Genomic DNA, 119,548 nt, shown 5'->3' on the forward strand with positions numbered 1-119,548 from the left:
AGTTTTGTCACAAGCTTTGAAAAAGGAGTTATATTTGACAGCACAAACCATATTCAGTTGACATGCAAAGGGAGTTTAATTCTAAGGTTCAGCGAGAGGGTGAAATATTATTATGAAGTGAATTTCCATTGCTTTAGGAGCAAGACACTTGACTAACAGTATTCATGCAAATAAAAGGAAATAGTATGACACAGTCTCTTCCAGAGTGTCTGGGTGAAGTTAAAGCCTGCTGCAGGGTGTGTCTGCAGTATGGTGTCAGCTATGATAAAACTATAAGAAAATACAGAGATCTGGATTTGGCTTGGTGCCTGTTTAGTGGGGTCCCATCTCTCTCAATCATGTCTCGCTGCTGTCCCACAAAAACACATTTCTTTCAACAGTTCAGATACCCAAACAAGGCAGAGGAATAGAAAGCCAGGGAGGATTAAAACAGAACGGAACATAAAAAAGGTCATTGGAAAAAAGATGCACCCCTTCCTTCACCAGCTAACACCCGTCGATTCACTTACCGCCCTGTCAAGCGACCCTCGCTCTAATAAATCAGTAGGCAGAATGAACAACCGCAGCAAAGACAAACCAATGTGTTCTCAATTAGCCGCCTCCTGAGGAGCAAGAGAGATGGAAGGAAAATGGTGACGGGTGAGAAAGGGGACGTCCTGAAAAGAGAAAGGCGGAAAGAGAGGATGTAGAGGTGATGCTTTGCCCCTAATGGTTTATGGTTAATGGTTTAATTATCTGCTTTTAGAAGCTTAACAAAGACCGTCTGGAACTAAATGCTCATCCCAGCTAGATAAAAGAGAGACGGGACATCTGACAAGCTGATCTCTCTCTCTCTCTTTCTGTATCTCGCTGTGCAATTGTCTGCTTGGTTGATCAGTTAAAAACAGGAAGTGGGCCGGTGGTTATATTGTCTGTCGTTCTCACCCGCTGTCTTGCCTCTTTCTCTTCCTCAATTCTCTTCTTTCAGCATAATCCACTATTCATCGCTCCATTCAATCCGAAATCCCACACTGCACGGTCATGGACACACAGACACTCACACACACTGCGTTCTCATTAACACATGTGCCAGCACAAACAGAAGCTGCATGCTTGTGAATACACATCATAGCAGGCCCCAGAAGCCATTGAGATCATGGCCGGCCCCAAGGACACACACTGCACACCTCTATGGGATTCAGCTTTGAAAGAAATGCCTCGGCTCTCACATCACTATTCGGTTTGTTTGGTGTGAGGCTCAAAGGGAGTGAAATTCTTTTGTGTATGTGTGTGTTCTCTGTCTTTTGAATAAAAACTAAGGGCAAACATTACTCAGGCAGCTATTTGTGGTCTTTAACCTATAGCAGAGATTCACCGGGGGCCGTGGGTTTGGAGGAGAAACTTTATAATTATTAAACAGCACAATTGTTTTCAGCACATATAATAAGAAATGTTTCTTAAGCGCTAAATTGGCCTATTATAATGATTTCTGAAGGATCATGTGACACTGAAGACTGAAGCAATAATTTCAGAAAATTCAGCTTTGCCATCACAGGAATGCTTTGCATTTTAAATATATTAACATGGAAAAATATTACTGTATTTTTTATTAAATAAATGCAGCCTTGAGCACACATTTCTTTCAAAAATATCGAAAGATATGACCAACCCCAAAACTTTTAAACAATAGTCTGATTTTCTTCTCATTCCCCTGAAATGAATAATGTGTTCATCTAGCAGAAGAATGAGGAAAGCCATTGTATATGTTAAGACTTGAATGCTCCTTTTCATTGGTTTGCTAACTAGCATTCAAACAACAAAAATAAAATATTTCTAGTTCATCTTGCTGAACTAGAGTATGAAACATTGGGTTTGCACAGGAGGATTTTTTTTTTTTTTGTTAAAAACTGATTAAACATAGCAAGAGTTTTTACACCAAAAAAGTGGAAGTGCGAGACTCTGTGGTGCTTTATTAAGCATCAAAGTGATGTATTGCATTCACCTAACTACATGTTCAGTAAATCTCTTTTTGTGTTCCACAGAAAAATGGAAGTCAAGTTTAGAATAACATGTGGGTAAATGATAACAATGTTCAGTTTTGGTTAAACTATCCCTTTTTTTAAAAAAGTTTTAAGGAATCTAATGATCTAATGATGGAATAATGGTCAGTCATTCCATGATGATAACATTTTAGTTTGAGCATGTATGCATTGTGAAATCAGTTTTAGATATCACAGCATTTCTCAATCATTCCGTTGCACACACACATACTTTCAAGTACATACTCGTGCATCGCCTGCGTGATGACATCCTCATAATTCATGCATCCCTGTTTTGTTTTTCTGTCAACAGTGAAAATGTGGGTGTCGGGTTCAGGTTAATTATGTGTATGTGAGAGAGACAATTGTTTCATACTCTACTGTCACACAGAGAATGTGAGGGCCAAGAGAGTCTTTAAAATCAGACGGCTCTTCATGCATTGACTTGGGATGGGGGTCATGATCCTTGACCTTAGAGTTATCCAAGTTGTCGTCTCCTCCCCGGACACAAAAAGCAGAGCACAAACCAGCCTTATACAAATAGAGAAACTCTCTCTCAACACTGCAGCCTTGTAGATATTCTAACAGACAGCGGATCTTAAAGGGATAGTTCAACCAAAAATGAAAATTCTGTTATTAATTACTCACCCTCATTTCGTTCCAAACCTGTAAGACCTTTGCTCGACTTCAGAACACAAATTAAGATATTTTTGATGAAATCCGAGAGTTCTCTGACCTTGTATAGACAGCAACACAACTACCATATTCAATGGCCTGAAAGGTATAAGGACATCTCTAAAATAGTCATAGTGTAACAACATTGGTTCAACCGCAATTTTATGATACTAAGAGGGTTTTTTCTTTGTGCATAAATAAAACAAAAATAACTTCATTCAACAACAACTTCTCTTCCGTATCTGTATTCGACATACATACCCTTCTGATGGCAGAATTTTCATTTTTGGGTGAACTATCCTTTTTAAGAGTGTCATGTAAAAAAACAGCACAGGAAACCTGTTTCATACTACACACCCAGAAAAAAACTTTTGTACTTTATTTACCCCTAAAGAGTGCATATTAGTACAATAATAAATGTACATATTATTACCTAAAGTTTACATATTAGTACCTTTTGAAAGAGTACCACTACTACCCTAGTGACAGCTTTTTGGCCTTTCCTGAGAGTGTATATTGACATTGCATGTAAATTGCTGTGAAAATGTATACGGCTACTTTAAACTTTAGAACGTTTTTGTCACTTATACGACCCTGAGAACTAAGATCTTGCTCTCTTTCAGGATGTTTTTTCTTCTTTAATGTCACAGACTATCCTGTTTTTTAAAGTATGTAATTCAAGCTCTCAAATAAACTTTTCAAATGTACAGTCTTGAGGTGAAACACCTGACGATAATGCTGATTGTGGAGTTTGTAATGGACAATAAAAGATAGCATATCTGGAAATGTGTTTATGTGGGAGAGGAATTCATGGGTGAATTTGTGCTGTTCTCTATTTAACGCTTGTTAGTCTTAAAGCATTTCTGTAGATTAGCTTCGAATGCTGCTAATTAGCAGGGTTACCGTAGCACCCGTTTCAGAGAAATATGAGTTACGTGCTTGTTTTTGTAGGGCTTTCGGATAAGCAGTGCATGACCACATCACAGACATACCAGTTGGCAGCGCTCCACAGCCCTGCTTCACGACAATCCGTGCGTGCCATCTGATCTTGACGGCAAATTCTAGTGCTAGTCAGAGTCTACGAGAGAAATAGAGCGCTACTTTTATAAAAGGGATAGTTAACTCCAGAATGTCAACGGTTGCGGCAAATCTGTTTGACTTTCTTTCTTCCAGATTTAGCTGGTTGCGCTTTTCCATGCTGTTACATTGAATGGGGACTGAAGTGTTTAAGCTTCAAAAAAGAGGCAAAACACCATAAAAGTATCATGAAAGCGATCTACTTGACTAGTGTACTGTATTTCAAGTTTTGTGAATATATATGATAGCTCTGTGTGAGAGACAGATTTCCAGTTAGCTATAACTGATGCAAACGAATCACTGAGAAAAATCAGATTCAAATGAATTATTCTCTTATTAACTGCCCGTTCTGTGGTGGATGTCTTTTCTCTTTTTGTGTCCCACAGAAGAAAATAAGTCAAACTTGTTTTGGAATAACATGAGGGCGAGGATATGATGACAGAAGATAAATTTTTAGGTGAACTTTCACTTTAAGAACACATTCTGTGACAGCTAACTGTCATAATGAAACCAATTCAACGGAAAGTTGAAATATGGCCAGATGGACGGTGTTGGGAAGATAGGTAAAGCTGGACTGCTTTCCTTCTTGATGGAAGGTGTTGGGAAGATAGGTAAAGCTGGACTGCTTTCCTTCTTGCTTGGTTAACATTGCTTTCTCTTATTTTCTCTCATTCAGACATTTGAAAGCACATCCCATGGCTCGCCGCTTCACTCAGCACTTCACTTCACTCACCTTCCGTCTTTCCTTTCATCTCTTCATCTCTCATCCCTTCATTTCCCTCACCATTATTTTTGGATCCATTCTGTTTTTCCATGACTTTTCTTCGCTCTCCCTCTCTCTGCTTTCTGTTGGGGCGAGATGGAAGGAGACGCCCACTTCCTTCATGGAGGTCTTGAAGCCCATGGCTCTCTTTAGGGTTACTGGGCTCAGGAGTTTATAATGTTGGGGGTCTTTTTTCTCTGTGATAATTTCGATGGGGCCACTGAGTGTTTCAGGGTCCACTGAGCTTTTTAGCTTTCAGCTTTCTAGAGTGCCCCATTCTAGCATGAAGACCTACACACACACACACACACACACACACCTGTTTGTAATAGTATATAGTAATAGTGTTCTGATATTTAGTGACAGGGGTTTGGGCTTATTGTGGATTTAATAGTTTGGTTTGGCCTGTTGTCTGTTTTTATCGAATTTGTCTTTCTCTGGTTTGTATTTTGTCTCTCTGTCTTTCTTTCACTATTTATTTAGACCAGCTTTGTGCATTTGAGAGATTGTGTAAAGTCAATATCCGTTCATACAATAGATTTGCTTAAGGCAAAGAGATTTGGCCTCTATTTGCAAATAGTTGGCCTGCACAAATAACATGTGTGAAATTTTTTTTTGAATGCTGATAAAATATTCAATTGATCGGTTCTGTTTAAAATGAGCACATTGTTTTACTCTTATCAAACGAGATATTTCCTTGAAACACAAACAGTCCTGGGTCTTTGTGGCACTAGGTTGATTTTTCTCTTTTGATGTTTTTCTGTGCTTTACTCAGGTTTTTCCCACATTGTGTTTCATTGTGTTTGACTGAGGTTAAACTTTTCCAATACAGACCTCTTCTTTCTGTGACTAACACAATAGTTTTTAAAGTATAAAAATCATTATTTCCCCATAAAACATGGAAAACTGTGTGTGTGTGTGTGAGAGAGAGAGAGAAAGGAGAGAGGCCCTTCATTGGAAGCTGCAGTAAAGTCCAGGTCTGCAGAGGTCACTACACCTCAGTTGAAGGTGTCATCATGGGGACAACAGGGGGAATAAAGAAAAGGAAGACAGATTCACAGAGATGTAACAAGAAAGCCATGATTGGTGATTTGAGTTTACAGAGAGCGGGTCAGGTCACTGAGCACACACTGTCTGATGGGCAACCTGCTGTGGAAACAGTCAAACGCTCAGGGAGTGAGAGCTAGTTCATTTAGAGACCGACCGAGCGGGTCACTCATATGTTTGCAATGTGTGAAGAAAAACGGGAGAAAGTCCTCACATGAAAGAAGTGTCGTTTTGTGTGGTTAACATAATAGTTCAACCCAAAATTAAAATTAGCTGAAAATATACTCACTTTCAGGCCATCCAAAATGTAGCATTACGTCACTTGCTCACCAATGGAGTGAATGGATGCTGTCAGAATGAGAGTCTGAGAGAGCTGATAAAAAAAACAAAAAAACATCACAATAATCCACATGATTTCATCATCAACTAACATCTTGTGAAGTGAAAATCTTGTGAGAAATATTAACAAATCAAGCACTATTTACTAGCAAAAACATGTTCTAAACGTATATGTTGATGGATTTTAATGTGAGATGATTTTTCAATGGAAGAAGAGTTATTATGGCCAGAAGTGATTGTTTAAAGTTAAACACATGGCGAGCAAATGATGTAATGCTACATTTCTTCAAAACTGTTCAAATGAAGAAACAAGCTCCTAAATTACCTGAGACTTAATATATTTTAAGAAAAATGTTCATCTTTGATTGAATTATAAATTAACTATATGTCAATATGAAATATGAAGTTGGCCATATTTACTTTATTAAAACAAACCCCAGTTATTATTTTGAATGATTTATCAGTGTTAAATGCCTTCGTAATCTTTCATCAGAATGTAATAACTTGCCTCCACCTGTGAAATGGCTTTTCAGCTGATCCAGTCAGTTCTGCCTTAGATGTTTTGGATATCCTCTGAATTTTCTCTGAATTACGTCACATTACAGAATTACTGTAAAATGGGTTTGCATATAACGTTTCATTTCACTTCAAGTATCTTATTCCAAATTTATCATGTTTATCAATTTCTTTACCTCTTAGTCTGTTCTCTCTCCCAACAGTGAGAACAGACTGGCCATGAGCTGAATAAACAAGCTTATTAAAAACACTTATATTCATCTGATAAATAATATTTATTTAAAAAACTGCCAACATCCGTGTGTTAACACATGCATTTAATAACAGTGCTTCTTCATCATACATTTTTATTAAATGTTTTTTTTATGTTTTAGTTATTTATTTATTTATTATTATTATACTTTATATATTACATATTTTGTTATATTTGGAAAGTGAAAATGTCAGATTTCTCTCTATTAACATATACAGGGACTTTCCACTTAAACCCTTCCTGGCAAGCTTGTGTTCATCTTCTTTCTCTTTAGAGTACCATTCACAATCAAATCAACAACTGATGTGTAAAGCCAAGTTCTTGGCCTACATTTCTTTTTCAATAATCTGTTACAATATGTCACATCACAATGCAGCAGAAAAGATTTGGCACTACTTCTGTTTAATCTCAACTTTAATGTTAACATGTAACTAAGGATGGGCACTGTAATACACATTTATTTTCAATCGCTTTTTTGTAAATGTATATATTTATGTGCTTTAACAGTAATGTCCATAAAAATCCTTTCAAAAGAGATGAAAGCGGGTAAAAGGAAAATTAGTAATAGTGGTTTATCACTGAAACGTGGTGTGTTTGTGTGTGTGAGAGAGAGATGTGAAGAGGTAAATGGGTACGTATGATGGAATGATCCCTAATGTGTTTATATGAAACTCATTCATTTTTCAGGTTTGTTTTAGTTGAGTGAGTGATGTGTGTGTGTGTGAACGAGATTGGAGACGGGATGGCTGTGGAATGTGCTGCACTGTCATTGCAGGTGCCTCTCCCAGAATGCACTTCTGTTCCTCGTGTGATGTCACGATAAGATCAGTCCTCCTGTCACCGCGACAATGGCTGTGCTGTTGACCCCACCCCCCAGACCCCAATAATTATCCCAGGCTAGATTGTGATTGGAGGGGTCAGACTAATAGGGCACCTCATGTAAGGAAACCACAGAGATAAACTCATGCCAGACTGAATTACAACACTTGCATACACACACTCACTCTATAATTCACAGTTCAGTCTCAGCAAGGCTCCAGTGCAGTCACACAGGATGAGTAATAATTACATGGAAATGAAACCTTTCATTTAACAATGTCATCTGTCCCTTTGCCCTCTTCCGCTCTCTCTTTCATTCTCTTTGTTTCCCCATCATCAAGATGAATTGAGCTGAAACGCAATTCTTTCATGTGCATGTGCCCACCATGTGTTCCTGTCCCAGTGTGAGTGTGTGTGTGTGACTGATTGACTGTGGTGAAAGCGAGCTGCCAAACCAAATCGACATAAATCTAAACTTAACCACAAAGGCTCCAGCAATTACACAAAAGCTCTGTTTCAAAACCTGGTGTGCGGCTTCACTGCCTTCTACTCATATAGACTGCTGTCTTCTGAGGCAGCTTCTTAAACTTCACGAAACCTCTTAAATGACTGATTTAAAACACTCTTCAGTTTTCAGTTGAGGTTAAAGTCTGCCTTCAGTTTTGAGTACCATCTCAAAATCAAATCAACAACTGATGCGTAGAACCTAGTCCTTTTCCTACATTTTTTTCGATAATTTGTTACACTTTGCTACAGTACATCACAGTGCAGATGAAAAGATCTGTCGTTACATCAGTTTCATTGCAACTTTAGTGTTAGCATGTAGCTAAGCTAGAAACAAGACACTTTAATAAACATAGAAATATGTAGCGCACACAAGTATTGGGTATTTTAAACGATTTTTAAATATGCAGAAATAATTTGTACTATTGTTAATGAATGGAGCACATTTGTTATTTATGTCACCTCATCAAATCTTGGCTTAATTTGTATCCTATATCAAGTTAATAAGTTAATTTACCATCAGCATTTATCTCAATTTCATTTTTGAATTATTTTGTATTTGCTTATTATGCATTAAAATGTTGCTTCCATAGGAAGCTCACTATAGGAAATGAAAATTGAGCAAAAAATGTGCTGAACGGTTAATGTGAGTTTCTGAAGGGGTTTGGATTTCATGGGTATGAGTATGTTATTGCACCATAATTTGATATAGTGTTGTGGAATGTGTTATGTGAAGTGTGTGTGTGGGTGTTGGCAGACATTTCACGCCACATAGAATTTTAAGGAAACAGTGAAATTACTTTCTTAGCACATTTTCCCTCCCTCTCAGTGTGCAATTATGCATGCATTATTTTATTATAATATAATGAAGGTCTTAAATTACCTATAATTACCAACTCTTATCCACCAAATGCAGTCCTGGGTATCTGGCTCTGATTTTGTGTGTGCTCTGTTAGATGGTCAGTGGTTTGATTGAGCTCTTTATGTCTTTGAGAACACGATACTGCACTAGCTCGTAATACAGCACAAATACTGTATCCTGCTGCTGGCCTGCTATGTGTAAAATATAGAACAATAAGTTTCCTGTTTTCCAAAATGGTTTCATATTTTGCTGAATGGATTTCTCTGTCTCTCTGACACAATCATTTTATATATTCTTCACTGGTTTGTTTGTTTATGAGAAGACACGAGAAGGACAGAAAGTATTGTGGAGGTATTTGGCAGTGGTTTTCCACTAAAACTGCTAGCATGTGGTATATGTTAATGATACTGATTGATTTACATGTTATTCCAAGGAATTTCACATATAATACTATGTCTGTATCAGTGCTATTTTTGATTATTTATATACTATTAGATTTTTATATTATGAATGAACTTTCAGTTTTTAATTTAATTTTAAATAAAATTGTAGCAATTTTGTTATTCTTTAATATTTAAATGGCTATATGTTTAAATTAGGTTCAGTCGTTTTACTACTAAAACTTATTTAAATTCATTTGCCAACATTTCTCTTTTTAGTTTTGTACGTTTTGTCTTCTTCTAATATTTCTATTTTATTTTAGCTTTATTTTAATTACCAATGATTTAAGTAGTTTAAGTTTTAGTTAACAACAACGCTGTTCTGTATGGCATTACCATTATATTTCTGTAAAGGGGTGAAATTCGTTGATGAATGGAGTGTAGAGTTTAAAAATGTGGAATACTTAGAATCATTTTGAATGAAAAAGAAGGTTTAAAGGAGAGAGAACCACAATGAATTTGCAAACTGGGCAGAAATGAATGGACTATCAGAGGGATGAAATTAAATACTCACAAGGGAGTAAAATGAATAAAGCAAAGTAATAAAGGAAGATTTGGGAGTGATAAAGCAAAGGTGCGGAGGGCACACAGTGGGTTGAGCCAGTAGACACAAAAGCCCCCCCAACCCGCGTAGGGCCAGAGTGCAGCCCAGGGTCAGACTCTCTCCCTGGGGCATCTTCTACTACAGCCCCAGGCTTCTGACAGGCCTGTGGGAGTTTTTGGAAGGTCCTGAGAGAGGCCAGACCCTTTATACCTCAGAGACCTCACTTCACCTGCATTCTCTCTCTCTCTTCTCACCTCACTTCTATACTCTTTATATTCCTGTTTATTAAGCATAATAATCATAGCGCTACAACCCCAAATATGATGAAGATGACATAAATGTCTAAAGAAAAGAGAAAATATTTGAGTTTGTTTGTATGGGTGAGCAAGTATTATCTGTAAAAGTCGTCAAGGTCTGTTGGCCTGGATTTTGATAGGTTGGAGTAAGCTCATTGTTCATGCCACTGATAAATCCATGTTGGCGGAAGTGTTTATGTTGTTGATTATTTTCTCCCCTCCACAAATGTCTTGCGTTCTTGTCTGTCCATGTGTGTGGATTTTGATTATAATCAGATATGTGTGAGTAAGGGTCAGCAGATGGAAAAGCAATAGGACATTAAGCTAATGGACCAGAATATGCTTTCTCCATCTTCAGTTGGAGAGGTTTGACCTGACAGATTGTTGATGTCTACAATTCTCATTGTGTGTGTTTGTTCCAGTCTGATGTGATCTGGCTGTGTTTGGACAGAGTTGTGCTGATGGAAGTCCTCACAGCAGCCAAAGCTTAAATCACAAGATACATGAGCTCTATAACCCAAACCACACTAATGATATACAGTCAGCATATTTCTCTTCCAATAACCTATTTTGCAATAAGATCGGTCAATCCATCAGTCCATCTATCTATTACGGCTAGATGACTAGCATGCACATTGATGTTTTCTTTTATTCATTTAATTACAACTGTCCCACAGCTATGGCACAGTTTCCTTTCAACTGCACATACAAGTTTTGTAAGAGTGCTTTGTTACCAAGGAGAACCCTTGTGTAATAATGTATACAGGTACTTACATTTAAGTATAAATTAATTAATTAATAACTAATTTTGTGCTTAATTCACTTCATCCGGGAATAGTGAAGTCCAACTAAAGTATTGTCGATTGTGCTAAAGTGGAACTATTGTAAGTATACTTCAACAACTTAAATATCTTGCATTTAAAGACCGATTTTATTCAAAGATCATAAAGACCTCTTCAATATTGACATTAAAAAACGTTAGGCTTAATGATAAGAAATGTGAATTGTGCACAAGTAGAACTCCAGTCCAAACAAAGTTAAATTATAATTAAATCAGTAAACCTGGAGTGATATGTCAGTAAAAGATTTGAATTTTTTCTTAATATGAACTAAATGTATTTTAAATATATTACTTATTTTCTAGTGATGACACATTAAGAAAACATTAAAAGAAATCAGCCCTAGAAAGGCAACTGTTTGTAATCTAAACCTGGAATTAGAATTTGACAATAATGTTTCAAAGACATTTCATCATGTTCCAAAGAAGTGAAATAACCCAGAACTCACAGGAAGAAAAGGATATGGACCCAGAAGGAAAGTGTGCATGTTATTCAACTAGCCGTGAGATGAGCGGTTCTTTCCTATCTTAAATAAAGCTGGGGAGCAGAGGTACAGGCCCAGGGTGAGATGAGATGTTCCTCAAACACAAAAGAGACAGAATTATGAGGCTGTAAGATATTAGGGGTTACAGTACTTGAGTTTTTGTGAACTGTGGGGTTTCTGTAAGAATGCGTGTTCTACATTCTCTCAGATGTGATTGCTGAAGGGAGGATGTGTGAGGATTGTTGTATGTGTGTGTGATGGTGGTGTGTTTGCAAGCTTTGAGAAGGGAGTGCTGAGTGAGTGAAAGTGCTCGTTTGTCATCGAGATTTGTTTAATTACAGCCTGTCCTTCTCTCCCTCATCCCTCCATCCTCAGTAATCTTCTCCTCCTCATTTTCCCGTATAAATCCCTCCCTCTATGATGGAGGCTTGGTCTCTCCTTCAATGGAGAACAACATTTGGCTGGCAGACACACTGAGACCGGCGAGTAGGAGTGTGTGTATGTGTGTGTGAGATGTTTGAGCACATGCAGTGACTCCTGCAGGGGTTCAGTTAGCGAACTGTGTGTAAGTATGCATGTATGCTCATCCGGAACTTGAACATGAGCAAAAACAGAAACGCAATCGCAAAGTACACACGCACATAGACCTTTTCTACATCTTCCACCCCACGCTCTCTCTCTCCTACTGTGCGGTTGTGTAAACCCACACATCTGCCTGCCAAACGCTTCTGCAACACTGTTACATTGCACATGATGTTCATAATTACAGTACAAACCCAGTAACAGTACAGACACAAATTTAGATTATGAATCATTCATAAATTGCTCTTTTTTTTTCTTCTTTTTATTCCCTAATCATAAAATCACTAAATCAGCAGATTAGAATGATTGCTGAAAGATCATGTGACACTGAAGACTAGAGTAATGACTGCTGAAAATTAAGCTTTGTCATCGCAGGAATAAATTATGTTTTAAAATATATAAAAATAGAAAACAGTTGTTTTAAATTGTAATATTATTTCACGATATTGTGTTTTATTTCTTAGAAACAAAAATAACTTCAGTCTCTAAGGCCTGAAGGGATGTCAAATCACAACATCATGTGTGATTTCCTGTTTTGTGCTCCTCTGATTGAGGTAAACTCTCCATAGGATTCATGTCTGCCATTCCTTATGGAGCAGTCCTACTTCTCACTCTTTTTTCCTCCTCCTCCCCTGTGACTGGCTTCTCAGGATAGAGACTGAATTATTCTGGCCTGTAATAAAGGATCAGTGTCTGTGGGGTAAGACAGAGCAAGACAGCGTGAAGGACGCTGCAGGGCCCTTTGAGAAATTACTGTGTGTGTGTGATGTACTCATAAGAGCCCAGATCATCTTGACTGACAGTTTAATACTGTAAAGGCAGATTAATCCTCATCTTTGCTGCTGTGTGAATGTTGAATGTTTTTGAGAGCTGAAAGACTTGTTTTTGATCCTCAATAACTTTCCTTTGTCCGATCTGTTTTCATCCGAGTCTATTTCTCTGGGTGGTCTGTATGTGATGTTTATAATGTGAAACTTATGAAACTCTGGATTGTATCTTCTTGCTCTTTTGTTGTCTGTTTCTTTGTTTTCTGTATGACGTCTCTATCAGTCACACCGCTAAGTGTGTGTGTATGTTTACCAGCAGAGGTGTGGCCCTCTTTAGTTGAACAATACAAGTTTACGTGATCAGGAAATCTCCACTTTCCTCCACCGACACCGGCAATTGACAATACAAGCTTGACCTTTGACTTTTGTACAGTCAGTGGACTAAAAGAGGAAGGAAGCGATGTACTGCCCAGCAACTTGTGACCTTTATATCTTACATTTGTACTAAGATATATTAATATGACATACTGTCACAATTATTTATTGTTATAAACCATTCATAGGCCATGACCATTCAAACATTGTTTTAGATACAACACAATATCACATAATGCATAATATACATAATACATTTACATGTCATAAATATGTTATAATAATTTTACTTAAATTATTTACCTTTATTTTTATTCATATTTTAATTTATAAAGTTCACTGGCTATTAAGGTTAATTGCCATTTTATTTAAATAATTGTTTAATAAAAAACTAAACAAACAAAAAACTAGCACTATGTTTTAAATAATAATAATAATTATTATTATTATTATTTTATCTTGCAATTTCTTATAGTTGAAGGGAACTCTGGAAGTTTATTTCTGCTACAGAAAAAAAAGTAATTTTGACTTTTTATTTCACAATTCAGACTTTTTTTATTTGCATTTTTTATTTTAACCTTATAACTGTCACTCATGTTTTTGAAGATAGACTTGAATGTGCATGATACAAACCTAAATTTTTATATTTCATGACTGAAAACATTTTGTAACATGATTTTGATGTACCATTTACATGGTAATGCAATGTCTGATTTAAAAATGGGTTTTAAAGGATGAATTTTGAGATTTTATGTTTTCAAGTGATATATAACTTCTGATGATTGGCATAATATATATTTGGGAGTCTTAGACCTTTCCAATGATATATAGTTTGTCAAGATTAGATTAAATTTGATTGTAAAATAGTATAGTCAACGTAGGCGTCCCGTATACGGGACGGGGTGACATTTAACAGGTTAATTCTGCTTTTGTATCTCAAAACTCTCTCGCAATTTTGAGACGAAATGTCCAAGTTTTCCAAGATATCAACTCACACCAACAAGAAAAAAATACTTTTGTGTTTTTATTCTGTGATGGAAAGAAGCTTCCATAGGGAACTGTCATTGATGCCAACAGAAAGATGCATGACACTCTTGGTTCTAAAATATGTGTGCTAACTATAAGCTGACCTTTTTTTTTATCCACATATGCGTATTAATCCATTTTGCTTGTGTGATTTATAAGGGATGTTTGTATGTTTCTAAAAAAAAAATCCATCCATAAAGCATCTTGTTCCTTGCCTCTTGATGGGAGTTGCTCAGTGTCAGTGCTGATATGTTGGTGCTGCTGTTTTGAGATCTAGATTTTCTTAAATGTAGAGGACAGAGTACCTCAGCTTCCCTCAGTTCATGTACTCTGTCTCTTTCTCAGTAACTCACTCATTCTGCTCTGGGAAGGAGGCTGTTATCGTGGTGGTGATTTGTGTTGATTATGGATGTTGAAACAGCACGTTCAGTAGATTACCTCCCCTTCCAACAGCAGAAAATTAGTTCCAGAACATCAGACATACCTGTGTGTGTGTGTGTGTGTGTGTGTGTGTGTTTAAATGTTCCCACAGCATTTTTCCTAGATGATTTTGTTTTGTGCCCTGAGGAATCACACACAAATACACGGGGAGTAGAATGAGGGTGTGATGGTTTGTGTCATTCATCATAAACTAATTCAGCCCTTACCCATAAACACATACATACTCAGCCTACTCTGCCTTTACTTCATAAATGTTTTTTTTTCTTGTTGTCCAGTAAAAATATCGAAAAGTCATTAGAACAAGATCAAGAAGCAAAATTGTGTAAGATAGTAAGATGTGTTTTCAGAGAATATCTTTATCTGAATGTGTTTTTCTTACCCCATTGCCAAAAAGCTTATTTTTTCTTGTTTAAGTGAGGTTTATTCTTAAACTCTGATAATGGGGTAAAAATGCTTAATTCAAGACTTACAGGAGTCTTTTAAAACAACTCTTGTGGAATTTTGCTTCTTATGTAAATATATATTTTCAAAGATGTGTAAATAAATTCCTTGAAAATAGATAAAATTAGAAATATATTCATTGATTTTTTTTTTATTATTGATAATTTATTCTAGTGCAGCTGTGTAAAATGGTTTATCTAACCCCATTTCTCAAAATTTCTCTTTCTGTCTTACCTTAGCAGAAAATTTATACGGAAACAAAAATCAGACAAATAAGGCTCATTATTTGAGCAAAACTGAAAAGATCCACTGAAGATAAATTAAGCCAGATAAAGTCACATTTTTGACGAAGAAAATCTTCTGTCAGCAGTAAACATCCTTGAACCTTTGTCCAAATCTGACTAAATAATGCAGGAATCTAGAAAGGTAAACATATAGACTATATAGATTATGATAACAGCCTTCATAATCATATGAGATAAGCTACGTTTTTTCTCTGGAGATTAACATGACTTTATCTGCTAACTCTGCCATTAAATCAAATTTTGTTTGGACTTTAGGGAAGTCTTGAAGGAATGGCTCCAGGTGAAGTTTGTGTCTTTGTAGAGCTGACAGATAGATTTGTCTACACGAAGGAGTGAGCTGTTTGAACAGATGAAAGGCAGAGAGCCGAGATCTCATGCGCACTGACTTGTGTGTGAACAATAAGGCTTTAATATCCACACAGCTGTGCATATGAAGAATGAACTTCATGAGGAAAAGTCAAGGTACACAAACATGAAGATTAATACAGTGTGTAAGATTAATAATGTACTGGTGTAAGTGTGTCAGTCTGCCTGTCTCCTTCACTCAGTATGAGTCTGGGAATTGGTGCATAAGGAAAAATATCTGTAAGTCTAAAGGTCACTGGCTGAGATGTGAACGGCAGTGATGCTATGCCAACCTCCTGATGATAACTGGTCAGCTGCCAGAGGATTGCTGGAATGTTGCTGGGTCATCGTCACATAGCGTTTGTGATTGCTGGGTCATTGCCATGTAAAAGATTGATTTGATCAATGACTGCCGATGGAAATGCCAGAATTTTACTGGGTCCACGCCAAAACTTAGAGCTTGAGAGAAAGTGGACGGGCCATATGTGTTGTACATATACAGGATATATCGCTTTTTATTAAAATATACAGTACAGCATGTTGCTTGCAATGGTAAATTGTCAACTTTTTTTTACCGTGCAATGGATTAACTTGTTCAGCCTTAGCAGCACAGTGCAATGCCATGAGATTTGCATTTGAAAAATGTACAATCCATCTGCTTCAATACATTACACTTTGATAGCACAGGTTTGGTCTTCCTCTCTTCCTCATCCCTCTTTTTCGCTCACTCTTTGTCCACAGGTAACACAGTTCCCCTTGAGAAGGTTGTGTGGTTTTAACCTTTGACCCCATGACCCTTGTTAGTGGGTGCTCGGTAAGTTGTGAAACAATTGGCTGTTTGTGGTTCTGTGGATTTCGGTGGTGATTGTTGTTCGGCAACAGAACCAGTCGGAGTGTTTTGCTTGTCAAGAAGCACGAGTGTGTGTTAAGTGTATTTTGTGTATGTGTGGATTAGTGGTTTGGCTCTGGCTAATCTGCTCATCTCTTGGGAGTCTGGACGCTTGACTGTGTCGAGAGTGTGTGTATGGGCGTTCTTGCCTGTTATGAGTGTGTGTGTGTGCAAATGAAAGTGTGTAGTTCTTTTGTACATGCTGTTTAGATTTGTATGTGGTCATATATGTTTAGAAATGTTAATACGTTTTAATCTTGCGGAGTTTAAGTAACCTGTATTTTTGGGATAGCAGCCATAGACTAATGCATGTGTGAATGCATCTAATAGACGCAGTGTGTGTGTGTATGCATCGGACTATAAAGTCCCTGCTGTGGCTGGTTTGGGAGGGTAATTGGCGGTAATTGGTAGTAAATGTCCAGAAGGCACAAAGACTATTTCAACTGTGATATAAAAACAAAACTGCCAATACTTTAACTATGTGTGTCCAACTTATAAATTACCTCTTTGTATCGGTGGATGACTGGGTGTGTTTTATGCATGGTTTTGCATGTGTGTATATGCATGTGTTTGCCTATGGGACCTATTGCCTTAAAGTCACACCGAAGGATTAGGACCAGGCGCCATATGGAAATGGGAAATTAGCCTGAGGCTCCATGTGTGTGTCCAGAAGGCTTTGTAGAAAGTGCACTGGTATTTCCATTGAGACGTTAAGGCAAAGCGCCCAGATTCTTGACAGGAAACAGACTAATAGTGGACCTATGCATGTAGGTTAGAGAGTGATTGTGTATATTATTGGGAAGAGAGAGGTATGGTTTTCTAATGTTATTTAAAACAAGTGATATATGTTCCATTACAAAACCTACTGAGCAGTTAATAGGGTTAGTTCACCTGAAAATAAACATCCTGTCATCATTTACTCACCATCATGTCCTTCCAAACCAATAAAACTTACTTTGTTCTGTGAAGTACACACACAACAATGGAAGTCAGTAGAGGTCAATGTCATTTTGGACCCCACTGACTTTCATTGTATTAGCGGAAGCATTTTTTAAAATATGTATCACAGAAGTAAGTAATATAGGTTTGAATGAAGTGATGAAAAGGTATGTTATGTTTGTCAGTATCATATTATTATTCCCAGAATATACTGTGCAATGCTCAATGGAAATATACATCCAAAAATAAACCATTGTTTAATGTATAGAAAAGAATCGATAGAATTGTTCAGTTTAATCAATTTGTTTACTATTTTACCCAATATTTTGTCTAAGAGTGTCACAACATGTTAATATCAAACTCTCACAAAGTGCTATAGAGTGCTGCAGAAATGAATCCCAAACCCCATTTAAAGAGATGTTTAACACAAGCTCATAATATTCTCACAATATATCCTACAGCCTAAAATACAAGAGTAATACAACACTTTTAAAAAAACTTTTACGTTGATTGTTAACAAGTGGGTAAATGAGACAACAGAAGTTGTCAGGGACATTAAACAAGGAAACTTCAAGAAGGAAAACTCATCTATTCACTAGTCTGCTTTCATAGCCTTGTTGTGTTTATAATGGTGTTCTTGTAAACTATTCTAACTCAAACTTCCCAGATTTTTAATAAAGATTAATAGAGTTGTCATTAACTTGATTGGGACATTTGTGTGACAATAGTGTTGCTTGTTTATAGTCTAACTTTTTCCTTCTGGTGTTTACGTTTAGGCTTCAGAATTAATAAAAAATGTTATTAATTTGGGAAGATTATCACAAAACGTATTTTCTGCAGACTGCGATTATCCAAAAGTCAATGAATAATATGATTGGCTTTGAGGCCAAGTTCTAGTCTGAATTCATTGTATTGCTCTCTTTAAGTCAAACACATTCAACAATAATCAAAGTGAATAAAATATAAAACTAAATGAAGAAAGATGTGGTCTGGGGTTCTGTTGAGTGGGTTTGGCAGCTGATACAGTTGGTTGGGGCAGATCCAAAGTTTGGATCATTATCAAGGGTCTCGTGGAGTTTTGGGGCAGTTTAGAGGTTCATTGGGGGGCAAATGGGCTCCTTTAATGGAGGTTTGGGAGTCAAAGGCTTATCTAAAATAAATCTCAGTGTTTTAAATGGAGGGGAGCACATAGAAAGGTATTTGTATAAAATAAAAGCAGGATTAAGGTGAGGTCTGCTCTTCATTGGGTTCAGACAGAGTATTAGAGTCTTATAAAACCTTTCTAACATCCTCATTTCCTCACACAGAGATTGGACACACACAAACACACACACAAGCGTTCTCTTCATGATCTCCAAATGTTTATTCAGTGAGCTCAAATTAAAATAGCATAGCCCAGCTTTGTTCAATTGCTGTGTTGTATACATCCGTACACTGAGGCATATATCACCATTTTATGTGGCATTCCCATGAAGACGCCCACAAACACACCCAAAAATCCTCTGGTTGGATATCCGCAATGGCTTTTAGTAGTATTATAAATCAATGTGATTGATTTGTTATGTTGCTGAACTTTGTGTGGGGGGGATTAATTTAGTAAATTAATTGGACACACCCTAAACACATTACCACCCGCATACACACACATGGATCTTGTTTTTTCATTTATGTTTTTTAATATCTTTTGCTATATAAAACTGTTAAAGGGATATTTAACCTCATGTCATTTCAAACCTACTTTTTTTTTTTTTTTTTACACAGAACAAGATATTTTAAAATATTGTTTTTAACCAAACAATTTTGGTGACCATTGATTTCCAGTTTCTGAAAATATCCTCTTTTATTTTCCACAGAAGAAAGAAAGTCATAAATGTTTGGAAAAATTAATGATGACAATTTTCATTTTTGGGTGAACTATCCCTTGGTTGACTATGTCGGTCTGTTTGTTACACAGAGCTATCATATGACTTCAGAAGACAGAAGTGGTATGGACCACTTTTATTGCACTTTTGTGTCTGCTTAGAAATCTTCAGTCCTCATTTATTATAACTGCATGGTAATCAGTCTTCAAATTTTCTTCTTTTGTATTCTGTGGATGGAAATCATACGGGTTTAGGGGGTTGACATGAGGGAGCTATTCTGTTAAACAGCTACTAAACCTTTTCCACACAAACTTTAGCTGTGTTTACAGTTAAGACCGCAGAATTGCTGATGCTGATGCAGACTCCAGAGGCCACCGAAAAGGCTGAAAACACAGCAACCAGATCAACCACAAAACAGCACTGAAATAAAGCCAGGGAAAGATGTGAGGAACCAGGCTGGGGAGCAGGCAAAGCAAATCTTTTCATCCTTTCGTTTACTAATTTCTGTTCAAACTGAGCAGCTGGCTCTGGATTCTGTTCTGCATCATTATAGCAGAGGACAGGGATAAAAGAAAAACAGAATGAAGGATGAAAAGAGGGAGAAGGTTCAAAGTTTCAGCTCTCACAGGTTTAGAAGCATAAGCATACACACACACACACACACACACACACACATATATATATATATATACACACACACACAACCATTTAAAAGTTTAGATTTTAAGATTTTTTTGTTCAAGTCTTCAAAAGAAGCCTCTGATGCTCACCAAAGCTGCATTTATTTGATAAAAAATATACAAAAAATAATAATATTGTGAATTTTTATTATAATTCATAATAATGTATAAATAGTATAATAATAGATTTTTTATATACTTTAACATTTAATTTATTCCTGTGATGAGAAGCTACATTTTTAGTAGCCATTACTCCAGTCTTCAGTGTCACGTGATCCTTCAGGAATCATTCTGATATGTTGATTTGGTACTCAAAAAACAATTATTATTATTATCAGTGTTGACAACAACTGTACTGCTTGATAAGTTTATTGAAACCATGATACAGTCTGACGAATAGAAAGTTCAAAAGAACAGAATTTATTTGAAGCAGAAACTATCTGTAACATTATATATTTCTTGTCACTTTTGATCAAGTTAATGTGTCCTTTCTGATTAAAAGTATTAATTACTCAAAAAAGGCTCCAAACTTTTGAATGTTAGTTTGCATAAACTTTAAATGAGTTTGTAACTAAGAAATACTTTGAATAAATTACACTAATTTAATTAATTAATTTTGTTATACAATTCAAAATACTTAACATGATAATTCATAGTCATGTATAAAATCTCACTTATTATCCATTATTAAAATATTTGAATCCAGAATATTGTTTGACCAGTCAGTATCAATTATTTTACAGGGCTGTGTAACAGGAACAAGTATTTTATCATTTATTTGACTGAAAAATATATTTCATTGTTCAGAGCTTAATTTTTACAAGTAACTGAAGGTCAAAACAAGGAGGGTGAGAGACATTTTCTATTTCTGACATCTAGGAATCTTGATGTGGCCTATTGAACCACTGTAAACATGAATGTCTAATATTTAGCTGTTATCACATTAAAAATAAAGTTTAAAACCATGCATACATTCACAGTTCAACAGACTAAACACACGGGGCATTGATGTGCACAAACTTAAATATTTATTCTAAACCATTTTTCTCAGAAATACACATTCACACACCTGCAAACATACAGACCAACAGGCCACTCAAGCCACACAATTATCTCAAAACACGCACACACACACACTGTTGTGACAGTTATGATTTATGAGCACTGGGGTTTGGAGGGTAAACAAATAAATGCATTCAGAATGTGCAGGGGGTCAAGGGTCATGGGTCTCGGTCAATGACAATGTCATTATGATCATCTCTGTCAGCGTCATGACCCCTAACATCCTTGACCAATCGCTGCAAAGCATTACGCCCTCTCCAGACCACAAACTTGGACATGTTATCAGAACTTCATGAGTAATCACATTTATCCAAAACCCTTATCTGAGTTTCAGGTTATCAAATTACCTTCTCAAATTCAGAGAATCAAGTTAAAAACAGACAACTAACAAGGCCAAATCCACAAATACGTTCCACATAGAGGTTTGAGCATGAATATATTCAGAAATATATGCCAGGGTGCATAATTTAGGGTGCAATTGTACTGTAGTTTTGGGTTTGAATCTGTTCATTAATCTTTTTGTTGACCAGGGAAGGTTTAAGTTGTTGTGTAACTGGCCATATGCCATAAATACACACTATTCTGGAGACTTCCTCTGACAATCTATCTGTCATTAAGCACACAAAGCCCCTGAGCTCCGAGATGTCCAGTCATTTCCTATAAATACATGCACCGCTATTACAGTATCTCTCTACAGTATTTCTTTTAGCAAGCTGGCAGGGAATTGTTTGTGTAAATGTATGTGCTTCCACGTGTATTCATTGTTGGAACTGTTATCGGTCTGAGAGAAATAATTTGAAATGAGGAAAGGGTGGGGAGACATGTACACTGGAATATCATCAAAAGGAAAAATAAGACTAATGAGAAAAAGAGCAAAGGAAGAGAGGAGAATGAGTGTTGTGTCAGAGGTCTGAGTACAATCAAGACGTTCTATAATTGACCTCTTTCCTCTTCATGGGTCAAAGGCCAAACCCCAGCAGGGATTTGTGGGTACCTCACATTTCAAATGTCTAGCAGGTGGTTCACACACACTCTTTGATGAAACAACTTATTGTTTTTCTAGAATTTTAATTGTAGTTTTCTGTCTTCTATGAGATCTCAATTAAATTATTATTGTTTTTTTTTATATGTGTGTAGAAAGTATAAATGATAAAGAAAATTATACATACAGAATCATTATTTATGTACATTATAGGGGTTGATGGATTATCGGTGCCGATATTAAGCATTTTTATGATTATCGGTATCTGTCATTTTCAATCCGAATTTGCGGAGAAAATAATTTAAAAGCATTTAAAGAAAGTTTTTGTCAGAGCCCTTGTCTTAATTTTGACATTAATTTTCACCAGACCTATTGGTTCAAAATATCAGTTTTCCATCTACATGATTTGTAATGTCTGGTATCGGCATCAGCCCTTAAAAACACCTCCCTTAAAAACACATATTGGTCGACTCCTAGTACACTACATGCTAAAATGTGGAGACGAGGCTAAGAAAGAATCGGAGGACCTCAACCAATTGAAACACATACCATCTTGAATGTGTTCTCTTAGCCCACCAACATGCTGGCTGTCAGTCTAAATCATTGCCCGAATCCTTCTGTATATTTAGACGTGAGCTGCTGTGTTTGGACCTGGAATGACTGAGTACTCTTTGCAGACTTTAACTGCAAAATGTCCTAGACAATAAACTAAAAGTCTGTTAAAACAGGTTCTAGTACTCCAGACAGTTTGTACTTGGCAAACAGTCATGCTATGTCTGAAATCTTTCCCTATATAATACAAATTCTTTCTCTTTCTCCCTTTGCCTGGTCATTTCTAATCACCCGTTGCTATGACAGGAACAGCTTTGGAAGTGGTATGCTGACATCATGCACTAATGACGTCAGCTTTTTTCTCCGTTTGATTGTCCTGATCAAAAGGTCCTGCAGCATCTAAATGCTCCCAAAGTATCCTGACCTCTTTAGACCCCCCTGGCAGATGAACGTGTTTTACAAAAGACACTCTTTGTAACCTCCCCAATGCAACCCTTGAGTTGATTAAAATCAGCAAGCCGCAACAATAGAGCCAAGTGGCAGATCAAGGGAGAGATGGAATGTGTCCTTAGGTTAAGGCTATATATTCTGGAGTCAAAATAATCAGAATAGTCTTGCAAAACATCCAAGCACAAACATTTATGGGCAGACTGAGTGCACAGACCAAAGATAAAGGAATCTGTGGTACTGCAGGAGAGCTGAAATACTTTACATTTTTTTGTGAAAATGTCCAAGATACTAGAAAAACATACTTAACAGCTTTGAAATATTTGTGATGCAACAGTCCTCCGTAATATAAATATAATTGATTCATCACGCCATAGAAGAACCTTTTTTGTCTAAATGGTTCCATAAAGAACCTTAAACATCTGATGAACCTTTCTGTTTCACAAGATGTTCTTTGTGATGAAAGAAGGTTCTTCAGATTATAAAAAGGTAAGAAAGAGCTGGTTCTTTAAAGAACATTTGACTCAATGGTTCATTGTGGAAACAAAAATAGTTATATGCTGTGAATAACTTTTTAAGCACCTTTTTTTTTTTTTTAGAGTGTATGAGACAATGCTTTAAACAATTAGGCACTGTATTTTACTTGAACATTTTTTGAGGTGGTGATTTTATGTTTTTAGTTAATAATAACATTTTAACTAAGATGCAATGGCCAGCAAAGTCCTGCTAAAAACAATGTAAAACCAGCTACAATGCAGCGTAACACAGTATGATTTCAGGATGATTTCATGGAATATGGTGTTTAATGATTGTAATTCATCCAGACTTTTGTATGCATTTAGGTAGCTTTAAACAGCTTTAAGCTTGTAAGATTTATGAATGGATATAAACTTTTTCCAGTGCAGGAGGCTACATAATAATTAAAAGTCAGTGTTTTTTGTGTTCCTCTCAGCGCTGTTCCTCTACAGATGTAGTAGCCTAATTTTTATTAGCTTGATTTGGAAAACTGCCAGCGATAGTGTATGAATTATTTTAAAAGTGTTCAGGGTCGAACGGTCAACCTTATTCTTGTCTATTTTAGTTTTATCTCGTTCAGCCGAATGGAAAGCGCTCGTGCCGCCTGCAGTTGCTATGGTTACCTCCTCAAGCGATGTTCGCTGGAGTCAATTTGGCGCTTTAACTAACTTTACTGAAACGTTGTTTGGAAATGCTTTTGAAGTATACACTTACATGTAAAACTATAAGTATTTATGAGATCCAGTAACTCGCACCCTTGATAGCACCAAGGGGCGCAGTGAGAGGAACTGAACGCGAGTGACAGGCAAAGTACCGGAGGCTCGTTTCGCTCTCGAGGCGCTGAGAAGGCGGGGAGGGTGTTTCTCGGGACTGCATGAAGAGAGAGCGAGGGAGCGGCAGACAGACAGACACACACACAGAGAGAGAGAGAGACAGAGAGACAGACAGACGCAGAGAGAGACGTGCGCACTTGAGCTGGAGCTGTGTGGGAAATTATCGCACAGGGGCAGAGGCGAGCGACTCGAGCTTAACCTGAGACCTGATCTCACCACTCGGGTCCAGCTGTGGATGTCCAACATCTTCTGCGTCTGGAGTTCAAACTTTTATAAGGGGACACAGCCCTGAGAGAAGTATTTATTTCCGTTAGAGTAAAGAGAGGTTCATTGAAAGTGGTCCATTCATCATGGAGTTACCGGTTCTGGTCTTAGTGGCGGTGGTCCTGTCTGTTGGCACCAGCACTAAACTGAACGTGCCGCGCCTTCGCCTGTCATACAAAGGTAAATTACGCATGAGCTTAACTTTAAATTATTATTTTTCTTTTTTTTTTTCTGCTCATCTTTAAAACGGAACAAAAAAGCCATCTAATGAACAGTTGTAAAATGACTGGTTGAGCTCCCGCTACTGTGAGGAGAGAACGCGGTCCAGTGCTTTCAGATTAATGATTGTTTATTTTCACCGTTTGAGTGTTAAGGTTAATGTTGCCATTCCCTAGTTCATCGTGTGTGTGAATAAGTCTACACAATATACAGGTGCATGTGGCAGAATACAGTAGCACCTACTGGCAATCAGAAACAAAAAAAATTTCATTGTATAATGCATTTGCATTAACAGACGCTTCCAAGACATTTACAGAACGTGAGCTATTATTTATTATGCAGAAAAGTATCCTACTGTAGGTAGCCTAATGAATAGGCTAACTGGAAAAACTGCACTGTAAAATGTCAACTATCAACTAAATTTTTTATTTGCCAATTATTTTTTTGTCAAAATGTCTTTATTTTCTTGTAAAAAAATGTGTAGCCTATGTGATCTCGATTTTCTATTTCGTCTTTTTATTAATTGAAATAAATAAATTAATTGAAAATTTTAATTAATTGAAATAAATAGAATAATGTTTCTAGAGAACCGTTTGCCTTTGTCGCTTTTCGCATTTATATTGCTTTCCACACATCCTGCTTTGCAAACCAAGTCTTTTTAAAGCTTTGTGCCCTCAGCTCAGTCCCTCGGTGACCTTATCAGATTCAGATCTAAGCGCCCTGTTCAATACGGTTACAGTGCCGTTTCCGTCTTTGCGTGGCAGTGTTTTTCTCTGGAGATGTTGTGGCTGGTCTTTTTTAAGCTGTGGGAAAAGGCTATGTCAGGACTACAGACTACTGTTTCAGCTGTTATCCAGAACTCCGGAATCCTCATGCCACGAGCTCTCCTGGCGCGCGCTCACCTCCTCGCGGTCAGACTCTCGAGCGCTTTTTATGGCACTATGCGTATTATCTTATTACCGGATTTATGGAGTGCAACGAGAATGTTGCAATGGCCTAAGGGAGTGTGAGATGTTTTATCTCTGTTATTACACGCTGCTACTTTGATATTATTAAAGGAATTAGCCTACCTAGTTCATCCAAAAATTAAACTTCTGTCATAAAGTCATCCTCATGTCGTTCCCACACCCGCATTATTTGAAATGTTAAGCTGCGGTATCATTTACCGTTGTTCAGCTAATTTTTGTATGTGTAGTAAAGTAGTATAGGTGAGACGTCTTTTCAGTAGAATCCGTTTTCGAATTTGTGAGGAAGACACAGATTTCGGTCACATGGATTCACTGTGAAGACCAACAGAAAGCTGCTTGGTTTGAAAGTGGCTTGTGTGTTGCTGTAGCTTCATACATCGCGACAATACTGACAATAGACAGGTCACGGTTTTCGCTGTACAATTTGCTGGTGTTATAGCAACTTTAGAATTTGATGTAAAAAAAAAGATTAATGTTGATTTGACGTAAAAAAGATTCAATGAAAGTAAATGGTGAGTGATGATATCGATCCATAAAGATGGGTGAAGTTTTACTTATTTATATTACATAAGGTTGCAACAGGGTTTTCGAATTAAACTTTATTAACAACATAAATTACATTGTTTATATAAATTTTACTTCTTTATATTACATAAGGAAGGATGCAACAGTGTTTTTCGAATCAAGCTTTATTAACCACATATGTTAAAGAAAGTATATATATATATATATATATATATATATATATATATATATATATATATATATATATATATACTCTGTGTGTGTGTGTGTGTGTGTGGATATATATATATATATATATATATATATATATATATATATATATATATATATATATATATATATATATATATATATATATATATATATATATGTAGCTTTTGTTTAACAATCCTTGTAAAATTCAGTTCTGTCAAACAAGTGTGCATGGAACAAAGAATGTCATATGGGTTTGTAACAACAAGATGGTGAGCAAATTATAAATACATTTTATTCTGGTCCACATTGGCATCCTAGGATGGAAAGAAATTAATATGGAAGTCAATTATTTTCAGCATAAAAGAGAAAGTGTTACAAGGCATAGAGCACATTGAGGGTGGGTATATCATGACATAATTTTCATTTTTGGGTGAATTATCCCTTTAAGAGAAACTTTGTGTAACCCTAATTTATCTGCAGGGTTCAAAGAACAAGGCTTAAGGGGGCTACAGGAATGTGAAGCAGTAGTTTGTATTAATTGTTTATCAGTGACTCTGATAAGCTCTTTTCATAAATGATTATAAGCTGAGCTAATAGTTGGGTGTCCGGTTTCCCTCGAGAGGTCCGAGTGCGTGACTGGAGTGCATCTGTGCAGAGTTTAATGCGGTCATCTAATGTTTGCCCAGTCCCTGCATGGAGCTCTGATTGCATGTAATCGGCCTGTGTTCTTCTCCATGGACGTGCTTTTAACCTTGATAATGATAAGCGAGACCCATTCAGTTGTACTACATATATTTAGATTTTCTAAACTGCTGGGTCTCAGAATGCATGTTGGCCATTCTGCCTACTGAAAACACACACTCATCAAGCTGTCAGAGCTGTATGGATTGGTCTGGAGGGAGCATGTTATGTTTTGAATGGGAAATGAGGGATGGCCTGTATATGCCAGCAGCTGGGCAGTAAGTGTGTTTGTGGATCTTGTGGGGTCTTTTGGTGGGTCAGTTCTGACCTCTGCTCTGTGAAATGTTTGTGCTGATTTAGGAGTGTAGACACACAGGTTTTCTTCCCTAATGCACTTTCACACCTGCATGCATTCATATACACACTGGCACACTTTTCTGTTTTATGGTTGAACATACACAGAGACGCAGAGGTGGGCAGATCTGTGTTTGTTTTAGTTTACATGAATGAATTAATGAGTTTATTTTTGTAGTGTTGCCCAGATGTTTGTGCATGGTTTGTGAGGTCTGGGTAAAGAATCTGTCACTAAAAGAATGTTTGATGATTCTTGTGTTTCGTTCACATTCTCTCACTCCCTAAATATTCCCAGCTCCCTGGAACCGTTTGTTTGAGAGAGCAAGCCATGTCTCTAAGATGGATGTTGTGAAACTCTCCCATGAGATCGCAGTTCTAGAGAAGAATTGCTCTAAAATTTAAAGGTGATGTTAGAACTGGAACTGCCAGACTAGCCACTGAATTAGACATGCTCTCTCTTACCAAAATCCCTCCCTACAAACATACAGTTGTGCCATTGAGAATAGAGCTGAAACAACGAATCGATTTAATCGATTAAAATCGATTATTAAAATAGTTGTCAACTAATTTAGTAATCGATTCGTCGCTAAATAAATTTTATTTGCCATAAGCGGCTCATTTCGTGCATATTTCAAATCTGCGGTGACCAAAGTGTGGCAGTAATGAGCCACCGGAGGTTTTACTCAGCCAGTACAGCAGGTGAAGTAGCGAATAGCCAATAGCTGGCCTCGTTTTATGTCACGTGCTTCCCGAACAGCGTCTCTGCAGCATTCAGCGGGAAGTGGGAGTACTTTACTTTGAGCCTTCAAAATGAAGAGTAACCTGTAAACTCTGCACTACTGAACTGTTTAAGGGGCCGTTCACATATCGTGTCTTTTGCGTGCTCAAGTTCGTTATTTCCTATGTAGGCGCGCAGTATGCACTCTCATAATGGAAGCGACGCGGTCGCGACACGCACGCGGTGCGATGCGCCCGTTTTTCCAGGCGCGTCCACACCGCATCCATTTATCCTTTGCTGAAATTTCCGGGTCTTCATGGAGAGGGCACGTCATGGAGAGAGCACGTCATGGTTGCTTAGCAAAGGCAGACGCCTCAAGGGCGCTTCTGCCCGAGCGCTTTGGAAAGAAGGAGAAAGCGGCGCGACTAGCGTTTTCCACGCGTTTTTAGGTGCGATATGTGAACGGCCCCTAAGAATTTTATTTGTGCAGATTCTCCAGTACAAGGTTGTTTGCAAATGTTTAGTCGTAAAAGCTGATAACATTGCTTTTTAACAGTTAACATTTAAAGCTTTACAAACATGTTATGTGATCAGTTTGTCGTTTACCAGTTCATAATTCAGACTTGCAGCCTAATTATGACTGAATGAGAGAGGTAAATGTTTGAGTATATTTAAAATGCACTTCTTTTCTAAGTATTCACTGCTCTTTTTCACACAGCAGGTTTTTTGTGTGTGTCCCAATTTTTTTTTTCTGGACAACCTTCTGATGGATTTTGCTTTAAATTGTGAGTTCCATTCAGGTTTCATGCCATTGGCACTTTTTTTCGAAGGATTGTTTACAAATTCACAGCATAAGCTATAAAGCTTTTTCCCAGTAAATAATAAAATACAATGCACTGCAATTTTATTCTGTTTTATCCTTATACTTCGTGAAAATATGTTCTCAAAGATTCCTTAAGCTTTGTTTGGGATGTTAAACTACTTTAGGAGCTCTAAGGACTGCCATGGTGAAAACAATATTTGAAATCTCCTTGTGAATTTTGCTAGAGTATGGGTCAGTGTTTTGATTGCAGAAGAGTTCGACAAAGGATTACTAACATAATAAAACAACTCCAAGTATATTTTTGATGAGGATATGACAATGCGAAATGGTTAAAATCTCTTAAAAATCTATGCTGAATGATAAAGACCCTTTATTAATAATTTACTTGGGGGAAAAAATGGAAAAAACTAAAATATAAGTACATAAACCGATTAATCGATTAATCGTAAAAATAATCGACAGATTAATCGATTATCAAAATAATCGTTAGTTGCAGCCCTAATTGAGAATATTGTAATCAGAGATGACACAGCAGAGCAGTGGCATGAAGCAAAATATAATTCTTCCACCACAAACCAGCAACTGCTTATAACAGCTGCTTATGAAGCTGAATATGGCATTGATCTTGAACGATCCGCTTCTCAGATGCTCTCAGCTTCCTGCATTCCATATATGGGCTGCTCTGTGAATGTGCAAAAACATTGACAGGCAGAAAGTGCTTCAAACTAAATATCTGCACGACTTTTTCCCAGTTTACAGATATATCAGGACCTAATTCAGTCAGATCTGTCCAAAAGGGGGTTTTGACAGTGATGCCTTAGAAAAAAAGTTCTGGTTCCCCAAAGAACAGTTCGTGAGAGACCTATTTTTTTTCTTAGTGTAAAGAACATTTTCAAAAATCTAAAGACCCCCCCCCCACTATTCTATCCTTTTGTGTAAAAATAATGTTCCATGGTTCTTTATGTATCTAGAATTGCGAAATATATGGTACTTTCAGGAGTGTGATATTAATATTTTTTACCATCGCAGAAAAATAAAATGCTCACATCACCTTTAATCCATGTTCAAGGATTGACCTTTGGAGGTATTCAGATATATTACATTAACATGCACAGGTCGTTCTCACAAAGTGTAATTGAATATTTGAAACATTAAATGCTAATTTTTTTTGGAGTAAAGTCTCAATGCTGATGCCAGTTGTATTCACCTAAATGTGATTTTTCATCAGACGTTTAAAGTGCATGTGAATGTATATAAACAGACTGTGTGCTGGTCCAAGTGCAGTACAGAGAATATATGGTGTGTGAATGAGGAAAAAAATAGGTGGGTAAAATAGCGACCAATTGAGGAAATGAATTTCAAGCTGAAGGTTTAGCTCAAATACAGTTCATGTAGGTACAGTATTGATACAGTACAGGAGACAAGAATACTTTGTTTGTACTGTGCAAAATGGATGCAGGTGGAATTTTAATGAAAACACACATTCCCTCCATCCTTGTGGCGTCAGTCGAGATTTTTGCAGTGAAACGTAGCAGAACAATGCAGCATTGTGGTGGTTTCCTACTGGGTTGAGGGGAGTTTGCAGTTTGCTGCAATTAGGACACAAGCCCTGGACGTGATCACATGCACTGATAACGACCGCAACAGCTGCTGGTCACTTAAACTATGATTTGATTTTTTAACCCCTGAGCTGATGACTGTCCTGGGAGCCGTCACAGGAACACATGCACACATGCACACACTTAATTGCAGCTGTAATGGTCTCAAGCACACTGCACAAATACAGCTGCCCTCTATACACACACACTAACATATGGAGACATGGCTGCTAAAAGGGATCAGTGTAATAAAGGAGAAAGAAGAGAGGTGTCAGAGAAAGCAAAGAATGAATGGAGGTAAATAAAAAAGAGGAATGGTGTGGACAGAATGAATTTCACCCACTGCCATGTAGATTATTGGTATGAGAAAGAATATTTTCTCTTTCTTTCTTGCTAAATGTGGTAACGAGTCTGTGGAGCCATAACAAGGCATTTTGTCTAGCTGCTGGAGTCTCATTGTGTGTGTGTACAGAGGGAAAGGCACTGACTCTCATTTCGTTGTCCAGAGGGGTTTATCTAAACCATCACGTTCTGATTCTTGCTTTGGAGAGAGAGGGGATCAGGAGAGGCCAGGGAGCAGGAGAAGACAGAGGGACTGAAAGAATGAGACTGACAAAAGGAACGCTGAGAAAATAAGCTACAAAAAGTGGGTTTGAGGGGGAGTGGGGCTTATATGAGTTTACCAGTAAGTGCTGGTGTAGCCGGATTTGTCCTGAAGTAACGTGAGTGTGTGTGATAAATGAAGATAGACAGGCAGATACAGAGTGAGAGAATTAGGGGTACTTTTAGTTTTTTCTCTAATCACTGTATGCTAAAAACCCTATTTTAAACAATATAAATATATTTTAAAATAATACTTAAATTTTCAATAAAAAAATAGATAATGTCAACGAAATATAGAAATAAAATAACGAGCATATGCGTAATCATTTAGATGAATTCAGTCAGTTGTGTCCAAACTTTCATAGTTAATATCTTTCTATTCACGTTCTTGGAAAAAAATAAATAAATAATAATAATTAATAAAAATATTAAGTAGGACAAATGTTTTCAACATTGATGATGAGAAATGTTCCTTGAGCACCAAATCAGCATATAATTGCTGCTGAACATCCAGCTTTGCATTCATTGGAATAAATTAAATTAACAAACTGTATTCAAATAGAAAAGTTATTTCTAAATAGTATTATAATTTCACAATATTATTGTTTTGACTGTATTTTACACCAAATAAATCCAGCATTGGTGAATATAAGAGATGTCTTAAACACACACACACACACACACACACACACATATATATATATATATATATATATATATATATATATATATAAATCAAACCCTAAACTTTTGATCAGCAGTGTATATATTGTAAAACAGAGTGTTCTACGAGTGTTTTGTGTATGTTACTGAAGGTATTCAGTGAATTTTAGATGTCTTGGATTGTTTAAGTCATAACCTGCTGTGAAATGTTGACCTAGTCTAATTAAATTTGTTATCTGAGAAGGGCAGTTTCTGGCAGTGCGTGTGTGTGTGTGTGTGTGTGTGTGTGTGCAGTTCTTAACGTTGTGTGTTCACACTGCCTGGGGAAGACACCATGAGATCTTCCTGTCGATGTTCAACTCTGTGAACGTTCTCCCCTGCTGCTCGCTGCACCAGCCAGTAATCAATTAGTTCCACCACGCGATTGATGACAGAATCAGCCTGAAGCCCTCAAAAGATCAACCTGATACTGAAATCTCTCTCTCAAACACACACACACACATGCATGATAAAGCACATACAAGTTATATATTAATGTATCTGTCTACACCAGAGCGCAGAACATGATTAACTTCCTATGTGGACATGTTTTCTCCTGAGGGTTATGTATACATATAGTACATATTCATACTTCATTTCTCACTTTATATCTTTTTATCTCTCTTTTCCTCCATCTCTTAATCACATACAGACACACGACCCTTTACACAAAAAATGAGAATAATCTTTAGGCAAGCAGCCCAGTCGGTTCTAAAGCAAGACCTCTCTCTTCTTCCACTTGCATTCACTTCATTACCAGTAAGCGGAAATCTGAAAGGTAGGCCAGATGCCAACAAGCATGTGTGTGTTATTAATGGTTGTTTAGAAAGCTGGTGGGTTGCCACTGTGTAGAAAGCCTACTGATGTAAGAAAAAGAGTTTAGAAAAAAGAGAGTGAGGGTATAAATGTTCTGTGCTGGATCTACAGCATAATGTCACTGCAGTTCAACACACCCTGTAAACTCTGGTTTGCATTTATTTAGACTTTCTCACACACAACAGATAAAGATTTGTAGAAAACATGCATCAGATGGACATAACTGTATCTTTATCAGGTGTGTCTGTGTATTGTACAGTATAACCACTGATACCTATAATACCTGGAGAAAGAATCCATTTTCATTCCCATTTGTCTTATTGAAAGATGATTTGTCAGCAGATGGTGGAGATATGGTATCTTATAACTGGCCTGTGCAAACCAGACAAACCCTGAGCACTTGTTTGTAACTACTGTACGTCATTTATCCTGACACCAATGCTAAAAATTTTTTACTTTTCCGAAGTGTTACACATTTACTGGCACACTTACAGCCTCTTACTGTCACACTGGAGGGTGACCGCGATATGCTGTGTGTGTGTGTGTGTGTGTTATAGAGGGAGTGCTTGCCAACTCAAACATCTGTTTAGTTTCAGGATGTCATTTTGTCACGTTTAATGTCATTAAATTGGTGATCGTGAAGTGTTATTTTAAGAGAGCAGATTATTTACACAGCTACATGAAAGATTCCAGACTAGCTGTGTAATTTACACTACTCAATAAGTGTGTGTATGCATGTGAGAGGTTCACCTAGGAGCAGGTGGCATTTGCAGTGCATAAAATCCAGTAAGATTCCTTGCATATCCTCTTCTGTAATACATTTCACATAGAACGCTATACTAAGATACTCTGACAGCATTTCCATTGACCAGACAACTACAGAGCGAATGGTTTGATGAGTCGATTCTTATTAGAGAATCAAGAACATACTGTCACAGTGTCTGGGTTGTGTTCCCTGGGTTTCCAATAGGTGTCCTCCTTTCCCACGGTGTCTGTCACCTTATGAACTGTCTGTTTCCTTATTTGGTCACCTTCCTCCTTGTTTGGGTTAACTGATTATTCCCCACCTGTCTCCTGTTCCCTCATTACCTTCTGTGTATTTATACCCGGTCTGTCTGAGTATGTGTCACGGAGTCCTTGTCTAATGTCATATGTGTTATGCTAATCCATAGTCTTGATCCTGCCTTGTGTTTTGTCTGTTCATGATGATTGGAGATTCTGGTTTTGACCCTGCCTGGACTGTTTACCCCTTTTGGATTACCCCTGAATAAATATCATACCTGCAATTGGTTCTCTCTCCGTGTTTCCTGTATCACCGATCGTGACACATACAGTATGAACAGTAACAGTTTCCCTTATGAAAGGCTTTGTAAATGACAATCTTAAAGCATAGATCAAACGAGTCCTGAACAGATGAGCTGGCTTAGAGAATCAGTAATTTAGATTGGTTGTTCATGTGACAACATGCAATTAAAGATACACATTATGAGTTTGGATGTAGTGTTTTCTATATAAAAAAAGGCTGTGTTGCTCAAGAATAGTTTTCAGTTCATATTTTAAATGAATATTTGTATTTATTTATTTTAAATTACTTTCCCAATGGTAAGCGTACAATTTTTTTTTCCATAACTTTTGATAAAATGGTGAATGATCAAAAACGATTACTGGGAATCAAATCTCAAATCATTCCGTATGATTCCCATCTCTTTTACAACATATTATAAGCACAAAAGGTAAAAGAATGTGATGTTGTAACTCTAAATTTCTTCCGATGTACTGTATATGTCTCTGTTTTATTTAGCGGTAATTGTCTTCATATGTGTGTTTTTATGGAGGACACAGGATTGATTCATTACTTATTGAGATCATCTGCCACCATTGTTCTCTTGAGCAAAGCACTAAACCGCAGGTAACCTCATGGGGTCTTTGCAATTACAGATATGTAGCTGCTGGATGAAACGCATTCATTTAATGACAAATAGCAGTGATCTGCGACTCTATATGTGTGCTGTTTTGTCTTTGTCAGTATTTCACTGTTTTCTGGAAACAGAAACCTTAAAAGTTTTTTCTATATATACAGTATATCATCGTGAAACTTGCATGCAAGATCACTCTAATAAAGAAAGAACGTAATTCTTTCTCTTCTGTTCAGCTTGTGAGTTTATTTGAGGTTAATAAAAAAAATAAATAAAAAAAAACTCACACAATGTCAAACCCCAGATTATATTGCCAATGATTGTTAAAATCCAAAAGTCTTTTGGTAAACTCCTTAAATGGCTGAGAGAGGGTTTTAATTGATTTATATAAAGGAGTGGATTGTGAATGTTGTTGTTGCATGTGTGTGTTTTTATTATTGTGGTTTAACATTTGGCTTGGCTGTTTGGCTCCTGTTTGTGCTCTTTTCATCGGCGCCCCATTAGCGGCTTTAGACGCGTGCCACCCTCTCAACGAGGCCTCATTCCTCCTTCAGCTGCTCTTTCTCCACTCCTCTTTTCTGTCCAACTGCACATTATATGAGGGGAATGTGGAGGGAGTGGAGCTGAACTTCAGGATACTAGAGAAAGATAACCAGAGAATGTGTTTGTGGGGGTGTGTGCGCAGTACTTATCTATAGTTTAAAGTGGGTAAAATATGACCAAAAATAGGGCATTTGGTGGCATTCCCATCTGGAAAACTAGAATGTTTTGTCTTCATTTAGATATAGTTTATATTTCTTTGGTTTTGTTTTTACAAATTTGGTTCTAAGAGGGTTATGTACATATTTTTCAAACAAACACATGCTCCCACACTGAAAATGAAAAATCTAATACAGGAACTTGAGCCCCTTTTAGAGCCAAATATCAAAGTCTAATTTCCACTATTCTTCCACTCTTTATTGTTATTAAATGCCATCATAACCTTAAGATGCAGTCACAATGGCAAAATTGCACAGGCTGTAAGGTCAGTTGTCATTAACTGTCAAAAAGTTCATACAGAAATTACTTTTATATGGCAAATTCATGTAACCAATTTAAACTTAAACAATGTGACTGCATATTTACCTGATCAGGTACAACAAAACTCTTCCATGTAAGTTTCAGTTTTTGTCCCAAGATGAATAACAACAAATTTTATTGGTCACTTGATTTTATATTTTTGTTGTGTTGCACAGAATAGCCCTGACAAATGACTGAAACCTCATTGGTTCAAAATCCTTCCCCACTTCACTGAATATTAAACATCAGATATGTTCTGACTGCCTTTTTGGCGATACAACATTGTTTTTCATGCAATGCGATGCTTTCACTGTGGACAAATTACTTGAACACATAGTTGATACATTTGAAATTACTCTGAAATGTATCAGCTAGTTATTACTCCGTGTTTAAGATTCTTAGATTTTATCAGTTTCAACAGAAAGCAAAGTCTTGCCAAGTTTGGTTAAAAATGCCTCTGTTGGAAAAAGAACTGATGTAAACTTGCAATCCGTAATATTTAGACTTGCAGCACTGAACAAATAGTCACGCCAATACGGCACGATTAAAGATAATTGAAAACAAGAAAAACAGATAAAGAGTGGTTTAGTTCTCAGAGATCTCCCATCAGTCACATTCCACATGCTTCTCGAGCTGTTCTGGATTTAAGATGAGTGTCCTCTTTTCTGCATTTTCTCCTCATAAATCTGCTTTGACTAGTAGAGACAGATTTATTGTCATTTTTCAGTTGAAATGTGGTGTTCATTGTGTCATTCATAATTCATATCACTTTCTCTTTCTCCCTTTCCCATAGATCTGTTGGCCACAAACCGTACCTCTATTTTCAGTGGTTTCAATGGAGATCTGCACTTGTCGGCTGTGTTTTTGGATGAATATCACGACAGGCTTTTCCTGGGAGGGAAGGATGTTCTCTATTCGCTGAGACTGGATCATACACATGATGCTAAAGAGGTAACACATGCTATCATTGTCATAATGTTAAGATAATAAGCTGCACATGGAGGACACAGGTGTGAGAGCCCAGAAAAAGTGCTAGTGATTATGTAGGTGAATGAGGGTCTGTTAGTGAGAGGTGTCATGTTATTCAGTCTGCTCTACTGGAGACTGTTATCTTCAGACACAGATAAAATCAGCAGACACTTACATGTGCTGAAACATTTTACACATGATTAGCAAAGGGCCATGTAACGGCCTGTTCACATATGATGCATTATGTTTCAAAAACTAGATGAAGGCAACAGAATGGAAAAAAGACACGCGTGTTAAGATACATTTTTAAAAGCTGAATTGTTTTGACTTGTCAATGTGTCTTTAAAACAGCCAGATGCATTCCACTAGTCAATAGATATCCATTTAGCATTGGCTTGGAAATTCTGTTGGTATCTCACCACCATCCCAAATTCATTCATTTGTTCATTTAATTTGTTTGTTTGTTTATGCATGTATTTATGCATAAAAAATATTTTAAATATTTATTTAAAAAAAAAAAAATTAACGTGAAATGTCTGTATACCAATATAGTATTTAGAGTAATGTACATATTATCAAAAGTTTATTTAAACACTTTAGAACTTTTAGAGCTCAGGTCTTCTGTCACAGATGGCAGGCCAAACATGTTATTAAAAATGTTTACTTTCTCATAAATATAAACTAATGAACTAATGAGTCTTTAATCCATATTGGATACAATAATCTTAATGTGATACACATATAACAGACTTTCGTTCTGTTGTTTTTTACCTCTTTTCTCATCCATAAAAATGTTTACTAAAAATTACACAAAAACAGCTGTCCACAAACGAACATGAAATTCATATAAACTGACCACACTTGTGACCAAGACTTGTTTAGACCACACCTAGACATATAAACACATAAATGGTCTTGCTTGATTTTACAAGTTCAGCATTTGCTGCCCTTTTTCATATTATTTTCGCACATCTGTGGTGTAGTTTCTAAAATAAAGTTGTGAGTTATGAGAGGAGCCACAATGTGTAAATAGGCACTGAACTAAATGGACTGTAAAAGCAGAAATGCTTTAGTACTACTTGTCTCCAGGGTTTGTCAGTTTTTCCCTGTGCAGTTAACTTTGTATACTGTATGTGTGTGTTTGAGCTTAATTAAAGCCTCTGTTCATGTGAATATGTTATGACTCAAGTCACTGAAGCCTTAACAAGTGAGCTTGTTTTCGTATGTAGTCTCCAAAGAACTTATTATTGTGTGTGGCCTTGTTTAAGGATATGAACAGGAAGAGGAAGTGCATTGGCATGGTGATAGACACATGGGGGGGGGGGGGGGGTCTGCCACATCTGAGGTTATGACCCTTTGACCTTTGGCTCAAGGACAGACATTTTCTGCCTTGTTAGACCCTTATGCATTCTGTAAGGCCACCGTTCTACCACTGGCCACAGTGTTTTCATGGATACTACCTTCTATACTGAGAATTAATTACAAAAAGCTACATTAACAAGGCACAGAAAATGTTTTTCATCCTTTTTTAGCCAGAAAACAAAATGAGGATGTTAAGATGAGTAAATTTACGTGTGTAAGATTGTTTTGCAGATGCTATCAGTAAAGCTTCCCAGCCGAAGGGGAATGTACCACAGAAATCAAGCAGTGATTCATGATGTTGTTCTTTAAGTGGGAAAAATTACTCAGCCCTGATCTGACTTCCTTTTCCCTCTTGGGCATGCATTTACTGCTAATCTCCATGACCTGCCGTCTTCATCTCAACTGATCTCAGTTCAGTTTGTGGAATCATTCACTCATTCATTTCAGAGAACTATCAGCACCTGGATTAACCATGCAGCGTTTCTCCCATGGTTAATAGAGGTTGGTTAATCTTAAACATGTTCCATCCAGAGCAAATTAAAAAGCTGAACCAGTGAGCCAGGGCCCTTTCCTTCACACCATGGTTTTATAGTATTCTGAAGTGTTTTATCATTACCTTTTAGGTCGCTACAACTCAACGACAGCCACATTTGGACTATTTTTAGTCCAAGTGTCCTGAAGAATAAAGGTGATGACTAATTAAGGAAAGAGGAAATGCTTTCATTCAAAGGAAGGATGCTTGGTAACGTAGTTGATTACAGGTTCCGGATTTAGACAATGTCGAAATGTGTAAGAGCTTGAAAGGGTAAATAAAAACAAATGACTCACTAATGATTTCATCATATGAAGGCTGGAACAGATTCAAACAATCAATCAATTCAATGAAATCTGGCGTTTTACAAGAGGTAGAAGGCTTGTAAATGTCATGTGATGGAAAGAGGTCGATTGGTCAACAAGTTTACACATGTGGCAGATCCAAAAGGATTTAAACTGCATTCACAGTGTACCACATTTCCCTGGGAATTTAACCAAATGTTTTGTTGAAAATATGATCTTAATGTGTAAATGATGTATCTAATAACACAAACTGATAATTATAGTTGTGTTAAATTCATTTTTTTTTTTGCTGAAGAGGACTATAACTTGTGAAATAATGCTTGCAGATCTGTATAAACAAACCCAAAAGTCCATGTGTGGTCTGAACGTGACAGCGCTTGTGTGCCAGACTGTTCTGTGACGCATGAGAAATGAATGTGCCAGGATGTGCAATCACTGTATATATATCTGGATAGAGGACCTAGCAGATGGGTTTATGTTTATTTCTCAATCGTTCATAACATCAGGATAGGTTTTTGTGATTTTCACACTCTCAGAGTTATTGTTTTCATAAATCTATCTTTATTGTTGACATTCATGGAAAAAAAAGCATTTTTGTCGCATGCCCACCCTTGGAGACACACACTCACTTTACTCACATAATGAGCAGAGACAATTTGTATGGCATTTGTGGCTTGATTTCCCTGAAGAGCGTAAACTCTGGCACTGTGGTGCTTTCAAAACATCACACTGTTTAACTGAGTGCTCAGACACAGTAAAATCAGCTCAACCAATGGGGTGAGACCAATCTGTTTGTCTGACCAGTGGCAGACGGGGGCTTGTTCAGGAGACAGCCATTATTTTTGCAATTTCATTTGGTGTCACTTTATTAGCACAGAAATTGTGATGAATATCCAAGTGAAATGGCTTTCTGAAGAAGAAGAAAAAAAGAAGAAGGGCAGGACATGGTTTGTCCATTGGAAAAGATCATTGGAAATAGATTTGGTATTGTTTGGATCTCGTGGTTTATTTAGTCTTAGCAAGTAAATAAGTCTGGGTGTGAGATGGACAGAGCTGTGCTTAGTGTGTGTTTAATTTATGAGATGTTACATGTCATCTGCTCTTCTTCTTTATCTCCAGATCCACTGGCCTTCATTGCCTGAGAATCGTGAGGACTGTATTCTCAAAGGGAAAGATCCCGAGGTGAGTGAAAAACTGGTTCTGAATTCTCTAAAAGCATCAACTAACTCAAAAGTTGGATCAGCTTTTGTCACAGCTTCCCAATTTTTTTTTTTTTTTTTTGGTTGGGGGCTGGCATACTTTATATGTCAGGTTCTTTCATGATATCCCAGATCCAGCTGGTGACAGCATAAATCATCAAATGTAGTTTGTTTTGGAATGTTTGGTTAGTGTGATTCTCTACCTTATTTCATGTGGTTCAATCTGGAGTTTCAAACGAAAACATCTGTCCATCTCCAGCTATACTCTGAGTGTGCTGCAGTTGGCGTGAAGACTGGAGAGAAGAAGCCAAACGCCCATAAATGAGATTTGATCCACTCACTTATTGTTGTCTTGCTTCCAACCAAGTTTGTGTGTGACTCATGAGTCTCTTAAACCTAACGACCGTAGAAGGCCGTCCCAATGCACAGAACAAAGTTATTCTTTCATTTTTCGAAATCCCCTTTGCTTTTTTTTTTTACATTTCTGTTTCTTATTCTTTTTCTTTTGGTTCAGCCTCTCCCTTTTTTCTTTCAGCACCATGAATATGTTAATAGTGTTCCAAGTTAAATCTTTCCTGTCCTCTGCCCCTAATTGTCTACCACACACACTTGTTTGGAGATAAACTCTGCATCTGTTAGTGTTTAGCATGTTTCACTCATAAAGTGGAAATGTGAGGTGTCGCCATGGTGTCCCGCTCTGGTGACTGTCCCGGCAGTATTGTTTGATGTGACAGGTGAGTGCGATTTCACAGCAGTGTTTTAGGGTGTACTCACACTAGCCAGTTTGAACCGTGCCCGAGTGCGTTTGACCACCAAAGCGCGGTTCATTTGACTAGTGTGAGTGCTCCGATCCGTGCCCGGGCGCGGCTCGATTAGCCGGCCCTGGCCCGCTTGGAAGAGGTGGGCCAGGGCACGGTTCAGTTGGACTCGGGCTTGGTTCGCATACAGTGTGAGCGCTAACCATGCTGGAGCACGAAAAAGGACGCGTTGCCACATGGTTTTGCGATGCTCCAAAACCAACATGGCAGGGAAAGGGTCGCTTTGGTCTACGGTAGAGGTGCAAAACGCATAAAAACTAAAAACTGCAAAGTCCTTGCTGCACTTCAGCTGGTACCTTGCAAACATCCTCATACGAGCAGCACGATTACGTGAATATTTTCATGCCACTAAGGCGACACATCTGTTTAACAACAGGCTGTGAGAAGGCTGTGGACCAAACGACACAAAATTATCCACAAAGAAAACAGAGCGATGGACTTGTTACAGTGTACAGTAATTATACATTTATGTACCGAGTAATATTAATTAACTACATGCACTTATGGTTAGGGTTAGGATTAGGGTTTTTATTTGGTGTTACTTGCATGTAATTATGCATAATTTATTGTTATCATAATAGTAAGTACATGTAACTTATATAACAAGGACACCTTAAAACAAAGTGTTACTGAGTTTTATGTGCCACATGACAGCACACACACAAATGACAGGTGGCGCTTTACATTGGATATTTTAGGGTTACACTTTATTTTGATAGTACACTTTAGACTACATGTAAACTTACTCTCATTAGAGAATTAGTAGGTTAGGGTTGATAGAATAAGTTGGTCACACTTAATTCTTTAGGTCCAATTCTCGCAATTATCAAAACACTAAAATTCTCTTTTGCCTCAGTGAACTCCTAATTTACTGCTTATTAATAGTTAGTAAGGTAGTTGTTAAGTTTAGGTACTGGGTAGAATTATGAGTGTAGAATATGTGTTTTATTAGTACTAATAAAAAGCCAATATGTAATTAATAGGCATGCTAACAAGCAACTAATAGTAAGAATTGGTCCCTATACTGAAGTGTTACCCATAGCTTTATCACAAATGGGGTTTGTCTTAAATTTTTAATTACATGTCTGCAAAAATACCATAAATCATAGAAAATGAATGGAAAATGAAACCGCTTAATATAAAGTTTGACAGTCTGCACAATAAATAGTATTTTATCATTTATATACAGAATATTTGAACTTTCAGGCTCCATTTTATTCTGTTGACTGGTACATTGCTGCTTTGGATCTCTCTGGCTCTCTCAGTCCTGCTGTTTAACATCTGGTTACAGTTTGAGCATCTGCCTGCATCTTTTATGACACTTGACCTTTCGTTATTTTATGCTCCACTGATTTTGACCCTACACAGTCAATGCATACAGGTGGTCATAGTTAGAGTGTGTACGTGTTGATAGTGTGTGTGTGTATGTGAGACGTCTTCCTATTTCTGAACCCTTCAGTAATTGAACCGTAAGAGCTTCTTTCCCTTCAGTGAATTTCAAGTAGGGATCATTCTCTTGCTATTTTTTCTCTGATCCATTAAAATGATGATAATTCTTGTACTATAACTCTCCATTCAAACACTACAGGGAAATACTGGTCACACTCACATATACCAAAATTTCCTTGTGATTATAAACTTGATGAGTTTAACCTGGTTATCCAGTGTAAAATACATGTGTTTGTATGTTTGTGTAAGTAATTGTGCTGTAATCATCAAGATTGTACCGTCATTTGCCACAAAAACACCCAACATTTTTAACATGAACTCTTTCTGTGTGTGTTTGGTACAGATGGAGTGTGCAAACTTTGTGCGGTTGCTGCAGCCATTTAACCGCACTCACCTACTGGCCTGTGGAACTGGAGCTTTCCAGCCCGTGTGTGCGTATGTGAACGTCGGACACCGCGGAGAGGTAACACACGACACACAAAACACTCCCTCCCACTGCTTCACACCTAGTGTGTTTGTGTATGCACATCAGGAGGATGTCATTTAATTATGTATATCAGAGACCTAATTGTTTAAGGTCAGAGGTCACCCACCAACAGGCCAGCCCTTAGGGTCAAGACAAGATCATGAGAGAAGATACATAGCAAAAACACACAGACACACATTAATTCAGAGGATTGAGAGCAGAGGATAGACAAATAGTGTGTGTGTGTGTGTATTTTGAATAGAGCTGCCCTTTACTTCCTTTGAGGTGTTTTAACTGCGTCGCACAGGGCACCAGAGATCTCTGAAAACAGACAATACTACATTGTGTAACTGAACTGGCACCAGAGGTTTAAGCTCTTTGGCATCACCGGACACACCCATGCAGTGTCTAACATCAATGACAGTAAAACTTCTGCACTGCTATTATTACATTTTAGATCTCTGATATAGTACACCCTAGAAACTCAAAGTCAGATGATACTATTTAAAAGGATAACACTTACTCATAGGGTTGGGTTGATAGTCAATCCCATCATCCATCGCCGGCGGCTGATAGACATCACAATGTTGTGCTGGCATTGTGATCTACACTTTTGAATGCACAATCGCTTTTTAGTTTCTTTATCACTTTCGAGATTCACTATCGCATGTACTGAACTATGGAGCGGCAGTACTTACCACACATTTTACAAGATTATATGTTTGTCAGTGGTACTGAGGATCTGCAAATCATTCACAACTAAATCAGTGGATCATTTATTTGAATCGGTTAAATGTAAACCAGAACAAACCATTTCACATTTTTTTAAATCTTTTGAATGTTTATTACAGTATAACAAAGAGAAAAGGGATTGTGTATGAGAGCACAGTCATTGCCTCAGCTCTTCTGGCTGTAAAGCTCTGTCTATTATAGACTGTGACAAGAAAAACAATGATGTAGTGTTGTGTAAAGCTTCTCTGGTATATGTTGGAAAATGCAGTTTGTTACCTAAAGAGCGACGGTATTATGAGAACAGCTGAAGTACTATGAAGTCATGCTACTGATATTTGTAGCAAGTAAAAGTTAGCAGTGTTGCTAAATTTAGTTAGTTGAACCCCAACACTGTTATTCCTGTTTGGGGTCAGTTTGACACAAACTACAATGAGCAAATCACAATAAACTGGTAGAGAATACCAAATCAGAAGTTTGGGGTCAGTAAGCAATCAATACTTTGAATTGATCTGAATTGACAGCAAAGACTTATAATTCATTATTTCTCAAATAGATGCTGATTTTATCTTCCTATAGGCTGCATCAACTATTCCTGAAAAAGTTTTCAGCATTGATCATAAATGTTTCATGAGCACAAAATCACTATCAGCATGTTAAAATGACGAAGACAGAAGCAATGACTGATGAAAATTTAGCTTTGTCATCACAGGAATTAATTACATATTCAATTATTACAATAAAAACTGTAATAATATTCTACAATATTACTGTTTTTACTGCATTTTTGGTCAAATAAATGCAGCCTTGGTGAGCATCTTTCAAAAGCATCTTACAGACCACAAATCTTTAAACAGTAGTGTACGTAAAAAAATGTTTGCATTTCAGTCTTCACTTTTTTATACCCGTGGTCTGTAAGATCTCAAACTAATGTATTGTGACATTTTTAAGCTATTAGTTTTGTTTATAATCACTTCTCATAAGGTGAGGAAAAGTCAGGAAGTATTAAACTGAACTACAATAATAAACATATCTTTTGAAATATTAAGTGGGCCTCGGGGTCTCTAATAGACCAAACTGAACATGATTAATAGTAGATCTCTGCATTGTAAAAATAAATAATACATTTCTTCACAACCAAGAGAAATTCCATTTGTGAGCTCAAGTTTATTGTTGAGTTGTGAAATTGATGTGAATTTTCGGACTTCTTTTTGGCAGCATGTGTTCAGTTTGGATCGTACCACAGTGGAGAACGGGAGGGGGAAATGTCCCCATGACCCCAAACTACCCTTCGCAAGCACCTTCACAGGTACATTACAGTGTGTACATTTCAGCATGCCATGGCCTGCTTTTGTTGTGTGTTCATAAGTATGTCAGAGCACATTTGTGTGTGTGCGTGTGTGTGTGTGTGTGTGTGTTTTGGCTTGTGTGTGATGGGTGGAGGTTTGACTGCTCTGATGGGAGAAATTTCTTCTGTTCTTCAGTCCAGGTTTAATGTTGCAGGGGTCTTGTGGGTGTATTACACTCTTCTGGGGCATGGACAGATATCCCAGTGTGTGTGTCTTTACAACACTGCACAGTCTTGGCTCTCCTCATGTGACATTTTGCCAGATGTAATATATTTTGGAGCAGATTTTAAGAGTGCATGTTAGTGACCTTGGAGACACTTTCACACACTGACGTACCGCACACGAGTGTCAAGTTTTCAAGTTTAAGTATTAATAAAATAACAGTAAAATGTTATGATCTCATTTTAAAAGACCAAGTGTATATGACTCTCTCTCTCTCTCTCTCTATCTCTCTCTCAGGTGGAGAGCTGTACACCGGTCTGACTGCAGATTTTTTGGGGAGAGACTCTGTGATTTTGAGAGGTTTAGGGACTCGCTCACCCATGAGAACAGAGATGGATCAGAAAACCCTACATGGTACAAAATTACTTAATTTTTATATTGATAGATATTTTCTCAGTCTTCTTTTGTGTTTTAACATTTTATGTTAAAGGATATTGACTGGAAAGGATATTGACATTAATACATTTTATTAGTGTTGTTATTGTTAACTAAAACTAAAACTAAAAAACGAATTGTTAATTGAAATTAAAAACTTACATAAAACTTAGATATGATGCCTTTGCAGAATAAACATTTAAATAAACTTTTCAAGTACTAAGATTCAAGTAAAACTAAAACTGAAATAAAAATATATTAAAGCTAAAGAAACATTATATGTTAAACAAATGTTTATTAGATAGAGATTAGAAATATAAAAAATAAAAATTACAAAAGTACATTACAAAATAACTAAAACGTAGACTAAAATGAAACAAAAAAAAAAGTAATTTAAAATATTGATACTAAATTAACACAATAAATGTTGCAATTGTTAATTAATCTTTATTTATTAACAACAATCGTTTTTTAAAATATAAGCTGTAATATTTTTTATGTATTTCTGTATTTTAAATCATGGGACATGAGTGCTCATTATTGATGAAATATCCAATTAGTATTGATTTCGTATTAGTCAAAATTAATTGATTTGCATAAACAATCAGATCTGCATTAAAATAGTGTGTATGTGTGTGTTTGTGCATGTACAGAGCCCAGGTTTATTGCGGCCCACCTCATTCCTGACAGTGCAGACAGAGATGATGATAAAATTTATTTCTTCTTCACTGAGAGAGCAACAGAGAGCGCAGAGCGAGACGATGAAGGAGCCATACACACACGCATTGGACGATTATGTGCGGTGAGACAAACCACATACATACATTCAGGCACAAGCAGGCCAGTATACTGGATTGCTTCTGCCTTTTTTCAACCACATGTGCACAGCTGCTGGATGGTTTGCATGCCTCTGAATCACACACACACTCACCCCTTACCCCAGTGCCCATACACACACATACACACTAACACACAAGGCTGTGTAGAGTAATGGGAGCAGTACAAATCTCCCTCTGTCATTCAGAGGTCAGTGTTCAAAGAGCCGGGGTCAATCGCACGTTACTGTCACTTTGACTGCTATTCATTGTTCACTTCAGCACATTCCCAAATCTCACACACACACACACACACTCTCTTACACTGCAGAGAGGGTGATTATCTCCACATATACCGATTACACAGATTTAGGATCCTTTACGCCACCCATGTGTCTTCGATACGGTATACTAAGCTGAATTGCTTTTTGGGAATCCGTAACAGTATTTCCATTACAGTGCCATAATCTCCATAACTGGCGATTCTCTGAGATATTTTGATATTTAACTGTTCTTATTCCCACGGGAAAAGTTACAACTGAATGTTTATGTATAAACAGGGTTCAGATTACAGAGGTTTGGGGTGTGTGACCCCCTTAATAAACCACTTCAGATGAAAAAGTGAGTTGTGGGAACTGTCAAAAACTCTGTTGCACTAGGAACTGTGGGAAATATTTGCTGAAAAGCATGTATGGATGTACTTTGGCACTTTCGGTATACTAGGTTGAGTGTACTATGATTTGGAATGCACTAATTCTAATCTTTCATACTACTTAGGATGGATAATATACAAATTGATACGAAAGGATAGTTTTTTTTACCCAGTTCATTGTGTGTGGTCTGGGGGTAAATGATACTGGGATTTGACTTTCCGCCGATCTGTTGTCCAGAAGTGAAATCAACGCCTCATGATTTGTTGTTTATGTGGTTTCAGAATGATGTTGGTGGGCAGAGGGTGCTTGTGAATAAGTGGAGCACATTTGTTAAAGCCCGACTGGTGTGTTCTGTTCCTGGACCCCATGGCATCCAAACACACTTTCACCAGCTGGGTGAGACAACAAACACACACACGCCCTCGGCTTCTTTTTTATATACAATATTATATACACTTTAGATCATTTTGATCTCTTACGACCCTGGTGTGATCTTTGACTGTTTGTGCTTGTCTTGCAGAGGATGTGTTTCTGTTAAGGACCAAAGATGAAACCAATCCAGAGATCTACGCAATCTTCAGCACCATCAGGTCTGTTTCAAATCCAGGCTGAAAGCACATCTGTTTATCTGTGCATTTCCTCTGTTAAATCACTGTGTTGTTCAACTCATACTGATTGCACTCTATTTCATTCAGTTTAAGTATATATATATATATATATATACAGTATTGTTCAAAATAATAGCAGTACAATGTGACTAACCAGAATAATCAAGGTTTTTCGTATATTTTTTTATTGCTACGTGGCAAACAAGTTACCAGTAGGTTCAGTAGATTCTCAGAAAACAAATGAGACCCAGCATTCATGATATGCACGCTCTTAAGGCTGTGCAATTGGGCAATTAGTTGAATTAGTTGAAAGGGGTGTGTTCAAAAAAATAGCAGTGTGGCATTCAATCACTGAGGTCATCAATTTTGTGAAGAAACAGGTGTGAATCAGGTGGCCCCTATTTAAGGATGAAGCCAACACTTGTTGAACATGCATTTGAAAGCTGAGGAAAATGGGTCGTTCAAGACATTGTTCAGAAGAACAGCGTACTTTGATTAAAAAGTTGATTAGAGAGGGGAAAACCTATAAAGAGGTGCAAAAATGATAGGCTGTTCAGCTAAAATGATCTCCAATGCCTTAAAATGGAGAGCAAAACCAGAGAGACGTGGAAGAAAACGGAAGACAACCATCAAAATGGATAGAAGAATAACCAGAATGGCAAAGGCTCAGCCAATGATCACCTCCAGGATGATCAAAGACAGTCTGGAGTTACCTGTAAGTACTGTGACAGTTAGAAGACGTCTGTGTGAAGCTAATCTATTTTCAAGAATCCCCCGCAAAGTCCCTCTGTTAAAAAAAAGGCATGTGCAGAAGAGGTTACAATTTGCCAAAGAACACATCAACTGGCCTAAAGAGAAATGGAGGAACATTTTGTGGACTGATGAGAGTAAAATTGTTCTTTTTGGGTCCAAGGGCCACAGGCAGTTTGTGAGACGACCCCCAAACTCTGAATTCAAGCCACAGTACACAGTGAAGCATGGAGGTGCAAGCATCATGATATGGGCATGTTTCTCCTACTATGGTGTTGGGCCTATTTATCGCATACCAGGGATCATGGATCAGTTTGCATATGTTAAAATACTTGAAGAGGTCATGTTGCCCTATGCTGAAGAGGACATGCCCTTGAAATGGTTGTTTCAACAAGACAATGACCCAAAACACACTAGTAAACGGGCAAAGTCTTGGTTCCAAACCAACAAAATTAATGTTATGGAGTGGCCAGCCCAATCTCCAGACCTTAATCCAATTGAGAACTTGTGGGGTGATATCAAAAATGCTGTTTCTGAAGCAAAACCAAGAAATGTGAATGAATTGTGGAATGTTGTTAAAGAATCATGGAGTGGAATAACAGCTGAGAGGTGCCACAAGTTGGTTGACTCCATGCCACTCAGATGTCAAACAGTTTTAAAAAACTGTGGTCATACAACTAAATATTAGTTTAGTGATTCACAGGATTGCTAAATCCCAGAAAAAAAAAATGTTTGTACAAAATAGTTTTGAGTTTGTACAGTCAAAGGTAGACACTGCTATTTTTTTGAACACACCCCTTTCAACTAATTGCCCAATTGCACAGCCTTAAGAGCGTGCATATCATGAATGCTGGGTCTTGTTTGTTTTCTGACAATCTACTGAACCTACTGGTAACTTGTTTGCCACGTAGCAATAAAAAATATACTAAAAACCTTGATTATTCTGGTTAGTCACATTGTACTGCTATTATTTTGAACAATACTGTATATATATATATACCTGTACTGTATATTTATTTATTTGTTTTAATCATTGTAGATTAACATTTTTTTTCTTATGTATTTTTATGCCGCCTTCCTTACTTATGACATTTTTTAAAACACTTCTAATTGCCATTGGGTTTGAAATGTATAATGAATTGGCATTGCCTTGTAATTTTTAAAAGAATAGTTAACCCCAAATTTTACATTTGCTCAAAATGTACTCTCCCTCAGGCCATTCAAGATATAAATAAGTTTGTTTGTTCATCAGATTATTGCGATGCTTTTATAAGCTGTTTCAACTGTTATTCTGACGGCACCCATTCACCTCAGAAGATCCATTGGTAGGCAACTGATGTAATGCAAAATTTCTCCAAATCTGTTCCAATGAAAACAAACGCTTCTACATCTTGAATGGCCCATAGATGAGTCAGTTTTCAACAGAACAAACATTTTCCTTTAGAGCATAAATCAGGGGTATGCGAGTTTAACAGAACATTTTCTCTCTCTAGTAATGTGTTTCAGGGCTATGCAGTGTGTGTCTATAGTATGGCTGATATCCGGGAGGCATTTAACGGGCCGTTTGCTCATAAGGAAGGACCTGACTATCAGTGGGGACCTTACGAAGGACGCGTCCCTTACCCGCGACCAGGAGTGTGCCCCAGTAAGATCACGGCCCAGCCTGGTCGTGCCTTCCGCAGCACACTGGAGTTTCCAGACGCTGTTCTGCAATTTGCACGAACACACCCACTAATGTGGCGCCCGATTTACCCATCACAGCGGGAACCACTGCTGCTCCACACTGGCGCCCCATACAGGCTCACACACATCACTGTAGACCGCACACAGGCCGAGGATGGATACTATGATGTCATGTTCATCGGCACTGGTAAGACAGAGTGCCATCAGTTTAGTTAACACTCAAGTGTGTTTATAACCATGAAAGAATAACTGTGGCCTTTGACCTCTTCAGATATTGGGACTGTGCTAAAGATTATCGTACTTGCAAATGGAAACACTCTTGCAAATGAGGAGATCACACTGGAGGAGATGCAGGTGTTCAAGGTCTGTGAGACTAAATGTGTATGGGTGTTATGAGGTGTGAATTTATATGTCTGTTTGTGAGAATATCTGATTTAGGAAAAAGCTGAATGTTCACCAGCCATTGCAGCCTTCATTGTCATTATTCAAAAATGCTAATTTGATACTCAAAAATGAAATATGTCCTATTATTATAAATGTTGACAACGGTTGTGCTGCTTAATATTTTTGTGAAAATCATAATTTATTTCTGGATTGTTTGATAAATTAAAAATTTAAATGAACAACATTATTTGCAATAGCATTTGTTTGCACAATTTAATGTATCTTTGCTGAATAAAAGTATTAATTTCTTTCTTAAAAAATCATACTAAACCCAAACTTTGAAAAGTACCTTTAGTTCTGTTTCTCATTAAATTTATCTCTGCAGGTACCCACTCCCATAACCTCCATGGACATATCTGTGAAAAGGGTAAGTTCGTGCACGCTCGCTATATTGTTTCTGCAAATTACCGTGAGCATAGGCATAAGCAGCAATATAAATTAATTTTCCACAAAATTCCCAAAGAGGCTTTTACTGTGAGTAGAGAAATGGGACTCCACTTTGTGTGTTTTTGGCCCCAAAGCAATAAAACATTCATGCAAAACGACCAGTTGTTTATTTATTGTGAAGCAGGTCCTTTATAGCCCAACCAAACTGACAGTTCACTTACTTCATTGACAGTCCTAGAGCCACAGAAGTTAAAGTGTCAGTTCACCCCAAAAATAAAAAAAACATCAACTCATTCCAAACTCATGCTTTTGATTGGAATTTTAAAAAATGGATTTGTGCTTAGACATATTCAAACGTAGTGTCTCAGTACCGTTTTTTTTTTTTTTTTTTTTGAATTTGCCAACATCGGTCCTCATTATATGGAAAAGAGCAGCCAGGACATTCTCCTAAAAATCTCCTATCGTGTTATACGTATTTGGAATAATATGTTTGACTAAATAATGACTGAATTTAGATGAATTATCTCTGTTTTCTTCACATGAATGCTGGAAAAATGCAACCAAAACTGTTTTTTTTCTCTGTTCCAGCAAACTCTGTTCGTGGGTTCACAGACAGGTGTTGTCCAGGTGCCTCTGCACCGCTGCAGTATGTACGGTAAAGCTTGTGCCGAGTGCTGCCTGGCTCGAGATCCGTACTGCGCCTGGGACGGACACACCTGCACACGCTACCTGCCAAACACAAAAAGGCGTTACCGAAGACAGGACATCAAACATGCAAACCCAGCACTGCAGTGCACGGACCAAAACCTCAGCGGTAAGAAAGAAGAACAGAAATGAAAGCCTCCTTAACTGAGTGCAGCCATGCTGCGTGAATGTCAATACACCCGCGGCCTCCTCCAAGAACTTCTATTACATTTACATGTCAAAGAGCAATTACCTCAGAGATTTGAAGTTAAATTGTTTAATCATTTGTGTTAGAAACTTCAGAACACCTTTGAGCTTGTCTAACAGGAAGATTAATAGGGTTTGAAGGGCAATGTCACTCCACTGGGACAAACTCTCTGTTCGGTGTTAAAGACAGGAACTTATAGAGTGAGAGGTGAACAGACAGATCACTCTCTATCTCTCATCACAGAGGAGAGAGAGAATGAGAGGAAAGAACAAAAGAGGTGTGAGTGAAGAGCACTTGAGTGTTTGCGTTCCAAAGGTGAGGATGTTGGTGATGAAAAGAGATTATATATGTATGTGCACACTTATACAAACACACATGCAGTGGAAAATCCCGCAGTGACCTTACACTGAACCATGTTGTGTGTAAAGTGTCTGTTTTAACAGCCATGCATTCCCGTCTGTAGTGGAGGATCTAGAGCTGACTGAAGAACGGGTCGTTTATGGCACTGAGAACAACAGCACCTTCCTGGAGTGCATCCCTCGATCGCCACAGGCCACTGTCACATGGCACATTCAGAGAGATGACTACTTAGAGGAGGTAAGATACATACAGTACAGCACATACTGTCTTTGAGAGGACCAGAAAGTATTCAGACATGTTGAAATATTGTTGTAGAAAATTAATTTACAAATGTCAAATATCATTTTCAAATAAAACTGCATTATATTAGAAATGATATACTGTGTGTGTATATATATATATATATATATATATATATAGAATTTAAAAAAATAAATACAGTCTGGATACATTCTGACCGGGAAACTTGTCCATTGTCCATAGTCCTCTAAGACACTTCCAGATATCCACTAAAAATGATCTTGAGACCAGTTGGTGTAAAGTCATTGAAAAAAAAAAGGAAAGTTAGGTGTACTTGTTGGCAGATCCTGTTTGGTTTGATTATCTAACAGAATAAAATGTATTCATTTTAAGTGTGCTTTCAGAATTATTTTTTATTTAATTATTTGATATTTAAAAAAACAATTATTTCCTCTGTTTAGGTGACACTAGATGAACGTGTCATTAAAACAGACGATGGTTTGTTGTTCCGCCGTGTGCTTCGTCAGGATGAAGGCATCTATGTGTGTCGATCTCGGGAACACGGATTCACACAAACCCTCTCACGCTTCTGGTTGGACATCTTACACGCTGACACCCTTTCAGACCTCCTGTCACGTGACGGCAAATATAAAGTATGGTCACCGTGTGCCGCCAACACAGCCTCGGTCAATCGTGGCCTGGCCAGGACGTGGTTCAAGGACGTCTTGCAGCTGATTGGTCCTTCAAACCTGCCACAGGTGGAGCAGTACTGCGAACGTGTTTGGTGTAATGAGAAGCTGAGACGCAAGCACAAAAACATGATGGACAAATATCGGCAAGCGCAGGACTCTGCGAGAAGAGCACGAGTCCAGAAGAGCACGGGAGAATCTCGAATCCGCTCTCCACGGGACCTCCACACGCAAGAGTAAAACACAGACCCACATGAAGCAAAATGGACTTCCAATGAAAAGTGGGTGTGATTTTTAGATGCTCTCTCACACACACATACTTGTTTTTGTTTGTGGTGATGTAAAATATTGTAGGTTTTGTGTCCAACAGTCCAAGTTCTCTCTGTGTTAATTAGGACATTCTTGAGCGTCCTCTCCAAAAGTTTCTGTGACCATGGCAGCCGGCCCTCATCACCTCACAGTAGACCGTGGCTAATGTTATACGTCTCACTTAAAAACTCAGCAGCTGCAAAACCTTTTTACTGGAACAAATGAGGGTAGACAGGATGGAACTCGTAGACTGGAGCGCTGCCCATGCTATAACAGGTGCCAAGAAACATACATTAATTTAAGATACATCTGGCTGTGATACAACTGGGCATAATGCTCAGAGACTTTTCCTCAACTGAGAACTACGGCAGCGTTCAACAAAACTCAGCCTGCCAGTACATGAAGCTGTAAAGAAATAAAAGTTTGGACTAATTCGACTATTTTCTGGTAACTGAATCATAGCTTGACGACCGTTGAGACTTCAACAGAACTGACATTGTTCTTAATCAGTGTGAAACAAAGCATCTTGAGCTTTAGAACTTTGCACAGGGTTCGGTTTCTTCTCTTTTCATTTTTTTTAGTGATGTAATGTTTTGGAAACACTTTATAGTAAGGTCCAATTTGTTAGTTAATGCATAAGCTAACATGAAAAAACTGAATTTTACAACATTAATCAAACTCGGTGTGTGTGTGTTTTTCTAATTATATACCTGTATTTTTTTTTTTTTTTTTACATTGTATAAATTAACGTTAATTTATTATGAACACGAATTATCAATGAACAGTAGTTAACACTAACCTAAACTTAAAAATGGTGTAAAAATTGTTTGGTTAATACTAGTATAAAGACTAATTCTCACTATTAACTAAACATATTGGCTGTTTATTAGTACTAGTAAAGCACATATTCACATGATCATATTCTACATTCCTAATCCTAGCCAATACCTAAACTAACTTACTAACTATTAATAAGCAGTAAAAAAAAGTCATAGTTAATTGTTTGTTAATAGTGAGATTTGGACCTTAAAATAAAGTGTGACCATTGTTCGTTGTTAGTTAATATTATTACACGGCCGTTTGGAATACACAGCTCTGATTGGTCAATCACAACATTCTGTTGTCTATTGCAACACTGCAACTAAAACTAGCTCTACATACCACATCAGAGATTTGTGATTTCTTTTTTCACCCTTTGACACCTTTTGTGTGTCCGCAAATTACCTCAGAGAACTTAATATTACTGCAATATAATTGCTGTGTCATGTCCATTTATTTATTTATTTGGTGAATAACCGTGTATTTTTGCCACAACGACTGCCTGACTGTACATCACTCACAAACGGAACCTTATTATAAAGTATTTCCGAGTTTTAATCATATAGCACACTTTAACAGATGTAAAACTAGTCAGCTGATGTTTAACCGTTCATTCTAGCAAACGCTGTTCTGCAGCTGCAGTAGCCTTTATACCAACATCTCTGTTTTTTTCTCTCGCTTGTTCACCTTTTTTTCTAGTTTACTTGTTTCTTTGTACATCTACACTAAAAACTCCTGTATCACTTGAACCATTTATTTATTTATAGATAGAAAGGTCTAGAAAAAAATACTGCTTTGCCTAAAAACATTGCTGTACAAATCTTTCCTGGAGAGAAACTGTTTGCCTGCAAACTTTCTCCAGTGACTGTATCAGAACTTCAGGGTGAAATTCATCAAACCGCTGGAGCAAATCAAACAAAAGAAACAAGCTGACTTATAATTTTCCGTTCAATGCCCTGACATGACTGACTGCATAGACTAGTTGCACTGAAACTGCTTTTTTTTGTGAATGGGTACAGCAGCAGCACTGCTCTGATCTGAACTGCATGTGTCTTCAGTTTTTGAAACACAACATTAAAACAATAACCTGAAAGGAACTATTCTGTACCTTCCTGAACATCAACTGCACAGTTTCTGTTTTTCCGCTGTCTTTAAATCAGCTGTTGTGATTTTAGCACATTTTACCTGTAGAAAAAATACACACAGGAAAAATGCAGTGTTTTAGCTAGTGTCTGATATATTTATATGTTATTTAAAAGTGCTTCTTGCATGCAGAAAACTCTGACCTGTGTTTGGTTCAGTGATGATACATAAATAAACGTTTCACACAGAGTTTTATGGGTTTGTGTTTCACATTGGGTCCGTGGAGAGAGATTAGGTCAGCCCAAAGCGACCCCCTCTTAGTGGGACCCAGGGGTTGGGTGTGACCGTTCAGCATTACAGATGTTCCTTTTATGTTCTCCAACGTGTGCTGGTTTATCATGCTAAACTGAAAAGGTCTTTTTCTCCTGAGATTGTCTTTGTCAGTGCTCAATTTATAAATGACTCCATTCAAGTGAGGTCATCTGTTAGTGTCATTAGTCAGTACGAAGCTCGACATTAAGAACAAGCGCCTGCGCTGTGATATATATCGCTGCTGGAGAACAGACCACAGTAAAAGAGCAATAAAAATCACTTAAACCAGATCCAGCCAGAACCGAAACACCAGCACAACAAGGCCCAAATGTGCGTTTATATGTGATGCAGTTAGCAGGATACGGTTGCATCATATAACTGTCAAACTGTGCCATGGTTTTGCTGTCAATGTTAAAAAGCTAATTGCTAAGTCAAACATCACTGTTTCTACTGCTATTGACAACTGATCAGCGATGTTCTGGGAACCATCCACAATAGCCTTAGCATTTTTTTTTTTTTTTAGATGAGCTTAAAAAGCAATAAAAGGAACCAAAACAATTACAAATCTTTTTAAATTATAGTTTAATTTACCTCCTCAAACCAGGATTCCCAGTCTGCACACATTTTTTTATAATACCAAGCTTTAAAATATTTTATTGGCTAGAAATTTAAATCTTATAATTTGTAATCCTTATCATGCAAGAAGTCATGTATATTCATTGGGAAAATAGTGTGGGATCCCTGAAGAACATTACGCATTTAAACAATTCTGAAATTTTCATTATTATTTTAGTGCCTTGTCCTAATTTACAAAAAGTAGGATTGCCCATAGATCATGACAGCTTTTTTGTACAGTCAAACATCACAAGCATTTCTTCCAAAAATCATAAAAGCTTTGTTCACGAGTCTCTAAAAATATTTTAACTTTCTGCTTCATTTTGAGTGGATCCAGTGGTGTTTGGCCGCATGGGGACCATTTCACTTTGGCATTAGCATAAAATGAAAACATAAAATGTATTTCCTTCATGTGTTTGAATCACAGTCAGTTTATTGTTTCAATAACCTTTCAAGAATCCTTCAACTTTAGGAGGGAAGGGAGTCAAACAATTACCTCTTTATGTCTCCACAGAACACTTTTGGAGTTTAGATCAGAAAGTGAATAAATGCAAGAGAGGCTTGCACACTAAAGGACAGTAATAACTGCATCTGTTGTCTATATTACATTAGACTGATACTGTACATTTATGCATTGTTTCTTTCTTTGCCACAGTCTTGTGTTTTATTTTTCAGCGTGTGAATGTATTAAGTATGTTCACAGAGAAAAATCTGTTTGATTTTAAACTATGTTAGTCTACCCTGCTATAAAAACCAGCTAAAACCAGCCAACCAGCTTAGGTCTAGGTGCATCCAGCCTAGTCTAGGCTGGTTTTAGATGGGCTTTGGCCACTCTCTGAGCTGGTCAGACTGGGAGACCAGCTGGAACAACCAGCTTGGCCAGGCTGGGAGACCAGCTCAAACCATTAAGCCAGCTAAGACCAGCCAACCAACTAAGGTTTTTTTTTTTTTTTTTTTTTTTTTTTAAGCAGGAACATTTTTTTGTTCATATTTGGTGTCAGTAATTTGCTCATAGACATAAACCTATTTGTGCTGAACTTTGGCTCATCTTGTACTGTCTGTGATACAGACAGGAATTATAGATTAAATCAATCAAACTTACATAATTATCATAGCAACAGATAAAAGGAGGAAGGAAGGTATGCATTAACTCTCTCCTGTTCATTCCCGGCCAACTCGAAAATGTTTATCAAACACGTAAACAGTCATTCTGACTGTGGTTGTGTGCTAGGAACTGCTATAAATATTCAAACACAGCAGCTGCAGGAACTGTCAACACTGACGCGCACCAGTGTCCCACTTCCTGTTTAGAAATTCGGACAAACACCATCAAGGTCTAATCGGACATACCTGTGTTTCCACGCCTGGATAACACTACACTGAGCAGCACAGCTGTGTGGAAATAAACATTCAATTACAGAATCACCCAGACTGCCAAAGTATGACTGGAGAGACCACGTTCACTCGGTCACTATCAAGAGGCTTCATTACACAGTTTAGTGCAAGTTTAAATCCACATACACATTTTCTTTCTTTCCCACAGCCCTTGCAATAAGATCCACAAATATAATATTTCCTGAAGCCCAATTATGTCTTAAATAACAAATTTTCATTGTTCAGGGAGGTGTTTTTCAACTTGGGTGAGACCGAAAGAAAGACGAAGAACGAATATGAGTGCAAGAACCTATAGGTGAGTCAGTGAGAAGATCTGTTGACCCTGCTTTCTAAAGTCAACACCTCTAATGAGAGTCTGAGAGGTTAAGGAGTCTAATGAAGGGTTAATTAGCACTAATTGACATCATTAATCATTACAGCTGTCACAGAAAGAGACATTCCCAGTTAGCAGACAGAATGGAAAATGTGTAACAAGTGGTCACGTTTAATATTGTCTTTATAGCATATTCAGTATTGCAACTAGCAAAAAAGTTCCCCTTTTTATTCATTCTTATCTCTATTCTACATAGTTTTATTCTTCTGGGCAATAATGTGGAAATGTTCAAAACATTTCCTTCACTTATTCTTTTTTTTTTTTATGCTACATTTTATATATATATATATATATATATATATATATATATATATATATATATATATATAATAACTTTATAAATTCTATTTTCTTATTTAAAAAAATCCCAATGAAATATTCTGTTCAAAGTGAGACTAGTGTGAAACACAGCATGCACAGCTGCGCACTCCAGTGGTGAGTTCGCACTACTGCATACAATTTTTTCCCTCAAAAGGTTGTAAGTTCAGTTAGTTCACCCAAAAATGAAAATTCTGTCATTAATTACTCACTCTCATGTCGTTCCAAACCTGTAAGAAACCTGTCATTTTTTGTTCTGAAGATTAACAGAGGTCTTACGGGTTTGACAACTAAGGGTGAGTAATTATTAATGACAGAATTTTCATTTTTGGGTGAACTATCCCTTTAAATTCTCACTCTTTCTCTATCAAAAATAAAACTGAGGAGTTATTTTCAGTAACTTTATGTTTTATTGTGTTAATCATTTACAGTCTGATGCAACAATCCACAGAGAAAATACTCAGGGAATAATACAGTGTTCACGTCAACTTTGGCCTTCGACCTTTGACTTGTCCACAAAATGCAACTCACAATTTTCCCCACTGTACAGAAATCCTAATATTTAATGGCACAAACACACAGAGCCTCTTTCACTTTGAGACACACAGCCTTACACCCGCTTTTTTTTCTTACACTCTCCTCAAAAGCTGAGAAACGTCACAAAGAAAGGAAAATCAGATGAGTTTAAAATGCTGTTTGAATAGTCTTTTAAATTACCCAAATAATTACTTTCGAATGGAGTCTTTAAATATGTATTCAAAAGAAGGGAGAGGATTTCAAAATATACACACAAGGATGTTCTCATCAGAATGGACATTACACATTTCGGTCAGTTTCATCACAAACCACCACGACACATTAGCTTATCGAGCCATAAATATGCGCTAAAAACACCAGATAATCTTGCAGGACAGTTTTAAACATGGTCTTTCCATTGTATAAAAAAACGCTCACCAAGACGTTTTAAGTCATGCAAAAATAACAATTAAGTACAACTTTTAGAAAACATATAAATACTACCAAATGATAATCCACCAGTTCCGCTCGAAATATTCTTAAATCCACTTAAAAATTAATCAGAGTTGATTATTTCACAATGCCACGTTTCTCTCATCCTCGACACAACAGAAACCACAAATACCCGCAGACACCAGAAGAGGGCGCTCAGACCAAGAGCCTCTAGAGGAGTTCCTCCGCCAGCGCCATCCTTTTACCTTGCTAATCACCTTAGAGTCCAAAATACTGTACAAACGTTCGTTTTCTTCTATTTTTTTTCTTTTTTTTGTGGCGGTGGATATCATTTTACCACAGTTATACGTTAGCGACTATGACTACAGTAGCCTAAATATGGTATTTTGTGCAGAAAAAGTAACAGGGTAAATGTAAGTTGTCTGACTCGCTCCCATACCGCTTAATAATATTAATAATAATAATAATAATAATAATAATAAAACTTTGGCATCGAACGTTTGTAAGCATGCATTTAGCGACAAATTCAACACCACTATTTTGAAAAGACATAAAGAATCAATTAAAAATAAATGGCCCATTGGCTAGACTCTTTGAATGTGTTCAATTAAATATTCATCTGAAATGTCAGAGTGAGAGCTGAAGACATCTTTCTTGGGTACTTTTTCTTGTTTCTTCTCTTCAGATAGGGCCTTGGATCTGTGTTTCCTGATTTAACTCATTATCTAGCATACAAAATACATGAGCTGTGGTCTTACAGTATATGATGCTCACAGAACACTTTTTTTCTACTGTGAATATATATGGCCGAGCTGTATAAAAAGCACGTCCTGATTTTGCCAAGTCCGATGTGTTCCTAGGTCAACATATTTTGTTGACCCTGGAACAACATTTTACTCCAAAAATATATTCTTAACCATATCCCTACACCTAAACCTAACCTTAACCATGAGTAATCCCTAAAATCAGAGGAAATGATAGATGAATGACACTGATGCACAAGCAGCAAACACTGATTTTAAGCATAAACTTCACAAAATCTATAAACTGGTTCTTCAAATGTGATTGGTTAATCACAATGTTGTTCCAGGGTCAACAACGATGTTGTCCCAGGAACATGTCTCACTTGGTAAAATCAGGTTAGGCGTATAAAAAGCATGTAAATCTCTCTTACAGACACATTTACATAACTCTTCAGACTTTTATTATTATTATTATTATTATTATTTCAACAGGTTAGTTGTAAGTTTAGACCTAAAGGTGTCTAAAAGAGTTCTTCCTCACCTGGTCTCAGACCATACTACCATGATGCCCCCTGTACATTAATGCTGTGTCCATCTCAGTCTCATAGAACACATAATCAGAACACCTGAAACTACTTCGTAACTCAAAATAATTCCCCTTTGTTACTTTACAGAACTGGCAGAAATGTAAAGCTCACTGAACCCTTTATACATACAAGGTATATAATTACCGTCACATGTACAACCTTACCAGAACACAATGTACAGTTTTTATCTTTTGTTTGCTTGAAATGTTGTGTTTTAAGTCTTCAAGCAGTGAAAGAAGAGTGAGGACGCTCATATGGTGAGTCAAGGGTCTGTGAGGTCTGTGTTTCAGGGCCAAAGTGAGAGAAGAATCTAATCTAAGAACACATGTTGCACAAACAACCAGATGAAAACGAAGAAGAGTATGCATGGATTTACTCAACGTTTGTCCACAAGAGCGCATGCATGTCTTTCTGTCTTCAATATCCGATCAAAGCTTTTCTGTTACAATTCAAAGGGATTTTTTGGACTTTAGGAGCTCTTGAGTTTGGTTTGTATTCAGATGGATGGAGTGTGGGTTTCTGGATAACCATCAGGAGTAATAGATGCTGGCGGGAGCGGGATTGGGGTCGTGGGGGCACTAGATTGAGTCTTCAGACTGGAGATGAGGACAATAGAGTATATAGAGACTGATAACAAGCAGTGAAGTGTCGTCACAGGGATAATAAGAAGCAGAACAGGCGATAAACAGTCACTGAATGAGATGCTGTGTGAGAATCTGTCAACCTCCAGTGGTTTTTGCTCTTTCTTCCTGTCTCTCAGTTTCTTTTTTACTCCGTCTCTCATCCCTCGCTACTCTCCCGCGCTCCGCGGTGCTCTGGGGGCGGGCCTCCCATCATGCGTTCTGCGGTTTCGCCCTTTCCTCACTTCCTTCAGGTGCTTCCACTTTTTAGAGTGCAGTGGGTCGTGAACTGGCGCCTCATTGGCTGGATCTGGAGTGCTCTTCCCTGATAGGCTGTGCCTGCGTGACCAAACTTGTTCGCAGATCTGGTCGACTGTGTTTAAGTTTGGATGATCCACCAACTGCATGAAGTCTCTGTACCACAGCTTTTGATTCGTTGACTGCCCGTGATTGGCGTGGGATTGGGCAGGGCTGCGAGGGATAGGAGCTGAAGGGGCGGAGCCAGCCAAAGGCAAAATCTCCAGCGTGATCGCGAGGAGGGTTTGGGTGAATCCATGTTCCATCGCATGACACTGATACACACCACTGTCTCTACGCACCGCTCGCCTTAGCAACAGGCCTCGCTCGGTCTGCAAAACACGGTCATCTAGACGAACCTGTAATTACACACACACACTCAATAAATACATCAAATATGAGTTATAACCGCACTGATAAGAGACAGAATGAAAGTCATTCATTTGAACAAAGACACACATTTATCATCTCTTATCAATGCCGTCTATATCCGTCTTTCCCATAATAACCACACATATCTGTCCCAGCCTGCTCTCTTCTCTCTCACCTCCTCCCGTGGGTTTTCTGGGTGCCTCTGATAGGTCCATGTAATCTGGGCCTGTAGTGATTTCGGGATGCATTCCAGGAAGGAGCTGCTTCCATCCACAGCATACAGCCTCTTCTCCAGGACACGCTGCTTCTGATGGTCTGCACAACATTGCAATGTATAAGATAAGGCATTAGACAATCAGTTTAATCATATAAGATTGAACACTGAAATGTATAAACTGCATTGGCTCAGTAATGTGTATAATAAATACACTGACATGAAAATTCTAGTTAATAGCAAAAAAACTAGTTATTTTAATGTTTTTCTATAGAATGCACCATGAAAATTAAAATCTATCGTTTTAAATGCTCCAAGTAAATTTATACTGTTACAGTGTGAGTATTTGGAAATTTTGCAATTGAAGCTGACATTAATAAAGTCTGGGTTGTTTTTTCTTTTACATTTACCTTGAGAAGATGTCATGCAACCCTTTCTTTGTTATCCTCTACATTTAGCATGTTATATTTTATTACATAAAGTACTACTCAGAAGCTTGTGGCTTGGAAGACTTTTAAATTTTTTTTTTTTTTTAAGAAGTGACTTGTGCACAGCAAAACTGCATTTATTTGATTAAAGATACAGTAAAAGAGTAATACTTTGAAAAATTATTGCAACTCTTTTCTATTTTAATATATTTAATATGATTTAAAATAAATTTACTCCTGTGGTCCAAAAGCTGAATTTCTAGCAGCCATTACGCCAGTCTAGTGTCACATGATCCTAATTTTCTTATATTCTAAATTCATTGCGCACAAACTAAATTTTTCAAGAGTTTTTAATTCTGATAGTTACCACTTACAGCTTAGGAAAAAAAAAATTATGTATCTCAAATAATTTGAATATTCCATTTTGATCTTGATTAGTTTGATTCATTGTGAGTATAAATACTGTACCTCTTGGTCTAGTTTAAAACATGCAACCACAATTATGGGAAAACTACTGACTTGACAATTGTCCAGAACTCAATCATAAACACCCTCCACAAGGAGGGGATGCCACAGAAGGTCATTTCGGAAAGTCCTGCCTTATCACAGAGTGCTGTATCAAAATATATTCATAGAAAGTTGACTGGAATGAAAATTGTTGTAGGAAAAGGTGCACAAGCAACAAGGATGACCACAGCCTCGGGAAGATGGTCAGGAAAAGCCGAATTCAAGAACTTGGGAGAGCTTCACAAGGAGTGGACTGAAGCCGGAGTCCGTGCATCAAGAGTCACCACAATCAGATGTCTACAGGAAAAGGGCTACAACTGTCACAATCCTAGAACTAAACTACTCCTGAACCATAAAAAAATGTCAGCAGTATTTCACCTGGGGTAAGGAGAAGAACCTAACTGTTGCTCAGTGGTCCAAAGTCCTCTTTTCAGATGAAAGTAAATTTAGCATTTCATTAGTAAATCAAGGTCTGGAGTAAGGAGGAAGACTGGAGAGGAACAGAATGCAAAGTTCAGTGTGAAGTTTCTGAAGTCAGTGATGATTTGGGTGCAGTGACATCTGCTGGTGTTGGTCCATTGGGTTTTATCAAGTCCAAAGTCAGTGCAGCCATCTACCAGGAGATTTCAAAGCACTTCATGCTTCCATCTGCTAACAAGCTTTATGGTGATGCTGATTTCATTTTGCACCTGCCCACAATGCCAAAACCACTTCCGAGTGGTTTGCTGACCATGATATTACTGTGCTTGATTGGCCAGCCAACTCATCTGACCTGAACCTCACAGAGAATCTATGGGGTATTGTGAAGAGGAAGATAAGTAACATCTGATAAACAATACAGAGGAGCTGAAGACCGCAATCAAAGCAGCCTGGGCTTCAATAACACTTCACCAGTGACACAGGCTGATCACCACCATGCCACGCTGCATTTAAGCAGTAATTTGTGCAAAAGGATCCCCAACCGAGTGCATAATTAAACCTGCTTTAGAGATCTTGAACATTTGTGTTTTGTAAATCTTTTTTTTTGGATTGATCTCTGAGAAAATATTCAAATTTTTTGAGATACTGAATTTGTAATTTTCCTAAGCTGTAAATCATAACCATCAGAATTAAAACAAAACAACTCTTGAAATATTTCAGTCTGGTGCAATGAATCTAGAATATAAGAAAGTTAGCTTTTTTTGAATAAATAACTTTTCCATGATATTCTGTTTAAAAAAACATTTATTATCAATGTTAAAAAAAAGTTGTGGAAATCATGATACTTTTTGCAGGATTTTCTGATAAACAGAGTTTTTGAAAGAACAAACTTTATTTAAAATTTCTACTTAAAAGTATATTTGTCACTTTTGATCTGATTGAATTTTATCTCTGGAAATTGTGAGCAGACTTGTGACCTACCAGTCAAGAACCACTGCCTAAATTCATATTGTGACCTAATAACTGTGCTGCAGTGAGAACAGAGAAATGGCTGTTGGAAGTACTGCAGTATTACCTCCTGAGCAGAGTGCATTAGGATCCCCATTCCTCACATCCTGACGCCGGAACCTCCTACACACATCAATACACATACACACAAACATATTAAAAAGCCTTAGCATAACATATTCCTCAGGTCTGAGTATGCAATACAGTGGGATCCAATAGTCGGAAACAAGTAGTTGAATTTTGAATATGGTCACAGAATTTTAGACCATTTCAGACAATGTGTATGAACAAAGCCGTGCAATAACCAGTATGACTGAAGCTGTACCGTTTTGTGTTTGGCAGGTAGCGTGTGCAGGTGTGTCCGTCCCAGGCGCAGTACGGATCTCGAGCCAGACAGCACTCGGCACAAGCTTTACCGTACATACTGCAGCGGTGCAGAGGCACCTGGACAACACCTGTGTCTGAGCCAACATACAGCTGTTGCTGTGGAGGGAGAGAAAATCACATGATTTACTGACACACTGCTTTCATGTGTTTCTGTAATTCTGTTCAAAAATAGCTGGATTTTATTTAAACAAGACTCATTCTTACCCGTTTAGAGGAAATCTGCATACTGATAACAGATGAAGAATCCTGCAACAAGAACACAAGGGTTGGTTTTACAGATGTTTATTAATTTATTTGAACTATGAAAGCATTATTATTTTCTTTAAATGTAAAGTGAATCATAATTGCTAAGACTAACTTACAAAATGTTAACATTAAAAAACATTAACATTCAAACAATTAATTTAATTATATTTTATTTATTTTAATAGCCATATGAGGACATCACTAAAAAGAGGTTTTAGCATACAGGTACATCTGATCACAAATTTATCCCCAAAGTAAACACACACACACACACACACTCACACACTCCTATCACCTTAAAGACCTGAAGCTCTTCTAGCAGAAGCTCTGTGTTACTCCAGCTTCCTTTGGGCACAGAGATCACCTTCAGCACTGTGCCGACATCTGCAGAGAGACACAGAGAGGCTTTAAGCAGAGCCACAACCAGTAAAGACAGTTTAGTCTAGAGGGTTTTACCAATGTTCGGTCAGTATTCTACCTGTTCCGATGAACATTACATCGTAGTGTCCATCAGCGGCATTGACGCGGTCTACAGTAATCTGAGTGAAGGTGTATGGGATTCCAGTACGCAGGAACAGTGGCCTGCCTCCCAGTGGAGTGACTGGATTAAACATTAATGGATGGTGCCTTGCAAACTGGATTACATTATCAGGGAAACCTTTAGTGGACTCAAAACTCCCAAACGTTTTACTGGGACACTGCGGAAGAGAGAAAGAGATATCTGTAGAATCCAGAAACACAATCTGTTCACATGATATCAATATACTACACAGGTCAGCAAGTCCAAACCTATTACCAATCTACTTTTACTTTTACTTTACAAAAGCTCATTTATATTCCCACAAACTTGTTTTGAAATGGCATTTATACTTCTACTTGAAATATTGTTTATTTATGTGAGATGTAAGGAAACTGTCCTTACCATGCCTGGCCGTGGGTAGGGCACTTTACCCTGGAATGGAACCCACTGATAATTGGGTCCCTCTTTGTGGGCAAAAGGTCCTAAAAATGCCCGACGAATGTCATTCATGGTGTAGAGACACACTGCAGAACCTTGAAATACGCTACTGTAAGAAACAAACACACGTTACAGTATAGGGATATATAAGTGACTACACAAATGCTGAGTTCAGATACTTCGGCTCACTTTTACTTATTAAAATGCCATATTTACATAAATTCACCCTAAATGTTTTAATTGAAAAAAAAATTTGTATATCTCAAAAAAGATATATATAGAGTGATCACATACAGTAAATGTAAATATTTCCTATACAATCCATTATTTTAATAATTATTTAAAGGCACATTTCACACAAACAATGAAAATTCTGTCATGTTTTTTGGGGGGCTTACTTTGAAATTTGGATATAATTGTTTTTTTCATATGAAAGTTAAATTTAGGGAAAGTTAAATTACTTTCAGAAAAAGAAAAGAAAAAAACATTTAGCTAAATGTTTATCTTTTTGTTTTACAAAAAACAAACAAACAAACAAAAAAACATTCATACAGGTTTGTGCCGACATGAAGATTAGTAAACAATTACAAAATGTAACTTTTTGGGGTGAGCTAAGCCTTTAACCCACAACCTTTGATGAACTCTGACCTTGAGGTGGTGAAGACGGTGTAGATCAGCGGGTTCTTTCGGTCACGGGTCTGCAGCAGGAACACATCCCCTAAAGGTGTGGACAAAGGTCAGATGGCAATGAAATGCAATTGCCAGCTATAACAGCATAATTTAAGCCTAGTGTGTGTATGTGAGAGATAAAGTTCTTACTAAGTTCATCAAAATGTGTTTCAGTGCCATCATTGCCTGGCACAGAACACACAAGACGAGCCTTTAGAAATGTCGTCCACTTATTTACTAGACTGCGCTGTCCTCCCATATCATTCTGTCAAAAAAAACAAAACACATACATTCAAATCAAAATGATAAACTGCAGCCAATGTTCATTGGCTTAGTAAATGCATATAAAACAGGGCTGATAAATCCTGCTCCTAACCCTGCAGAGCTGACCAATCCGGGAATATGTAACTTTCCCAAATCCCTGAGCTTCTACAGCAGTTTCTCTGAAGAAGAAGAAGACTTTATCATCGTCAGGATTCTCACTCTCCGGAACACCATATGCTGCAATAAACTTGGGCTCTGAAACACAGCATTATCATAGGGCTCAGTGTCATTATACAAAAACAGAAAAACAAAGATGCTTCTAAACACATGGCTCAACGACAGATACGAGTGTGCAAGATAAAGAAAAGGAAAAAGAAAACTTTATAAAAATATCTCATTAAAAAATGCATGCAGGATATGCTTATTCTTTCTAAGATATAATTTTATTTTTTTTCTGCATGTTCTTTAAACCACATGATGTAAATTTGGCTTCAAAAAATATATAATATTGCAACAAAACTGATTTTTTAAAATAAATAATAATAGAAGATTAAGATAAGTTATTTAAAAATGTTTTCTTTTCAAGAACTTTATTCTTTTAATGTGAACTTTTTTCTGTCATGATATCTGGACGGTTGTATCACACTGATTTTTGTGACTTCATGCAAAAAACAAAAACTAAACATGCCTAATTTTGTCTAAGATGCTTTATCATAAATATACATACCATTAAGCCAGCGAGAATCATGCTGTTCTGTTCGTATGGAGGGCCTTTGTCCCATGCTGCGAAAGATTGTAAAGTCCCGTCCCATCAAATCAGTGGCCACCCCTGCATAAAGCTCATCACCTATGCGATGATGTAGAAATGATTACAGTTTTGACGTGATGTAACAGCATTAAATGGAAGACAGAAGGCTGAACAGTGGCAACTAACCAATTAGAACAGATGCTGATGTGTGGCGTGGGTCGTATGGACTCTTTCCTTTTCCATCTTCTACCACAGAAGGGTCGATTCTAAACACATGATCCTAAAAAGAAAAAGGAAAATAAAGCCCTGCATTTGGCCAACTGCCGTATATAACACAAACTCACATGCATCCAAACGCTCACACACTTACCTCGATCTTCTGTCCCACCTCCACATAAGCACAGGTGGGGTGGAAAGCCCCTGTCCCACAGGCGTACAGGTGAGTCCGATTGTAGTGGTGTAGCACTTTCACATAGTTAACGCAGTCCGTCTGCAATACACACACACACACACACAAATCAATTTCACGAAGGACATATTTTACATACTTTCACCATTTCATCTTTCAGGCAGGGAAACTATCAACATCTGGATCGACAATTAATCAGAATCAGAATCAGAATCAGAAAGAGCTTTATTGCCAAGTATGTTTGCGCATACAAGGAATTTGTTTTAGTGACATAAGCTTCCAGTACACAGAGACACCAACACACAGACAAAAAAAAAAAAAAAAAAAAAAAATTTAGCCAAATAAATAAGTGTATAAACAATTGTGCTATAAATGATAATGGGATAGGATTGAAAAAGATGCAGGGATGTACTAGGATGGAGGGGTAACAAATAAATATAAGGATGTTGCAATTTTGTTTGCATAAGCATAAGTGGGGAACATTTAACTGTTCATGAGGTAGATTGCCTGGGGGAAGAAACTGTTTTTGTGCCTTGCTGTTCTGGTATTTGCGGCTCTGAGACGCCGGCCAGATGGCAAAAGTTCAAAGATGGGGTGACTTGGATGTGAGGGATCCAGAGTGATTTTATGAGCCCTTTTCCTCACTCTGGATGTATACAGTTCTTGAAGGGTGGGCAGGGGAGCACCAATAATCCTTTCAGCAGTCCGAACAGTTCTCTGTAGTCTTCTGATGTCCGATTTTGTTGCTGAGCCAAACCAGACAGTTATAGAATTACACAGTACAGACTCAATGACCGCTGAGTAGAACTGTTTCAGCAGCTCCTGTGGCAAGTTAAACTTCCTCAGCTGGCGAAGGAAATACAACCTTTGTTGGGCCTTTTTTACAATGGAGTCAATGTGATTGTCCCACTTCAGGTCCTGAGAGATGGTGGTTCCCAGGAATCTGAATGACTCCACTGCAGTCACAGGGCTGTTCATGATGGTGAGTGGGGAAAGTGCAGGTGGGTTTCTCCTAAAGTCCACGATCATCTCCACTGTTTTGAGCGTGTTCAGCTCCAGGTTGTTAAGACTGCACCAGACAGCCAGCTGCTCAACCTCTTGTCTGTAAGCAGACTCATCACCGTCCTGGATGAGGCCGATGACTGTAGTGTCATCTGCAAACTTCAGGAGCTTGACAGAGGGGTCTTTAGAGGTGCAGTCGTTGGTGTACAGGGAGAAGAGCAGAGGGGAGAGAACACATCCCTGAGGGGCGCCAGTGTTGGTGGAGCAGCTGTTTGATGTGAATTTCCCCAGTCTCACTAACTGTTGCCTGTCTGTCAGAAAGCTGGTGATCCACCGACAGATAGAGCTAGGAACAGAGAGCTGGGTCAGTTTGGTCTGGAGGGTTGTTGGGATGATGGTGTTGAAAGCCGAACTAAAGTCCACAAACAGGATCCTCACATAAGTCCCTGTTTTGTCCAGATGTTGCAGGATGAAGTGCAATCCTATGTTGATTGCATCATCCACGGACCTGTTTGCTCGGTAAGCAAACTGCAGGGGGTCCAGTAAGGGTCCAGTGATGTCCTTCAGATAACCCAGAACCAGTTTTTCAAACGACTTCATGACGACAGATGTTAATAGCTCAGAGCCAAAAGCAGACACAAAACATACACACATATTTTTCAGTTTGTCTTTTAAGGGACCACGTATGGGTCAGACCAGAAACGAAATGTCGTTGTGTTACGTATCCTTGACGACAGTCTGACACGAGCGCTGACCTTTCCCCGCTCGCTGTGATCCCGGAACTCTCTGTAATCTCTTGCACTCTCTCGTTCAAACATGAAAACAAAGACAGGTTGACTGTTCAACGGACGCACATGGACACATACAGTCTCTCGGTTTCTCTTTTCCTTCGTGAATGTGCTCGCTGGAGCAGGCCACATGTCCCAGAGTGCCTGGAATCACTACGACAACACAAGGGAGCTGGAACATCCGGATTTCAGGGTGGAGGGAGAGGATGCAGGGATGAAGCATGGAGAGGCTAGATGAGATGACTAGAGAAACAAGAAGACCAAAACAAGACTAGAAGAAGAAGAAAGGAGAAGGGACAACTTGAGACAAGAAGATAAAAGATGACCAGAGAAGATATGAGACAAGGAAAGACAGCAGCAAAGAAGAAATTAGACGAGGGAACTAGTGAGCAGAAAAGACCAGATGAAACAAGAAGAGAAGAAGAATAAAGAGAAAACCAGGGAGGATGTAAGTCATGAAGAGACAATAAGAGACAACCTGACCAAAGACAGCAAGAAATGACAAGATGACTAGAGAAGAGGAGTGACAAGATGAAACAAGAAGAGGCGAGAGGAGGATAGATTAGAAGGCCAAAGTTGAGAAGACTAGAGAAGAATCAAGACAAGAGATGAGAAAAGACAAGTCAACCAGATGTGAGAAGAGAAGAGAAGAGAAGAGAAGAGAAGAGAAGAGAAGAGAAGAGGGTCTCCTCTGAGGGTCTTCTCTGAGGGTCTCTTCAGTTTCAGTAGCAGATGTTCCTGCTGTTTGGACTGTAATTATGCCTCACTCCAACTTTCCTCTCTGACTAACGGTGGGCCTTCAGCAGCAGAATGAACCCTGAACTGAACATCTGTGCACAAGAAACACTTACACACACACACACACACTGAACTTCAAATGTTAGGCACTTCTCCTTTGGGTTCCAGGGGACAGTGTGGCACTTGACCAATTGTCCAATGAAGGACTGTCCCAAAGCAAATCAGTTAACATATAATTTGATTAGATCTTCACTCAATATATCTGTAATAAGACCAAACAGTATAGACAGAAAAAAGTTTTACTTACATTTCTGTTTATACAGTTATTGAAAGCAATACATTTATAATCTAATTTCATCAAACAAATGGGATTTTACACTTCGTCTTAATGCATGAATTGGATGCTAGAGTATAGCAAAAACCAGGTATCTTAGAAGCCAGCATAATCGTGCTAGATTAAAAGGAGTGTATGTGTTTTGTGTAGCCTCTCCACTACCTTTACAGAAAGATTGACATGTGCCCTCCTGCCAAGCTTAAACCCTGCACACAAACACACACAGACACGCATATACAGAGCTTGTGGAGAACAAAGGCCTCTCTTTGAGCTTAACGCACCCTGTGAAGAGTGTGTGTGTGTGTGTTGTACGGTGGGGGTGGCGGAATAGAATCATCGAAGACCAATTAAGTTGCTGACAAACTGTGTTTATACAGGAAGGGGTCTCTCCCTTTCTCTCTACCTCTCATACACACACACTAGGGCTTCTGTTTCGACAGCTTTACAGCCCTCAATAAGGGAAGGACGTGCTAGGGGTGTGTGTGAGCATGTGAGTGTGTGTGTGCTCATGGGCTCTTTGAAGTGAGCCCACGAGACAAAGAAAGAAGAAAGAATGAAATACTGAGAGGGAAAGAAAGAAAGAGTACACAACAAAAGAAAAAGAGCTTTAAAATGAACAATGTCTCTCAGGAGGAATAAGCCGTGTGTGTGTGAGTTTCCTGCTGAGATGCATGTGGTGAACTTTCAACTTTGACCTTCTTTTAGCCTGATCATTGGATCCCTGTGTGATTGTCCACATGTAGTTAGATAAGATGTAGCATCACATTTATAAATACACCTCGCTATTTTGTTTGTGAGACATTGTTAAAATTCAAATTAATATAATGATAATGACTCAGAAATAATTTTACTGGGATTTAATTTTTCACAAAAAATCTTTTACTCCAGTTAGCTCCTGACCTGAGAACTGCAGTGTTGAATTTTAATGAATCAGTTCACTTGAAGTTGTTGAACTTGAGAATCAAATTGAATGATTCATGTTGATCTGATTCACAAATCTGAACAAAGTGATTCATTCATGATTCAGACTGATCTTACTGTAGAGCTGACTTAAACTATACTAGTCAACATTTTAAGTAGATGAAAGTTGTCCTAAAATCTAAAACCTAAAACCTAAATGCAATCTTGTCTTAGGACAACTTTGATGAACTTTATTGATTCACTTCAACTGTTGACTACTGTACTACTGTACAATCTGTTTATCATATGAAGATGTTGTATGGCTTCAGAAGACTTGTAATATAGCACACAAGTCATCTGGACCACTTTTTGATACATTTATGATGTTTCTTGTTCTGTTTTCCCTCATTTTGAAGCTTAACAGACATTGACACTATTTACTGTGGTTGTATGACAGTGACTGAAAGGCTAGGAGTGAGAAAGAAGCAGGACATAAAGACGCTGAAAGACAGAGAGCGAGATGCAGAGAAGTGAGTCAATTGAAAGCAATAATGAGTGAGAATTAGGAGTTCAGACGGAGAGACTGAACAAAAGAGAGATACCATGAGAAAGTGAAAGGTCAGGGGGAGAATCCCAGGGAAAATCTTAAGTCTTTATTCATGGAGGTCTGGTTCTGTCCCTGCCGTCCTGTACACACCTACATGTAATGAGGGTCAACTCACAGGTCAGCGCACTGAACAAAGTCTGTGTGTGTGTGTGTGTGTGTGTGTGTGTGTGTGTCAGTTCTCACTGTCAGCTGATGTCAGTCAGTTACCCACCACAGAATGAACTCCAACTCACATGTATTTTGAAACTACACAACCTTGCACACCCTTTACAATAAAAAGAACATTTAGACAGACACAGTGTTCAAAAACCTCCCACACATATCCGCTTAATACACAAGATAAAATACTAAAAACATGAACTACGACCTTCTCACAAACATGTTCAACATGTTACAATGCACACATATTAAAGGCACACTATAAAACAATAAACTCCACTTACAAAAAGTACCATGGTGTTTGCATGTTTTTGGACAGATTACCATGATAATACTGTTGTTTTTTGTTTTTTTAAAAGACTCTTATACTTACCAAGTCTGCATTCATTTGATCAATTTGACAGCTGCTTAATATTTTTCTAAAAACCATGATATATTTTGTCAGACATTTATTTTAACTGTCACTCTTGATCAATTTAAAGCATCTTTGCTTGATAAAAATATTATATTCTTAATTCTAATTCTTTGTTTAATTCTTAATTATTTATTCTACTCTAAATCACTTTTAACCTTTATAGAGTCTTAATCAACCTATGGTCCCTCAATATAAAAACATCAGTTTTTAATCAGCAACACTTTATTTTAATGTTCACAGATTATAATATATAAGCAAATGTTCGCCAATATTATGAAACTTTTATAAACCCCTCGTTATGTTTTGTTAATTATGTTCATGAACAGGCCCCTGATTTAAATCTTTGTCTCTACACTGATATATGTCTGTTAATGTTGGAGCCGTTTGGAAGAGATGTTTGTGATGGCAGTGCTAATTGCCTGAGTGTGTGTGTGTGTGTTTGTGTGTAAACAGCTCATAGGAGAGATGGTACTGATAGATGTGTAAACCGGGTGTGTTGGTGACCTCAAGATCTGATTATGGCAGACACTCACGTTGATGTCTTTCCCGGCCCAGTTGCACTCTTCTCTCCAATCAACAGGTGCTGGCCAGTAGATCTGAGAGATACAAGAGACAGAGAGAGTCCAGAAGTGAGGAAGAGCTTTGGCTTAAGGTTAGGACCTTTGCAGGGTTAGACGTGTTCGGTAGCTTGAGGGACATTCTCTCTGAACACAGATCCGGACACATCCTCACTAAACCACACCTGTGTGTGCTTGTGTGAGTCTTGAGCAGTACACAGTGACCGACAACTCTCACTCATCATTCTTTCTTTTTCCTTCCTAAAGTAATAAAAACCTATCATTCTGTCATCGGCATGTTGGCTTGGACCACCATAAATCATCTGGCATGACTTAGAAGGCTGATTCACTTTCACAAAATAAATACTAAAGCTTCCTCACTGGATCTCTAGCACAAACGCACAGACAATCTCATAATGTGTGGGCGGCACAAAATAAAAGTGTAAATGGGCTATAAAAAGTCATGTAATCACTTAATTTCTTAAATATCAGCTATAAACACTGGACTGCTTCCCTAAAGTAAATGTTTGACAGAGATATATAAGCAAACATTTATAAGAATAACATCTCTAGTATTTTCTTCTTATTCCAATGTGAAAATATTTTGTATTTCAGAACCCCCCCCCCAAAAAAAAATACATAAATAAATAACAAATCACAGTAAATTACCTCTAAAATTTTTAATAAATAACAAAAGTTATTTTTTTTAATGAATTTACCGTATTGTTCCAAATATTAAGCATTACAACAACAGATATTATTACTACAATATTTTATTTTGGTATATAAAATATATAATTTAAATATAATTATATATATGATGATTATTATGTTATTATATACATAATTATACTGCTGGGTGTTTGTAATGTGAAGCACCTACCTACTATACAATCAGTCATTTTATTCTTAAAATATTTGTGAACACTTGAAGAAAATTCTTACAAAGTTGTGTATTTTCTGAAGATTTTCGTGAATTTGTCCTCAGGTATATGAGCGAGTTATGATTGACAGGGTTACACCATTGTTTAAAATCGAATTAGCTGAAGAGAAACATACAGTACTGAACTTCCATTATGGATGAAGTAAAGAGTAAGGAGTGTGCTGTACCTTCTGTTCCTGTTTGCTGATGTTGTCGAGACTGAGAGATAACAGGAAATTGCGAGCTCCAACAAACAGCCGCCCCCTCTCCTCGTCCAATAGGAGAGCTCCGAAACAACACGAACGCTCCAAGTCAAACCGTTTAATGCCATTAAACTGCTGGAGATCTGGAAGAGACATGAAAACACAAAGAGATAAAAACAGAAACCTAAACACATGTATACAGATGGACATGTGATACAAGCCGGCTTCATCACCTTTATAAGACAGCTTCATCCGGGGGGAGGAAGATGAACTTCCGCTGGATGAAGCACTGATGCCAATCAGCCCAAACAGGACCAGCGAGCAGCACATCATCATCATCATCGTCATCATCTTCAGAGGAGGACCAGAACTTCTTATCCGCAGGCAGCTGCCACACAGATGGTTGAATGAGATGCTGGTTTTGGTGGCAGCTGGTGCAGTGACGGCTCGTCGTTCTGCTTGTTGTTACAGTGATGCTGTGAATGTGGAGTTTCCTCTCCACACTGAAAACTGGACAGCAGAACAACAACAAAAAAGTGTTAGACATTTCAGCCCCTTTCCACTGCCACAATTCAGTCCAAACTGACCCACTGCTCACCTACTCCTTCAACACACCAGTCTGATAAGAGCCATGATATTTTAGATATGCTGCACACACACACACATACACACACACACTCGCACGCTTTATTTCAGTAGCAGATGGTCTAAAGCTACTGTCCTGTCTAAGATGAGAAGGGAGAAATCTGGTCTCATATTACACACACACACACACACACACACACACACATATGCTCACTCACACAGAACTGGATGTCAAAGCATTCAGTCTTGTTGAGCCTTTCATTTGGTCTTTTTATGGTTTTGGTCCAGGTTCACTGAATGCCCAAAGTGAAAGCCAAGATCCACTTGGTCAGAACATCCAGCTCTCATTTCAGAACAACAACATCTAATTGCTGCCGTGTGTGTGTATGTGTGTGTGTGTGTGTGTGTGTGTGTGTGTGTGTCCTTGCTTACTGCACTAGGTCATATTCAGCATGTGAAGGGTAAAGAAATGATAAATTAGAGGAGAGAACAGGAGAGGAGCTGTCTGACTCAGTACTGTATCATTTTAAAACATATCATTCAGACTTCCATTGAGATAAACTCCCGAGATTCTCAAGCTAAAACAGCAACCTCTTAGTCAAAACAGTCAGATAACTGAACAATTTTATGTATTTACACACTTCTTGGTTTTAATTTATCACTTTATCTCATATTTTTAGTGTAAGAAGTGTGTGTGTGTGTGTGTTTCTATGAGTTCAGTATGGCAGACACTTTAAGAGGAATATGTTTATTTAATACTGTCCTTTTTCTATTCAACCTCTCGTTCAGCCAAAATGAAACAGAGCAACTTCCTGTTTCTTTCTTCATCTCTTTCTGATGTTTAGGTGCTAGTAAAAGACAGGTGTTGCTGTATTTGTGTAAATACTGTCCTGCAAATTCATGCAGAATCTGTAAAATGTTAAACATTTTAAAAACAAGAGGGATCATAAAAAAGTTTTCATATAAAAGACCTTTTAATACATCCCAAGTAACAACACACAGGATTACAAACCAATATCATAATGCATTTTGATACATTTGGTGCATTTGGAATAGTTTAATTTGTGTAATATCAATATTTTGTTTTGTCAATCTACAATCTACAAGAATGTGAGTTTAATTAGCCATACTAAGTACGTAAGTCTCCAGAACACTGAAAAAAAAAATGTACAACAGAAATCTATTAGATATTTAACTAAATGTGATTTTTTGGTTTTGTCCTACATTGTGGGGACAAGCCAACAGTCCTCACAATACAAATTGCCTAAAAACTTCCTAAAGATCAAGTCCATGAATTGGAAACATGCAGAAAGGTTTGTGCTAGGCTTAAGTTTAGAGTTAGACAACAGAACATATCATTAGCTTGGTGTAAAAACTAAATAAGTTAAAGGAAAGTCCCATTATGACAAAACAATGTTTGCGTTAGAAATAAAAAGAAAGAGAATGATAAGTGTTTTAGAAGGAAGATAAAACATTTCATTTTTTTTTTTTTTTTACCATTTGTTACATCTCAAAAGCCCTTTAGCAAGACACACCAATACTTTACATATCCATTTGCTGCAGTGTTGAATTTTAATAAGTGTTAGTGAGCATAACCAAGAAGAGAGGAGACCTACTGACTCCACTGAATATAGATTTCACCCCCCCCACACACACACACAGTTTTACAGCACTGCTAAAATGTACACAATCCTGAAAAACTCGACTATCCCCCCAGCGTCTTGATTTTTGTATTTATTTTAGACAGAGTAACAAACATAGCAGCATCCTAAACCACATATAAAAGTCCTTTGCTCTTTTTTCCTCTTTTTCTGTTTCTGTGAATAATGGAACTATTCACACTGGCAGACAGCAGAAGTCTCATAATAAAACATGCACACACACACACACACACACACACAGTCCCTCTGTCTTTAGCGCTGTCACACTGATTAGCTGTGCTAATTTACTATAAACACTGTTAATATGAGCTACTGCAGGACCGTGTGTGTGAGAGAGAGACACACACACACACACACGTATTCAAGTACATCCAGCGAGGTTCACACCCCCCATCCTGGGAGATTTATACAAGAGTACAGCAGAAAAGTGCATCCCAGCGCCCTTCACATCTCTTTAAGCAAAGAGGCTGTGCCAACGCAGCAAATCGTACATCATCATTACAGCCAAGGCTGGAGCAGGACACGTTCACACACACACACACACACACACACACACACACACAGAGGAAGACTCCTCCACAGGCCTAAAAACCAGACTAAATGCTGCTGAGTCCCAAATAAACAAACAATAATTAACCTCAAGACCTCAATGCCACAATGACAACACCAGACAAAACAAACCAAACCAAACGAGAGAGAGAGAGAGAGAAAGAGAAGGAGGTAACTGTGTTATAAGCCTCTGGGTGCGAGCGAGATCCTGAAGAGAGAGAACGAGTGAAAGAGAAGGGGAGAAAGGAGTCGATTGTTCTGCTGAGCGGCTCCTCTGGACTGAGACCAACTGTCAGGACCTCCAGTAAGGGAGCGAAAGAGAAAAGAAAGATTGAAACGCATGAGGACAGGCCTTCGCTCACATGCAGGGGGAAATAAAGGGGTACTTCACACAAAAAAGATCAATTCTGCCAACAATATCTCACCCTCGTGCTGTTCAAAACCTGTACGACCTCATGAGAGTTCATGAGAAAAGTCGAGATGTCTGATTCATTTACTGTCTTAACAGCTGAATTATTCAAATATCAGTGAATGACGTTAAGTGAATTTTGGCCTGCTCTCACATTAAATTATTGTATGGTGATTTGGAATACAGTCCACAAGTTGGATGAACTGATTTCATTACCGTCACCTTTTTATATAGCACTTTGTACAATACTGATTTTATAATCATACTGAGCAGCTTTACAGTCAACAGGAAATGATTCTTACATGGTGCTTTAAATTCTTAGTCCTTAGCTTAAAAGCTCCAGTATCGGAGATTAATTGTTTGGAAAAATGCGTCTAAGAAATTACTCAAAATTTCAGATTTTTTGGGGAAAGCAACCCATGTATTTTGTAATGACAACATGAGTAATCGATAATAGACTTTTTGTTTTCAGGTGAATTATTCCTTAATAAAATCCAGGTAACCTAACTTTTTTAGGAGAGACGTACTAGAATTGTCATTCTTTGTTAAGCATTTTCAGTCCTTGTACTGAAAAGAAACACCCAACCTTGCTGACTTTTCTTCTGTGTTTCGGCTTTGTAGGTCCAACAAGGGCACGTTGGCACACTAACACGAGTTCCTCTCCTCTCTGTAGTCTCCCTGTCTCTCTCTCTCTCTCTCTCTCTCTCTCTCTTAGGCACATATGTGAACATAAATCTGCCCCAAACTCTCTTGCTTTAGATCAACTACTACACTCTTTGAAATAAAACTTTGTGTACACATAACAAAGACAGACACAAATCCCTTCAAATGGAGTCCAGAGAATTAATTTGGCAGCTCTTAGACCTGTCAGAAGAGAAACGGCAAGTTTCAGCATGTGTGTGTGTGTGTGTGACTGCAGTGGTCTCCCAGGTCAGCCACAAGCCCTCAGTCTATTTAGAATAATACACACTAGTACAAAGCTCTCTCACACAGGAATTCTGTCAGAAAGATAGATAGAATGAACTTTAAATTAGACGCAAAAAGAGGAAAGCTGGATACAGAAAGAGAGTTTAGGAGAGAAAGGGGTTTAGATGGTGAGATGTTGTCTGATTCCGAGCACTTCCTCATGCTGAATGTGTAAGTCTGACTACCATCGATATTAGTATTGTTCACACTTAGAATTGGTTAGTTAAAATAGTAACCATAAGTATTACTTCGACACCCAACTTTGCTGTAGAAACCACCTAGAAAAGCTTGTGCACCCATGCAGAACACCTTAGCATCTACCCAGAATCACTTTAATGCCTTATTAAAGAGAACCTCTGCAACTGCATCACACTCCAAACACACTTTAGTACTGTAACTGCATAGCAACACCCTGGCAGCCTCCTAGAACACTCAAGAAACTACATAGAAAACCATCTAAAGGAAACTTTCTTGCAATTGTATGAAACCACCCACAACCACTTATAAATGCCCTTGCATCAGCGTAGCAAACAATACACTACAAACCCACGCTTTAGTAACTACATAGCAACACCCTGGCAACCATGCACTACCTTTTTTATTTTTTTCAAGAGAAAAAATATATATATATATATATATATATATATATATATATATATATATATATATATATATATATATATATATATATATATATATATATATATATATATATAAATTTAGGATTACTATTTTAAACAATATATAGAGCCTCACTCTTCAAAGGATAATTGTAATGTTTTGTACAATACCATAATACCAACACACACACACACACACACTTTTTGTGTTTGGCAAGGATCCATGGTTGCGGGGCTCGGTGCAAACACTTCTGAAGGGTTGAGGACTTAAAGGACAAAAAGAGGTATTCTCTCTTTTTCTCTCTCTGTGTCCCAGATAATAGTGCTCCTTAACCCCAGTCTGGTTTTCTGATTACCATGGTAACGCTGGGTATTTGATGTGTGTGTGACTATATAATCTTTAAAGTCTATTAAACACTTTACACCCCTTGAGTTCAAGAGGTACTCCGATACCGTACTCAAAGACTACAGATGTGTGTGTACTGTTAATGTGTTGTTTCTGGTGTAGAGTTCGTAGGATCAGCAGTGTAAAAGAGCCAATAGAGTGGGGAGATTTTACTGCGGTTTAATCAGAAAGTACCCTGTAAAACAACACAAGATGTCATTTCAATATGTTTGGCAATAAATGAGGGGTGTTACTCTAATAAATGTTGAATAGAGGACACAGACGTTCAGAAAGTTGTAAACTCTTGTCCCTTACTGCAACATCCCACGACTACAACAAATGAGCATTACGTCAGCATGAGCAGCTGACGTCAATAACACACACTTACACATTCACTTGAGATTCACTGCTTGTTAGGTTCTTTCTGTGAGCTCTTTTCTCTTATGTAATGCAGAAAGTGAGGCAATTTCAGCTGCAGCGTACAGGCACTTTTCCCTCTGTGGACTATAAAATAAAATCTCTTAAAACACACTTTTCACATTTTCACTACTTGATTTAATTTATCCACTGAACATTTCCAACTTCTGCATCTTGTTTTCTTTCTTTCTTTCTTTTAAAGACCAACACTATCTTTCTGTATTATATTTCTCTATTTCTGTTTCAATTCTATCTACTTGTTTTCTTTTTATTTATTATATATAAAAAACACCTTGCTATACGTGTACTGCATTAAGCTACCAGAGATTTTATTATTGCTCTCTTGTTGTTTTTGATTGCCTCTTTTGTCCTCATTTGTGAGTTGCTTTAGATAAAAGTGTCTTCTAAATGTCTAAACGTAAATGTATATGACAAAAAATTTACCAAAACTCGAAGAAAGACCCATAAACTTGAAAAGAGCATCAGAATGATGTGGACAGTAAGCGTGCGAGGTTGTGCGCTGTGTATGTGTGTGTGGGCCTGAGATGGACTGATGTCCTTGTGCCAGTGTTGGATTCTGGGTCAGTGTTCCTCGAGTTGTAAGACCCGTAGCTAATCACCATGACTGTGGTCCACACAGCAACATGACATAAAACTAATTCCACAACTAACATGGTGATTATTACCACAGTGACATCGCAGTGTCACCTACTCAGTTCTGACTATAATACTCAAATCTGACTAGCCAGTAATTGTCTTAAAGTTTAGTGACTGAGGATGTCATAACTCACCTAGCTGACAGTTAAATGTGCTAATTTAGGCTAAAGGCTCACCAGCAATCAGAAGGTGAAAATTACACGCTCCTAATCACAGCCTTGGTTTAAGAGTTTTGTTTCACATGGTTCTGTTTTTCTTCACACACTCTCCTCTGACATTTATAAAACTTCCCCTCCGAACCTGTGATTTGGGTCTGCACACATTCCACATGCTTCTCAAACTGAATATTATACATAGTCTCACTATTTCAATCTCTTACTTTTTCTCTCCCCCTTTATCTCTCCCAGGGTCAAACCATCATAAAGTTAAATCCTTTCACCCATAATCCTCCGTGGCTTTGAAGTGGGCAACAAGGTAACACAATTCACACACACAATCTTACACACACACACAAACACACACACACACAAACACACACACACACAGACAGACAGACAGTTACTTAGCGATCTACAACTTATCACAAACATGTTTATTTAAATCAAATTAAATACCATAAGTAACTCTAGATCCTAGCACATAGAACTATTATGCAATTTAAGAATAAAAAATAAATCCAAAAAATGACACTCACGGATGTCCATTTATTTCTGGTAAAATGTATCTATTTTTTTTGTCTTTAGCAGAATCTGAAGTTATATTGCAAGTATTTTAAATTAAGCTGAACTGTTAACTATCCAAATATATATAATTTGTTTTGCGAAAAAAAGAAAAAGAAAATATGTGTTAAAAATAGAAAATGTAAAAAAAAAAGTTAACATTTAAAAAAGATTAGGTATGTAGAATATGATCATGCAGAATATGTGCTTTGTACGTACTCATAAACAGCCAACATGTTTAAAATGGGCATATGCTTATAAGCTTATAAGCAAATAGTGACAATTAGTCCCTATAACAAAGTGTTTTATAAAATATGTAATGGTCTCTGCTCCATTTCTCTGTCCACTAAGGGGTTCTGGCTTGAAAAGGTTCAAGACCCCTAATCAAAGTAGCTAAATACATACACACACACTTATTTCTAGAACACAAATCATTTAAAAACTCAATCCATCATCATAAGTTTTACACATATCTGTTCCAGCTCTTTTGCACCACACACACAGCGTTTTCTCATGAGACCAATGTAGCACTTCCGTCTGGATATTTTCCATGACCTAAAACAGCAGTAAAGTGTACCCTGTGGGAAATTCTACATAACCCCCCCCACACACACTGATGGGGTCAATCCCTAGCCCCACCCCCAGGTAAGATTATAGATGACTGACAGGTGCTTTACAAGTAAAATGGCACTGATTAACATGACTTCGACCTTTTCTTTTTGTTCACCGTGCTTTTTTTCTTCCCTCTCTGTTTTGTCTAGGAGAAGTGGAGGTCACACTTATTTGGATGGAAGTGGAAGTGGATTTGGAAAACACTTTGACAAGTCTTCTGCTCTCCTTCCCGCTCCTCTCCCTTCCTTCACACACAGCCCCTGAATCCCTGCCGCGGCTGAAGATCTGTTCCCAGTAAGAGCTGTCAGAAGAGATTCTGGAGACTGGATGAAGAGACAGTGTGTGCGAGTGTGTCACAGCATACCGTCAGGAAGCTGTCAAGGCCTCTGGTATGATACTAATGATCACACACATACACACACAGACAGCGGTAACATTATTCATGAGGGATGGTGAGAGATTATCAGCAGCTTGACTGATTCTGCTGGGAATGTGATGGGATAAGAGTGGCGGATCACTGCTGGAGTTTTGAGCCTTCGACCCACGAGTCTCTGGGTGTCAGTTCCAGACTAACCCAATGGGACCAACACACACACACACACACACACACACACACACACATATGCACTGTAGCTTTTCTCCACTGTATAATACCTTTATCACTTTACATTTAATCCCTTGTCAGTTTTACTGCAGTTTTGCTACATTTTAAAGTTTGACTCTCACTCTATCTGTCCTTCTTTCTGTTGCACACACACACATATACACACTTCCTCTGGATGAGCTGTCTCAAAAGAGGCAGAAATCCCCTCTATTAGAGTGTAATTGAAAGGCAGGGGCCGCAGTAAAAGATGATAGATGGGTTTTACACACACACCTTGTTTCTCAGGTGTCAGTTAAAACTGTGATTGGACCATGCAGGTGGGCCATTTATGGTTTCCAAAGAACCACCCATCTGGGAAATCACCCTTAGAAAGAAACAGAGCAAGATGTATTTAACAGGTCAAGGGAAAAATCTCTCACACACAGCATTAAAAAGCATCTACTCCTCTGCAATTCATTTTTGATCGAACAAAAAGACAATTTTCTCCTCATCTGGAGCCAAAAATAGTCAGACAGACAGACTGAGAGAAAGATAAAACTTCTAAAATCACCTCTAAATGACGCCTGGGAAACCTGAATTGGTTATATGTAGTGGAACAAATTATTTAATGGCCTGCAAACTATAAAAAATGCTATACAAAGATGCTCTTTATTAGATTTACAGATGCAAAATCCACAGAGTAACTTCATAAAGAACCCTCTATAACAAACCAGAGGGAATATGCTTTCATATACTCCATCTTTATCTTGTACACCCACACACAATTGAATAACACACACAAAAAGAAGCTCGTATGCAAACAGAAACACTATGAACACTGAACAGCAGGCTTTAAAGACATATGGCAAGACAAATGTCAAGTAACTACTATAAACGTGGATAAGCAGATCTACACAGACAGCACAGGCTCCAGCCTCGTGTGTGTGTGTGTGTGCACACTTAAGACTTTGTGTTGAGTTTGGTGAATGTTTCATTTAATTCAGTAATGAGTGCAGCTGCAGGAGAACTGAACAAACGCGATTTCACACAGAACAAATGGCCTATAAAGAAAGAAACAAATGGCTGTGGTGAATAAATAAAGTGTTATTCTATAGTAATATATAAACTAATATGTTATTGAAATGGAATTATAAGTATGACAGTGTGACACTAACTGAAGTAATACAAGGGATTATTTTCTATTTTGAAGAATCTATTTTCTAAGTGCATCTTAATAATCTTATTGTGACCAATTCATCCATGTGATTTTGTCATTTTAATCAAAATCATAACTAGTTCCGGTGAAATGATGTATGCAGGACCACTTTAAGTTCACTTAAATCTCGTACTTTACTGCACATTTTCATTCAGATATGCCTCCATCCTATCAACAACCATCAAAAAACCAAGTCCCGGCCCTACATTTTTTCTTTTCCAACAATCATTTGGATGTACATTGCCATATGGAATAAAGAGACTTGAAATTAAAGATTTATTTTGAAATTGACTTGAAATTGAAAAATGTATAGCCCAGTGGAAAATGTACAATGAGGGTTTTATCTTGGATGTATTTCCTCCAGAATTCCAGGTGGTGACACATGTGAAATACTCCAGATGTAAAACCACTAAAATGGTTTTAAATTTTTGTAACAGGTGCAGTTTCACAGAGACTGCTCATCTCATTTATGATGCTGGAAGACAGAGATAAAATATACAAGCAAAAAAAGCTATTCCATTTTCCATTGTCATAAAAACTTTGGAATACATCACTAAGTACAAGGCCAGTAAGAAATATTTATGGACCCTGACTGTATTGTCACCATTTACTTTTTATTCCAAACGTGCATGAATTTCTTTCTTGCATAGACCAAGTCACTCTTTTCCAGAGAATGAAAGTGAATGGTGACCATGACTAGTTCAAATTCCTCTTTCATATGGGGTTTGGAATGACAGGAAGTTGCGTAAATGATGAACTATTAACTATTAGGTTAGTTAAAAATAAATGTATTTAATATACAATGTGATTAAAACGACAGAAACTCTTTATCCTTTATTAACACTTATTTACATTATCGACTATTACTAATAATTCAATAAATCTCTTTCTCATTCTCTCTCTCTCTCTATATATATATATATATATTACAAAATAAAATAAGACAAAATAAATAAAAGCAAAACAAATAAAGATATTTCACGCTGTTCAAGTCTAAAATACATTGTGTGAGTGTAGTTTCCAAAGGAATGCAAGCAGGAATTCTGGTCATTGTCTCCACTGAGCTCTCGTCTCGTCTCCCACACACACACACACACACACACACACACACACACACACACATACATACAATTCGCTGCATGTTCAAGAAAGGTCAATACCAGCTGACATCCAATCCACAAGGTGTCCTTGTTAATGGAAACGTGTGAGAATTGCTAGTGCTAATCACTATTTGACTAATTAGAGAATCAATCTAACTACTAATAAACCACACAGGAATAAAGAAACCAAAGAATTCCACATTTCTCATCTCCACACACATACACAGACAAAACTGCCCCACTATCTGCTGCGAGGTGCCCTAGGGCAAATAACCATTGAGGGTGTGTACAGCAGCCAGGTGTGTGTGTGTGTGAGTGTGAATGTGAGTGTGCATGTGATTGACAGGTATTGATTTACTATGGCTGAGAGTGCTAGTGGGTAGAATCTCAAAGGGAATGGACCTTCAACACCACACACACACACACACACACACACACACACACACACACACAGTCATTATATTTCACTTGATCAGTAGTTTCTCCTGTGGCGGTTCTGCAGTATGTAAATATGTCCAATGCAGAAGAGTGTTGTTCCACTTATGAAATCAAATAAGTTTGCTAAGAGAGGATTATTTTCTCTCTTACTCACATACACATGCACACACACACTCTCACACACTCAAGCAGGTAGCTTGTTAGGGGTTTGTGGGCATCAAATCCAAATCTGCAACCCACCCCCATCTCTCCTCATCCTGAGACTCTATTTTTCAAACACACACACACACACACACACACACACACACACAAACTGCTATCCGTGCACGTCCGATATCTTCTATCTTCTTTCATTATTTAAAAGCTGCTGCTGAACACACACTTTAGTCGACCACTACGGGGTAATGAGCTAGGATGCAACCTAACCACACACACACAGACATGAGCAGCATACTACTGAGGGGTGTATATAGGGACACATTCTCCCCCTTTCGTGCACACATTTCTACACACACACACACACACACACACACACACACTTCTACTCTCTGATGAGCATTAGCTAATCCACACTGACGGGCCTGCTCCATTACCCATAATCCTTAATGCCTTTTTAATGTATCGTTCTTTCTTTTTCTCTCTGACTGTCGCTCTCTCTCTTTCTATATATATAGTGAGATCTTTAGCCGATGGATTTGAACCTGTCTGTCTGTCCAGTTACACTCAGTCTGGTTCTATTAAAGGGGAAATCTATCAGTGTCACACAGTCATTCGGACCTTTTTACAAAGGTGTCACGCTGTATTCCTTCCCCTATTACAATCAGTTCCTAGAGCTCTAGTGTGGCTGAAAGTGAATGACAAACAGTTTGGGAAGTTAGTAGAAAATTATACTGAGGAAAGTTTCCCATTTAGTTTCGATGCCTCTCAACAATTCCCATTCCGTAAAGCTTCCATTATTTATTATTTTGAATTTGTGGAAAAACTATTTTCATTAATTAATTAAATAATTCATTCATTCATTCATTTTTATAAAATACCAGACATAACTCATTTGTGTATCTCTCCAGCACAATCTACAACTTGCAGGTCGTCATGATTTATCTGTTCACTCTTTAATCATGGCCACGTACAGTAACAACAGACATACACACTCACATGCCCAACACAAACAAACACACTCCCTGGTTTAAAAGCATGTGTTCAGGAATGCCTCCCTCTTTTTAATCAAGCAGCAATGTTTTGTCATCTTTCAGACCCATATGAACACACACACACACACACACACACACATCTGCGGGCACTGTCTAATGACATCATACCTCTATAGCCCTTACTTAAAAATAAACATATAGTGATGGAAAAAATACTTTATCAAAAACACATTTATCTGAGAAGCGTTTATCAAGCTCAGTGTGTTATCTATATAGTCTATCTAAATTTGTGTGTGCACAAGTTTGACTGTACTTTTGCGGATTAAATATTTGATGAAATATAAAAGACAAAATATAGTGAAACATGTTATAAAAGGGACATTTGAAGTGATCTTCATTGTTTGAAAGGCTCATAAATCTTCTTTAAATCTACTGATATCAACAGGTCTGTGTCTGATTATACTTAAGGTTTATATTATCAACACTGATTTCTAAAGACAGGAGTAATGGCTGCTGAATATTCAGCTTTGCCATCACAATAATAAATTACATTTTAAATACAACATATTAAAAAAGGAAACGTATTTTAAATTGTATTAATAGTTCACAATATTTTATTTATTTATTTTTTTTTTTTACTGTATTTTGGATCAAATAATTGCAGCCTTTGTGAGCATAGGAGACTTCAAAAACATCTTCCTGACCCAAATTATTTGAAAAGCAGTCTGGTGAAAATGTGTATATTGTGTGTATAGGGAATGTTTGTGTATGTGAGAAGTGAAATGTGGCAACAGCAGCACAAAAGACCATCACAATGACCTTAATCAGCACATGCACACATACTTGCGTCATAAAAACAACTTACACCTCTCTCTCCCCCTCTCTCTCTCACACACACACACACACACACCTGTACAAGTGTGCACAAACATACACACATCATTTGCTACATTATTATAACAAAAAATCAACACCTTTTTCACTGCTCTCTATTGCTTTCTGATTTATCCTTCTGTCCTTATCTGTTCATCTTCCCCTCTCCCTCCAGAGTAAGTATGTTGTCCCACCTTCAGTAAACTGACCTGTTCAACATTTTTGCACTTTTGACTCGATCCTGTTCTTCTTTCACCATCTTCATATCCTCTAAAAACTCCAGACAGACATTCTCAAGAAAGTCACACACACTCAACATAACAAGTATTATATAGTATTCTATATATAAATATAGTATAATAATGATATTTTATTGTTAACTTCTGCAAGCTGTATACCAAACCAGTTCTTTGTTCTTGCTCAAGCTACAATGAAAGATTAATTCAGACTTGAAAAGACTGTACAAGTTTACATAACCGCTTATGATGTGTAACTGCAGTGGTGTTACAGTATTAAATTAAATTTAAATTTATGCATTTAGCAGATGCTTTTATCCAAAGCGACTTACAGTGTATTAAGGTTATACATTTTTACCCATCATGTGTTCCCGGGGAATCGAACCCCCAATCTCTTACCAATTGAGCTACAGGAACACAATTATGTATTATTATGTTATGTATGTAATTATAATTATAATTATTATTATAATTATTCAGTATGTGTGAATAGACTACGGTAAACAATACACATTTAAAGTGCACTCAGTATTTTTCTCTTTTAAAATAATTACACATCAAGAAATTAGTATTTTTATTATTTTTTTATAATATTACATTATTAAATTGTACAGTCTTTTGCAAAAGAGATGATCACTACAGTTATATCAGTAGCCTAATTTGCATATATAAATATTACAACTGTGGAACATAAACTGTTAATTGCCAGTAAGTAATAAATGGACAATTTTATATTCTACACTGTTTTGTCTAAAATAAATAAATAAAAAAACAACTATTTTAAATGTAAAAAATTTATTTAGCAATTACAACACTATAGTACAGCACTGTATTCAAAATGGATATTCATAGATCTATTGGTCAACCTGCCAACAGTTTCTTGAAATAATATAATTCATAATTATTTCCTAATTATTTTCAATCAATTAATTTCAGAACAGTCAACTTTGTTGTTGAGTTATAACTTTCTGATAGATTTCAGAAAGACATGTCTTAAATCTATGCTCATCAAGCCCAGAAAGAGACAGGGGGGACCATGTTAGATTTATATTTTTGGAACATACTTCTGGAGAGTGGCTGCAGTTATCTGCATGATGTTTCTAGCAAACACTCAAGAGGAGAGAGTTCACATAATCCTGAACATCTCAGAAACACGAGCAGTCAAATCGCTCTTCTATCCTTCCACTACACAATGACCATCTGCCACTTTACATCTGGATTTAGGCCGCAAGACTCCTTTCAATAGCATCCTTGTACAGTATCTGAACACGTGAGGAAGGATGTGAGGATCTAATCAACTTTCACATCTTCATTTGAACACCTCAAAATGATATATTAAGAGTCACCGAGTCACATTGCTGTTCTAGAGACAATGCTCCAGGCACAAACCCAGTCTCCTCAACCACAAAAAAAGAAACTCAGAGTATTTAAAATGTCTTCATCTGCCTGTAACTTTCATGATAGTGCAACAATGGAGAAAAGATTATGTAACAACACTATTTAAAGGAAGTTCGAAATTATTTTGTGAGGTTGCTTCATCTACCAGAAATATCCTGAAGTTTGACACTCTAATGATATTTTAGGGCTCCCACACTTTTTGACCCACTTTTCCACATCCTTCTCAGGTGTCTGTGATTACATCAAAGTCATTTTGCTTCAGAATGATTAATTAATGAATAATTTAGTAAACTGATTCAATTAAAGTGATTTGCCTACAAACTGGGCATCACAATGGCTTGTTATCAAGTTTAATTCTAAACAAAAGAAATATCTACCTGAGGTAATATTTTAAAGTTAAATATAAAATAAATGTTTTCAGAATTTTTTATGATGTATTAAATGTAGATGACTTTTTCAGGCCTGGGGAACACAACTAGAAGATTCCTGATATGTTTTCCATGGCTTTCCTTTACTTGGGAACCCAGAATGTATTCAACCTAATGAGTCCCGGCCTACAGGTCCCACCACAGTTAAGTAGTACGACACTCCACAAAACAATCAATAACCCCACCAAAGAGACACCCGCCACACCCACCCGCAATCTCCTATCGGAATAGAAACTCCAGCAGTGACAGGACATCTGACAACTGTGGTCTAATAGATGGATATAAAGGGCCCTGAAAGAGAGTGTGAGATTGTGTGAGTGTGAAAGCATGAGTGTGTGTGTGTGCATGAGGAGGGGGAGCCAAATTAATCTGGGGTCTGATACCCCCCTATGGGAGCAGCTCAATTAACGTTCCACACCGGCTGAGGCACCGGGCTAAAAGCCATCTCACTCTCAGTCTCTCTTACTTACTCTCTACCCACCCCCTAATCCTGAGAGCAGGAATCAAGGAGCCAGAAAGAAATAAGAAAGTCAGATGCACATTAAAGGAGATTCTGGGATCTTTTGGTTGTGTGTAATTTCATCAAGCACACACACACACACACACACAATGCCCGCCCAGAGTCGCCACTAAAACAACACAACATTCTTCTCCTCATCAAAAACACAGCTGACCAAAAACACACAGTGTTTCTGTGTGAACACATGTGTGGAGGGTCTGTGTGTGACTGAGGGTAGGTATGTGAGTGTTTGTCTAATTACTGTTTTGGGTAGTGCATGGTATGGATTATGTTTGTATGCATTCTTCACTATAGTTTGGGGGCAAATTCTGACAAACTCACTCTTTTGGGACTTTTCGGATGTTCTTGGTTTGAAAACTAACCGTGTGACAAATAAATGTATTTGTATTGTACAGTTAATCTATAACCCTAAGGCATAAATAAATAAACAGAGAGATACTGATATATAGGGGTGTGTGTGTGTGTTTGGGGGGGGGGGGGGGGTACGTTTTTTTATAAATCTGCTTAATTGTTTTTAAAAAGTCTATGGAAATAGGTTTAAAGAACAATTAATAGAAGTCTATCATACATTTCCACTCAGAAAGAACTACATTTTTAGTTTGTGTGTCTATACACTCTCATCTTGTCATCTTTTCATTAATCTGTGATGGTTTTGGGGTAGAGAATATAAAAATCATAAAATGTTGATGGTGGAGTGATGATAACAGTCTTTTGCTCTTTGTGTGAACCAAGGAACATCATCCCATGAGCAACACAGGAACAGTCAGAGTTGCACCAGGGTAAATATTTCAGCAGACACACACTTACAGAATGAACACGTCTTTCCCTATCACTCTTCCATTCTTTATCTGTCACTCTCTCCTTCCCTTATTCACAGACCATTTAATCTTTTAATATCATCCTATATTAAGAAAACCCAGTCCAGATAGGCCAGTCCACACATATACAAAGATACAAGCAATCTAAATGTCTGTTCATAACTGTACCAAGATACCAACCCTTGATTTATCCACAAGATCTCATACTCATCTATAGTATTTGCTCTAGAAACACAGTGTTTCATTCATTCACATACTGCAGGATATGTTAAATACACACCATGCACAAAGAGGATGAACAGCTTGTCGCATTGGAGGGCTCCCTACCTCATGTACACTCTCTCACTTTTTCAACTATTTGTTTGGCTTTTATTTAAAGCATTCTCGTAAATATCAAAATATTTAAATGCTGATTAGTACAAATGAATCCACACTAATTCCAAATTAAAAAGGGAAAATAAGGCATTCACACACACTCCTATATACAAACACAGCATTGCTATAAAATTGTTAGAAGAGAAACTAACTTACCTTTTACTCTTTCAGCTTTTTTCTCTTTCTTTTCCCCCCGCGAGTCCTTTAAGCCTGAAGTTCATCCGTTCCTGACAGGTGCCATGGTCCCGTAGACTCCAGAGGAACGACAGGCTCACACACACACACACACACACTCTGGGGAGGAGGAATGACAGATCACAGCAGCAGCAACACTCCTCGCATGGACATGTGTCTCCAATGTGAAGTCCAAGACTACTTCTAATTAATGTGTCTGTCTTTTTTCCCTCTCTCTCAGTCTCTTCTGTCCAGGTCTGAAAGGACAGGACTTCTCTCTCTTTTTCTTCTTTAATTTATTTCTTTGCTCCTAATTCCACTGTTTCTTTCTTTCTCTATCTACCTTCTTTTTCCCAGTCTTTCTCTGCTTTGGTTCTTGCGCTGACTGCTACCGCAGAGCTCTCCAGCTTTCCCCCTCTCCCTCTCTCTCTCTTTCCCCTCCCTCGGTCAGCCACTCCCTCCTGGATGGCAGGCTATTATGGGTGGAGACTGGTCAGAGGTAAAAGTCTCTCTCTCTCTCGTGAATACTGGGATATGTACTATCAGATAAGTGTTTTGTTATAGTGGAATGTTTTAATTAGTTTTGGATGAGTTCCTACGGACTCCAGTGCAACTTTAGCTCACCTTAGGAGTGTAATGAGGTAAATTATTAAAGAGATAGCTCACCAAAAGATTAAGTCTTCCTTAGTCGTTCCAAACCCGTACGACTTTCTTTCTTCTGTGGAACAAAGAAAAAATGTAAAAAGTTTCTAGCATTTCAAGTCTTCTGAAAGGTTTGATTGAGGAGCTGCCTGAAAAGTTACTATTCACGGAGCATCTTCTATCAGAGTTCATAAGAAATTAGCAATGTCTGATTCATGAATGAGTCAGATTATCCAATTCTCAACCGAAATTATTCGCCCACACAGATGGACTGATACGGTTCTCAACTTCAGTGATCTGGTCACAGTGGTCAACAGCTCACTGGAAGAAAAAAGTCAGTAAATAAAAATTCTAATTGTGGTTTGTAAAAAAAAAAAAAAAAGCTATAGTACTACCTCAGATGATGAAGTATAGTGCACACATCATATGAATCACTTTAGTGATGCTTGAAAATCCAGTTCCCATTCATTTCAACTGCAAGAAAAAGAACAACTAGTACATTTTTTCAGTCCCTCATTTTATGTTCCGAAAATAGGGTTTTTCATTTTTAGGTGAACTATCCCTTCGCCTCTACATTTAAAACAGTGTATCCATGAAATGTATCTTAAAATCTAACAATCACTAGAAGCTCAGTGTGTGCTGCACTACACACTTTGGACTGAGCGGCGTCATTATGGCACCGATGAGACACTCTAGAGGGCAACAGTCAGCAAATATGATTCCATCAAGCTCTAAAACACACTTACATTTTATTCTCTTTCCCTCCTTCTGTTTCGCAAACACACTAGACCATATGTTTCTAGGCGTTTGGTACCTGAAACAACAATAATCAGAGATTGTGTAACAAGTTTCATTGTGAGAGGGAGATAGAGGAAGTGAAACAGAAAGAGAGAGAGATCTGGTCCATGTTACATGATACTTACCATAAGCAGTCACGGAGACCTGGTGTCGTCAGCAGCATATAATGTAAACCTTTGTTTTCCATTTGCTTCACACACACAGAGAAACAGACAACAGCACACACGAACAGGTGTGAGAATGATTTAAAATGTAACTGGATATCTTAAGCAAGAAAAATAATGAATAAAGTAACAGAAATGATTCAACCCAAAGTGAAATACTCAGTCACAACCGATTTTACTTGATATATTTCAGAATGAAACTGAAAATTCAATAAAACAAAAAAGAGCAGAGAGGACTTTACTTTATCAGGACTAAATGCGAGTTTACTGAAACAATTTGGCTACTGCCAAATATTATCGATTAGTCCACATAGCAAAAAGTTAGGAGATATCCCCTGACTATGTAAGCGCTTTGAGTGTCTAGAAAAGCGCTATATAATTGTAAGGAATTATAAAATTAAAAAGAGAAAATAAATGAAGATAGTAAATAGGGTTTAGGCTGATTTTGTGTAGAAATGGGGTGACAGTGGTTACTATGCCCTTACACACACTCTTCAAAAAGGTTTGATACTGATGTTGTTGGTTCTATGAAGAACATTTAAAATCCATAGAACTTTTCCATTACACAAAAGGTTATTTATAGTGAAAAAGGGTTATTAAGATTATTAAAATGATCTTCACACTAAAAGCTAAATATTCTTTTCACTTAAAGTTTCTTTTAAGAACTCAAAATAGTTCTTCTATGGCATCACTTTGAAAACCCCCTTTCAAAACCTGAGTGTAAATGAAAACAAGCACATACTGTACACACACATTTTCACCTGCTACTCTCCCACTTTTCGGCTTCTCTTCCTCTCAGCTGAAAGATGATGGAGAACACATACATACACACAGACATGGTCCCTCCAGGCTACATTCATTTGTGTGTGCGTGTGTACTGTAGGCCTGAATAGTCCAGGTGGAGAAACAAATCAAGAAATAGGACTGGTGCTGTGAGAGGACCACCCTAAATGAACTAAACACACACACAATTACACAATCACAAAATAATGTGTGTTCATTTAACCTGGCTCATAACTGAGTGGTCCAACCTTGCATTAAATTCCCAAGTCAAGATCGCTTCCTTTTATCTTCCAGAAAGCCTACAATAAGAACAGGTTCCTGTAATTACGCGAGTATTCCTGTACAACCATGAGTTAAGAGGCTCGCTCAAGGGCACTGCGGTGACAGAACATGATGGGCATCTTGGTAAGCGTTCATTTCATGGGTTGCCCCAACTGGAGATTAAACCTGTGACCTCTGCTACCACATCAGCACTGTTACTCCACACAGCCATTACTCCTCATCTTCATGACTTCATCTAACCTCAGAGACACTATAAAGAGGAGACATACCACTGGTAGAAAACGAATGTGAGGAATCATAATGCTGAAAATAATGAATAGCAGTCCCATCTTTTAGTTAAGAGTCAATTGTCTTTTAATAGAGGCATTGCTTTCCATTGCCTATTCCTGAATCCACATTTATATATTTATATATATATATATATATATATATATATATATATATATATATATATATATATATATATATATATATATATATATATATATATATAAATATATATATATATATATATATATATATATTGCCCCCAAAGTGCAACATACACATGGTTAAAACGTGTATCGACAAGCAAAATCCAATAGCCAAAAATTTTTTATTGATAAGAAATATATAAACCAGTTCATTGTGTATTTAAAACACATTTAGTTTGTATTAATATTATATATCTTACTCACTTTACTTTTGTATGACTGATAAATAGGCTATGCATTTATGTTATGTTTATGTTCAAACTGTTGTTAGAATAATCAAAATTGGTGGATATTTTATGTCCAATTTAATTAATATTTAAACAATTATTTGTGAATACACTTTTCTACATTAGTGTGTATAGCTGAACCAGCCAAAAATTACTTGCTTCACAGGGATTTTGTTTTCCCCAATTCACTGTCATTAAAGGCAACATAAAAACAAGAATTAATGCTAGATTTGATTTGAATGAATATTACCAAGAATAATTTCCTTTTTCATTTACACATTCGAATTATATTACACAATATAACTACAGTATGTCGTAAATATACATGCATTTCGCAATATATAATGTTGTTTTCATCAACTAAAGCATGCGTGGGTAACTGATTTAATTTAAAATGTTTAATAAATTCATAAACAATATATATGGCACTAAAACTTAATTAAATAGAATATCATTCTCACACGTGTGGTAATTTGTGGCTTCTTGTGACCGCTCATTCTTCTTTCCACAACAATCTGCATTGTTGCATTATGGGAATAAATAGATTATGAAACCCATTTAATCATTTCATAAACATTTTTTAAATGTCAGAAAAAAAAGTCTGTCTCATGTAAAAGCTTTTCCACGCAGATGTTTGCGAACTGAAGGCTAGGGTAAGTTTGTCTAGCTTATAATTGAATGACTCAAGATCAGCCCTTTATGTCACTGATCTCTTACACAACAGAAGTTTACATAGTCTTTCTACTGTAATTTATTCAGTGGTGAATGTTATTTGAAGAAATATTGATGTGGAGAAATGCCATGCTTTAGTACAAATCCCAGTAAGATCACATACTGTAGTACATTCAGTGGCATCATAAATCACTTCAAGACTGAACTTATTAAGTATAAAGAGCTTTTATATTTGTAATACCTTTTACTGTTGCAACTAAACCATAAGAACAGGCCATCTACTTCCTTCATTAATGCACTTATTAGATTTAAAACGTAAACAACGCAGCTGCAGTTGAAGTAGGGAACAGGGAGCCATAGTATAGCACACCAGAGATGTAGTATATTTGGTATTTTCTGCAGATCCCTTGATGATTATGATAATTAATGATACTTAATACCCTGTCCTCCGGTCAGAGAGCTGAATCAAATCAAAATGTTCCCTACTTGATCCCGCTGTCTCTCTCTGTTATTCGCTTCAGCCAGCATTCCTGATGGACTGAGTGGAATTCAGGCATTCCGGCCAAAGTCTTCCGCACACACAAAGCGCAGTGGAATTCTGATGTTGTTTCAAAATGAGGAGTTGAGCCCCCTCTCACTTCAGATAGCGAAAGCATTATTATATTCTGTGTGTATTGCTTTCCCGCCGACTGTCTGATCAGTATTGTTCCCACCGGATGACCTTTGACATGTAGCTCCGCCTGTTTTGATCCTACAGTCTCAGCCAGGGCACAAGCATAGTGTGTGTTGATGCGGGGCAAGAATTTGACTTGTTACCTGCCAACGAAGTACAACAACGGGATGGTCCATGGAGCATTAGCAAGTTGATGAATGTGTTCACACACACATACACACGTCTCAAGGTCTTTGCAAGCATTGTGGTAGATTTGCTATCAGCGTGGCCGAGTCCTTGAAAACAGTTTATCAATCACTACTGGCTCAGTTAGGATGAGAGAGAGAGAGAGAGAGAGAAGAGATCAGAATGTGGAAAAAGAGTGGAAGAGGGACGCAGCGGTTTCTGGCAAAAGCAGGTTCCGCTGAAGCATGCTGGAGTGTGTGCGTGTGTTTTGGAAACGGTGTATCTATGCGCATGTGCATGCATCACTCAGTTTTAATGTATAAGTCTGTTATTATTTATCATGCCGTGAGGTCAGGCCTTAAAGTCTCCATCCATAACCACTGCCACCACAACAAATAGCTTGAAAGAATGAAAGAATTAGACTCCAAAAACCATGTGTTAGCTATTAAACTGTAACGTCTAAAAAACAGAACAGTCAGGTACACTAAGATTCAAAAGTTTAAGATCAGTAAGATTATTTTTATTTTTTTTGACAGAAATTACTTTTATTAGGTTGCACTACATTGATTAAAAGTGACAGCAAAGACATTTATAATGTTCCAAGATTTCTATTTCAAATAAAAGGTCCTTCCTTGGAGTTTTCTATTCTACGAATAATCCTGAAAAATGTATAGTCTCATCATTTCCACCAAAAAGTCAAGCAGCGTGAGTGTTTTCAACAGTGATAATTATTAAGAAACTTGAGCCCTAAAATCAGCATATTAGAATGATTTCAGAAAGATCATTTGATACTGAAGACTGGAGTAATGGCTGCTAAAGATTCAGCTTTGCCATCACAAAAAAAAATATTTTAATATATAATAAAATACAAAACAGTTATCATAAATAATAATAATAATTCACAATATTACTGCTTTTACTGTATTTTTGATTAAATAAATTCATCCTTTGTGTGCAAGATACTATAAAACAGTCTTACAGAACCAAAATGTTTTTTGTGTGTTTGTGTCAGTAAGTCGTACATCAGTTTGTGAAGGCCAATACAACAGACATTTAGATTTTGGAGATTTTAACCAATGTTAAAACATTAATTGTGCCACTTGCTCAAAAACGCGAAAACAGAAAAATGTGCTGAATAAAAACTAATGGAGTCTTTTAGTTGATACATGTGAAGTGGCATTTAAAATACATTTAATCAAAATGAGTCACATTATTCAGTTCCAAGTTCGCTAATTTATGTGTTTTCAGTTGGTCTGAAGCCCATTTCTTCATTTACCAGCCACATTAACAGTACCCAGTAGTTTATGCCCTTAATTGTCTGTTTTTTTCTGTAACAGATGTGTGCTGGTTGTTTGGAACTATACATAAAAAAACACACAATCCATGTTAGAAAAAGTTAATTTAAAGAGAAAATAATGAGATGTGAGATGTGGAATGAGAACAGAGAGGATAGTTCAGTAAGAATGAAATGGAAAGAAAAAATAATTTTCAGGAAATAGTTTCATATTCATGCAATATAATTGTACAGATGTCTGTCTGTGATTTCTACTCAGATTTTATGGCAGGTATAAAGACACACATTTGCTGTTTTACAGAAGATTGCTCAAAGATCGGGACTTCCCTCTTTTCAGACACTGTAATCGAGAGACTTTAAAGCATTGGGCTTTTCCCTGACACACACACACACACACACACACACACACACACACACTGACTCACACACACACCCACATACACAAACACATGCTTAAGCCACGTGTGAGGGCATTGGTAATTGTAGATAAACTCTGTTAGTGCTTTTAATGATTATCAAAGTAAACCTCAAGGTAAAGGAATCATGCGGTGGACATCTGAAAAGGTACATTCTGAGAAACTGAATCAGTAAGTGTACATTTTGAAAAGTATATATTTAATACACAATGATGTTCGACGTTTACAATGTACTGTATATACATCTATGAAAATGTAACAAATATTTAAACAATTAGGTTTTGGATTAGTGCAAGATGAGTCATCAATATTTTTTATTCTTTTTCAAGAAGAGAAGTGTCTAAAATTGCTAAAAGTGAGTGCATATTAAGGTTTAGGGGCCAAAGACATGGACTGAAAAAACGAAGAAAGAGGAAAAATGGGAATTTGATTTATTAGGGGACAGAATGGAGGAAGTGAAATCTGTGTGTGATATTTCACTGCCACCACTCATTTGTGTGACTAGCAGTGTCTGACCTTTTACATCACAGTGACATCATCATACATATTGTCATCTACTGAATTGCTAATTGTTCTCTTACCACACATACATCTGTATCAGATCAGTTACAATAATGCAAAAGACAAACAGTTCATTCACAGCTCTGAAAGCAATTGCATACCGTCAGCCCAATCTGTTCTCAATCTGTTGTTTCTTCCTTTCATCCGGCCATCTGCGAATTCACCCTTTCTGATTTTTATAGCTCAAAGTGCCTTCTCTTTTTCTGAACTATTGCCATATCTGCTAAACCAGTGCCTCTTTACTGGTGGGCAAATAATAAAATGCAAATAATTCAATTTTAGGTGAAAACAGGATTTTTAAGGCCATTACCTTTCACCAGTACACCAAGATGGGCCTATGGCAATACTGATTGCATTGTTCATTTTTAAAGTGACCCTTGCCACATTTGTAGTTAATATGCTGCGTCAAAATGACCAAACTGTAAAACTATACTTGTGAATCATTCTGTTACAATCAAAGACCAACATGACACAGTACTGGCAACCAGTAAACAGCATGAGATCACAGCCAACATAAAACAACAATAAAATGTAACTACAATGCAACTAACCATATAAGTAACCTAGGAAAATGAATAATTTCTAATGTTGTTGACATCAAAGGTCACCTATTGGATCAAAGATATTTTGGTGTAAATACCTTTGCCAATTGGTACAAACCATCTAAATTAGCCATACACCATGTTATTCTCCAAACTATGAAAACAGAAAAGTAAATACTGTATGAGCAAGATTACATCAAATATTGTTTCATATGCAATTATGATAAATACACTTGTTGACCACAATTTGTTGGCTGCTCAGAGCATGAAACCATCCAAATTCAAGACACAAACCAAACAGTCAAACTATAAAAGACAGCACATGATACATCTGCAGCCTTTTACATGTTTACAAAGTTGTTCTGTTTGCTTATTGGCGGGCCTACGCAGGATCACCACTTGATGTAAAAACCGCTGTTAAAAACCACTATTTAACAATTACGCGGTTGGTCTGGTGAACAGTGTTCAAAAATGACCAAATCTTTTTTTGGTAAAGCCTCTAAAACTATGCAGAAATGAAGTGACCAAGAGAAGAAACTTCTCTTTCATCATTCATCTCATTTTTCATCCACTCTGAAACCACTCTCTCTCACTTTTGTTTGATCTGTTCCCAAACCCTTTGATGTGCTGTGCCATATCATTTATAAAAATGAAGAGTAAGCACACCATCATTCTTGAAGAGACACTCTCAAGATTACACACACACACACACACAGACACGTTCATATTAGCTATCAAAAGCTGGCAATTAGACAGATGCCAGCTGCTCGTTGGTGTAGTCCTGCACTCTCTCTATCTCACACACACACACACACACACACACATGAAATGGAAGGTAAGTTAGTTAAAGTTTTTCCCTCTTTCCCCCACATCTTTTACCGATACAAGTCCCTCACTGTCTGTTAAACAGTGAAACACGTTTCTTTTCCAAACCTTTTGCCCACTGACACCAGATTCACTTTATTTCCTCATTCTCTTTCTTTCTCTTTTCTTTATTCTCCCCCATCTTTCCTCCTGTTCATTGTTAAAACAGATGTTTGTCTGGCTCTTTCATTAGGGGTTGCAGTGTGTGTGTGTGAATGAGGAAACAAAAATGACTGAGCATTTAATATTGAACATGTGGGACAGCAATGAACTCTGGGTAATGGAATGAACGCTGCCATAGATTCCAGCTGCAGGTGACTGTAAGTTGATTATTTACAGGTCTGTTTAATTAGGCATGAGATTTATTAGATCAGGGGTCTTCAGAGGTGGTCTCCAGTACAGTACTTCTGCAGGTCGTTATTTTTTGGAAGTAACTATTAACTCACATTAAAATGTTAAAAGCAACATATAGAGTGTATTACATTACTATGGTACTAAGCACATGATATTATAAGTCAAGCATGTACTTAATTTAACACAATATTTAACAGGGTACCATCACTTGGTCCACCAAGACATCTTTGGCCTACAAAAAGGCCCCAAAAACAGACCCAGCAGAATTTAAATCATGTTTTGTGTCCCAAATCACAGCATTATTACAAGCTTAAATTATGTTTAAAAAAAAAGCACAAAAGCCTTGTTCTTTAAAAGTCTTTATTCAGAAGGCATAAAAACACCAAAGTGACCACTGCATGTCAAGAAAGTACACAGTGGAAACATAAAATATTTTTAATAACACAGCAACATCAGCGTCTATTTACAGCTTTAAGTAAAGAGGTGGTTGATTGTGATTTCAATTTTTAATCTTTAGTTAGTGTGTAATGTGGCTGTTTGAGCATAAACAAGGTTACGACGCTGAAAGTTCAATGCAAATGGAGATATTGTCTCTTAAAATTATGTTTATTGCCTACAAAAAATCACTTGAAGGGACTACAACTAGTTACTTCCTGGGTTAGTGACATCACAAACCCTGAAATTTACATAACCCCCACACCAAGGAACATGCAGCGTTATATATTAATTAATTATATGATTTAGTATGGTTTTATTAAATGTGATTTTTTTAATCATTTGATAAATAAATATATTTACATTTATTTATCTACATTTACAATAAGCAGTTAATATTGTAAATACAAGTTATGTGATTCATATTGTATGACTACAAAGTCCCACACACTCAAGTTCATTTTTTAATAAAAGTTTAAACAACTAAACATTGCAGAATTCAGGACACATCAGCATCAGGCACCATCAGGATATTAAATTTCCGTGAATGCCATGTGGCTGAAGAATTGGTAGGGCCTCAAGGAACTGCTCATACACACACACTCACAATCTGCCAAATATCTACAGTGTGCTTGTGTGTGCATGACAATGTTATTTTGTGGTTTGAACTTGAAGAGAATGGCACAGAGCTCTAGGAGAGTTTCTTGGCCTCTATTTTTTAACCACCCTTTCTCAGTCCCTCAAAAACTGCTCATTTCAGAGGATCAGGGAATGGAACAACACTTACACACTGACACACATTTTCTGTGGCAACCAGCGGTGGTTACAGCTAATGAGGTGTGCAAGGACCAAGTGGCCACACAGACGAAAACAAAGAGCTCCATCTGAACTGTCCTTGGCCACACACGCTCATGTTGTGTCTCTAGGAGTTAACACAAAGGGACACACTGAGTCACTGGAGAGAAAGAGCCACTGAAAGAAAAGGAGAAGAAGAAAGAAGTGTTGAGAGACTCTGGGGGATTTCACAATGACGGATTGTCCATTTAGCCTGCCTTTGAACTGCTTGACTCTCAATCAAATTCATTTGATTCACCATTCATTTGAGAGTTCAGATTCACTCTGAATCCAACAAAACTTGTATCGCTTGAACATGGTGGGATGTACAGTATTCAGAACATTCGAAAATATGTTGAATGTAAATTCTTTTTGGTCAAAATTAGGTTTTCATTCAGTTATTATTGTATATAATCTTGTCCATCATCTCTGAAAATATTTTGGCAAAATTCATTTATTTAGTTCCAAAAAAACTGCGATTTACTGCAGCACGCAGAAAAGACTGGTAAAATTTTACCATGTGGTGGCTTTTGTTAGAAAATATAATATAATATAATATAATATAATATAATATAATATAATATAATATAATATAATATAATATAATATAATAATAGGAACACTTTGCATAATAATCTCCGCCTACCGTGTTGGGAGAAACTGAACTCTGACCTGCCCCACCCCCCCACACAGACGCTCTGGTTGGTGTGATAGCATCATGTCGAGGAGACAGTGTGTTTTTAATTGTAAAGGCAAGTTTGTTTTATTTTCACTGCCAAAGAATGAAGATCAGAAGAACCAATGGCTAAAATAAATTTTTACCACAATACCAGAGCAGTACAACAAATCCTTGTTGTGTTCAAAACATTTCACTAATGACTGCTTTTCTAATCTCGTTGAGTACAGCGGGATTTTCAAAGCGTTTGGCCATAAAAGAGGGTTCATTACCAACTTTATTTGGACCAACAAGCATCTCCGAATCACAACCTGTAAGTATTATTATATAGTTATGTGTTTGTTTTCTCCCGAGCGTCTTATCAGTATGTGTGCTGTCTGCAGCCTTTGTCTGCGCTGATCTTCATTTACAAAAACGTCATTAAAATGAACTGTAACTCCGTGAATACTCAATGAAGAGACATGAGAGAGATATCTATAGAAAGCTTGACATGTCTACTTTAAAACTAAACAAGTGCTGCCGACAATATTCTGTGATAAAGTAATCCATATGAAAACAACGTGATGTCCATTTCACGTATCCTTTCATTATATCTAATGTGACCACACCCCCGCGCTGAACGCACTATTCAGATTCAAACTGAAGCGCGCGGCTTGAATACACCCACACAAAAGAAAAAGCAGCCAGACTGTTCAAGTTTTTTATTTTACTGTTTGCTTCGCGATGAGACGAATAAGACATAATTCACCCCAAACAGATGCTAACGCATAGTTTACCGTGGAGGTGTGTGCGGAACAACCAATCAAAACTATGTCAGTTGACCAATCAGAACACAATATGCTACCGAAAGGTGGGGTTTAAGGAAACTGAATCTTTTGAACAGCTTCGCGCGAACCGTTTGGGGATCTCTGAGAATTGAGGTAATTTTAAAATGATATTTTGACAAAATGACAATGTTTTTTTTAAACTTGGATTTAAATCTGTTGTACAGGACTTACAAACAGTGATAGGAAGCTTAGAATTTTCATCTTACTGGCTCTTTAACTACTAAAAAAAAACTGTTTTTAATGTGGTTTTTGTCCCCCCAAGACATAATGCCCTGGACAAAAGAATCTGAAAAATAACATTAATTAATATGTAGTGCTAAAGACTTTTAGGAATAAAAAAAGACTGTTCATCAACAAATTAACATGAAAGACCTGTAACTGATTCAGCATTCTTATTGGTCCTGTCAGCCTATCAGATTTCAGGGTCGGGTTTACAATTGGGGGTGGGGCTTCAACAAATCCGCCTTTCACTTTCCTCTGATTTTATGGAGCAGTTTATAACCCTTGGGGTAAGATGTAAATACAAATATGAGCATGAAAATTATAACATTTTAGTCATAGTTCACAAGTACTACAGTAATAGCATCTGATACTGCACAAGACTTTTAAGTATGGCATACACACACTCAAAAAAAAAAAAAAATCTGTTTGACTGTTGCTAATGCTTGTCTAACATTACCTGGCTGAGCGGTAAACCACAGAGAACACACAATGTGCCAAATTAGTAAAGAGACACACCACACACACATACATTAAGGCATACCCAGATCTCACAGCCGCAACACACCTGTCAGCAACAGTGAAGGAGAAATGGAAAATATCCTTCATGCTACATGGCCCTGAACCCAGTCAACGGCCCATTCTAAATCTCAGAGAGCGTGCACTGATATTATGTTTATGCGGAAGGAAGAGTATTTGTGCAGGTATGTGCTTAGCCCAGTGTGTGTGTTTGTGTGTGTGTGTGTCGCTCAACGGGGAAGGAGGAAATTAAAATGTGGTTTGTGATTAATTGTTAGTTCATAACATGCAACACAGACACACACGACCACAGAGCACAGTGGGCATGAGATTGGTTGAAGGTAACTTGGCAGATGTCTCTACAGAAGGAGGGAGAAAGCAATAAGGATAATGGGAAATAGGGAGAACAGAATGATAAATATTAATGATCAGAAAAATAAGGCATACATAATAAAATGTAGGAAAATAAGAGAATGACTTTTATCAATCATTATGTAAGTATAAGCAGGGTTGGGAATCGAGAAACTGCTCTTTTTCATAAATGTTTGCTTAAATAAATACAAGAACATGGAACACTGTACTAATTCTGAAAATGTTCCCTGAATTATTTTGCATAAAACATAGCTAAATATGGCTACAGGGCAGCTCTTTTTAGTGAATCAAAATCATACAGCATGACTAAAGTGACAAATGAATGAATGAAAGTAAACAAATTAATGAATCAAAAATGAAAAATCAATTAATTAAATAAGCATTTGGTACAATTTTTCAAATATTTCTTACTCAAATTCAAAAGATTAATTACTGAAAACAATAAATAACTGGAAATCCTTATGATTTCATCCCTAATAAGATTATACAGCTCATTCAAAATACTGGCCTCAAATTTCTAAATTTATCCACTGACATCCACTGTATACAGAAAAGCCACTTCTCTAACCTCAGTAAAAACGATTTGGAATAGCCTCACTAAACATAGCAGTTACAAAATTTAATTTTTTTACAATGCAGGTATCAAAATAGCTTCATTCAGAAGTCACTACATACATGTGACCCCTGTTCCCATCTGTGCTTATAACTGAGGGAAACATGTCATGTAAACCATCCTAAGGGGAGAATAAGAGATTGATAAAATGTGCGCTCCGAGGGGAGGAAAGATTGATGGGAACATTTACAGCACATGTGGACGTGCAATATATTAGCACATATATCAGCATAAACCCTTGGCCCCTCTCTTTGTCACTCTCTGTTCACCTGGACAGGTGTGAGCTTGTTCTGAAGGACAAGTGCTGGGAAAGGTGTTTACGTGGTCTCACAAAACAGAACAGTGACCTTTAGTTATTTCCATGAGATCGCTCAAGGAAGATTTGACTAAAACAGCAGGTCCCTCTGTTGAATAATAATAAATATGGGTTTTTATCATGGTCAGCTCTTAAACTCTTCCAGTGTGGTCATCTCATACACAAGTATTTGTTTCTGTAGCCTTGGTCTTAAGTGAAGTTCTTCTGAGCGGTACTATGGACAGCCAAAGGCATAAAGGACACAACTGTAAACATGTAATTGAGTGGTAATCTTAACGGGTAAACACATTCTCAAACTTTCACGTTCATTCATTCCTTTCCACCTCACTCTTAAATTTTCTCTCTCTATTATTCTTCCTCTCCATTCCTAATCTATGACTCAATAGCATCAGTGCAAGGAAGAGAGAGAAAAATACAGAAAGGGGACAGAGAGAAAGAGGACAAGGAGAGAATGCACCCTCAGGGTCCCATGTTGTTTGGGCCTGTCTCCCCAACTCACACACAGACATAGACAAGGGCCTAAGATACAGTGAACCCTCTTTCTAGTATATACTGCAAGCAAGCAGTATTACTGTATATAATGCACACTGTAATGCATTTAACACCTTCTTCCCCCCTCATGTGAGAGTGAAACTAGACCGGGAAGGGCGAAATGCAACTGATGGTGGAAATCACACTATAATGGGGTGTCAAAGAGGAGGAGGAGGAGAGAAAGAGGGAGATAGTTGCTCTGATAGTGCGCTTATAACACAAAGGCTGCATCTGTAAAATACTCCACCATTATACAGTAGACAAAAAAATAGTAAACAAAGTAGTAGGAAATAGTAGGAACAACTTGGATGAACTACAGTTTAATCCAGATTATATACATGCTACACACATTCATACTACTTTCTTAAAAAGAAAGGATCTTTATTAGCATCTCTGGTTCTGTTGTGAACATCAGTTAGCGAAAGCTAGGGACTGCGGTTTATAAAGCTTTAAATATTTATATTTTTCTTACATAAATGCACTGATTCACCAATGTCTTTCAAAACATTCACATTTTGGTCCAAATCCCAAGGCCTCATTCATTTATGAAGAATTCCAGAAAGCACTCACTGCATTAAAGAACATATATCCAAAGCAGCTAATGAAGCAAGACACATGTCAGTTTAAAAAGTAAGGGAAAGTATTGATAAAAAAAGTTAGGAAAAGTTAATTGTGCCTAATATTTCTCTGTGCGATGCATTGATATGCTTATCAGAGCACTGAGCCATTAGCTTAGCACCAAAGTCTAATGAAATCAATAGTGGGTCTCATTTGTGTGGCATGCAGATTCACTTTTGAGGTTCCATGACAATCTTAGAAGTCTGCTACCTATACAAGAAAAAATCCAGCTCACTTAATTCTGGAATACGGTCAGATTGCTAGAAGGTTACCCAAATAACTGAGCCAAAGGGGTGGTGTTAACATCAGCTGATCCAATAAGAGTACGAGAGTAAGATTTATATCACATAATAGGATAAGTGGCTTGTTTGGGGCAGTATTAGAGCATTAGGATGCATTAAATGTCTGGTGGTTTAGCCGTTGTTGGGCAAATGTAGCAGTTTCGCTGGCAGGTCTAGAGAGATTATCCTCAAGAATATTTCTGCATTTCACAACCGTAGGTTAACACTCACATTATGTTTGTAATTACATTGTGCCTGGGCAAAATTCAGTGTTGTGGAGCTCGCCATTGTGTTGCTAAGGTGTTCTGAGTTGCTAGGGTGTTAGATGTTTCCAAAAGTGTCCCCCAAGTTTCTATGGTATTTTGTTTCCTTGTTTTCCATCTCTACCTCTCTTTATGGCACTTTAAGGCAAAAGGACCCATTAAATCCATTTCTAATCTCACCCTGACATAAAAGTTTCCTCATAACTCAAGTGATTCAAGTGTGTGCTCGTGAGGCGAGTGTGTGATAGGCTGTGTTTGGTCTTGTCCCTGTCTGTGTTTGCACTCAGTGGGCCGATGACTAATTAAATATGCCAAAGTCTGTGTGTGAATGTGTTTATTTTGCATATTGATGTATTTGTTTGTAAGTGTACACATGTGTGTGAGTGTAAAGGTGGTCTTTGTCTGCAGGGTTCGCACCTGTTGTGTGAACACCTGAAGGCTGTGCTAATAGCTGCTCTGTCTGCATTATGTTCAGTACCTGTTGCATATCCTGCAAACAATATTTCCTGTGTCTGTGTGTGTGTGTGTATGTGTGTGTATGTTTTACTGTTTTATATCTTGGGTGTCACAGAGAGGCCAAATCTAAAATTCCACAAATAGCAAAGTGAAGGAGGAGCTTGTAAAATCGACCCTGATCTGCTCACTTGAATGATTTTTTCCCCCTGGAAAAATCTTAAAAACAGAGTTTGTGCACATCTGTTTTTCCTATTGCTCACAGTGATAATCCAACTAAAAATAAAAATAATGTAATGTAAATAATGTAATATCTGCTTCATCAAAAATAAAAAATAAAAAATAAAAAATAGCAGAAACTCTCAGTAGGTATTGTACTTTACATAATAAATGCACATTTATGAATTACACAGACAGGGAGCATGGAGTTATACAAATGATATGTAGTTGGTCTCAACTTGTTATTGCGTGTTATCTCAAAATGTATACATCCCAATTCAATGACAATTTCAAGCGGTTGACCTCACAATGCTTTCATATGCAATGTTTAACTACCACACTTACGATCTGGTAGCACCTGAAGGCAGTATCAGTGAGAACAGAAAGAGACAATGGTAGCTTTAGCAACAATAACCTAGACTGCCAAGAAGCTCTTTCATAAAGGATATTTTGAAAAATAAACTAGTGATACTTTGTCTGGAGCTGACGTTTGCACACAAAGTATTGCTATGGATCCCTAAACATTTAGGGGACTTAACAGATTTTTACTGATTTACTGATGATGTGCACAAACCTGTAGGGAAAAATCTGGAATTGCTTGTTCTGAAAGACTGTTTTGATGATATCTTGGGATTATAAACAACAACAAGTAGCTGAAATTGTCTGCACACTGGAAAAATCCAACCAGACCATAAACGGTCTATCAAAAATATAGTTTTTTTATTTTCCAAAAGTGAAAAAGAGACAAAAGTGCAAAGTGTCTTAAAAACAGACCAAAAGAGCAGACTTTTCAGTCCATGCTTTCTTCAGTGCTCATGAGTGCGAATGTCAGACGGTGATTTTTTTTAAAAATATACATGTTGGATTAAAATGAACTTCTTTTTGTTCTATTCACCTAAGAACTCATTGTTCTTTTTGAGCACACACAATTCTTGTTTGATGATTTATTGGGATTACAGACAAAATTAGTGGGTGGATTTTTACCATTATACGCTGGTTGTTTTCACACACTGTGGCCACACAACTGTGTTCAAACACTGATTATTGCATAAAGGTCCCCTTTAAATTAAAAGAATTACTTCAATATGAACGAAAGGAAGAGAAATCAGGAGAAAGAGTAAGACAACAAAAATGATGAGTTTAAGTGGGTCAAAGTCTGAACTTTCTTTCAGTCCAAGTCAAGACAGTGGCCTCTGAGCTGTAAAGGAGTATGTGGGACAGTGTGTGTGTGTGTGTGTGAGCGAGAGAGGGAGAGAGAGAGAGAGAGAGAGAGAGAGAGCCAGCGTGGCGCATTACACTTGTAGGTAGACATGTGCAGGATGTCTCCGAGGCCCAGAGGACCTGCAGTACCTCTCTAAGATATAAATCAGTATGTGTGTGTGTGTGTGTGTGTTTACAGACTCTACAAATCAGATATATTCATTGGACAACCTTTTTTCCACTTTCACACAAACATCCTCATTCAAAGTATGGGTATAGTCCTTTTTCTCATAGGCAAATACCCCCCACACCCCACACACACTACCGTAATTGTATGATTTATAAACTATTTAGGAATGTAGTGAGTTTGTCTGAAGGATTTAAATGCTATAAAACTACAATCAAATATAAGAAATCAAAAGATGCAAGCAAAAGAAATCAAAGTCTGTTATTCTTGAATAATTCAGATTTGCAGTTAGTGAAACTACACCTCTCCTTTTACGGTTTCTTACAACCCTTTTACTGTAGCTCAGGGTTAACCACACATTGAGCAACCTAATGGCCAACCTAAGGCCTAACATGTTTTGACCTGAACACTGTGTGTATATGCGAAAGGTATTATATGTTTTCTCCTATATCATCACATAACATGCTACTGCTACAGCATATTCCTATTTTAATTAATTATATCACAGGAAGAAGAGCACCGTGTTTGTGTGTGTGTGTGTGTTTGCACAACCCTGGCCTTTTTTGCGATAGGTCTTTACGCATACCCTGAGGATGACTGAGAGCTGTGATTGATGGGCGAGAAGATAGATGGATGGTGACATGGAGAAACTCTGACACCCAATTCCTGAGGAAAAAAATGCCACACTGTAGAAACGCTAGAAGACCTTTCTAATCTGTGCTGCTGATGAATCAGAATCATGAATCTGTAACGCTGATGAAGGTGGCTGATCTGATCTGACAGCGATCCGAGGAGTTCCTGTTTTGGAAAAGTTTGCATGGGTTTGACCCAAGATGTGTAAAAATGATAGTCTCAAAAAACTGTGTCTAAGTTTATGCAACACATAGAATTCTTTACTAGTGCTCCATGGTAATTTCACTAGAAAACTTTTTAAAGAATAAAGGTGTCTGTAATACAGCAGCTGTTCTTAAACATAATATGGAATTACATGAGCAAACTTCTTGAATGGAAATCATCAAATGAGATCTATTACATCTATTATATCAGTTTGAAACTTTAAAGCTACAAATATATATATATATATATATATATATATATATATATATATATATATATATATATATATATATATATATATATATATATATATATATATATATATATATATATATATATATATATACCCCAACACATAAACGCACTTGATACACTCTGTTGCTGCCCCGGAAAAACAAACTGTCATTAGATCCATAATCGAAAAAAAACAAACAGCCGAAACTTGTACCAACCCGGAAGTATTCTTTTTGAGAATCCATCTCTTTAACCCCATGAACAACACTGAATACACGAAACACCATTGTACCCCCCCCCCCCCTTAATGTTAATCAAACAACAAAATTGTGGGGAAAAAAATGTGGGAAAGTCATGGAATTTTGAAACAACAATTTCCAGGCCTGGAAAGTTTTGAAGAAATAAATAAACCCAGAAAGTTTGGGAAATGTCATTTAAATATATTTCACAATTCTCTGCAAAATAGAATTATGTTAAATCAGGTCCTAAATTTCCTTATGGGATTGCACATACAGTATATCACATTACTTATTCCCGCTGCTAATAAGTAAATACACTCAAAATGGTCATCCTGAGAGAATCCTCATAACCACTGCCTGTTTTGTCTTAAGTTAATGTAAACAGTTGCCACAGAAAACGCATGTGTATCAATATTGGATCCTTGAAATAGGTCTTGTCTGTTGTATGGCTGTCATTAAAGGGGACATAACATACACAGTTTCACCTATAGACAAGAATTGGATCCTTCATATACCCAAAAAGTCTTTAGTTTTATCATATTTATATATAAAAAAAATACAGCTTTCCGATTCTTTTCGGAAAAAGCAGAGATCCTGGAGGTGTGCCGTGAGCGGAGCTATAATACTGATGTTTTGTGTTGTTTCCATTATCACATCTTCACTTATGTGCTGATTTCCAACAAAATACAGAAATCTGATGCAATTGTACTTACATAAATGGGGTCTTTTACAGCTCCATGTTTTAATAGCAAACGATGTGCAAATCCAGCGTCGACTTGGGCCTTGTTTATAAAACATTCGTCACTCAAATGACCAGAACACATAAACGCACTTGATACACTCTGTTGCTGCCCCGGAAAAACAAACTGTCATTAGATCCATAATCGAAAAAAAAAAAAACAGCCGAAACTTGTACCAACCCGGAAGTATTCTTTTTGAGAATCCATCTCTTTAACAACACTGAATACACGAAACACCATTGTACCCCCCCCCCCCCCCAATGTTAATCAAACAACAAATGACAAAATCCCTCACTGGCTGCTCTTGAGTACTTTAATTTATAAATTTACAGTTTATACAATTTCTGTAACCTATTTAAAACACATTCATATTAGAAAGTGGAGTTAATATGCATTATTAATGATTTACCTTATCTCCTAATTTTTTTATTACCCAACCCGTGTATTATCTGCAGCGCCCGTGGATATAACCACCATCCGAGCAGTGGTGTATAAAGTACCTGAAAGTCATACTCAAGTAAAAGTACAGATATCTTACCAGAAAATGACTTTGGTAGAAGTTGAAGACACCGTTTAGAATAATACTTGGGTAAAAGTCTTAAAGTAGGCTATGTGATATTTATTGTACTGAAGTACAAAAAGTATTTTTAAATCTTAAATATAATTAAGTACTGAAAGTAAAAGTACAAGTAATTGCAAAATGGAAAAGAAGCAAATAAATATGTACATAAAAATTTTCATAAACAGCTTGAGTAGCAAGATTCAGTTTTAACTATTTCTTCCATTTTGTATTTTTGGAGTATTTTTACTTTTACTTAAGAATAAGAAGCACTTTGTCCAGTACTTAGTGTCTTTTATTCCAACATAAGAAAACATTTCTGGAATCTGCATCTGAAACAGCATTTGTACTTATTTACACAGTTTATGCATCTCAGAAGGGACATGGATGTATTTAAACTGCAGATACAGATATATAAATAAGCCTAATGTTTTGTTTTTAACAAAACATTGAATACTGATATTTTAAATAATTTTAAACAATCGAAATGTGAAATTAAAACCACCAGTAGGTGACAGCAAGTTAATGTTAATGAGTGAGTCATAGAGATTCAACCAATTCAGTCAACAATTGATTCATTCAGAAAAAAAGCATTTGACTGTGATAATGAGTGAATCACTGAGTCATTTATTCAAACGATTCATTCAAAAAGATGATTCATTCAATAAGTAAACACCATCCATTGCTCAGAGATGCAAAACAGTGCTGTGATATGTTTGGAACTATTTTAGTTGAAAAATTTAGCAAAACAAGTAATATTATGTCTAAAATGTAAGTCATTTATAAATTTACTGAACTTGTATAAAATGATTATAATGTGTTCATGCATCTGCAGAAAAACAGTACTCTTTGTGTGATATAGATTAAGTTAACTAGGCCTACATGAAATTATATAAATAGCCGCGCACTTGTTTGCACATGAGCAAAGGTGTTTTTTAGGAGTCTAATTTGCAAACGCCAGACATTGATTCGTCAAACCTGCTTTCCTGCAATCTGTGTTCTTCTGATTATTTTGTAGTAACTAACTAATATACTTCTATATAGAGGAAGTGTTTTGGAGTTTAAGTATACAAATTAATTAGTAAGTGTAGTGGAGTGAAGTAAAAGTTGGCTGAAATAGTACAGATACTCCCAAAAAATACTTAAGTACTGTAATGAAGTATTTTTACTTCGTTACATTACACCACTGCATCCAAACATCACTAACTGCATAGACAGCAATGCAACTGACATGTTCAAAGCCCAGAAATGTAGTATCAGAGGTTCAACCATAATTTTATAAAGAAAACAAAAATAGTGATTTTATTCAACAGTAGACTATGCACCGCCCACCGCCTACATATACTGTATTTCAGCTAAAATCTCAGTTGTACGCAAGCTTCGGCTTTAGCATTCTCCGATAGCAAGTTGTGGTAATAGTGTGGTCTTTCTGTTAAATTTTCTATTAACTAGAGACTACAAAATTATTTTATACACATTTTATTAACTGTAGTAACATAACACTTTAGTATATTATATTAAAATATAACATGATATTAATGAGTTCAAGAAGCTTCAAGTGCCTTTGGCATGAAGGTGCAATGTCTGTGTATTGCTGTGTCCCATTATGTGACATCCTCAAGGTGTAATTCTGTGGTTAGTTTCCATACTTTTCCTTTGGACAAGCAAATGTGTAAAAAAAAAAAAAAATAAATAAAAAATTGATTTGTTGTATCCGACGTGAGGATTTTAAAAGTAAAAATACTCCAAAAATACAAAATGGAAGAAATAGTTAAAACTGAATCTTGCTACTCAAGCTGTTTATGAACATTTTTATGTACATATTTATTTGCTTCTTTTCCATTTTGCAATTACTTGTACTTTTACTTTCAGTACTTAATTACATTTAAGATTTAAAAATACTTTTTGTACTTCAGTTCAATAAATATCACATAGCCTACTTTAAGACTTTTACTCAAGTATTATTCTAAACGGTGTCTTCAACTTCTACCAAAGTCATTTTCTGGTAAGATATCTGTACTTTTACTTGAGTATGACTTTCAGGTACTTTATACACCACTGCTCGGATGGTGGTTATATCCACGGGCGCTGCAGATAATACACGGGTTGGGTAATAAAAAAATTAGGAGATAAGGTAAATCATTAATAATGCATATTAACTCCACTTTCTAATATGAATGTGTTTTAAATAGGTTACAGAAATTGTATAAACTGTAAATTTATAAATTAAAGTACTCAAGAGCAGCCAGTGAGGGATTTTGTCATTTGTTGTTTGATTAACATTGGGGGGGGGGGGGGGGGGTACAATGGTGTTTCGTGTATTCAGTGTTGTTAAAGAGATGGATTCTCAAAAAGAATACTTCCGGGTTGGTACAAGTTTCGGCTGTTTTTTTTTTTTTCGATTATGGATCTAATGACAGTTTGTTTTTCCGGGGCAGCAACAGAGTGTATCAAGTGCGTTTATGTGTTCTGGTCATTTGAGTGACGAATGTTTTATAAACAAGGCCCAAGTCGACGCTGGATTTGCACATCGTTTGCTATTAAAACATGGAGCTGTAAAAGACCCCATTTATGTAAGTACAATTGCATCAGATTTCTGTATTTTGTTGGAAATCAGCACATAAGTGAAGATGTGATAATGGAAACAACACAAAACATCAGTATTATAGCTCCGCTCACGGCACACCTCCAGGATCTCTGCTTTTTCCGAAAAGAATCGGAAAGCTGTATTTTTTTTATATATAAATATGATAAAACTAAAGACTTTTTGGGTATATGAAGGATCCAATTCTTGTCTATAGGTGAAACTGTGTATGTTATGTCCCCTTTAATGACAGCCATACAACAGACAAGACCTATTTCAAGGATCCAATATTGATACACATGCGTTTTCTGTGGCAACTGTTTACATTAACTTAAGACAAAACAGGCAGTGGTTATGAGGATTCTCTCAGGATGACCATTTTGAGTGTATTTACTTATTAGCAGCGGGAATAAGTAATGTGATATACTGTATGTGCAATCCCATAAGGAAATTTAGGACCTGATTTAACATAATTCTATTTTGCAGAGAATTGTGAAATATATTTAAATGACATTTCCCAAACTTTCTGGGTTTATTTATTTCTTCAAAACTTTCCAGGCCTGGAAATTGTTGTTTCAAAATTCCATGACTTTCCCACATTTTTTTCCCCACAATTTGGAGGTTTTTGTTGTAAGAGACCTGGCAACCCTTTACGTCAAGCAGGTAACATTATTGCTAACATAATGACTCATCAAAAAATACACTAGCATCATCTTTATTAAAGAGAAAATCACTTCATCCAATATTTAAGTGAATAAAATAGGTTTGACAGCCTTGGAGTTCCACTATTGACTTTCTTCTTTCTCACAATACTCATGTGTGTGTGACTTAAAACGCATTTTTGCCCTGTTGTTTTACTACTTACACAATTATTTAATGTATAAAACATTGTTATTTACAATGCACAGACTGGTTTTAATCATATGTTTAGTGGGGGGGGGCAATCCTCAGATCAGGATTTCTGCTTATGGATTCAGGTGACGCTTTGGCTCATCAGCAAATCACTAATATGCAGGGTCAGAAAGCTCTTTGAATTTATCAAAAAATATCTTAATTTGTGTTCTGAAGATGAACAAGGTCTTACGGGCTTGGAACGACACAAGGGTGAGTAATTATTGACAACATTTTTGGGTGAACTATCATTTTGAGTCTTAACTGAGGGGCTTGAATGGACTATGGTCATTCTGAGATTTATTTCTTAGAATTTCACAGCACGGATCATATTAGGTCACACTTAACAGAGTTACAGACTAGGACCATAGAGCCAAAAAGATAACGTCACACCATTTACTTTGAGTTCAGTGTGTAGGCCTTCATCCATTCCAGCGGCCAAAATAGACACAAAGGCAGATGGTGCATAGCAAATTACCAAATGTGCCTTCACTCACACATAAAATGTGGACACACCAAATACCTGTACCCACACACACCTACACAAATACCAAGCGCAGTAGACACTGGCAAACTCAATGTGGCCTGAAGTGGGTTTGTGTGAAGTAAGGTGATTTTGTATGATCTATGGGCCATTCTTCAGGCTGATGGCAAAGCAAAGTAATCTTACCCATCCAAAACATTGGAAAAATTACATCAAATTGTCTGTCAGTTTCTCTCACAATTCTTCCTATATCGGTCTGTATTCAAAACAAACATGCACAGCACTCAGAGCTGTTGTCAGTGCATACCAAAATCCCACCCATCCTGCCACCTGCTACTCAGTCATCTCACACTTTATTATGGGCTGTAAGTAACTATGGCAACTGGCCAGGTTGGCAGGTGAATGCAGAGGTCACTGAGGTGGGCGGGGTAAAGACACATGCCCCAGACATCACCGCTCCACACACTTATACATTAACATCTCCATGGAAATGACCTCTGGCCTTCCAGCAAAACACAGCTCTAGAAATCTACAACTAGATAGTGTCATTGTGTAACTCACCCAATTATACAAAACAAACTCTTTGAATGACAATTTTATCATTCTGTGGTGTTACCCACTTTTATAATTAAATTAGAAAACAAAATTATTTTAAATTATAGAGTTATATATAAAAAAAATAGGCAAGACCTTTTTATTTTTTCCTCTTCTCAACACACCTAAAGTGTACTTTATTCCCTTGATGGCGTCTTATGATCCTTCAGAAATCATTCTAATATGCTGACTTACTCAAATTATTATTTTTAATGTTTAAATTTGTTGTGCCACTTGATATTTTTGTATAGGATTTGTGTTAGGATTCTTTGATGAACATAGAGTTTATAAGAACAGCGATTTAAATAGAAGGTTTTTGTAACAATGTAAAAGTCCTTTTCTGTAAAGTAAAATTATCAGTAATAAAAAAGAAAAAGTAATTACTGTAGTACTTAATTACAGTACAAGCATATGTTAAAGGACGTCACTGTGGTTTTTATATAAAAAAACTTTTTTCATATAACAATTATTTTTTTTTATAAAATCAAAATGTATTAAAGTAAACAAATGTTTCAAACAGATTAAATTGCAAAAGAACAGCTATTACTGTACAGTATATCTTTTGAAGGCTGGAATGTTTCAATCCAGATTAAAATGTACAAATTTACTATATAATTATATACAAATTCTTAAAAATAAAGTATTTGATAAACATCATAGCGAACACAAAACTCATGTTAAAAAAACGTAAATATTGTTTGACTTCTTTTCTTTTCTGTGACGGTGTCAGGAACAGCAAGTTGTACAGCTCTGTCTTGTGTAGAGGAGTGACTTCTGTATTTCTGCTGCTCTATAAGAACCACCTACTGTCAAAGGGTTCATTTGCATTTTCATTCAACCTGTCTGTCATTTTGTTCCGACCACATGTGATTTTCAATGTGAATTTTGACAAGCATGCAGTGCTGAAAATTTTAACCAGCTGATGGAAAAAAGCTAATGCAGATTCTAAAATCTAATTTGGATAAGGTATATAGATTTTTATTACGCAATATACTGTATGTAAAAATACCTGCACATGTCTATGTTAAACAGCAGTGTATGTTTTTCAGTGTAACATTTCACTTGAATGAAATGTTATATATTATATGTTATATGTATATGTTAAACATGTATATGTTATACAATAAAAATGAAAAAGAAAAAAATATATAAGCATTTTACATGTATCTTGTTGTCTCAAAATTATCCCTACGGTATTGTAGTTTTATATTCATATTATTATTATTTAAAATTTAATTTTAGCACCTTAATCCTATAAACTCAAATGACATCATATTATGAAAGGTCAATAAACCATAAACGGTATGAAAACAAAACCTGGTATTGGTGCCAACCAGGACAATGACACAGCAGGCATGGTAACCACAGGCACAATCAAGCATATCTTTGTTTACTGCCAAATACACACTCTGACACATACTCTCAGAGAGAAAGTGTGAGAGAGATGAGCACACGAAAAGGAATATAAACACCATATCAAATTGGCAGAATGTGGCAAGCGTGAGAAAGAAGAGAAAGAACATAAACAGGGTACAAGGTTCACACGGTGATCAGGATAAAGATACACAGACACACACAACACACACACACACTTACATGATGCAAAAAAAAACAAAACTATTTTTTGGTCTGCTTTTTATGAGAAATTCCAAGATATAAACTTCCTTATTTATATTTTTCTTTTCAGCAAATGTAACTTATTTGAATGATGTCTGGATATATTTTTATTTGGAAAACAAGAAAAAAAATACTGTTTTTTTTTTTTGCAGTTCATGCAACATTCACACACCAAGCCCTAACAAAACCCCCTTTTCGTCCCTTATTCTCAGTTCTTCATGTTTCTCTTTCAGGCATTCTTTCATTATTCAGTGAAGAAACACAGGTGCACCTGTTTCAACTGACTCTTTTCAGAAGAACTACAGTCAAACATGCCTAATCCCTAACTCCAATGACACACACACACACACACACACACACTTCAGTAACACCCACCAGCTCGCTCACTTCGCAACACACTGAATGTCTGCCCTTTAACAGAGGGAGGAAGAGAGAGGAGGTGGCAGTCAAAAGTCATCCGTCTTTCTTCCTCTTCAGCTCTATTGTGTTTGCAGTGCGTCACCTGGTGGAAAAAAGAAAGGATAAAGAGCCTGTGGATGGAGAGAAGAAAGGCAGAAAGAAATCAAAGGATGAAAAGGGATGGAGGGAACGGGAGAGGTGGAGTGCACCCAAAATGAGCAAAATAAAGCAGAGGATGTTGTCCAAACTGAAAAGAGCTTTTTAAAGCTGCCCTCCCCTCTAAACTGCTCTTCAGGCCTGTGTGAATGTTCAGTCTTTCTGTTCTCAAGCACACGAGACAAAGAGAGGGGACGGAGAGCAGCTCATAGACGAGTGAAATGAAGGCTGAATCGGGACAGTCAAAACAGAGTTCACTGACTGCATGTATGAGGAGTGTTACTTGCAAAGCTGTTCCAAAGGTTACAATGAACAAAACGGCACACAATAAATATGCAGATGAACTGAAAAACATAGGTTCCAAAAGGGTTGATTCAAAGTGATGCCACTGAAGAATCATTTTGGGTTCCTTAAAGAATCTTTCAGTGCTTTCTTAGGGTGAAGAGCATTAAAAAAATCTAAAAGAACCTATTTGCACTAAAAAAAACGAATAGAAAGGTTCTATGGATGTCAAAGATTTCTTCACGGAATCATCAATGCCAATAAAGAACCTTTATATTTAAGAGTGAATGTCTTTTAACATACATGTTTTATATATTTTGTATATTTGTATACTATCCCATGCTCTCTAAAGCTGCATTTATTTGATCAAAGATACAGTACGTTGAAAACAATTGTCTTGCTTAGTATTTGTTTTATTTTTCAGTATTCTTCGATTCACAGAATAAAAGCATAAGCATTAATATGAAATAGCTAATTATATTTTGTAACATTACAAGCTCCTTTGCTACACACACACACACACACACACGTTTTAATATAAAGCACTAATTAATAGTGTACTGTTTTCTATATGCAGGTACTGTATGAATACAGGAATAAACATTAAATGTTTGAAC

The 119,548-nt window shown here is 37.2% G+C and overlaps 2 protein-coding genes across 4 annotated transcripts; one reads left to right on the forward strand and one right to left on the reverse strand.

Moving 5' to 3' along the window:
- Positions 1-24,463: 24,463 nt before the first annotated feature.
- LOC127963566 (semaphorin-3G) lies at positions 24,464-55,718 on the forward strand. 2 transcript variants are annotated; one of them, XM_052563541.1, is made up of 16 exons: positions 24,464-24,964; positions 36,755-36,912; positions 40,249-40,311; positions 42,939-43,058; positions 45,009-45,099; positions 45,599-45,715; positions 46,390-46,538; positions 47,486-47,600; positions 47,725-47,794; positions 50,056-50,432; positions 50,517-50,608; positions 51,015-51,056; positions 51,665-51,890; positions 52,432-52,565; positions 53,030-53,538; positions 53,653-55,718. In XM_052563541.1, exons 1-15 carry the CDS (start codon positions 24,871-24,873, stop codon positions 53,495-53,497), a joined length of 2,316 nt encoding a protein of 771 aa, XP_052419501.1. In that variant the 5' UTR covers positions 24,464-24,870; the 3' UTR covers positions 53,498-53,538; positions 53,653-55,718. The 2 variants fall into 2 exon arrangements, with proteins under 2 accessions (XP_052419501.1, XP_052419500.1); XM_052563540.1 differs by having other exon boundaries at positions 53,030-55,718.
- Positions 55,719-58,868: 3,150 nt separating this feature from the next.
- Positions 58,869-92,358, reverse strand: LOC127963814 (semaphorin-3B). 2 transcript variants are annotated; one of them, XM_052563882.1, is made up of 18 exons: positions 91,825-92,358; positions 75,186-75,462; positions 74,938-75,095; positions 73,804-73,866; positions 68,289-68,408; positions 68,105-68,198; positions 67,898-68,017; positions 67,283-67,425; positions 67,057-67,171; positions 66,886-66,955; positions 66,202-66,343; positions 65,758-65,977; positions 65,575-65,663; positions 65,238-65,279; positions 64,972-65,129; positions 64,714-64,769; positions 62,245-62,384; positions 58,869-62,056 (listed from the first exon to the last, which is right to left on the reverse strand). In XM_052563882.1, the coding sequence occupies exons 2-18, from the start codon at positions 75,301-75,303 to the stop codon at positions 61,571-61,573; spliced, it is 2,334 nt and encodes a 777-aa protein (XP_052419842.1). In that variant the 5' UTR covers positions 75,304-75,462; positions 91,825-92,358; the 3' UTR covers positions 58,869-61,570. The 2 variants fall into 2 exon arrangements, with proteins under 2 accessions (XP_052419842.1, XP_052419843.1); XM_052563883.1 differs by having other exon boundaries at positions 59,739-62,056; positions 66,202-66,346; positions 91,825-92,354.
- Between the last annotated feature and the right edge of the window lie 27,190 nt (positions 92,359-119,548).

This window comes from Carassius gibelio, chromosome B8 (assembly GCF_023724105.1).
Source record: "Carassius gibelio isolate Cgi1373 ecotype wild population from Czech Republic chromosome B8, carGib1.2-hapl.c, whole genome shotgun sequence".
Classification (NCBI taxonomy): Eukaryota; Metazoa; Chordata; class Actinopteri; order Cypriniformes; family Cyprinidae; genus Carassius; species Carassius gibelio.

Coding starts and splice junctions, on each gene's coding strand:
- LOC127963814 (XM_052563883.1), bottom strand. CDS start 75,303: ATGATGACGATGATGATGATGATGTGCTGCTCGCTGGTCCTGTTTGGG. Junction 65,664..65,757: donor TGTAATGTTCATCGGAACAG/GTAGAATACTGA, acceptor GTCTCTCTGCAG/ATGTCGGCACAGTGCTGAAG. Junction 62,385..64,713: donor TAATGCACTCTGCTCAGGAG/GTAATACTGCAG, acceptor AATGTTGTGCAG/ACCATCAGAAGCAGCGTGTC.
- LOC127963566 (XM_052563540.1), top strand. CDS start 24,871: ATGGAGTTACCGGTTCTGGTCTTAGTGGCGGTGGTCCTGTCTGTTGGC. Junction 50,433..50,516: donor TGTCATGTTCATCGGCACTG/GTAAGACAGAGT, acceptor TGACCTCTTCAG/ATATTGGGACTGTGCTAAAG. Junction 51,057..51,664: donor TGGACATATCTGTGAAAAGG/GTAAGTTCGTGC, acceptor TCTCTGTTCCAG/CAAACTCTGTTCGTGGGTTC.